The 144,179-nt window shown below is 43.2% G+C and overlaps 1 protein-coding gene across 3 annotated transcripts; it reads right to left on the minus strand.

The window, feature by feature from the left end:
* Nucleotides 1-1,947: 1,947 nt before the first annotated feature.
* On the minus strand, nt 1,948-116,751 carry kcnc3a (potassium voltage-gated channel, Shaw-related subfamily, member 3a). 3 transcript variants are annotated; one of them, XM_080904572.1, is made up of 6 exons: nt 116,106-116,751; nt 75,977-76,108; nt 62,561-63,422; nt 59,298-59,510; nt 2,501-2,554; nt 1,948-2,006 (listed from the first exon to the last, which is right to left on the minus strand). In XM_080904572.1, the coding sequence occupies exons 1-5, from the start codon at nt 116,646-116,648 to the stop codon at nt 2,547-2,549; spliced, it is 1,758 nt and encodes a 585-aa protein (XP_080760698.1). In that variant the 5' UTR covers nt 116,649-116,751; the 3' UTR covers nt 1,948-2,006; nt 2,501-2,546. The 3 variants fall into 3 exon arrangements, 2 of the variants coding, with proteins under 2 accessions (XP_080760698.1, XP_080760697.1); XR_013974290.1 differs by lacking the exons at nt 1,948-2,006; nt 2,501-2,554 and adding exons at nt 10,926-18,167; nt 22,140-25,099; XM_080904571.1 differs by lacking the exons at nt 1,948-2,006; nt 2,501-2,554 and adding an exon at nt 10,926-18,167.
* Between the last annotated feature and the right edge of the window lie 27,428 nt (nt 116,752-144,179).

The raw sequence follows: 144,179 nt of genomic DNA on the forward strand, positions 1-144,179 counted from the left end.
GAAGCTTTGCAATTTTGAGACTGCTGCATCCCTCTGCAAGATATCTCACTATTTTTGACTTTTCTGAGCCTGTCAAGTCCTTCTTTTGACCCATTTTGCCAAAGGAAAGGACGTTGCCTAATAATTATGCACACCTGATATAGGGTGTTGATGTCATTAGACCACACCCCTTCTCATTACAGAGATGCACATCACCTAATATGCTTAATTGGTAGTAGGCTTTCGAGCCTATACAGCTTGGAGTCAGACAACATGCATGAAGAGGATGATGTGGACAAAATACTCATTTGCCTAATAATTCTGCACTCCCTGTATATGAGAGATAAGATAAGATAAGATAAGATAACCTTTATTAGTCCCACACATGGGAAATTTGTTTTGTCACAGCAGGAAGTGGACAGTGCAAAAGTTATGACGCAAAAATTAGAATACAATAAGAATAAATACAGTACACAGCTGTACAGAATAGAATAAAATAATATACTATATACAGTAGAATAAAATAGAATAAAAATATACAATAAGATAAAAATAGAATACGAATGCTATATACAACTGAGTAAAAATACAACGATGCCAGAAAAGATTATTGCACTTAGTGTTATTGCACATGTGTGGATGTGTGTGTTTGTTCAGTTAAAGTCTTTGTTGTGGAGTCTGACAGCAGTGGGGAGGAAAGACCTGCGAAATCTCTCCGTCCCACACCGTGGGTGCCGCAGTCTCCCACTGAAGGAGCTGCTCAGTGCTGTCACAGTCTGCTGCATGGGGTGGGAGACGTTGTCCAACAGGGATGACAGCTTAGCCGCCATTCTCCTGTCACTCACCACCTCCACTGGGTCCAGAGGGCATCCTAGAACAGAGCTGGCCCTTCGGATCACCCTGTTCAGTCTCTTCCTGTCCCCAGCAGAGATGCTGCCGCCCCAGCAGACCACACCATAAAAGATAGCAGAAGCCACCACAGAGTCATAGAAGGTCTTCAGGAGTGGGCCCTCCACCCCAAACGACCTGAGTCTCCGCAGCAGGTACAACCTGCTCTGCCCTTTCCTGTAGAGGGCGTCTGAGTTATGAGTCCAGTCCAGTCTGTTGTTCAGATGAACACCAAGGTACCTGTAGCTGTCCACAGCCTCAATGTCCATACCCTGGATGTTCAGTGGTTGCAGTGGAGAATGCTTGTGCCTGCGGAAGTCTACCACCAGCTCCTTGGTTTTACTGGCGTTGATCTGGAGGTAGTTCAGCTGGCACCAGTCCACAAAGTCTTGAGTCAGTCCTCTGTACTCCTTGTCGTCCCCATCAGTGATGAGGCCGACTATTGCAGAGTCATCAGAGAACTTCTGCAGGAAGCACTGGGTGGAATTGTGGGAGAAGTCTGCAGTGTAGATGGTGAAGAGGAACGGAGCCAGAACCGTTCCCTGTGGGGCCTCCGTACTGCAGACGACCCTGTCCGACACACAGCCCTGAGTCCTCACATACTGTGGTCGGTCGGTGAGGTAGTCCAAAATCCAGGTAGTGAGGTGATGGTCCACTCCAGAGTTCTCCAGCTTGTCCTTCAAAACCGAGGGAAGAATAGTGTTGAAGGCACTGGAGAAATCAAAGAACATGATTCTCACAGTGCTTCCAGCGGTCTCCAGGTGAGCGAGGGAACGATGTAGGAGGTGAATGACGGCATCATCCGCTCCAATGCCAGGCTGGTAGGCAAACTGAAGTGGGTCCAGTGATGAGCTTGTTAGGCGCCGAAGCTGAGCCAGGACCAACCGCTCCAGGGTCTTCATCAGGTGGGATGTCAGAGCCACCGGCCTGTAGCTGTTGAGGTCCTTGGGGCGTGAAGTCTTTGGCACTGGTACAACACAGGAGGTTTTCCAGAGCTGTGGGACTCTTCCCAACCTCAGGCTCAGGTTGAAGAGGTGCTCCATCACCCCACACAGTTGGTCCGCGCAGGACCTGACGACCCTCGAGCTGATGCCATCTGGACCCGCTGCCTTCTTGCCATTAATCCTGAATCCTGATCACTGAGTAAAAATAAGTTTTTGCAACATTCATATTTAAATTACTACGTATATGATTAAAATTTCGATTATTAAATCTAAGTACCTGGGACACTTCATTTATGTGACTCTTGAAGGATAATGTTGGGTCTAGAATGACCCCAAGATATTTAAATTCTGGAGCTAATTCAATGCTAATCTTATGTCTTGTACCGGTGTAAAGTGTCCAACTTCACATATATATATATATATATATATATATATATATATATATATATATATATATATATATATATATATATATATATATATATATATATATATATAGTGAAGCCTCTCATGCAGCATACTCTGGTATCCACTGGCAGCAATATGACATCACACCAAGAAAATGTAAGTGATTTTGGAATGGAGTGAAGTGCTCCAATCCTTGTTGGAGGGGGACTTACCATCTGAGATGGTCATGTGTCCCAGATAGGCGACTTTCTTTGAAGCAATTGTAATTTGGAGAGGCTTACCCTAGGACTGTCCTCAGTGAGTTTTCGTAGTGCTTTTGTTTCAATCTCACAGGCCTGCTTAGAAGGAGAAAACATAATTAAATCATACACTGCAAAAACTCAAAATCTTAACAATTATATTTCTTATATTATTTCTAATCAAAAGTATCTCATCACACTTAAAATAAGACACAATCAGCTACAGAGTAACAGTGTTTCAGTGATATATACGAACTTGTTTTTAGACAGTGCATCTTGGATCTGGAGAATTTTCACTTGTTCTATTGGCAGATTTTTTCTTCACTTAACACAAGATATTTTTGCTTCAAATAAGTGGAAAACATCTGCCAACTGAACAAGTGAAAATTCTCCAGATCCAAGATGTACTGTCTAAAAACAAGTCCACCAGCACTGTTTTACCAAACACAGGATGATTTCAAATTCTTTAAATCAAATTTCAGATTGTATTTTAATTTTTCCAGGACAAATTATTTAAGTCGGTCTCAATCGCTCTTCACTCTGGATTCTTTATCAACTAAGATTTCAGTGGTGATTCTGTCTGCTCTCAGTTGTCGAACACTCGTCACCTCAATAATTTCCTCTGAGGTAATCACTCTTTAATTTTCTGAGATTTATTGAAAGAAGAAAGTTAAAAGAACTGAACTCCCTACAGCTCAGTTCTCATGTAGGCACTGGCCTGATAATGAAGGAACAGTGCATCATGACCTTGAACTTGAAACCTTTTATTAAGTCAATACATATACAGACTTTGGGTGTTTATTTGGTTACACACACACTTACCTTACATATTTGGCGGAAAGAGTTTTGTCATATGTAGAAAAAAATAGGGCGCTAATGGCATGTGTAACACAGTAAGGGGAATTGTTGAAAAGAATATATCAATGGGCCAATAGGCTCGACTATAGGAGCACAGGGGTGTGTTCAAATGAGACACAGAGACAAGAATGTAACTCAAAAGAACCAGCCAACTTTAGTGACATAAACCATAAGGTTGACAAGCACAGGTTAAAGACACTTTACAATGGTAGAAAGGAAACTTACAAAAATTAAAAGAAAAGTAAAACACAAACTACTAAAGCAATGACTTGGCCAAGTGTTATTTTTGGTTTTCAATGTTCGGGTTTCAATGCTCGGGTGCACCCTAGTAACCTGACTCCTTAACTCTTATAGAAACAGATTACACAAATCCAATGTACATTCAAATGAAAATCTCACACTCTTTTCACATGTGGAGAATGCTCTACACAACAGCTCAATATTTAAAGTCCCAAATAAAAAATGTCCAAGGGGTAAAGTCCAAAAAATTCCCAGGGTGTGAAAGAAAATAGGGATGAGAGAATGTCAGTCAGTGGTCTTATGTATAACCAGCTGTGCGTGAAAGTGTGAGTGATACAGTCCTACCACACCGCAAGGTGCAGCAGATCATCAAGTGGAAAAGAAGCGAATCTCAGTCTCTCTAAGTCCAGGTGGGAAGGCTCGCCATCTATTTCACCGGAGGAATCCACCTCAGGAACAATTCAGCATACAAAAAAAACCCTGACCTGTCAACGGACAGGGTCAGAAGAGCAATTCAAATATTAATTATGCTGTTCTAGCTATAATTCACGACTTGGGATTTTGTTTAAATCACATTCAACATAAATTTGCAATAAAAATACTCAAATTTGCAAAAATAAAACATTTCTCTTACACAAACTATGCATTAACCCAAGTAAAGTCAGTGCATATGCATATATGTCGCATAGGCGCCAATTATTAATCAAACAATTGAGATTAATTCAGTTTCTCAACGATAAAATGTGAAACAGACGTGAACTAACTGAGACATACAACATGTGCTCACCGATCTCAGTGCATCACGGCCGAAGACAATGGCATGGTGTCTCTCGGTCGGAAAATGCAGGGCTCTAAATAACGTAACAGGACATGTTGTTTTCTCTTTAATAACCGTAATACGACATGAAGAAAAAATAAACATAAGTTGCGCTTCAAGTGTTACCTTACTTCTGGAAGCAGATTGAGATGAACTTTCAGGCAGTTGATAGCAACCAGAGCTAACAAAGGCTAACAGTTTAGCTCCACGCGGTACTTTCTAAAGTCACCAGAAAAATGCAGCATTTGCCTGTTTACTCACTGTGGCTACTTTTAACATGAAAGGTAGCTGATAACCAGTGAACTTATGTGCAACACAGTTGGTTGCAACTTATATCTAATACTTTTTTCCAGCTCAAAAGCTTCAGTCTCTCTTTTCACCTGCCAGCACGCGACTACCTCCACACATAGCAGCAAACACAGAGCACGTAGGTGGGACATACAGCGGCAGACTGCTCTCCCATTGGTCAAAACATACTGGGACCTGTGCATTTCGATTGGTTGGGCAGGCTGTCCATCTCTCCTCATATCAGTCCTTAAAGTGGTACCCCCATTTTATGTGGGTTACACATGCTACTACACAAGTAGCCCCAGCGGGAGCGGAAGAAGGGACTGCTCTCACAGCTAGAGATTGATCAGGTACAACACACATGCTACAGCAAGGGGGCGGCAGGATGGCAGGTCAGGGGGATATATCATCACCCTCACCCGAGATTGGGTACCAAGCCCCAAGTGTGATGGAAGTAGGATCGCTTAGTGCGAGAGAAACGGACCTGAAAGACTGCATGAAGTACCTTCAGAAGATCAGAAGATCTACTAGATGGTGTGAATGCAGCACTACCGCTACGATACCATTACCAATACTAACTAGCTGATCTATACTACGGCAGCAGTGATCAGTGAGATGCTTGGCTACAAGCTAAACAGCCACAAGGAGCAGTACCCTTCATTGAGAAGGACACTGAAGGCTAAGATCAAAGTAGCATGGAGGGAGGTTAGCCAACTATCAGAGCTGGAGAAAGGTGCGACAAAGACAGTGCCTTAGAATTACAGCAAGCTGTCCAGCCTGTTACAGCAGCTCTGCTCATTCTGAGTTTCTTTCTTTCTTATCTTTTTTCTCGTAATTTTTTTATAACTAACGTATTAGTAATTAGACTCTGCAAATAATTAACAAATTTCCCACGTGTGGGACTAATAAAGGTTATCTTATCTTATACCTGAGTCCTTGGAAACTGCCAAGCAAAGACTCACAGCATTTGCCAGCCGTGTAAAGAGATACACCAGAGAGATCGAAGGCAGGAGAATAAACCAGCTGTTCTCCATGGAGCCAGCCAGGTGCACTCTCAGGGGCAGGGGAACAATATGAGAACAGCACCACCAAGGCTGGAGACGGAGCAATACTGGAAGAGCACATGGGAGAAGGATGGAACAAATAACAACAATGCTCAGGGGCTAGTGGATCTAAGAACAGACCAAATCAGCCTCCCTGAACACGGTCCAGTAACCATCACAGTGGCGCACATCCAAGAAAGGGGCACCGACGTGGTTCACGCCTACTGGCTGAAGAAGCTGACTGCACTCCATGAGCATCTGGCAGCACAAATGAAGCAGCTGCACACTGACGAGTGGCATCCGGAATGGCTAACCTCAAGGACCCCTAGAAGGGACCAGTCCCATTGAACGACCAGCCAATAACCTGCCTCAGTATCACAGGGAAGGTCCTATCAGGCATCCTAGCGCCTAAGATGAACAGGCACATGGCTCAATACATGAGTGGGCCACAGGAAGAAATTGGCAAGAATACCAGAGGCGCAAAACACCACCTACTGGTAGACCGAGCAGTGAGCCAAGACTGCAAGACTAGGCTGATCAACCCATGCCTGGATTGAGTACAAGAAGACCTATGACTCGATGCCCCACACCTGGATCCTGGAATGCCTAGAACTATACGAGATCAACAGGACCCTAAGGGCCTTCATCAGGAACTCAATGGGGATGTGGCGTACAACACTGGAGGCCAACTTCAAGCCCATAGCCCAAGTCACCTTCAAGTGCAGGATCTACCAAGAAGATGTCCTGTCCTCTCTGCCGTTCTGCATAGGCCTGAACACCCTCAGTGAGATCTCTTACAAGACTGGCTACGGATTCCAATTACAGAGTGGAGCAGTTGTCAGTCACCTCCTGTACATGGATGACATCAAGCTGTATGCCAAGAGTGAACAAGACATCGATTCACTGATCCACACTACCAGGCTATACAAAAATGACAATGGAATGTCGTTTAGACTGGAGAAGTGTAGTCAGATGGTAACAAAGAGAGGGAAGGTAGTCAGAACTGAGGGGATCAAACTACCAAAAAGCAACATTGCAGACACTGAGGACAGCTACAAGTACCTGGGGATCCCACAGGCAAATGGGAATTATGAAGAGGCCGCTAGGAAAGCTGCAACCACCAAGTACCTGCAAAGGGTCAGGCAAGTCCCAAGGAGTGAGCTGAATGGTATGAAGAAGATCCGGGTTATCAACACCTACGCCCTGCTCGTGATCAGGTACCCTGCTGGGGTAATAAGCTGGCCAAAGGAGGAGATAGAAACCACTGACATCAAGACAAGGAAGCCCCTGACCATGTATGGAGGGTTTCACCCCAAGTCCCGAACCCTGGAAGATGGCCTTAACCGACCAGTGGGGAATTTAAAAAAAATATATATTTTAAAATAAATACCCTCTCGCCCCTGCGGGCAGTTTATCCTCCAAGCTTGGGTCCTCTACATGAAGCCTGGGAGCTTGAGGGTCCTGCGCAGTATACAGTTATGCCGTTTGGGTTGCGTATTGCACCTGCTATATTTTAGCATGACATGGTCAGGGTACTTGCTGGAATGAATAACTGCGATGCCTATCTGGATGAGGTCTGACCATTAAGTTCAACCGTTTCCATGAAGCATCACTTACTTTAAACCTCACTAAATTTGAATTTGGCAAAGCTACAGTCACATACTTGGGAAAACGAGTGGGACAGGGATAGGTACGTCCAGTGGAGGCAAAAATTCAGGCTATTGTTGAGTTTCTGGCCGATTTCTGGGGATGTGTGGCTATTATAGAGGATTCTGTAAAAACTTCTCTAATGTTTTAACTCCCTTCACTGATTTGGTCAGCCCAGTGAAACAGTTTCTTTGGACTCCTGCTTGTCAGAAACCAATTTGGGACTGCTTGTCAGCTCATACGCTTCACAAAGCAAATGAGCACATGAGAAACCAAGTTACCAACATATCACTACCACATTTCACTAGCTGGGACCACATCCTAGGTAACAATGGGCAATGAGGAAGTATGAACTGGTCCTGCGGTTTGGGGAAGGCCTCGAAGGGGACTGGCAACGGCTCCCAGGCCGAGCAGATCCCCATGTACTAACGAGAAGTGAATGAAGGAAAGGAAGAGAGGAGAAGAGAGGGAAAGGGGAGTGGGAAGGGGGGGGCATGAAAATGAGAACAGCAGGTATTGGTGAAGGGGGGCTTTTATAGCCTGAGGCTGGAGTGGGCGTGAAAGAGGAGTGGTCCCACTCCTGAAATTCAGATAATATCTCCACAACAAACTGGTGGAGAATAACAGACTTCAGTCCTCACATACACAGCAAAATGAGTAGATGCAACAGGTCCAGAGAAGCCTGAGAGGGCAGCCCAGCCCAGCCATCTCTCACAGCCCTGAGAGATGGCTGTTTGCTTGTTGATATTCCAGGCTCCGCTTCCCTTGGTAATCTTCTAATTTATGGGTCATATATCAATTAACAGTATCCTCTGCTCTTATTCATAATCACTTTCATCACTCACCTGGAAGTCACTGCCCTGAGTGCTCCAATTGCCACGTGGACCACTGTGTGCTTCACCCCCCACATCTTCTCAAGTTCCTCTCTCAGACGTTGTTATTTCTCTAGCTTGGTATTTCTCCAGACTGCATAGAGGGTCATTAACACTGCCCAAAAAATCTTTGGCTGCCCTCTGTCACCCCTGGAAGCTATCCCAGTTCTCCCTGTCCCAGGGAAACCAGAGCCATCACAGCTAGGTATCTGATCATCAGCATGGTGTAGGTATTGATTGCCTTGATCTTGTTCTTTCCATTCAGCTGACTCCTCAGGACTTGCATTACTCTCTGCAGGGATTTGGTTGTTGCGGCTTTCCTAGTGGCTTCTTCATGGTTCCCGTTTGCCTGTGGGATTCCCAGACTACTTTCCCTCTCTTTCTTACCACTCGGCAACACTTCTCCAATTCGATTGACATCCCAGTGTCGTTGCTGTAGATCCTCAAGTGGTGGATCTGTGAAGTGAGGTTTACTCTATTCACTCTTGGCATACAGCTTGATGTCATCCATGTAGAGGAGGTGGCTGACAATTGCTCCATTTCATAGTTGTTATCTATAGCCAGTCTTGTAAGAGATCTCATTGAGGGGGTTCAGGCCTATGCAGAACAGCAGTGAGGAAGGGACATCTCCTTGGTAAATCCTGCAGTTAATGATGTCTTGAGCAACTGGCTTGAGTGCCCTTTAGTTGTTGTTCGGCACATGCCCATTAAATACAGATAAAGGCTCTTAGTAGTGATGCGCGAATTATGAACGAATCGTTCAATACTCGAGAATCACTTTACTGACTCATGAATCATGATTCACAAGCCCAACTAACTCACTGACTCATCCCTGTTGCTGTTAGCAGCAATATATCTAGCTTATAATTAAAATTTTGGAGAAAAACAACATCCAGTATCTTAACAAAAAAATTTCTGCTCTGAACTGGAAGAAAAAAACCCTGAGTAGAAGCTCACATCAAGACAATAGCTTCTCGGTTCACAGTAGCATCGCTCTGCTAACATGCTAACAGCACATTTGAGCTACTCACCCCCTCCCTTCCTGTGCTGAATCGTAAGCCTAAGCGAATCACTCAGGACTCACTAACCCCCTCCCTCCTGTGCTGAATCATAGAGCGAGCGAACGAATCACTCACTCGCTCACCCCCTCCCTCCTGGCTCACAGCTTCTTCTTCTTCATGGTTGGCAACCAATGTTAAGGCGCATTTCCGCCCCCTGGCTCACAGCTCAGTGGACATTTAGATGAGAAAATATATATTTAACACATTTAAGGAAAATACTAATAAAATAAAAATACACAAAATAAATGTTTATTTAGCAATTTTGATAAGAAATAGCTTAATTTTAGAAATGTTTTTGCTCTTTTTTTCTATATAAAATAGTTGTTTTCTTTTAGAATCACTCATCTTAGCAGTAGGATTTACATGAAAAGAGAAACAAATTAAGTTTGAGTGAAAATGTACATTTTTTGCACTCTCTGGTCAACTGACTCAGTGAATCAAATGACTCAAAAAAGCCGATTCACTTTGGTGAGTGACTCATTAAAACTCAATTCAGTAAAAAGAATCAAATTTACCATCACTAGCTCTTAGGGTCCTGTTGATCTTGTACAGTTTATGCATTCCAGGATCCAGGTATGAGGCATAGGTTTTCTCGTAAGCAACCCAGGCGGTGCAGAGGTTGGTGAGCCTGGCCTCGGAGTCTGTTCTATCTAACAGTAGCTGGTGTTTTGCCCCTCTGGTGTTCCTGCCTAATTCGTTCTGTGCCCCGCTCATGTACTGAGCCATATGCCTGTTCACCTCAGCCACTATAATGCCTGATAGGAGCTTTCATGTTGTACTGAGGCAGGTTATTGGCTGATAGTTGGATGGGACCTGTGGGGATCATCTGGGATCAGGACTGTCCAGCAATCAGTTAGCCATTCTGGGTATCGAATCTACTAGCAGCTGGTTCATTTGTGCAGCCATGCACTCATGAAGTGCAGTCAGCTTCTTCTGCAAGTAGGTGTGCATCATATCAGGGTCTAGTGCTGTCTAACTCTTCATACTGGAGACCCTTTCCTGGATGTCAGCCAGTGTGATGCTCACTGGGAGGTTGCTGTGGTCTGCTCATAGATTCACAAGCCACTGAGCATTGCTGTTATTGGTTGCATACTTCACCCATATGCTCTTCAAATATTGCTCCGGCTCCAGTCTTTTTTTTCATGCCACTGAGAGTACACCTTGGCAGGCTCATTAGAGTGCAGCTGATTTATATACCTCTTCAAGTGGCTGGCCAAGGCTGTGAGTCTTTGCTTGGCAATTGTCCCGAAACCAGCTACAGCTGCTGTCTGCTAGGCCTCATCTTTGTAGTGGACCTTTAGACTACTTTTGTTATTGGTGTTATTTGTTTTGGGTCCAAAAAACGAACATGAAAGCAGCCAGAACGCTAAAGTTCTAAAATATAGTGTCCAAAAAGCAAACGGGTGACAGCACAGTGGCTATGGCAATCTTGTATCTACACATTATGCTGTAAAATGTGACATGAAGATGTGTGCGGGAATGACAAATAATCATTAAGAAAAACAAAAAACAGGACAAATGTAAAAAATTTTGGCATTTGCTTTTAATTCTTTTATTAACTTTTTTAAATTATTTTTTTTATTGTTATTTTGTTTTTAGTATTATTCTTTTTTAAAGGATGATCTATCAATTCGGAAGGAGAGCTGCTCAGGCAAATCAGCATTCACAGCATTCACACTGTTTGACAGCAGTTTTTTTTTTCACAAATGTTGAATTTTCATAGTTTCACCTTTGTTCTTTTACATGTTTCAAAACTAGAAAAAGGTAAATAATTAACATTCCATTCAGATATATTTTATACAGTTCTTGATTCTTTTTCTCTTTCCATTGCAGTGACAACAAAATCAGATCCAAGATCAGCTTTTTAGAGTGTAACTAATTCATTCATGTAGGGAAGCCTCTCATCTTTCTGTTGCAGTCATCTTTCTTAGCTCTGCCTTTTCACTATCAACAAAAAAGCAAAAAAACAAAAAACAAAAAAACAGAAAAGTGGAACTAAAACGACCTAAAGCAGATGCAGTTCTTTAAATAGTAATAGTATTTTAGCTGCTGATGTCTCATCATGAGGACAGAAACACAGAGTTTTGTGACAGAGTCCACCCTACCAAAAGAGACACTGACTTTATTTTTTTGTACTTTCATGTTCAGAGACATCTGAATTAGGTGCATCAACCATCTAAACCACATTTGTCTTCAGATAGTGCTGCTGCCTCTGTGGCTTATAAATTACAGTATTATATTATTTGTTGGTTATAAAATTTCTTTTAAAATCTGACACAAAAAGTAAGAAAATAGGACTGCTTTCTGTCAAAGGAGGGGAGGCTTCCCTTCACCAGGTCATTCACACTATGTTAACGTCATTATTTTGATGTTTCTCATGCATGCATTTGGAATTAACCTCCAAAAATATAATACAAAAATACAGGAACAAGGGATGCAAAAAGAAAAAAAAGCTTCTTCTTTAAAGTAACTGAAGGAAGGCATCAGGAAAGAAAGAGAACAAAGAGGAGAAGACGTTTAAGATAGAGGAAAGGCAAGGCGCCTGGAATGGAGATGTTGCTGCAGAAAATATGGGTTGAAGTTTTAGACCTTAACATGCTAAAACTGACACAAAAAGTTCTCCATGCTAAGCATAAAAGCCTATTTCTTTTTTATCACTGTTTATGGTTTTAAGCTAGTGGACTTAATTATCCAAATAATATAGCCTAATGGCACTAGGACTGAGTAACTAACCATGGTAAGTCTGTTTTTACCAGTTTATTTAAAAAAAAAAATCTAATAAAGCTAGACCAGTTAATACAGCCGGTGTACAAAAATGCTACATCAATTCTAGCTAGTCAGATCGTTTGAATATAAAATCTAATTTTGTTCCTTACAACACCCACATATAATTTCAGATCACTTTACCCAGACTTGGAGAGCTAGCCAAAATTCACTAAATATCCTGTGAGCAATCAAGCAAATAGCTTTGGAAGTGGTGATGGTGTATTGACTTTACTGACTGTCAGAACTGCCGGTGTCTTATCAGTTTGCTGGTAAGCTGTCGATCTGTTTGCAAAAAAACCTAAATCACTATTGTATCCTGATACTGTCTTTTATTAGGCCTATGAATTCATAACAAGCCTGTAAGCTACATGGTGTACACGACACCCCCAGTTCTCAGAGTGTCACAGACACCAATATTTTAATGCTTCAGAAAAGAGAAACCACCACAATGAAGATTTTGGAATGAACATGTCTTCATCTTGTCATATGATCTTTTGACTGACCAGGCCAACATAGAACCTATTTGCTTTTCCCTCAACATAGACTTTTATTTGACTTTGTACTTCTTCTCTTGCACACTTAATTCGTGATACTTTTTGAACTAGCCAAAGGGTGCTTTCAAGTAACCTAATCCTCCAAAACTGATAAGGGTGATATTTCTTTGTCTATTTGTTATAACACTTTTCTACTTTTTAGAAACATGTCAGCAACCTCGTTAATTCTCATTTCCATGCAAGACTGGATGTCAGACTGGCTACACTCATGAACCATACTGAAATGAAGAGAATTTAGAATCTAAAGCTATCCATGTTTTCTCAGTGTTGGCACTCGTAATCTGAATTCAGATCATGAAAGTCATGTATATCGGTTAGATTTGGTGAGACAAGCAAAAGGAGTTTCACCACAGTGTTGCAAAAAGAAAAGTTTATCTAGTCCAGACCTAAACTGTCTTAATAATCCTGCTAGCTCAGCCTAAAATGTGAAAAATATTTATGTAAACTTCTGCTCTACATGGGTTAAACTTTTGCACACAGGACCTTTTACCACACCTGAGCCCTGTCACACCACTCACTTTCTAATTTTGTGTTCTTCTAGGATGGGGCCAAATGTACACTACACATTGAAATTTTAACCCATGTCTCAGCCCTGCTGGATTAACTAACCAAAAACCTGACTTAGCTAACTACTTAAAATACTTGTATAGGCTACAAAATTCATTATGGTTTGGGTTTAAAGCAAAAGTAGCACTATTGGCTAGTTAGTGGTCCATCTGGGCACAGGGACATTGTCTAGTTCAGTCTGCAAAGCATTCCTGTCGTACATGTTTTATACACAAACACCTTAACACCTACATATGTACATAACTGGAAATCCTGAAAAATAACATAAACCAGGGAGCCCTGTTCCATTATTACTTTATCCTAAGAACTTCCTACGTGTTTCTACAATCTAACAGTCTTTACTGGCTTTTAATGCTTCATTATGTTTTTAAGTGGGTTAGTGGACAAGTGGTGGCCTGGTTGACAGAACATGGCTGATGAATTATGGGAGTGGTTGGCGATGGTGATGAGGTGATGGGGTAAAGCTCACTGTGATACAGGTTTGTGTTCATGTCCCAAAACCTTCCGAAGCATTTTTTCATACGTGTGGAATGGATTAGACATCATTTTGGAAACACCGAAAAGCAAAAATTTAAAATATTCACAAACTGAAGATGTCAGAGAACCAAATATCACAACAAATTTTACTCGTCAAAGACCCATTATGCAGTTTTTGGACTCGTGTTAGTTTTGGAATAGAATCAAAACTATTCCAAGACTTCAAATAAAACATCAGATCACGTCTCCAGTGAGTACAATTGGCATAAGTTTTAAAAACTAATGGATGGATGTTTATCTTGGTGTAGCTACAATACAGTACATAAAATCCTCTTGTTCATTTTGACACGGCTGAAGCTGAAGTAATATACAGTGTTAAGCAAACAACTGATCTAAAACACTGGAACCAATTCTTCTTATCCCATGCAATATCACTAAAGTCAGAGATGCTAGCGCATTGAGTTTAGTCAGAAAAATCTACTTCAAGCCTCCAAGTTAACTTCCACAGAGCCACATGTACTCACTGAATTCCTCGGATTTAGTACTGCAGCATCCTAACATCCTGATGTTTTGATAGAATACTATATACCTGAGATACCCTGGGTTACCACCAAAATTAAGAATCACCATAAATTATGTTGAAAAAAGTAACATTTATTATAAAACATATTGTTATCATCATCCATAACCTCAGCTTCAGCTACCATGGCTGCTAAGCAATAAATGATAAATGTATTGTTTAAATGGATATATACATACATTTTTATTAATCCTAAATATCACAGCAGTATTTCCAAAGCAGAGTCTTGCTATTGATTAGCAAGGCACGGAGAGCAATAATCTAAAGATATAGTACATAAATTCAAATCTCTCAGGATAACGATCAATCTTTTTTTTCTACGTGGCCTCTAATTTTAGCTCTGTGGCTCTTATATAAGCAGACAGGTGAGTTTAGCGACTTCAGCTGAAAGTGTTTGCTTGCCTTCAAATAAACAGATTTTTTCAAATGTTTCATTTTTGACATTTTTCATAGGAAACATGTTTTTCATTATGTTTTGATTTGACGTTTGGTGTCCTACTGTATGTCTGCCATAGAATAAAAAATCTACTCACAGAATTTGAGGCCTCAGGCATCGCCATGTAAAAGCCCACTCCTACCCCTCCATCTACCCCAGTCAGAATGCAGTCAGACACTTTAAAGAAAATAAGAAGGTGAACATGGTCGTCTTTTTCTTCTGTTAAAGTTTTGGGCCTCTCACTGATATTTTTTAACTTTATTTATTGTCTCTTTTTTAGTTGTTTTTAGTTCTGTTTTGTCTCTTGAGGTGATTTTTAATCTCTTTACAGTTATTATGAGCCTCCAACTGTCATTGTAGTCATTATCATCATCACTGTAGACTCTCTGGATCTATTTGTGGGTAAGGGGTGTTCTATTTGTCTTTTTAGTTATTAAAATCTCTCTTTAGTTGTTTTGTACGGCTTTGTAGTTGCCTTTTTTGTCATTTCTTTGACGTTCATGAAATAAGAGATTCTAATAATAATGTAATGCAGCTCAGGAGGTGGAGCAGGTCATCGACTAATCGGGAGATTCAAACCCTGGCTGCTCTAGCCTGCATTTCAGATATACTTGGGTGAGATGATAACCTCAACTTGCTCTTCACTGCATCGATCAGAGTGTGAATGTGAGTGAATGTTAGATTAAAACACTTGGGCATGGGAAAAATACCTTCTGTTATCAGGTGAATGAGGCATGCTGTATAAAGCGCTCTGAGTGCTCGAATAGAAAAGCGCTATACGTATGAACCAGTCCATTTACCCAGCATCATGAGCAAAAATCAATGTATAATAGAGACAAAACAGAGCAATTCATATGAATGAAACAGTATAAAAATGAGAGGCACAATTAAAATCCAGATAATTTAACAAACATATTTCTTATAATAATCTTTTTTCTATCTGTCAGAGGAGCATGTCTTACACTTGTGCATACTCTGCTCCTACAGTGTTTCACCAGACTTTGTTTGACTCAAATAGTGTATTTTGGCACAATTCTCTTTAAATATTTCAAACAACAGTTTTCCCAACCTCTTTTTACTTATTAACTTGTAGCCTAATTTTTCAGCTGGTACACTATTTGCTATGACAGCCTACTAAAGATATCATAAATGGACTCATCAGGCGAGGTCATTAGTAGCCAGCACCTTTGCAGGCTGTTTTTTTCCAAAACTATGGAAACTCCAGGTATAAGTTTTATGAAATGGGCTCATGGATAAGAGTAATATAAATGTAGTGATTACATATTTCATTCAGCCAACAAATATTCAAATATGCAACTTGAGAAACTCCACCAAGGTATTTCTTTTTCTTTTTGTCCCTGAACCATTGTGAAAATTAAAGAAAGAGGTTATTCCAGATCAAGACAAAAAGATACACCAAATATACCGAACAGTGATGATGGGGTTGTGTATTTCTCTTAAAGAGTCATTTGTCCAATGACTACACCATGAAATCAAACATCTGCAGATGACATCTTTCAGTGTCTGTCAGACTGTCCCCCTCATCAAGTGTGAGGCATTGTGTACCTTTTCATCTGATGAAGGCATCTGATCAGCTTGGATTACTTTGAGAGTATGTACAAACGAACAAATAAAGCAACAGTAGACCTTCTCCTGAAGTAACCTGAACCCCACACCTCTGATGGTTCTTTGGAAGGTCCTCAAGACCTTGGAAGCAATATTTAGGTCAAGGACAAAGTAACTAAAAGAACAACGTAACCTTTTCAGTTTGACTGCACAGGATAATGACATCTTTGAATGGACAACTTTCAGTCCGGAAACAGCAGTGATTGTAGAGATTAACAGCTAGGGACTCTACTAAGAGGCTTCAATAAGAAGAAGAGATAGTAATAATAAGAAAAAGGCAGAATAGCAGCCAGGTGAAAGGTTGAAGCAATAGCAGAATAAATACTTGCAAAAGTTGAAGAGGACTCCTCTTGGATTTAAGAAAGCTATATTATTGGGTGTCCTAAGACATCTTAAAGAGAACTACACAGGGTTCACCTTTTTTTTCTTAATGGTGTTTTACCATGTTAATCAAATGGATGAAATCGTTATTCCTACACACTTATCTGTACGCATTCTATTGCATATAACATAACATTATTACATTTTCACACACACACAAAAAAAAAAACCAGTTTCTAGCCCTGTTATTCATGAGAGAAAAGAGTGACTTGCAAAAGTCATGCACATTATTCATGCTGATAAACAATGTCAGAAAAATGAATTTCTAATTTGCAATCACTGCCATTTTTTGTCCCTCAAATAGTTTGTAAAAGATGTTTTCCTGCTCAGTTTCACACCTCCAAACAGATATGGTGTGTATGGTCTCCTTTTTCTCTGGGAGGAGGGTGCTCATCCTCCTCCACCATGTTTTCTTAGCTCCTTAGCAGTAAGTAGTTAAAACGTATCTTGGATGATAGTGATGCTACCATTACACTAACAATGCTGAAATAAAAATTAACTATGCCCCCCTCCCCCCATTAATACAGATTTCCATGCAGATTTTCTAAAGGGGAGGAGCAATAACAATGCAGAGATGCAGTTAAGGGTGGCGGGGGTACTCGGGTAAGATACCATAAAATCTCAAGAAGGAACAAGTGAGAAAGAGGGCCTATCCCATGGCTGTCATCAGTGATGCCTGAAGACAGCCATGTGACCTTATGGCCAGTTTAGTGCCTTTGAGTGTTTCTGTTCATCTCAACTAATGCATCCATCCAAGTGTCTGTAGTCTTTGGGTTACATCATCCGAACTAACATGCTGATGTCTTGCTGAATTTCAAGTCCCCAGATGTTGTCTCGATGCCTCCTGGGAGATTCAGCTAGTATAAAACATAAATGACTGTGTGATGTGCATATAAGTGTGAAAGCTGCTGTTTTTTGATATGTATGAATTGACTTCAGCTTGCTGTTTCTCAGCTGAGATTAACAGGGCAGCCTAGCAGTCGCTGGACATCGTGATAGACTCCCTCACCTTGCATAGTGCTTTGAGTGCCAAAATAATGGATGATTCCTGGGAATCAGTCGCAGTTTATGCAGTCTCTTGAAAAAAAAAGGTAAGTAAAGCAATATGACAACTAAATTACATAAAATTGTGACTAAAACACCGAAGACATCCAGAAGACACGAGGTTTCCACATACAAGACCATCGGGCAGGAAGCCCTCTGGCAGCTCAGCTGAGAGAATCTATGTAGCCATTCGCTCTGGAAATCAGTTCAGAGGATGTGAAATTGTTTGGTCTTCCAAGTTAATATGGCTTACATTTACTAACAGCCACTTTCTCCATTAGGTTGCATGTGATGATGGAACTGTGAACACCATTGTTGTTCTTCTCTTTCTCTCTATCTCCCTCCCAGTTTCTACGGTGAATCCCATCAGCAGAGACAGACGAGCAGCAGTTTACAGTTAATAGTTTTCCTCTTCTTGTAGAGGAATGGGTGAGTTTGTTAAAAACTCAGCACTGAAAGGGAAAAAGAAAAGAGAATTTTGTGAGGAGATGAAGTAAATATGTGACACCAGATCTTGGAATAGTCAGTGTGGGGCATCAAAAAGCCTAAAGGCAACAAAATGTGTTAAAGAAAACAATGAAAATGGATGAGCTTTCCTAGTCATTTCTTTCAATGTCTTTCTTATGTTTCAGATTTTATGTGGACCAAATATCATTTACTCATTCATTGTAATGATGCTAATGGCTAAGTAATGCTTTCTTTGCTTTTGGGGTATTTTGGCGACACCAGCAGTTCAAACTTATTCCTAAACCTTGAAAAATGGTATCACCATGGTTACAATAAATCCTTGATTGAATTTATATAACTGAATATACACACACAGCAACTACCAGATATAACAGTAAGTATGTAACTGGCAAACCTGGTTTTATGTTAATATGATTGTTGTTAAGAATGAAAGAATTATTGTGGGTTATTGTATTTGTCAATAACAATTAATTTAATGTATTTAAAGACAAATATCAGTGTCAGAGGAAAAACACAATGATTGCTAAAAAAAAAGAAAAACGGCATTTATCCTAAACTGATTGGAACAGAAGTTACAAACTAAAGTTGTGATTTTAAAATATTTTTCATTGAATTCTGCTGTACTTGCACATATAATAATCCTTTCCAGTCTTTGAGAAAATTTACAAAAATATAGGAGGGGCAGAGAATTACTGGACTAAATGACATAATTAGTTCCACTTTGACCATTTTCAAAAGTATCACGTTAACAGAATACATCGTGATATGTTTTTCTGTAAAATCTTTTACTTTTGGTGCCTAGCGCGCAGTTTTCTGATGCAGGGATTTGAGCTGATATTTATATCCATGCTTCTGTTGCTGTTTTGTTTGCTTTCCTACACCACTCCTGTTTTACGATGACTAAAACAAAGAGCAAACTGCTTCTGGGTGATTCTCCCAGACAGCCTCCTGTTGGACCTTTTTTGGGAAAAAAAAAGACCTATAATAATTATTTCTCTAATGTCTTAGTCCAGTAGATGATTACTTACATATTTCAAAAATACAATTTCCCACCTCAGGCATTATTAAGCATTCATTTCTCACTAAACTTCACTTTGACTTCAACCCTAATCCAAACAATCTGAACCATGAGTGATCATGATTTATACATTCTTGGAGAAACAATCAGGGACATTATGATAGTCTTGGGGTTGATGGGATGAGTAATATTTCAATATGATATCAGTTCAGTTACCAAAGAAATATAAGGCTCAGCAACAATGGGAAGGGAATTTATTTGGATCTTTAAGGTTCAATATGTTTTGGATTTTTCTTAAAGTTTTCTCTCTTTTTTAAGTACATGGTTGAGTTTTGCTTTTTCTTGATACATTTTGAATTTAACTCTTTTTACCCTCCAAAAATTGTCAGTTGCCTTTCCTGTGGAAAACTAAGTACACCCCATGGTTCAGCACCTTTACAACAACTTTCAAGCAGCTGTAACTTAAAGTAATTGCCTTTATCAGTCTGTCACATTGTTCTCGGGGAACTTTGAACCATGTTTCTTTATGGTGTTGCTTAAGTGTACTTAGGTTTGCAAAACCTTGATTCTTTTCCTTTTCAGCCATTCTGATGTTGGTTTGTTGCACAACCCTATTTGGGCCAGGATTTAGTTATCAGACATAAAACCTTGACTCTAAAATACTTGCTATATACAGTGGGTGGGGCAATTGTTTGATCCCCTGCTGAATGTAAAAGTTTGTTTAAAAAGAAACGGACATTCTCTAATTTCTATGGTCATTTTAATTGATAGAGACAGAATATAAATCACAAATCAAGAAAAACTGCATGACTTATATTTACTTCTTCTTTAACCTCTCCTTTGTTGCCTTGGTTGCCTTGCAACATTTCCCAAACTTAAGATGGGTCTGTACGTGTGCCTTCTTGCAAAGGAGGACCTTGTAAAATATATATCTGCTATGAAATAGGGTAAGCACTTTCCGTGGACAATCTTGTCCCTGACAGGTGGTGGAAAGGTTGGAATGAAATAATCTGATTATGTGGATAGTTATGCTTTAGTCACATAAACCGAAAGTAGGAGTATCTGTCATTTGTTTTGATTGATTGATTGATTATAATCTGTTTGCCACAACCACCAACACAACCAATTTCTGGGAGCAAGAACTCTGCCTTGACTGTAGGCGATCAAATATTTATTTCATTCAATGACATACAAATCATGCGGTGTGGTCAGTCTCCACTTTGGTCTGTGCATCACTTTATGTGATCTGTTCAGATGCAACTTTGCAAACCTAAGCCATACTTGTCTTGATGCATGCTCAATCATCCAGGTAAGGAAATCCCAAAAGGCTGATTCTGTTGACCTGAACGTAGCGTTTTCAGTGGGAGAAACGTTTGGTCATTCATCCAAGTGACTTCTTCTGTGGTCATTGATTGATGGCCTTTGATCAATGAGCTTTGATCAGTGGTTGTTGATCAATGGTCATGCCAATGTGCATATTAATGATCAAGGAACTGACCTTCCAGCCATTGTTCCTTCAGTGGTGCTGGTTTCAGTCGTTGTGTAAATGTGCTGTTTATAAGGTTGGGGAAACAGTCAGCCGAGACTGAAGAAGTCACTTGGATGAGTGACGAAATCAACTTTTTGGGCAAAGCCACACACAGCTTTTTCCTGCCAATCATTACACGCCATACTTTAACTTTTAATCTAACAGAAGCCTGTGGAGTCCGACATGTATGTCTGTATTTGCAGTTACTGTCTTTCCTTTTTGAAATGAACAAACACTTGAATGCTCCAGACCAGCAAATTGAGAACATTTTATAAAGGTGGTCACGCTGTTGACACTGAATCGGATTTGATTAGCAGCACCTGGCTGTTAATTACTACTTAAGCAGAAATCGGTGTACTTAGTTTTTCACATGACTGTATCGTATATCTCTCACTTAAGTCGCTTTTCTCCTTTTCCTTGACTCGGTGTCCCTTTTCAACCTCACACATTCGCTTGGAATTTATTTCTCCATTCTCTGTGGATCTGCATTCCTTTTTGCTCTGTATTGTTTTTGCCCCTGTGCTGCAGATTTTTTAGTGTAGTGTAGTCGCTGTGAGAGTTCCTTTAGCATTACCTATATCTATGTTAGACAATAGAGAAAGATTTGTTTATGTTTGATCTCCAGTGTTGGCTGTAAAAAGTTGTTTGTACATTACGGAAACTGAAACCTGACACATCAACGCAAGGAAATAATAGCCCAAACACACTGAAAAGCAAAGGAGAAAAAAAGATTTCATCACAAAGCTTACAGAGTCCAGCCAACATGCAAGGACACTGATACCACAGCATGAATGTCACACATTTTTCTTTCTGTGACCCACATACACACAGATATGTAACAATATGCAGAGGTCTTCGAGGGGACTATTTACACCTCTGATGGAACAAATACTTATACGACAGACAAGGAGCTGAGAGACACTGAGCTCGGAGACTGAAAGTGAAATTGAAGAGATTCAGCGCTCAAAGCAGAGGACTGCAGCCAATCAGGACTGGATTGGAATTCAGACTAAGAACTGAAAGCAGAACATCTCAGCTGATGTGTCCCGCAAAGCACAGACCAGACCTTGGCCAAATAACAGTAGTTTTGGAATTTTTAAAAATGAATCCCACTTTAACCATCAGACATGCAGTGTTTGCCTTATTTATTAATTTGGCCGCAGTTTGGCCAAATGACAAACTATAAGTCACCTGCACCTGTGTGGGATAGAATAAGCCATAGTTAGTGTTCACAAACACTCTTTGACCCAGGTGTGGTGCTCACAAAGGCTATGAAAAAGAAAGATGAGAAGAACACAATATAAAAAAACAAAGAAGATAACACGATGTCACACCGAAACACAGTATGTGAGGAAGTACACAGAAGAAGCAAACAGTGCAAGAGAGCAATAGTGAGGGACACATTCTTACATGGAGAAGCGATTTGTGCTTCTTTCTTTCCTCCTCCAACACTTTCTGTGTTGCCCAAACTTTTCCTCCTCCATCTCCTCTCTTTGATGCTGCTCAGCTGACAATCCACTCAGGACACGAGTTTTCAACACATTTGTTCATCTGCATCTGTTTACAACATATCATTACCCTCTTTTTTATTCTTTTTATTGTCCATTCCTATCTTCATCCTCAGCGAAGTCCACTGTCAGGCCAATAGTTTTTGTTTTTCCAATGCGAAGGTGCTCTAATTTACACGTTTTCCTTTTTGGCTTCAGTTTTCTGGCTTGAAGAATGGATGGATGGTGTCCCATAGAAAGTGAGATACAGTTACTGGGACAGAGAAGAAAGGTGAGGAGAAATACAAGGAGAAGACAAGGGAGCACATTCGGAAAAACAAAGCAAGGACAGCAGTTTTGTAGAAGGAACCCTAAAACAGAGCACATGGTATTCACAGAAAACCTTTTTCAGTGTTTTTTTCTAGTCCTTCAGTTTGTCATATCTGAGAAAGCATGGGCGACCAGATACAGATGGGCACAGGTTAAGAGAGCTATACCTGAGTAGATGGAGGAAACACAGATCACAAACATGACACAAAGAAAAAGCCAGCGACAATTCACATGAAACACTCTTCAAGCTCTAACTTTTGAGCGTTGCTCCAGCAATAATGGTTCTCACTAGGAATTCACAAATCTTGAGACTTTTAAAACGAAGCAATCAAATAGTCTGTGGTTCATCCAGAAAAACAAAGGGCTTCTATACATTACAAGATACAATGAGCTACTTTCCTAAGACCAGTATAAATCTCCATCATTTTTAAAAATTTGTCATCTTGGCTAAATTATATTGATAGGATTCTTGCATGTGTTAGTCATGGATTGATTACGACTGACTGTAGATGTGGCCCTTTTGACCAATCACATCCATATATTTATGGATTCTATGACAGGAATGGCTTCATGGACTTTCTTTTCCTCTTTACTGGGAAAAGAAAGAAGGGACATCGGGTCACTGGGACATCAAAAGAAGGAAATTGTTTGTATGCTGCTGAAGGAAAGATGGACAATTAGGAATTGCTCTTTGTTCAGAAGGTGCAGCGAATTATTGCATTACAGAGACGTGTCTTTTGGACATATTACAGTTTACAGAACAGGAAAGGGCAGATGGAAACGACACATGACGTGAACACAAAATTAAGGTGCAAATGAATGAAAAGATGAACGGGGGAAATGAAACAATGATGGAAGAAGCTGGATTTTTTAGCATTAGTTCACAGTTACTGTTACTTTTTTGCATATATCTGATAAGTACACAGCTTTCAGAACACTCTTTGTGAACGGAGAAGCTAAAAAAAGAAGAAAAAGCTACAACTGTTAATGTTTACCTTGTAAGTCTCTCAAGAGTGATAAGAAAGCAACAGTAGAAGACGTAACCCCTCCCCATCCTGCAAAAATAAACTTTCCCACCCTCGCCCTGCCCTATTACAGTACCTAACTTGGTCTGGTCTGACCAGTATCATCGTAGCATCTAGTCATGCATAATGTCCATCGACCTCTTCCTGCATTCAGAGGTGACCATTTTTTGTGTTGCATGCTTTTGTTAGTGCATATGCAAGTACCTCAACATATACATCCACGCACATGTGGTAATCTAGACAGTGCCATTAGGCTTGAGACTAAAACGTTATCAAATTAGCATCCTTATTGATTGTGACAGAAACCCATGCAGGTTTATCTACAACACAAACTTTACATATATACACTGTCACAACAAAAGAAACCAAAGGGGAAAAGTGACAGATGCACTCTGTACAAATGGATGCTGGGAAAAGGAGAGGATGAAATGAGGTGTGTAAATGTGTTCCTGGTTTTCATGAATCCCCCAGTGGACTGAAATATCCACGTTATTCATTACTGCACCACAGAGGGGTTGAGCATCAGGATAAACGGGAACAATAGAAAACCTTGCCTGACATAAAACACATAGAATAGCTACACACTTTGGACAAATCTGTACATCACTTTCTTGCCAACGGCAGCTTGAGCAGTTGTGCCTGAAAAACAGCCAGCAGGTGATAAATGAAGTTAGCTTAGCATAAATATTCAAAACTGGGATGCAGTTAACACCTCTAACAAACCTGAAAATTAACCTGAAAATAATAACAAGCTGTCATCATGTTCCCACACTATATTAGGTAATGAAACTGGGAGTTGTTATTTTCCTTTCCATCTAAGGTAAGCTCAGACTTTCTAGCCATAGCTCCAAACTTAGCAGCCAGACTGTAGACTGCTGTGGCAAGAAAGTAAACATACATTTAAACATAAACAAGATATTTGTTTAAAAAACAAACAAACAAACAAAAACATACATGAGCATTCAAAAATGATGTCTATAAGCAGTGCTCTCACCTTCTGTAACTCACAGTCTGAATGTAAAAAAGTATGAGGAAGGACATACCTCCCACTGTACACTTATTTTGGTGCAATTTTCTAAATACTCTCTGAATTTTAAAGCAAATTTGCATCATTTTGATTTTTCTTTGATGTGTAAACAAATGAAACATTCTATTCTACTTTCTGCTGGGAGAGAAAAAAGGAGAGAGCAAGAGTTGTGCACAGGGGAATCAAAAAGATACAACTTAACCAACGGACCGTCTTTTTCCAAATGCACTCAAATAAATTTTTCCACAAAAATCTTCATCAGGAATCAAGAAGAACATGTGAGGGGAGATATGTTCTTCCTTGCTGAATTTATTGGCTTTAGTACAGAGGTAGCTGCAGGTCTGGGCACGCATGCACATAAAAACACTGATGCGGACTTTGTCTAGATTGTGTTTTTCTCTGTCCGTCCTTTGTTTGCTGTCTTCTTCCTGTGTGGTTTTTGGCATCTGCTCTTCTTCTACCATGGGCTGTCACTCCAGTAGCCGTTCACTGTACCTCCCACTGAGCAGCCGCAGCCAAAAACAAAGAAGAGATGGAAGGACAGGAGAAGAAGGGTAGGATGGGGTTCAGGAGTAAAAGACAGGCAAAAACAGGGAAAGAACAAGAAGCGAAATGGGGAGAAAACGAAAAATATTGCCACTGGCCACATTAGAGTCAGTGATAGTAGTGATGGTGCAGCAGCAGTGATGGTGGTGGTCTGGTGAACATAAGCCTAAAGAAAACTGCTTCAAACTCTCAGGTGCAGCTGCAATGTCTGGAGCTTTTATAGATAAATCCATCCAGCTATTTTCCTAAGCATCAGGGGTGCTGCAGTCTTTTCCAGCTGTCACAGGGAGAGAGGCAGGGAATACCCCGGAAAGGTGGCTAGTCTATTGCAGGACATTTTTCCACGTACAGAGAAAGGAAAGAAACAGCTAGTTGGAAGATTTGCTGATTTCTTTCCTTTCTTCCAGTAAGTTCATGTCTTCACTGTAGTCAGGGTTAACCCCTACAAACTAAAAGTCACTGCTTCAATGTGTTTCTTTTTATCTACACATAAACATGAGAGCATGCATTTTGTGGTGATGCAGGGGGACAATCAGCTTACAGTCCTGTCAATTCATTGACCCCAGTCTGGTGAAAAAACCCCAAAGAAGCTTTCTTTGTAGTTTTCTTTTTGAAAGTAGTTAACAAAGACAAAGAAACAAGAAAGTGATCATCTCTGATGGCTCAAGCAGATGTAATAAGATCATATGATATGATCAATGACATATTTATATCTATATATGTGTGTGTGTAAAGTTTCAGACCACAGGGAGCACTTATCCCTAGTCCTTGTCCCTGCTGCTTTGTACTTTTAGCTGTGTAAAACTTGACATTCTATAATGTTTGTCCTACATTTATTATGTATAATGAGTTTGTAACTAGCTTTACTGCACAATAGTGCTTGCATGGTTAAATCAGCATAATGTACAATTCTGTTATGGGAAAATACATTATATCTGTACATTATAACTCCTTACTGGTAGGGACAAATGAAAAACCACAGTACTTTGTCCACCATACTAACAGGTCCTTCTATATTAATTACCAGGAAGCAGGAGAAAGGGCACAAGGGCTCAGAAGCTGGTGTTGGAGTTGACATATATGGGAGCCTGTCTCTTTTCGGCTATATTAAATGGTTGATGATGTGTTAGCACATCACCTTCTACAGCAAACATGACTTTCAAATTGAAGTTGCAGAGGAGCTACATTAAGGGGCATTTAAATACAAAATACGTTTGCTTCTAAGTCACTTATAGGCTAGTGTATATTCTTATTCTGGAGTAAAAACACACATGCTGCTGTAATATGTTGGTGTCTGTGTGTCACTGTATGCATTCTTAGGCTTCATATTAGAAGATTTCTAACTCCTCTTAGGTGCCAAGGTTAAAGTGTTGATGTACAAGTGCAGTTGAAGTACAGGCAAGGCGTAGCACAGGAAAACTAGAGGTAAACTAACTCTTCTATTATTCTACTGTAAACTAAACTCTATTCATGTTAGTAAGGCAAATTTGCCACATTTATTTCAGTAAGGTTCAGCTAATCTTTCTTGAAATTATTAAATGGGGCCTCTAGGGGCTCCATGAACTTGCATTTATTGTTGTTTCAGATCAAGAACAAAACACAAGGCATGAATGCAGAATGACAGAGCGGCCTGGAAAAACTGTAATTCCTGTGTGTAGGCTTTTTTTTTCAAGCAAAAACAAATAATCAGACAAAAAAATCTTTCTAAATGTTACTGTTGCTGCTGTTGTTGTTAAATCTGGTGGCTATCTGTGGGCTATGCTACAAGATTGAAGGGATGGGTGAATGACATCGCCTGAGGCCGGGCGGCTCAAAGGGTTCAAAGGTGGAATTGGTGATGGGAGTGAGGCGCAGCGGGACGCCTGTCATTCCAGAGATGTTATTGAGGCTACGTGACTTCTCATAACCTGTGGCTACATGAGAATGGCATGCACAGGTAAAAGGTTATGAAGGGTCAGTCATAATAAGATATGAAAACATGAGCATTTTTATGATGAGGCAGATAGATGGAATGGTAGAAAATATTGCCAAGATTTATATTAATAAATGTTATGAGAGCATTGCACATCATATATAGAACATATCAACCATTTTTTACAGTGACAAGAATTTGTAAATGAAACAAATAATAGTATAAAAGGAAAACATCAGAAAATAGGGAACATTTTATAGGCCAAAGGAGGATTTTTGGGAAAACAAAAAAACAGACAGATGAATGGAGAGACAAACAGATGGACAGACAGACACAGACAGACACAGACAAGACAAAACAGGAATATGTGTTACAAAAATTAACTGTCATTGGCCAAAATATCTATACCTACAGAGGGAATCAGTCCAGTGGAAGTAGACAAGGCTCTTTGATGCAAACACAGCATTTGTATATGTGCGCATGCTTTGCAGTACACAGGTGGTAACACATTGTATTCAGGAACAAAAATCACTGCAAGGCTTAGCTGTTTGATGATTTTGGGAAATTCGGAGCAGCTCATTTAGGTAAATCATCTGAAGCTGGCCACAATCAATATATATATATAGTCCACCACTGTGTTTAAAAACATCTGGATCTCAGTTTCCAGGGGTTTTAGCCAGTCTACTGGCGATAAACTGCTGTTAACAGTGAATCCGTCAGTTAGAGAGAAAGACAGACAGAGGGCAAAATCCTTTGTGAGTTCAGGTTCAAAGTATACTGCTAGTTTTAAGCTGATCTCATCTATGTTGTTTGATGGTTTCTTTTTCAAGTGTGTCTAAACCTTTCTAGCTGAAGTTAATTTTGAATAAATAAAAAAAACATCACAAGCAGTCTGGCAAGTGTGTTGGGTGATGACATGAGATCACATTGGTATGAGTTAGCAGTAATGTCTCTGGCCATGAAAATGAGGTTACAGAACTAGATGTTTGCTTTTATGTCTGTAGTGAAGTTTCAGATCAAGGTTGGAGTGATCAGCACAAAATTCTCTGGAGCAATCTAAAACAGAAGCTGTGTTGAAAGGAGTTCAGAGGTGTATAAGGAGTAGGCGCACTTCATTTGAATTAATTTAATATTTATGTGGAGAGACATTGAATTTTCACCTCTGTGAATCACCGCCTTACCATGGTGGAGGGTTTTGTGTGATCCCACCTGAGCACATCCTGAAGAAGCTACTTGGCCATGCCCTCTGGTAGGCTGACCACCCAAAGGAGACGCCATAGGGATCGGGTGCATTGTGTCAGGTGGCTAGCTATCGAGGCTGGTTATCAAGGCTGGGACTTCTTCGAGTCTGAGCTAGTGTGTGAGGTATAATGACTAGGTATAGTTGGGCTCAACTCAACGCACAGCTCAGGTTCTGAAAACAGTCTCCTGGAGAGTGGCTGGACTTTGTTCCAGTCTGGAGTTGCCATCGGTGAGAAGCTGTGAAGTTGCTGTACCGGGTGACTTTGTTGTCCTTGTGGGTGACTTCAGTGCTCACATTGGCAATGACAGCGAGACCTGGAGGGACATGACTAGGAGGAATGGCCTCCTAGTCAGGTTTCAGGTGCCTTCACCCGAAACCTGCGCTGATAATGACCCACACCCTTTTTCACACATTGGCTCATGTGACAAGACACATGATCAATAGTGGGTCAATTACCTTCTTAAGGGATAACTTCCACCAGGGCTTAAATACCTTGTTCTCTCCACCATTTTTCTTAGAACAGAAGAAGCTTCTCAGATGAGAGGTGAAACGTCTTCAAGAAACTTAAAGAAGTCCAGACGCTTTTCTTTTCAAGCTCCTTAGACTACCATGACTTGGATGACTGAGAACTTACACAGACATATGTACAAATAACAGTTTTTAATGAACACCATGTTTGAAAATAAGGATGTCTATAAGGGCACGTGGGACCAGAAACCCTAGGGCGCAGGTCAATGATCTCTTTGTAATCTTATCATTGCGTCTGCATTTTGGACACATTAGTTGAAGAGAGGAGCTGATCTGTCAACTTGATCCAACTCCGGTATTGAGTTGGATCAAGTTGTGGGAAAAGATGCTGGAAAGACCCAGAACCCCTAAATGTATTGCAAGCTTTTGCTAGGTGTTCCCAGCTTTAACTCGCACTTCCAGCAGAACTTCAACAGCATTCTGAGGGAGGTTGGGGACATTGAGTCTGCACCTCCATTGCTGAGGCTGCCGGAAGGAGCTGCAGCTGCAAAGTGCCTGTCATGGTGGTAAGCCCGGAAACAGATGGTGGACACAGGAGGTGAAGGACACAATCAAGCTGAAGAAGGAGTCTTATTTAACTTGGTTAGCTTCTGGAACTTCAGAAGCAGCTGATGGGTACCGACAGACCAAGCAGAATGTGGCCTGTGAGGTAGCTGACGCCAAAATTAGGGTATGGGAGGAGTTTGGTGAGTTTGGTGAGGCCATGAAACTGCCTCAAAGGGATTCTGGCAAACCGTCAGATGACTCAGGAGGGGAAAGCAGTGTGCTATTCTTGTGGTTTTTAGTGTGGGTGGGATGTTGCTGACTTCACCTGAGGACATAGTTGGACTGTGGAAGAATACGCCGAGGACCTCCTTAGTCCTACTGACACATCTTCCGTAGAGGAAGCAGAGCCTAGACACGAGGTGGATGATTCATCCATCACAGGTAGCAAGGTCTCTGAGGCAGTTAAACACCAACTTCCTAAAGGTTCTGGATGTTGTAGGGCTGTCCCAGTTGACACACCTCTACAACGTTGTGTGGAGATCTGTGGTGCTGCCTCTGGACTAGCAGGTCGGGGCGGGGGTCCCATGTTTAATAATAATAATAATAATAATGGATTGGATTTATATAGCGCTTTTCAAGGCACCCAAAGCGCTTTACAATACCACTATTCATTCACTCTCACATTCGTACACTGGTGGAGGCAGCTACAGTTGTAGCCACAGCTGCCCTGGGGCAGACTGACAGAAGCGAGGCTGCCATATCGCGCCATCGGCCCCTCTGGCCAACACCAGTAGGCAAGTAGGGGTACAAGAGGATGTGCTCCAATACAGGGGGACCACACTCCTTAGCCTCTCTGGAAAGATCTATGCTAGGGTACTGGAGAGGAGAGTTTGGCCGTTAGTCGAATGTCAGATACAGGAGGAAAAAGGTGATTTTAATTGTGTAAGTGGAACACTACACAGAGATTACATCTCTTGGCTGGCCTGGGAATGCAATGTTCCACTGGACAATCTTAACAAGCTGGATGGGGAGTGGGAGGTCTAGGCATCCTGGGTTAGGCAACCAGGCCCAAGATAAGCAGAAAAAAATGGATGGATGCATGAATAATGACATTTTGCATATTCTATAGTTCACAATGTTCACTATTATTATTAGTAGTAGTATTGTGAGTTAACGTGTCAATATTTGCAGATGAACTCTAAATATTCCTGACACTGCAAGTAATCAATACACAAGTGGTAGGTAATTTTTTAATACGAATTTTTTTCCTTCTTTTTTTTGCTTTTACAAAGTAAATAAACATTATTTCTTTCAGTCCTGTACAATGTTGTTTTGTTTTCTAAACAATCTCCTCTGTGATATGTATTGAGAGTGACATTTAAGTATTAAGAGATACCTGTGATCTCAGGACACACTATGCAAAGGCAGCACTATTTCTAAATTTCTACAGACTCACCACAGGCTCACCGTAGGCTTTGTGTTGGGTCACACAATTCACCTACTTATAACGTAATTGATTATAGTCTGATGTAATCCCACCATACCAATTTTTTAACCCGGCTGGCTGTGTGCGTATAGTCAAAACCATTCTTAATCAACACAGTGGCTTTTCCTCTACTTAAATAAAAGAACAGCGCCACCAAGGAATGAGACAGAGCAATAGTGAAAGAGTATATGGAAGAAGGCTGCAACCCATAAAGGCAATGCTTATAGCAATCACAGCGACCTCCCTGAACAGGCTCCAGTAACCATCATTCACACCTACTGGCTAAAGAAGCTGAGTGCACTCCATGATGAACACATGGTAGAACAAATGAATCAGCTGCTAGTAGATGAGACACCCAGAATGGATAACTGAAGACCGGACAGTCCTGATCCCCAAGGATCCCCAGAAGGGACTGGTCCCATCCAACTACAAGCCAATAATCTGCCTCAGCACCACATGGAAGCGCCTGTCAGGCATCATAGCGACTAAGATGAACAGGCGCATGGCTCAATACATGAGCGGGCCACAGAAAGGAATAGGTATACCAGAAGGGCAAAACACAAGCTGCTGGTAGACAGAACAGTTGCTTGAGACTGTAAGACCAGAATGACCAAGCTATGGCTCAATGCCCCATACCTGAATCCTGGAATGCCTAGAACTATACAAGATCAAGATCCCAAAAGAGTTCATCGGGAGCTCAAAGGGGATGTGGCATACACCACTGGAGACCAACTTCATGCCAGTTGTACAAGTTGAACTGAAGAAGTGTAGTCGGAGGGATTGTTGGAGGGAAGGCAGTCAAAACTGACTGGATTGCACTACCAGAAGGCAACACTGAAGACACTGAGGACAGTGCAGAGGGTCAGACAAGTCCTGAAGAGTCAGCTGAACGGGAAGAACAAGATCTGGGCTATCAACACCTACGCCCTACCGGTGATCAGGCACCTTGCTGGGATTATAAGCTGGCCAAAGGAGGAGATAGAAGCAACTGACATCAAGACAAGGAAGCTTCTTACCATTCACCCACCGAGTCCAGCACCCTGAAGCTGTACGCTAAGTGAAAGGAAGGACGCCGGGGACTGGTGAGTGTCAGCACCACAGTCCAGGAGGAGAAAACAAGCATCCTGATGAGTACATCAGAAAGATGGCCACAACTGACCATGTGCTTAGTGAATACCTCAGGCAGCAGCAACCCAAGAAAGAAGAGGGGGAGGATGAGGAGCGACCATGGAAGGACAGGCCCCTGCACGGTATGCACCACTGGCAGATAGAGGAAAGGGCTGACATCCTGAAGTCCTACCAGTGGCTGGACAAATCTGGACTGAAGGACAGTCCAGAGGCACTAATCATGGCAGCACAGGAACATGCTCTGAGTACAACATCCATAGAGGCTGGGGTCTATCACACCACGAAAGACCCCAGTTGCAGGCCGTGTAAGATGTCACTGAAACAATCCAGCACATAACAGCAGGGTGCATACATGGACACCATAACCAAGTGGCCGGCATAGTCTAGAGAAAAGTTTTCTGATCAGATGAACTACCTCCAGGTCTTTTAACTGCTCTTAAAATCACCAGATAAATGATTAAAATATGGAAATCATTGGGTTTTTCAACAAAACAGTCTTCAATCTTATTGAAAATTTGAAGACACACTTAAAAGCTGGGTCCATGCACCCAATTATTGTCTTTTAAGTTATCATTAAAGGGCCAAATGTACCATGACATTCATGCCCATGATGAGTCTATTTGACTTCTGACCAGGTTTTCTGTGAGACATCATATCAACTCCTACAACAAATGTAGTGGGGAAATAATTATTTGAGTCTCCAAATTTGTTAGTTTGCTCACTTACAAAGAAATGCACAGCCCCAGGTTTTTGTGGTAGTTTCATTTTAATGAAGGGAGACAGAAAATCAACTAAAAATCAGTCAGCCAGTTAGTCAATCAATAATCAGTCAGTCGGTAGTCCTGATCTCAACTTGTTATGTGTACTAGGACATCCATCCAGAGCATAGCAGGACTGGCCATCGGGCATACCGGGCATTTGCCCGGTGGGCTGCTGGCGATTTTTTGTTTTTATGGGCCGATGGATTTTTTTTTTTTTTTTTTTTTTTTTTTTTTAGGAAGGGTATATATAATGAAAGGTGTTGGATTGGCCAATTGGTCATGATCGACTCTGGGCTGGACCAATTACAGCTGAGGAGGCCGGATGCACCTGCCCCCTTGTTTAGCAATCACGTGATTTTCGCGCATTGCATGCCGGGAACTCGTGGCAAAACAATCCAAGTACCGCATCAAATGCAAGCATTTGCAGCACCGCAAAACGTTCATTCTCTGGTTCCAATGCCTTGTTTTTTCTTTGCCGCACAAAAAAGGAATGTACAAAACGAAGGAGAACAATGCCGGTCCGTACAAAGACAGACTTAATGAAAAGACAAAGAAAAGATACGAGGAAAAAATCAAAGGAGTGAAAGGGTCAGACCCTCACGAGCACACAGAGGGACAAAAGACGTTAGCGTGCTGCCCAACTTTCACCACGCTCAGATTTATAATCATACGGTTCTTGGAGTGAGTGCATACACTCATGAAGTTTAGTAACTTCAGGTCACTGCAACAATCCCAGGTACAGTTTACCGACGGATGGGTGCAGGACCTTGAAATGCACCGTGTAGAAAGTAAAGACCATCGTACATATCATAAGTTTACCAGTCTCACAAATCGTCGTCATAAATACACATTCCTTAACCGTTTATTAATAGGACCTTTGAGCTCAACGGTAATTAATTAGTAGTGGAAATAATTTCTGGTAGCATCACAGAAATGTAGCAGTGACAATAATACTGTATGCTGTAATCGCACTGGACAATTAGTGATACAAAACAACTGTTTTATCCTGTGAATAAAAGTATATGTTTTTGTCAATGTACCATAATAACAGAAGCGAAACACAATATTGTGTCAGGACAATTCACTATTTATGCACAATAAATAAAGGAGCATAGCGTGACAATTTCTGTTCAGCGCCAGACTTGCTTGTAACCTATATCACCAATTATGTTAAGAAAAATGATGCATTAACTACTACAAAACTCTGACCTTTGTGGGAATGCTTGGAGCAGACTAACCTGTGAGCTGGAGTGTTCTGGGACGTTATATTTGGTATATCCAGACCATCCGTCGGCTCTTACTTCGGAAACATGGCTTAAAAAATTTCTCTTCAACGACGTAATCCAATAAAAAAAAAAACAATGTCTTTACCCGTCGGCTTCCCGTGGCTGTCATGCGACCGGCTATTGCAGTTAATAATACAACAGCTTCTTGACATTTTTTGGGTTTCTTTTTATCGCTGTGTAACTGAGTTCAATTGAAAGCCTGCGTGCGCTAGTACCTCTTGCCACAAGTTCCCCAAATCCTTTGCGGTTTTACCCCTGAATGACGTCACATTTTCAATCTTTATCCTGGTGGGCCGGTCTCTAGTCAAAATGCCCGGGCCGATTTTTTGTCCCAGTCCAGCCTTGATCCAGAGAATGAATTCCTTCCATTCCAGTTTCTCCACGCTATGTGCAAGGCCAAAGACCTATCAAAGGACGTCAGCGACAACATGTATGTGGGACATGCACAAGGCTGGGATGGCTTACAAGACCATCAGCAAGAAGCTTAGTGCAATGATGACAACTGTTAGTGCATTCAGAAATTCAGAAGTGGATAAAATATAAAGTGAATCGATCACCCTTAGTCTCAAGCTCCATGGAAAATCTTGCTTCAGGGGGTTAGGATGATCATAAGAAAGGTGGAGGTTTCATGTTAATGAACCAGCTTCCAGTTTGGATTCAGGAGACAGACACTATCTCTACTTTCAAGATTAGGCTTCAAACTTTCCTTTTTGCTAAAGCATATAGTTAGGGCTGGACCAGGTGACCCTGAATCCTCCCTTAGTTATGCTGCAATAGATGTAGGCTGCCGGGGGATTCCCATGATGCATTGAGTTTCTCCTTTCCAGTCACCTTTCTCACTCACTATGTGTTAACAGACCTCTCTGCATTGAATCATATCTGTTATTAACCTCTGTCTCTCTTCCACAGCATGTCTTTATCCTGTCTTCCTTCTCTCACCCCAACCAATCGCAGCAGATGGCCCCGCCCCTCCCTGAGCCTGGTTCTGCCGGAGGTTTCTTCCTGTTAAAAGGGAGTTTTTCCTTCCCACTGTTGCCAAAGTGCTTGCTCATAGGGGGTCATATGATTGTTGGGTTTTTCTCTGTATCTATGAAGCGCCTTGAGGCGACTTTTGTTGTGATTTGGCGCTATATAAATAAAATTGAATTGAATTGAATTGAATCTGAAGGCAACTGGGACCACAGTCACCATGAACACTACTAGTAACACACTAAGCTCTGATGAACTGAAATCTTGCTGCCAGAACACTGAAAATAGGTTTGGATTGGCCTTGTAGAATGACAATGACCCAAGACATACTTCGAAGATGAAGAAAAAAGTAAAGGACTAGAGAAGAAGCATATTCAGGTCATTAAGTGGCCTAGTCAGTCTCTAGAACTCAATTCTAGAGAGATGGCTGACACTTCAGGTTCAAGTGGCAGTCAAGAAATCTAAAGGATATAGAGAGTTGCTTTCAAACTAAAAGAAATGCCTTACCACTGCCAACGAAGGTACTAAATCATCAAGTACATAGTTATGTTTTGCTTGGGGATTAAATATCTATTTCACTTAGTGGTATGCAAATTAATTTCTAACTTTTATATAATGAGTTTTGTGCTGGATTTTTGGTTGACATTCTGTCCATTAAAATGAGACTATTCATGTCTAAGTGACCAAAATTCAATATTCAACAAGAGATCAAATAATTATTTCACCTCCCTCTAAAACAGCAGCACTGCTCCTCTCATACACAAAGGAGCAACAGAGAACTGAATAACTGGAATCAATAACCTAAAGCGACCTGTAATTGCCTCAAGGCGACTCTTGTTGTGATTTGGTGCTATATAATTGATTTAAATGGCTTTCTGATAAAGATAGCTATCATAAGATTGTTCTTTTTTGTCTTCTGTTTTACAAATGATTCTGATCATGAGCAGCAGTGTGTATGACCAAAATCTGACCTACAGGGAGTGCAGAATTATTAGGCAAATGAGTATTTTGTCCACATCATCCTCTCCATGCATGTTGTCTGACTCCAAGCTGTATAGGCTCGAAAGCCTACTACCAATTAAGCATATTAGGTGATGTGCATCTCTGTAATGAGAAGGGGTGTGGTCTAATGACATCAACACCCTATATCAGGTGTGCATAATTATTAGGCAACGTCCTTTCCTTTGGCAAAATGGGTCAAAAGAAGGACTTGACAGGCTCAGAAAAGTCAAAAATAGTGAGATATCTTGCAGAGGGATGCAGCAGTCTCAAAATTGCAAAGCTTCTGCAGCGTGATCATCGACCAATCAAGCGTTTCATTCAAAATAGTCAACAGGGTCGCAAGAAGCGTGTGGAAAAACCAAGGCGCAAAATAACTGCCCATGAACTGAGAAAAGTCAAGCGTGCAGCTGCCAAGATGCCACTTGCCACCAGTTTGGCCATATTTCAGAGCTGCAACATCACTGGAGTGCCCAAAAGCACAAGGTGTGCAATACTCAGAGACATGGCCAAGGTAAGAAAGGCTGAAAGACGACCACCACTGAACAAGACACACAAGCTGAAACGTCAAGACTGGGCCAAGAAATATCTCAAGACTGGTTTTTCTAAGGTTTTATGGACTGATGAAATGAGAGTGAGTCTTGATGGGCCAGATGGATGGGCCCGTGGCTGGATTGGTAAAGGGCAGAGAGCTCCAGTCCCACTCAGACGCCAGCAAGGTGGAGGTGGAGTACTGGTTTGGGCTGGTATCATCAAAGATGAGCTTGTGGGGCCTTTTCGGGTTGAGGATGGAGTCAAGCTCAACTCCCAGTCCTACTGCCAGTTTCTGGAAGACACCTTCTTCAAGCAGTGGTACAGGAAGAAGTCTGCATCCTTCAAGAAAAACATGATTTTCATGCAGGACAATGCTCCATCACACGCGTCCAAGTACTCCACAGCGTGGCTGGCAAGAAAGGGTATAAAAGAAGAAAAACTAATGACATGGCCTCCTTGTTCACCTGATCTGAACCCCATTGAGAACCTGTGGTCCATCATCAAACGTCAGATTTACAAGGAGGGAAAACAGTACACCTCTCTGAACAGTGTCTGGGAGGCTGTGGTTGCTGCTGCACGCAATGTTGATGGTGAACAGATCAAAACACTGACAGAATCCATGGATGGCAGGCTTTTGAGTGTCCTTGCAAAGAAAGGTGGCTATATTGGTCGCTGATTTGTTTTTGTTTTGTTTTTGAATGTCAGAAATGTATATTTGTGAATGTGGAGATGTTATATTGGTTTCACTGGTAAAAATAAATAATTGAAATGGGTATATATTTGTTTTTTGTTAGGTTGCCTAATAATTATGCACAGTAATAGTCACCTGCACACACAGATATCCCCCTAAAATAGCTAAAACTAAAAACAAACTAAGAACTACTTCCAAAAACATTCAGCTTTGATATTAATGATTTTTTTGGGTTCATTGAGAACATGGTTGTTGTTCAATAATAAATTTATTCCTCAAAAATACAACTTGACTAATAATTCTGCGCTCCCTCTATTAATAGAAGAAGAAAGGCAAAATCTATTGTTCTGTATTGCTTATGTGAGTGGTTTTTAAGACAAAGAATTTTAAGACAATCAAAATTCAGTGCCAGCTTCTACCATAGCACTCATATAGCACAGGCTAGCTGAAAGATGCTGAGCCTCCATAATGAGAGTCTAACTGCAGTTTGCACTGCAGATCTTCCACTATTTGTCGTTGTGGTGTTTTTCAAAGCCTTTGAAGCTAGCCCATCTTGTTTTATAATATATAATATAGTGCCGGTTATCAAATGACCTTAATTTTTTTACCTGCAAGCAAGCAATTTATTTATATAGCACTTTCAGATCAGCCACCAGCTGAACACAAAGTGCTGTACACTTGACATGCCAAAAATGATACATTGAGCATGTTAAGAAAAAGAGAAAAATAGTAATAATAATATAAGATAAGTAAAATATATATATATATAAAAAAGAAAAATCACTGAGTAATCACACCTTGCTGTCTTTTATAATAAGAGATGTCATTGGCAATGTAATTTAGCAATGGCATCAGAAAATGTGCTTGGTGTTCCTATTGCTAAATATGTGAAAATATGTGGAAAGTAATTAAAAATGTCTCTGGCATGATAAAGTAGAACAATGTAATGCAATCATCTGTAACATTCACAGTGAAATGTCCACAGTGCAGGAGAGCCAGCCTGTGAGGCACCTGGAAATTCTTCAAGCACAACATGTCATGTGTCATAAAAGCACATAATTCCACTCCCAAAAGTGGGAAGATAAGATGTCAAAAGATAGTCAAAACAAAAATCTTGACTGAAACTTGACTCGACTTTTAGTGTACAAAAAAGCCTCTTGAAAACAAACTGTGAAAGGGGGAGAAAATGTAGATAGCAAACAACCAAGGAGGAAAGTCGCTCAGCCGACAGTGACACAAATGTTGGCCAAGACAACTGCATGTATGATAAAAGTCCAGAAGAATCAAGTGGTCAAATTGCTGGTAGAGTGTAATCTAAAATATATCAATTTACTGATTACTTTTTGAGGTTTCAGAAGATGAACTTGAGGCAAGATTCTTGAAGAGAGCCTAGCTGGAGTAACCAATGAATGAAGAAATCTCTCAGAGAGAGATGTTGTGAAAGTTTCCAATACCAACCACAGCTGGTGGAATAGCCAGATGGGAAAACCAGCTCATCTTTCTGTTCTCTCTTGAAAACCATGAAAATCAGCTTGTTGACAGCATAATTTTCATTTCCATGGGGACACAACAATCTAGTGTTTATATAATTATTGTTTAAAATAAAAAGACTTAATCATCAATTAAAAACTGGCTACCCCATTCTCCCCAACATGTGGAGCGCACGGACAGACGTGGCTTCTAATTGATAAGCATTTTATGTATGTATGTATATTGTATGTAACTCCAATATATATTTATAAGCATATAAAAAACATCTCCCTTTGCAGGCATTCACCTTATTGCAACTTAAGCCTGCATGTCTATTTACTCTTATTGGAGGCAAAGATAAGATAAGATAAGATAAGATAACCTTTATTAGTCCCACACGTGGGAAATTTGTTTTGAAATCGTGATAGTTGCATGGATATTGCTTTGCCGTGACATTGGGTTGTTTATACAGACACGATGGAATTACTGGTTTTATTAACTTCAGTGTTAACCCTGGGTTTTCAGTATTAAAGGCAGTTCTCTGTGATAACTGGTGCAAAATCATTTCTGAGCTGATATCCATGCTTGTGTGACGTGTTAGCCTGACTATGTACAGCGAAGCATATTGGAAGGCTATCCTGGGTATGGTGAACTTGTTTCGTATTACGGCCTGCCATCTTCCCTGGCTAACTAGCCACTGGTCCACAGGCAGGAACTACCTGGGTTAAATAATGTGAAATCATGCCATGATCACATTTGACTAAGTTTAGCTGATTGTTTACCAGTTAAACCAAGTCTAAACTGGGCCTACAGGTATATAGCTGTTAAAGTAAGCTAGCTTGAAACTTTGAGGCTATTGAGGACCAATAACAATAATAATAATAATAGTAATAATATAGTAATAATAGTAATAATAGTAATAATAATAACAATAATAATATTAGTAATAATAATAATAATAATAATATAATAATAAAAACTATGGTTATTCTGCTATATGTCTGGCCCACCAAGCAGTATTATTAGTATTATTTCTCTTTAAATACTAAGCAAGCAAATAAACATGGGCTTACATTAGCAATGTTAGCAGTGCTGTCATGGTGACTTGCTGTACATACCTCAATTCAATCAGACTTTAGAAACACAACGGAGGGGGAGAGACTGAGGAGGATAGCCTGAGAATGGGATGATACACCAGTGTTAGAATGAGATGACAAGATATAAAGGAGGAGGGGAGGGAAGCGGAAAGAGGGGAGGTACTTGGGATGGCAAGAAAAGGAGGAAGGGGTGATTGAGTGCAGTGAAAGGAATGGAACAAGCTAAATACGTTTTCATAGCCATCTTATTATTAGATTACTTTTCATGTTTACTTACACCTGAAAAAACAGTTTTGGTCTCAAAACGTAGTTTCTCGTTTTGGTTACAACTGTACAAGGATTTAGTGTTTTATACACTCACATTATATTAAATTTTAAAATGATCCATTATGACACTTTGAAGTGGGTGTAATAATGGGAACTGTTGGTCGCTGTAAGTGCTCTGTGTTAACTAAACGGCAAACCCTAAAAGGAAAATGAATATATTCGGATTTTTAGGATCGTCCCTAGCTTTACTTTACCTAACCAGTTTCACATTTTACAACTGACAGATTACTCTGAACTGGTAATTAAACATGCATCTCACTTACATTTTGAAGGCAACTCTGCCACTTGAGTACAACACATCCTACAATACATTCTACTATTTCCCCTGTAAGAGTGAAAAAATCAAATTACTTCCAAGCTTTAATCTATTTTTTAAGAGTCATGTGGATGTTAAAGAGTTTATTTTTTGAGCCCTGTTACATATTCCTGGTCTGTAATGTGCATACTAATATTAGACGTTCACCTAAAAGTTCCCAGTCAGTAGATAAACCAGTTTGACAGTGTGTCTGTTTTTGCTTACTGAGCTAGCCATTGTGTTTTCAAACTGACAGCCATCCCATGAGACTCCTAAAAATATATATACAACATACATACATGTTTTATTTTCAACTGTGAGGATAGCAGAGTCTTATCTATGATTGTTGAACTGGATTAATGAGGCTTGAATAAGGCAAAGAACAGAGCATGAACATGAAAATGAGGGGAAAAGCATGTGATGGTGGAAAGGGGGCGGAAGGTTTGAGGAACAGGAAAAGGAAAGACTTTGGGGTTGAGGAAGAGTACACATTGGGAAACAACCAAGTAAAATATATAAGTGCCCCCCCCCCCCCCAAAAAAAAAAAAATCAAACAAATAAACCAAAACAAACAAACATGTCAACATGTATTTCATTGTATAAAAAAGGTTCCAAATGAAAAAATAAATATTGATTAACATACATGTTTGAAGAGCACGAGCACATGTGGATGTGTGATTCTTAGGAAACTATATTTGTATTAAATACAAAGATAGAACATGCTGCATACATGTAACATGTATGTACTGATGTATATGCCTTGTGACTAGCTGACTGAGAGGCGATGACAGAGAAGATGACCTTAGCAGTGAGACAAAAGCCGTGTGAGCACAGAGGCATACTTTAAGACAATAGAGATGAAAAACACAAAGATATAAAGAACATGCAGAACAATAACAGACAGTAATCAGTAAAATAACAGAACACACAACAGTTAATGCGACCCAAATGCAGCTGACAATATTTCACTGAAATAAAATCACTGGGAAGAAGTGAGGAAGCACAAAAATGAAAGGAAGTGTAAAAAAACCAAAGAAAGCCATCAGTTTATTTACCCATTAGTTTGCATACTGGACCAAAGCTGTTCTTAGTAATGATCAATCTAATCATGGCTCATTGATTCAATATTCGTTTTAGACATTAAGACATTATATCTGCTAAAGCAAGGCATGCTAACGATGTCTGCTACATATGATGGGTTTCCACAGCAAAATATTTTGACTGGTGTAATCATTGCATCGTTTTTTTGTTTCATTTTTTTCTCTTTTGCACCTTGTTTCTTTTTTATAATTTCGTTTCCTGGTTTGAACTGAAACTGAGAAAGTTTACGACGCTGAATAGTGATAGAGAGACAGTGTTATGGTGTTTTAAATTAAAATGCTTTTAAAATTGTTCATGAGTCCTTATTTTGAACACGTTGTGTTGTTGTGTTACTTATGGTAAAATTAAGATTTGGTCACTTTGGTGACTCTTTCCAATGTGTTTATTTGCCGGCATACCTACCTACCTATTTGCAAGAATATGACGATCATCCAGTTTATTAGGCACAAATGTTGATTTCTCATTAATGTAAATATCTCATTAGCACATGGTAGCAACACCATGCATTTAGGCAAATAGACAAGTCAAACTGATCTGCTGAAGTTCAAACCAAACATCAGAACAGGGAAGAAAGGTGATTAGAGTGTCTTAAATGGGTTGATCTGACCATTCCTGCTAATGTAATGGCATCGCACAACGCACCACAACATCTCTAGGGTTTACAGAGTGTGAAAAGCTGAAATAAAAGGGCAGTTGTCTGAGCTCTCTGCTTTGTTGATGCTCAAGGTCAGAGAATTGCCAGACTGCTTTGAACTGAAAGGACGGCAGCTGGAACTTAAATAACCTCTCATCACAACTAATATATGCAGAAAAGCACCTCTGAATGCACAATAAGGCATGCTTCCAAGCAGCAACAAACCAGGTGCCACTCCTTTCAGCTGAGAACCAGAAACTAAGACTACAATTTGCATGGGGTCACTGAAATTGCCAAACTTGCATTTTGTAGTTCAGATTACCAAGAGTCAATCATGGAGCCTTAACCCAAATTGCTTTGCTGCACCAAGTCCCGCAGTTCCTCTGAACATTGTTTCCTTTGGTCTATTTGGCCAACAAGAAAAAAGTGGGGTGATACAGATAAATAGTCATTCATGACGAGGGTTTGGGGGGGGCTTTGCTGCCATTTCAGAATGTCTTCCGTTCTTCCCACACATCACAACCACAGAGCCAATTGTTTTGGATTAAACGACTTTTTTAATATTAAGGATGGCAATAAATCCCAATAATGTCAGCAGGAAAGAGGCAGGGAAAAAAGGAAGGACTGTTGTAAAGGCATTAAAAGAGACTTCTGGAGGCACTTTAAGGACAAAAGCTGAGCAACACAGTTGCACATATTTTGAAATGTGTGCAACTGTGTTTCTCTTGCCAAGGATCTTAATAAGCTGCATTGTAAAAAGGCTAGAAAGGACAAAGCACAGAGGCAAATTTTTTCCAAAGCCCTTCGAAGTTGTTCTTATACTTACCTGAATATTGGAGCATGCATTATTTTTAGGATTCGAGTTTTGTCTGTCTTTCTTAACTGCCTGCCTGCTCATTTCTCTAGAAGCTACAAATTTGTGTCTTGGTGTTAATCAGTTCACTGTCTCGTTAGGTAATGTGGCCCTTCGAAGCACGCCAGCAGTCAGTGTTTCAGCTCAGCCTGTTAGAGAGTTCGAGTGGCTCAGCAACTGTAAAACAACAGCACAAACTTTTTCGAACCTGTTTGTGTAATCTATGTCCAAAGGTGTTTTCTGAGGGATCCAATAATCTGCAAACAAGTAAATTATCAAACAAGCATCTCCCACTGTAGTCTCTGCAGGCTGTGCTGTCATACTAATCTGAGCTTAGCTTCACAGGACAGGACAAGGGAAACCAACCAACCACCCGGTTGGCATCCATGTGTCACTAGCCTGGTAGAATAATGAGGCAACCAGTACACAGCAGCTATTTTCACTCTGGTACTTTTCCAAGAAAATGATTTCTTTAAATTAATGTCTTTACATATTGAGTACTTTTGTGCAGAATTATGGCTTATTGTCACCGAAGACATATTTTATTGATCGTGGCTACGCTGTAGAGTCTGCAAATCAAATCATAAAGTTTGGTAAAAACATAAAGCAGAACAAATGGGACTTGTGGCACCCTCCCCTTATCTGTAAGTACCAGAGTGAGAGGAGAAGGAGGAAGAAGAGGAGTAGGAGGAGGGGAAGACAGCTACACACAGAATACAGGCAGACGGAGAAAAAAGGATGGATGTAAAATAGAAAAAACAGAAACAAATAGAGAAAAAGACAAACAGACAGATGATAGTGTGACACAGATCACTATGAGCCCACAAACAAGTACATGACTTTATACAACCTGGGGAAGGAGACAGTAACATCACAACAACAAAATAACAACAGCAGCATACTTCTACCTTTCAGGCCCACTAATTACCTGTTTTGGTATCAATCAACACACTGCAGGTGTAAAAATGGAAAGTGTAGCTCTCTCACACAAAACACAATAAATAGTACACAGGACATGCGTTTACTCCCGCAGTCATGCTCTGATTCTTATGCAGTATGTTTACTATGTTAAACTGTACTGAAATTGTGTGAGCTGCTCCTGACATGAATTTAGATTAAATGCTGTCTTTTTGAGTGTCACATGGGGAAATTTTGCACAAACACATATTGCAGTCTGTAGAGGAAGCTTTAGGCCTGCAGATTTTGATCATTTTAAAAATCAAGTGTTCTACTGATTATTCTATTAATCAGATCAGATCAAAATTAATTTGTCTTATGAACAATCTTAAATATTCAAAAGAAACAATGACACGCCTTCTAAAATGATCTGCTCATTGGTTTCCATTTTAGAAATTGCATTAGTTTTAACAGTTTAACTGCATACAGTATACATACACAATGCTACAGCAATAGTGGAGCCAGGACAACAGGTCAGGGGGAGATTTCACCCCCTGACCCCACCCGACTGGGTACCAAGCCCCAAGTACAATGGAAGAAGAAGCATTGAGTGCAAAACGAACTGACTTGAAAGACAGGATCATGGCAAAGCTGGCAACCTGCATCCTCCGTAGTAGGTTACCAAGATTAGGTGAAGTATGTGAAGGTCTACTAGAAGATGTGGATGCAGCGCTGTACCATCACTGAGACTAATCAGCTGATCTACACTATGGCAGCAGGGATCAGTGAGATGCTTGGCTACAAGTTGAAAAGCCACAAGGAGCAGTACCCTCCACGGAGAAGGAAACTACAGGCTAAGATCAAGGTAGCACAGAGGGAAGTTAGCCAACTATTGGAGTAACAGACAGGTGCACCAAAGAAGATGCCTAAAAAGTACAGCAAGTTGTCCATGCAGTACTGGAAGAGCATATGGGGGAAGGACGCAACCCATAATAACAGTGGTCAGAGGCCTGTGGGTCTAAGAGCAAATCAACTGCACCTCCCGGAACAGGGTCCAGTGACCATCACAGTGACAGATATAAAAAGAAAGGGTCTCCAGTATGAAGGACAGCACCAGGCCCCGACATAATTCACGTCTACTGGCTATAGAAGCTGACGGCACTTCATGAACACATGGCAGCACAAATGAACCAGCTGATAGTAGATGAGACACACCCAGAATGGCTAACTGAAGGCCAGACAGTCCTGAACCCAGAGAACCTCCAGAAGTGTTCGGTACCATCCAACTAGGCAATAACCTGCCTCAGTACCACATGGATGCTCCTGTCAGGCATCATAGCGGCTAAGATAAAAAGGCACATTGGTCAATACATGAGCGAGGCACAGAAAGGGCTTGGCAGAAATACCAGAGGGACAAAACACCAGCTCCTGGTCGACAGAGCAGTCGCCCAAGATTGCAAGACCAGACTGACCACCTGTGCACCTCCTGGATTGACTACAAGAAGGCCTATGACTCAATGCCCCACACCCGGATCATGAAATGCCTGGAAATGTGCAAGATCAACAGGACCCTAAGAGCCTTCATCAGGAACTCAATGGAGATGTGGCGTACAACACTAGAGGCACAAGTCACCATCAAATGAGGGATCTACCAGGGAGATGCTCTGTCCCCACTGCTGTTCTGCATAGGCCTGAACCCCCTAAGTGAGATCTCTTACAAGACTGGCTACGGATACCGACTACAGAACGGCGCATTCGTCAACCCATCTCCTCTATATGGATGACATCAAGCCGTATGCCAATAGTGAATGAGACATTAATTCACTGATCCACACCACCAGGATATACAGGTTTAATGTTGAAATGTCGTTCGGATTGGATAAGTGTAATTGGATGGTAACAAAGAGAGGGAAGGTAGTCAGAACTGAGGGGATCAAACTATTAGAAGGCAACATTGCAGACATCAAGGACCGTTGAAAGTACCTGGGAATCCCACAGTTAAATGGGAGGCATGAAGAGGCCGCTAGTAAAGCTGCAACCACCAAGTACCTGCAGAGGGTCAGACAGGTCCTGAAGAGTCAGCTGGATGGGAAAAACAAGATCTGGGCTCAGGTACCCTGCTGAAAAAAAAATAAGCTGGCCAAAGCAGGAGATAGAAGCCACCGATATCACCAAGTCCAGCACCCTGAGGCTGTATGCTAAGTGGAAGGAAGGAGGCCGGGGACTGCTTAGTGTCAGAACCACTGTCTAGGATGAGACAACGAACAGGTACATCAGGAAGATGGCCACAACTCACCATGTGTGTAGTGAATACCTCAGGCAGCAGAAACCCAAAAAAGAAGAGGAGGAAGTAGTTGAACCATCATTGAAGGACAGGCCCTTGCATGGTATGTATCACTGGCAGATAGAGGAAAGGGCTGACATCCAGATATCCCCCCATTGGCTGGACAAATCTGGACTGAAAGACAGCACAGAGGCACTAATCATGGCAGCACAGGAACAAGCTCTGAGCACAAGATCCATAGACTCTCAAGGTCAAAATGGGAGACGCCCCCAAGGGTAATTGAGAATGACCGAGCTAAGATCCTGTGGGACTTCCAGATACAGACAGACAAAAAAGTGGTGAATAACCAACCGGACATAGTGGTGGTAGATAAGCACAAGAAGACGGCCGTAGTAATAGAAGTAGCGGTACTGAATGACAGCAACATTAGGAAGAAGGAACACGAGAAGCTGAAGAAGTACTAAAGGCTCAGAGAAGAGGTCAAGAAGATGTGGAGAGTGAAGGTAGCGGTGGTCCCCGTGGTAATCGGAGCACTCGGTGTGGTGACTCCCAAGCTAGGCGAGTGGCTCCAGCAGATCCCAGGAACAACATCGGAGATCTCTTTCTATTTTCTTTAATGCAAAAATAAATACATAATCACAAGTACAGTAACATCAAATAAAATAAGGCATACATACAAACTAAACTAAGGCACCAAATATAAAAGCCCTCTTCCTGGAAAGCTTTATTACATAACTAGGAGGCAATTAAGAGTTTTGACCGTAGGGCTACTGTATCTCTTGGATGAGGTAGAGTTTGTGTGGGTTTTTTGTGTATGTAATATTTTATGTTAATCTATCTAAAATAATGTTACCAGAGCTTTGAAATAAATTTATTCTTGTACATTTAATTCAATTTATTTTTTATACAACGCCAAATCACAACAATAGATGCCTCAAGGTGTTTTAAATGCCCTTTTTTAGACTAACCACTGCTTCAGGTATCACTGTGGTAGACAGTATGACAGCTGCCGTGAGCCTTCAGCATGCTGCCTAATTCAAACATTGTGCCAGATTTTTAAGACTAAAAAGTCCCACCAGCTTTTTCCCTGTAAATGTTTGTATCGGAATTAGAGTAAAAAAATAAAGATTATGTAGACAGTTTTTTATAACTGAGTTATTTGAGTTACTTGATGAATCCTTGCAGCCCTAGGAATTACGAAAAAACAAAAAACTTGTTGCCGGAAGACAAGTCATGTCAGGGCATGGGAAGGACTGATACTGTTGTCAGTCTGCACAACAGATAGGGATATTTAAACCTACTAGTGCTAACTTGAGGCACAGCTAGTACCAATACATCGAAGAACTCATAAGCTTGGGTCACAGGTCTCGCTTCCCTAACATAGGCATCAGCCACTCTCAAATTCTCTACTGAAAGGCTGCATGCCATTTATGAGAGTCAATAAAACTTGCTCCGGTATTGTTTACCGGATAATAATCTTCTATAAGGATTGTAGTGTATGTATTTAAGTTATGCCAAAAAGTAAGGACATTTGTCTTTGGCCAATCATTTCTTTGTTGTAATTATGCTTCTTGACCATAGATGTTATATAGTTAATAAAGCTGTTTACGTCCCCCTAGATGGTGCCACATTTGTAGGGATTTTTGGGTTGAATAACACAGCTGAATTTGTAGGTTGCATCCATGAAAAGTTTTCCATATCTTGTCTGCCAAATCCAAACACTTTATTCTGGTATTTACTCTCTAATCAAGTTACAACATTATCTCTAAGTGACTCCTAGAAACATCTCCAAATTAAAGAACAAATTACTTACTATAGAGAATGCCAGACACAGGAGATGAAGTGGGCTAGTCAAGAAGACAACACTACCTCATTGGTAAGAAAAGGCTTGTCATAACTGGAGGCAATCTGAATGCAGAGATGAGATTCTATAACCTGGGTCCTACTGCTACACTGCCAAACTCTGTTCAAATGACAACGGTCACTCCAACAGAGCAGAGCTCTTCTTCCAGAATGGAGAGAATGAAATGACCTACCTGCAGTCCTCAAACTTGTTGAACACTTGTGGGATCAGTTTGGGCATGTTGTTCGTGCCAAAGTGACTAACTAGACACTTGCAATAAGAGCTGGTTGAAGAATGGGACGCCATCCCAATAAAGTGCATGACCAATTTATTAAATGATTAAATTGTCAGCATGTCTTATTTCTTCAGTCATCAATTATCCAAACCAATAAACGACATCAAACAAGAGTCAACAGCAGAACAGGTTGCCTGCCATTGGTAGAGAAGTTACCCCCACACTTAATCCTGCTGCTCATCTCACAGATACATTTTCCTTACACATGTGGCACCGTTTCAGGCGAAACAAACAGCTGTATATGATTTATTGCCAGGAAGCATTGTTACAACAAGAAAGAATCAACCAAACACAAATTGTATTACTTTCTGTGCTGAGTTTATGTCTGTATGTATGCTCTGTGTACATCTCCACCATTACAGTGTCCAATCTGAAGTAAACAGCACACAAACACTGTCCCACATATAGAAATTTTTCACATCTACAAATGTGATGTTACATTCTCCGTTTGCATTTGTTCCTCTCGTTGTCAACATACATCACCCGTAGACAACAGTCACCAGACTTTGTATTTGGAATTGTGTTCAAGTCACAGCTAAATATGTCGTGATGAGACACTTCAACCAAGGCCTGTTAACAATTGTCCATGTGGTGGGTTTTGGCTAGTAATAATAATAATAATATTGGTCATAATACTACTAATATTACTAATATGTATTTCACGTGTTTAACAATTTTCATTTTTATTTGTTTTGCTGGTGAAAAAACAGAAAGTGACTCTTTTGAAATTTAAAGGAACATGGGAGCTGAGCGTACTCATACAGTGTTATTTAATTCTTTCTATTTTATAGCCTTTTACTAGTATCTTACTATCTCAGTTCTCAGAGAGGCTGAGCTTCTGAGCTGGTGCTCCGTTAGCACCAGGTTACTTGAGACAGCTGTTATGGTATGTAAATAAAATAAAATTGAATTGAACTCACTGACTCCTTACAACCCTCAACAACTGTAGCAAGGTCTTGGTTCGCATCACCAGCAATAAGTTGGACTCAACTTCTGCTCATAACTTTTATGGATAGAATTTGCAGGTGTAACCACGTAACGGAGGGTCTCCACTTTGGTGGCCTTGGGATTACGTCTCAGCTCTTTGCTTTCTCTTGGTCTCATCAAGCTTTAACAGGTTGACTGACAGATGGATTGGTGTCACATCGGCCTGTGCGATGAAGAGGGAGGTGAGTGTAAAAGTGATTTTCTTTGTGGCACTTCTGCCGGTTGTGCACCTCTTGGTTTTTGTAACCTGGGACTTTGTGCCATGGCTGCTGCAGCTGGGCTGAAGACATGAATTCCAAGGACCTCAACAGCTATAGGACGGTGGCTCTGACATCCCACCTGATGAAGACCCTGGAACGGTTGGTCCTGGCACAGCTTTGGCCCCTGATGAGCTCATCACTGGACCCACTTCAGTTTGCCTACCAGCCTGGCATTGGAGCGGATGATGGAGACCGCTGGGAGCACTGTGAGAATCATGTTCTTTGATTTCTCCAGTGCCTTTAACACCATTATTCCCACAGTCCTGAAGGACGAGCTGGAGAACTCAGGAATAGACCATCACCTCACTACCTGGATCCTGGACTACCTCACCGACCGACCACAGTATGTGAGGACTCAGGGCTGTGTGTCGGACGGGGTCGTCTACAGTACGGGGGCCCCACAGGGAACGGTTCTGGCTCCGTTCCTCTTCACCATCTACACTGCAGACTTCTCCCACAACTTCACCCAGTGCTTCCTGCAGAAGTTCTCTGATAACTCTGCAATAGTCGGCCTCATCACTGATGGGGACAACAGGGAGTACAGAGAACTGACTCAAGACTTTGTGGACTGGTGCCAGCAGAACTACCTCCAGATCAACGCCAGTAAAACCAAGGAGCTGGTGGTAGACTTCCACAGGCACAAACATCCCCCACTGCAACCACTGAACATCCAATTCATGGACATTGAGGCTGTAGGCAGCTACAGGTACCTTGGTGTTCATCTGAACAATAAACTGGACTCATAACTCAGACGCCCTCTACAGGAAAGGGCAGAGCAGGCTGTACCTGCTGCAGAGACTCAGGTCTTCTGGAGTGAAGGGCCCACTCCTAAAGACCTTCTATGACTCTGTGGTGGCCTCAGCCATGTTTTGCGGTGTGGTCTGCTGGGGCGGCAGCATCTCTGCTGGGGACAGGAAGAGACTGAACAGGGTGATCCGAAGGGCCAGCTCTGTTCTAGGATGCCCTCTGGACCCAGTGGAGGTGGTGAGTGACAGGAGAACGGCGGCTAAGCTGTCATCCCTGTTGGACAACATCTCCCACCCCATGCAGGAGACTCTGACAGCACTGAGCAGCTCCTTCAGTGGGAGACTGCGGCACCCACGGTGTGGGACGGAGAGATTTCGCAGGTCTTTCCTTCCAACTGCTGTCAGACTCCACAACAAAAACTTCACAACTCACCAAACACACAAATCCATATATGTGCAATACCAAAAACACTAAGTGCAATTTCTTTTCTGACAACATTGTATTTTATTCTGTTGTATATAGTATCTTTTTCTTATTATCTTATCCTATCCTATACACAAATGTACGATTGTGACGGTTTGTACTGCCATTTTAATTATATTCCACTACAGAAGCTCAGAGACATGCAGATACAGTGGCTTGCAAAAGTAACTTTCCCACATTTTGTCTCATTACAGCCACAAACATGAATCAATTTAATTGTAATTCCAGGTGAAAGACCAACACAAAGTGGTGCACACGTGAGAAGTGGAACGAAAATCAGACATGATTCCAAACATTTTTTACAAATAACTGCAAAGTGGGGTGCGTGTAATTATTCAGCCCCCTTTGGTCTGAGTGCAGTCAGTTGCCCATAGACGTTGCCTGATGAGTGCTAATGACTAAATAGAGTCACCTGTGTGTAACCTAATGTCAGTACAAATACAGCTGCTCTGTGACGGCCTCAGAGGTTGTCTAAGAGAATATTGGGAGCAACAACACCATGAAGTCCAAAGAACACACCAGACAGGTCAGGGATAAAGTTATTGAGAAATTTAAAGCAGGCTTAGGCTACAAAAAGATTTCCCAAGCCTTGAACATCCCACAGAGCACTGTTCAAGCCATCATTCAGAAATGGAAGGAGTCTGGCACAACTGTAAACCTACCAAGACAAGGCCGTCCACCTAAACTCACAGGCCGAACGAGGATCTGAAAACTGCTGTTCACAAACGCTGTCCATCTAATCTGACTGAGCTGGAGCTGTTTCAAAGAAGAATGGGCAAAGATTTCAGTCTGTAGATGTGCAAAGCTGGTAGAGACAGACCCTAAAAGACTGGCAGCTGGAACTGCAGCAAAAGGTGGTTCTACAAAGTATTGACTCAGGGGGCTGAATAATTACACACACCCCACTTTGCAGTTATTTATTTGTAAAAAATGTTTGGAATCATGTATGATTTTCGTTCCACTTCTCACGTGTGCACCACTTTGTGTTGGTCTTTCATCTGGAATTCCAATAAAATTGATTCATGTTTGTGGCTGTAATGTGACAAAATGTGGGAAAGTTCAAGGGGGCCGAATAATTTTGCAAGCCGCTGTATTCAGAGGGAGAAGTTAGAACAATTTATTAACTGCAGAGTTTCCGAAACCTTACTAAGACTAAGCAAAAAAAAAAACACTTGACAAAGTCTTGGCTTCTGTTTTGATTTATTCTCCTCTTGTATTAGCGCTTACATAGTGATATTGTGGTGACACCTGTTGTTCAGAAGAACACTGCAGCTTTCTGCACCTTAATGGTGGATGTAAATACAAGTGAAACAAGCAAAGCGGACATTGCAGAGGGAATACTGGGGCCTTTATAGAGAGGAGAGCTTGGTCATTAAGAAGGGGGTCAGATTAAAGATCAAAAAAGAGGAAGAGGTGACTGGGGAGAGGGAGGTCTGGGCGTCTCTCCTTAGACATCTGCCCCTGAGACTTAAACCCATGTAAGCGGCAGAAAATGGAAGGATGGATGGAAGAAATGTAATTACGTACATTTTATGTGTAAGGAAAGGCAAGTAATTTGTGTCAAGAGGCAATGCAGGATAGCTCCCCAGATTCTGGGGGAGCTATCCTGGCTGTAATTAGCTGTAACGAGATGTAGTGGGCCAATAATGGCTTGATAAACACAGCTGATAATAGTTAGCAGTGAAAATATATTAAATCACATATTTGTAATATGTATAAATTATATGTGCATTCTTTCCATGTGCATATAATTTATTTACACACACAGATTGAATTTCCAGTGTAATTTATACGAAAACACACAAACACATACAGAAACCATGCATATGCCCCAACATATTTACTATGTGATGCTGAATCACACTTAAAAGCTTTACAGTAACAAAAACACAGTGTGTGTGTTCCTGTCTAGCTATCTTTGTGAGGACCGAAATCTGCATTCTACTATACTTGTGAGAACCAACAGTCACTTGTGAGGACACACAAACCAATCCTCACAAATTTGAAGCATTTAAAGGCATTTTCGAGGCTCAAAATGTGGTTTCAGGGTCAGAGTTACAATTAGGTTATGGTTAGGCATTCATCTTTAATGGTTAGGGTTAGGGTAAGGGGCTAGGGAAAGCATTATGTCAATGAAGGTCTTCACTAAGATAGCTGAACGGGCGTGTGTGTGTGTGTGTGTGTGTGTGCGCGCGTGTGTGTGTGTGTGTGTGTGTGTGTGTGTGCGTATTGCAAGGTTTTATGTCGTGTGATCTGATGTTAATGTTGACTCTGGTATCTTTTTTTTGCAAACAAATTTCAATATTGTATAATTTCACCTTCCTCTGTATCTTCCTCGTGCTCGTTGGGAATGCTGTCCCTCCTCCTGTACCTGTCGATGGTTTGTGCTAGCAACAGCACCCTCCTGGGATGGGAGCTGGTACTACTGTTGATGGTGCAGCAACAGCAACCTCAAAAGGTAATGTGTCTTTAATTTGACACATTTTGCTGCATTAATTTTTCACTTTTATGCCAAAATTTTTAAGCCAAATTACAAGTTCTGCCCTAATTTTGGTAGGTTAGCTATTCCTGGGAAGGTTCACCACTGTTCCGAGTTTTCTCCAATTGTGGATAGTGGCTCTCACCATGGTTTATTAGAGTCTTTGTTGGTTTGTTGGAGTCCCAGAGCACAACCCTTTCCCGTCTGATAGATTTCAATAACTTTGTTTCTCAGCTGTTTCTTTAGATTTGATGTGGCTAATTCAACTGAGCTCAGCTTTCCAAAAACATGTAGTTAATGACATAATTTGCAAAGGGGGAATTACATACATTTGAATAGCTTTTCTGCTGTAAGATATACAATCATCATTTAAAAACTGTGCATTTATTCCAGTTTCTTTGTCTATTAAAAATCCGTATGGGGGCTTTTTCACAGCATTGTACTTCACATTAGTGGGATTTTAATATGTGTGGAATAAAACTGAACTGACTGTAAAGGTTTCATGAAATACGATAAATTGTTTTGTTTAATCCACTTTAATCTATTTAAATCTACTATGGTAATATGGTAATTTTTTCTAATGTCATCATGGGTCTAACCTGCCATAATCCAGGTTAGCTATTCTACTATTTTCAGTTTTATTCTATCTGAACCTCAAGGTGCCTGTTTCAGTTGCTCCTGTTTTTTTTCTTACTTACTTCTCTTTATTATTATTGTAGTGTGTTTGTTTTAAATAGCTCTGTCTCATACGTGTGGGTTGAGAGAGTTTTCTTCCTTCTGTTATTTTCAGTGAAGAATGGGATCGGGGTGAAGCAGCTACACACCTCATGCTTTATTTACTCCAGGGATCAGCTGATCGCCCTGGTGACACTGTTTTACATTAACTGCTCAGATTCTTTTATATAGTCCACTTTCTGCGAGACCAGCTTGCAGATGTTGCATCAGCAGATTCGTCATTTTCAACAAATGGTTATCTCTGTTTGCCAGCGTATCATGCGGTCTGATAAGATTGTGGACCTCGGGGGGAAAAAAAGGTCTCTATCTTGTACAAATGCATATTCGTATCAATATTATCATCAGGGAACAATGGCTCTACTTTCATTAGAAAAACAAAACAAAAACACGCCATCCACCTGACCTCAAAGCTCTGTGTTTCTGTAACATAAATAAGGAGCCAACATTTCCCTACGACATCACTGATCTTATCAGACTTTACCTCTATATATCCTGTTCACTCTGTCAGCTGTTAAACTCCAGTTGCTGATTAAAGAAATACACCAACAATGGTCACAGTTTAACATGGGCAACTCAGGCTCGATGTCACGAAATGTCACAATATTCTGCACAGAATAAGCAGATGTACCTTGTTCTGTCACCACAGAGCTTCTGGAGATAGTGTTTACCCTCAGAGTGACTGATCTCATTTAAAAGTAATAAAGGCAATTTAAAAGGAGGGAGGACCCTGCAGCATATCAGTCAGCGTAGAAACAGGCCATAAGTTTCAGGAACCAGGCTGGAATCAATTTTGAGTGGCGTTAACATGGCTACTTGTGTTTCTTTTGGTTTCTGACCAGGTACTCCAGCTTCCTCTCACAGTCCAAAGACATGAAGCTAATGTGGTTAGAATAACTGGTAAATCTAAATTAACCTAAATCTAAATCTGCTGCGACCGGTTGGTGAGAGAGAACGACCGCCATGATTCATCCATTGGGGAATCCAAACAATCTCTGGCTAAGTGGACAACACAGAAGACTTAATTCATCAGGCCATTTAGACCTACGGGCCAGTGGACACTCTTTCAATGATGAGGATGTCCACATTCTGGAAATGGAGGAACGCTGCTTTACGCGAAAAGGGAAAGACCATCTCTAAATCGAGGAGGGGGCCTTAGGATAAAGACATGCTGTGGAAGAGAGCCAGAGATTAATAACAAGTATGATTCAATGCAGAGAGGTCTGTTAACACATAGTGAGTGAAGAAGAAACACCCAATGCATCATGGGAGTCCCCCAGCAGCCTACAACTATTGCAGCATAACTAAGGGAGGAGTCAGGGTCACCTGACCCAGCCCTAACTATATGCTTTAGCAAAAAGGAAAGCGCTTGCATTGCATTTGTATGCCAGGGCAAGTGCTGGCATGCTTGCACTGACATGCTTGTGCTTGGCGTGGTGCAACGGGAAACCACCATTGTACAGCACAAGCAATAGAAATAGATGGGCTTTAGAGCACAGTGCTCTGTGTGCAGCGTCCTATGTCAAAGGGTCTATAGCCTCCCGAGAAAGACCAGAAACCCCTCCCCCACCTGTCACTATCAGTCTCGACCAGGTTCAGAGTAAAATGTGAAGACTCCGCTCAGGCAGGTCTGCAGGACCAGACGGGGTGAGTTCCCCATGTCCTCAAGGCTCGTACCCCCCAGTTTTGTGGAGTCTTTATTAAAACGTTCATGCTGAACGTGAGTTGGTTCCCGCTGCTGTGGAAGACGTCCTGCCTCATTCCTGTACCAAAGAAGCCACGTCCCAGAGGCCCCCAGCATTACAGGCCTATGGCACTGACTTCCCACATCATGAAGACCCTGGAAAGACTGTTAGGCCACATCTGCACCCCTTCAGTTTGCTTACCAGCCCTGCCTCAGAGCTGAGGATGCCATCATATACCTGCTACCCCACAAGCATCCATCCTCTTTCCTTTCCTATTGACCCTCTACACCACAGACATCAGTCACTTAATGGACCTTCCTGCCACGTTTAGAAATTTTCTGATGACTCTGCTCTGGTTGGATTCATCAGTGGGGGGAATGAAATGGAGTACCCAGTAGTGGTGGACTCCTTTGTTACGTGGTGCGAGCAGAATCATCTGCAGCTCCATGTGACAGAGACCAAGGAATTGATTGGGGACTTTAAGAGGACCAGAAAACCAGCTGCAATCTACACGAAGTGCCAGAGGCGTCTGTATTTTCTGAGACAGCTGAGATGATTTAACATCTGTAGGACAATACTCAGGATTGTCGAGTCCGTTGTGGCCAGTGCTATCTTCTATGCAGTTGCATGTTGGGGCAGGAGGTTGAGGGTCATGGATGCCAAGAGACTCAATAAAATGATGTGCAAGGCCAGTAAGATGGTGAGGTTGGAGCTCCCTAAAGGTAGTGTAGGAGAAGAAGTCCAAGATGAGGAGAATACTGGACAATACCTCTCACCTACTCCATGACAGGTCACAGGCCAGTACAACGGGATACTAAGATTACCCAAATACACCACTAACTACACAGGAAACTGGCTAGCTCGCTGTACGATCCCTCCATCAAAGTCACAAGTACACACCCTAAACATCAAGTCAATATGATAAGAAGGGCAGCAAAATGTCACATATTTCTTTTTCATTTGTCTAATATACTGGGATATTTATAAGATCTATTTGTATTTATTAGACTCTTTTTACTATATTTTGTAATATTATTTTGTAATATTATTGAATTGAGTTTAGTTAGTTCCTGTTCTTGCTGTCTTGGATCAACTGTGACCACATAATTTTCTCCCCGACTGATGAAGTATTCTGATTCTGATTTTGAGCCTAATCTAACCTAATGACCAGAGCTCTAATGTACTGCATTAAGTGCACTACATTATATGCACTCTGATGTAGTACATGTAGTCTAGTTTAATATTGGAAGCTGTGAATCATTTTATGTGCATCAGAATGATTCTTACTTTTTGTTGTTGTTGTTTCTAAGAAGAAGAAGAAGAAAACCCAACTTCTGATATCATAAGGTTATGACTCAGCACTGAAGGTGACTCAAGGGGTTCATTTCAGTGACAGTATGTTAGCATAGTTAGTCTGGTGTAGTGAACTGTATTGTTTTTCTTCTAATTGTATTTGTATTTGAGCCATATTCAGTCAAATGATATCTATTGCAATATTTAATGATCTAATGTGGTTTAATTAGCTTTAAAGGTAATCTTTGGTTCACTTATGCAGTTTAGTAGTTCAGGTTATTAAGGGTGCTCTGGGTTACCTCTGTGTCTCTGTGGTTTGATCCAGGAGAAGGTGGAATCCTACCGAGCTGTAACAGAGCCCCCTCCAGCTTGTGGCTAATTGTGTGTGTGTGTGTGTGTGTGTGTGTGTGTGTGTGTGTGTGTGTGTGTGTGTGTGTGTGTGTGTGTGTGTGTGTGTGTGTGTGTGTGTGTGTGAATCAGGGAAATACAGTGTGGGGGGTACAGGACGATTGTGAGAGAGTTTAAAAAAAGGAAGGTCAAGGAAAATTGTGTGGCAGGTCATGTTGGCAAACGTTACGTTGGGAACAGGAATATAATAGGAAAATGAATGGATGAGGACAATCAGCAGACACAGTTGGCGGACAATAAGCAGCAGCAGAAGGGGGCAAAGTAAGAATCATCGGATGGATGAATAATAGACAAGACAGTGGAGATGGGAAAGAAGAGAGTATGAGGAAGAGAGAAAGAAACAAAGAATGAACAGTTAATGAACTTCAGTGTAACAAAGTAAGAAAAATAAACTATGCAGTGAATAGATAAGAGTGACAGTGAGAGAGAGAGCAGAACAATGAAGCAGGGTGATATGGTGAACACACTGAAACGTATTTGATCCATCTGTTCAGCAAGATAAAATATGAAAAATAGCACACTTACAAAAAATGATCTAAATATACATGACGTTCGATATGTTTCTTACTGTGAACAAAGCCCAGAAGGAAACGAGTATCCACACTAGTCTGGAGCCCTTTAGCTGGAGGACCATGTAAGCACACAAATCTCCACATTAGCTGTTTTTCAACCTGCCAGCTCCTCGGGCATAGATAGCCCAGTTATTCCAATGATGCATTCATACCTTGTGAATAAGCATTATGTGTGCTGTCTCTGCACATCTAGCAGTGGAAAGACGTCTGAAGGGACTATTTCCTACTATGGAATATATCCCAACATGATCCCAAATGACTCTGAGTCAACTCTGCTATCAGTCAGCAGGGAGGACATGGTGCACATAACATCTACCAGTGCCACCCACCACCACCAAATTGGTCAACCTGGGGGAAATAGCCCTTTTCTCTGAGAGTCTGTCACATTATATCTTGCTTGTGATCACTGTATATAAGTACAGACGGCATAATTACAATTTGGAAAACAAGTATTTGACAGTTTGATCAAAGTCGGACAGAAACCCTGACGTATGCTGCCAGCAGAGGTCCATGACAGGAAAACATATTTGCTAGTGTTATTTTAGTTTTCATGGGATTTGTTGACAGTATAAAAACATAAAGTAGCACCAGTATCTGCTGTGTAATACCTACCTGGAGAAAGAATTACAGTTGACATTATAATCCCTCAAAAAGAGTAGTGTTTCATAATGAAGCAGTTTAGCTGTGTGAAAAGAGATTGACACAAAGAGCTCTATCAGCTGCCATAAACAGTGTGAAGCATACACTGAAGGACAGTGTAGTACTACTAAGGGACTCTTCAGTCACCTCAGTGCAGAATATTAATACAATGATTTTTCAATTCATTGAATTCAGTTCAATGAATCAGTGATTACTTTTGTGGTTCAGCACAGTAAATCTAGTCACTCAATCTCAGGGCACCAGACACTAGCGCCGCAGCGACCTCTGCAGTACAGATGGAGGACATACAAATTTAGGGAACTTCCTCTACAATCACATACTTGGAAAGCAGAAAGGAGAGTCATGTGTTACATGTGCCACGGACAGCGTTTGTGATTATGAACAGTCTCAAGGCAGTGAGACTGCAAAACTAAGCTTGCATTAAAAAGAATGGATGGAATGGGAATGTGATCAATTGTGTGCTTTAGGATGATTTAACTCATTTTATTTTAAATGACAACACCATGGCTTTTTTATTATTGCTTATGTTGGAGTAATCTTCTCTCAGTGTTGTAGTTAACTCAGTGTACGTGTGTATATATGTATGTAAGTCTGAGATCAAACGTGATATTTTCACACACTATGCATATTGTTGCTTTAATCAATCAGGATCATGTACTGCTGTCACTCAAGTACCCCCCTCCCCTCTCTGCATCTTTTCCCCTCAGTATCCCCCTCCACCCCCTTACCTTTTCGAACGTTTCCGTCTGTTGTGCGCTGGAACTCCCCTGCGCTCAGCAGGAAGCACGCCCGGTCGTGCGGGTAGCGCTCACGGCTGGTGGTGGAGCCTAGCCCACCGGTAGCCGGGCTACGCTCATCTCCCAGGACCTGGTCGATGGTAGGGCAGTCCTCATTGGCCAGAGCCGCAGCGTTAGCTGCTGCATCACCGTTCTGCTTGGAGTCTGGTAAAAGAGGGAAGGAGAAGGCAGTTAAAAGATTATAGGAGTGACCATTATGGTAAATGGCCTGCATTTATATAGCGCTTTTCTAGTTCCTAAGGACCCCAAAGCGCTTTACACATCCATTCACACACACATTCACACACTGGTGATGGCAGCTACACTGTAGCCACAGCCACCCTGGGGCGCACTGACAGAGGCGAGGCTGCCGGACACTGGCGCCACCGGGCCCTCTGACCACCACCAGTAGGCAACGGGTGAAGTGTCTCGCCCAAGGACACAACGACCGAGACTGTCCAAGCCGGGGCTCGAACCGGCAACCTTCCGATTACAAGGCGAACTCCCAACTCTTGAGCTACGATTGTTATAGCTGTGTGCCAGGATGAATCAAAACATTTAATCTTTTAACATTTCTTATCTCTTCTATGGGGGTCACGTGCTGTGAATCAAGCTCTGTCTCCTTCTGCTTCAGCTGCTTAGTCCAGTATTTGAAACCTTGGTGTAGTTTAGCCCCTCCCTCTGCTGGAGGCTTCTTCCTGTTAAACGGGAGTTTTTTCTTCCCGCTGTTGCCAAAGTGCTTGCTCGTTGGTGGTCACCTGATGGTTTTTCCTATATTATTGTAGGGTCTTTACCTTACAATATAAATTGCCTTGAGGCAACTATTGTTGTGATTTAGTGTATGAATACATTTTAAAAAACAAATTGAATTCAATTGTAGGTTGTTGTTGTTTTTTAAATCAGGCTTTCTGTTGAGAATTTTATAGAATTGTTATTTATTTATTTTTAACCTGTTCATTTTATTTTGTTACTTTGTACCTTTTTATTCTCTATTGTGACACTTCATGTTCTAATTTATTTCTGTTTTTTGTGTACAGCCCTTTGTGACTGTCTGTGAAAAGTGCTGAACAAATAAACGTTACTTACTTATAACACAAAATTAGAATATCTCAATGCCTGAAACAAAGATGTATGTATATATAGGCATAGATGACGTGCTGAACGTGTCCTGTCTTACATCTTTCTTTTCTTTTTACTCATCTCCATGGTGTCACTAGAATGCCACAATGTAGCACACAAAACATGATCAATCAGCTTTAATTGCTTATTAACCAAATATGCACTATGGTGGTTAACATTGTTGTCCTGTTCTCCTCATGTCTGTGAGGGTTCTCTCCAGGTGCTCTGCCATGTAGTTACTGATCTTATGTTAATTGGTGTGTCTACAGCCCATAGGTGTGAATGACTCTCTCTGCATTAGGGTGCCAACAAACTGGCTATGTGTCTACACTCTGCCTCTCAACCTATAGAATCTTTGAGCACTACATGACCTTGAGCTGGGTAAGTGGAAAAGGAAGGATGGATGACGACTGAAGTAGCTGGAAAACTGTTCTGGATTCTTCCAGCTTACTTTAACCACAGCACACAAGCAGAGACAGTATCACATGAAGTGAAATGCTTTTTATTATATTGAGCAACTGGTCATCTCATCAATCTCATCATTCTCTATTGTAATATCTTTCAAAACACCCTTTTCCCTTTTTGTTTTATAATTGATTTTTTAAGAGTGTGACTTGTGTGTTATTCATATTTCCAAATGCATTTTTAAGTAGAATGAGTCAATACGCTGAGCTTGTTTGGTCTCCCACTACTATCAACAAATAAGCTCCAACACCTTTATGTGGTGAGGTGGCGTCTGAAGCTCTTCAACTCTGTGGCAACATGTTGTGACAGAGCATACAGACAGCCTCAGGACCTGTCTGTATGCTCTGTCACATCAATTTGTTAAAGATATTCTAACAGCCACAATAGATGTCATCGTCAGGTCAACAGTGCACTTTCACAAAATAACTGAGTAATGGACAGAAAAGAAATCAAAGTGAGGACATCACTGGTTTCCTTTGCAGTTGCACAACATCACAATCGTGGATGTGTTTGTAATGTTGCTATAGTTACACAATGCAATTTATGAGTTAAATTCAATTTAAATTAAATTTATTTATATAGCGCCAAATCACAACAGCAGTCGCCTCAAGGCGCTTCATATTGTACAGTAGATTGTACAATAATAAAAATCAGTGCCACCTGCAGATTACCAGTAGTAATGAGAATCAGTCTGTGAGAAACGGCCCAGATTCAAACTTGCCCTTCGAGACTTAAGAATTTCCTAATAGCTGAAACTTCCTAACTCTAACCTTTTTCACCAGGGTCAATATTATTATTATTAGTTTTATTGACAGCACACTGATGTGTAATGATGTGCGATAGGTTTGTCGTGCTCAAAATGCGCAAAAACTGAGAGTTATCTTCCAATTTGCACAAATTAAAAAGGTTAGGGGATAACCCTAACCCTCATGTCGTACAGAACAAGCCCGACAGAAGTTGGAAGCTGGGAATTGTAATCTTGTAATCAGATGAGATGAAACTAGAGCTCATCTAAGTGCTGCTTACGTTTGGAGAAATAAGAGTGTGCAACACATCGACCCCACAGTGAAACATGGCGGTGGGAGTATTATGGAATATTATGCTCTGGGGACGGCTCAGTGATTGTGGAACTCTCGTTAAGGTGGAAGGAATCATGAAGAAAGGACAGAATTTTAAAGGAAAACCTCAAGCTGTAAAACTGTGCCTCGGTCATCACTTTGTCATACATCGCTCCTGATGAATAAGTACGGAAGACAAACGTGAATGTTACTGAACCGAAGACTAACGTCCCCCAGGACCATCGAATCTGAAGGAGCTTGGAAGATTTGCAAAGAAGAGTAATAACAACAGGCTGATTATTACTATCAATAATAATGCTGACCCTGGTAGTTTGTGTTTTTTGTCAAGTGATATTGTTCAATGTAAGCAGCTAAAATAAAACTATGTTTAAAAAACACCTTAAAAAAGCTTGCTCTGTTTAACAACACTTCATCTTTCATAGGGGGACAATAATTCCCTCTTTGTTTGGAAGAATCCATCATCTTTAAAGCAGCTTCACCTAAAGAAACTTTCCCCCTCACATCCCTTCAAACTCCATAAGAGACTTGGCTCACCTCTGTCCAGTTACTCACCTGCCCTGTTGATCTCAATGATCTCCTCCTGTGCTAATGGGCAGTCTCCAGTACCCATCATGCTGCCAGATCCCACCATGCCAGGCCCGAGCACATTTCCCATCAACCTGTGAGGAGATGCTGTCGCCATTGCCAGGGCATCTGGCTTGCAATAGTTTGGGCTGCCTGGCTGTGGCGCCCTGGGGATGTGCTTGTTCCTCTTCTTGGGGAGTTTCTGCTTAGCCATGGCCAGGGAGTAGTACATGCCAAAGTTATTGACGATGACAGGCACTGGCATGGCAATTGTCAGCACCCCAGCCAAGGCGCAGAGGGCACCCACGAGCATTCCTGACCATGTTTCAGGATACATATCCCCATATCCCAACGTGGTCATGGTCACCACAGCCCACCAGAAGCCGATGGGGATGTTCTTAAAGTTGGTGTGGGCTGCAGCTGTTGGATCATCTGGGTCAGCACCGATACGTTCAGCATAGTAGATCATGGTAGCAAAGATGAGGACACCTAGTGCCAGGAAGATTATGAGCAGCAGGAATTCATTAGTGCTGGCACGCAGAGTGTGGCCCAGCACACGTAAACCAACAAAGTGGCGGGTCAGCTTGAATATACGTAGGATACGGACAAAGCGCACAACACGCAGGAAGCTCAGAACGTCTTTGGCTGTTTTGGAGGATAGGCCACTCAGCGCCACCTCCAGGTAAAAGGGCACAATTGCCACAAAGTCTATTATGTTCAGGGCACTGCGGAAGAACTCTGCCTTGTCAGGACAGAAGATAACGCGTGCCATGACTTCAATGGTGAACCAGATGACGCAGACGCCCTCGACATATGTGAGCCAGCTGTCTGTGACCACCTCATACACAATCTGCAGAGAAGAAAAGAAGAAGAGAATTTTAGTTGATCTTATTATTTATTCATTACAACAGACACATGTCTGACTTCTGACAAGTGGTTGTTGACCCAAGAACAACATTTCTGTGTGACATCTCTTAGCAGATGCACCTGTGGTATAAATCCTGGATGGCTTCCTTCTCGGTATCGTATTCACACCATTTTCAGAAAATGGGACCTCTGAACTTTCAATAATCCTCCGTCGCCTTGTGCTCAAGTTATCCTATTGACTTCAGTAATAATACCCCACTGGCTTTTTACGGCTAAGGGTTAGAAAAAAAAGCAAAACCAAAACTGACGAGTGTGAGCACACATGCATATTGCCAACAATCTAAAAGTAATTTTAAAAAATTGGTAATTAGTGAAAATGAACACGCTAGCAAAATCCAAATGCAGGTGAAACACTCCAAATCACTGTTGGGGTTTCAGATTATATATCGCGGTCAGTATTGATGACATCTTTGTCATCGTTTCTTTTGTTTACATTTTGCCTGTATGGGCAGTAGGGCGCTCTTTTGTGACAGACTGATGAACACTGTCTTACATTGTGCTCAAAGTACTTTACACAATGTGCCACACTCACTCGTTCACCCAAAAGCTATTTTCTACACACTTCATGTCTAACATTTACACACAATCATACTTCAGTGAACACATCTTGCCCAAAGACACTTAGGCATGGAGACTGGACACTGGGGCAGCCAGGGATCAATTTTCCAATCGGTAGATCACTTGTTGTAACTCCTCAGCTACAGATATCTGCTTAAGGCAGTTGCTGCCACATGGTTATACAAATGTTAGCCAAATCACAAGCAGCATGTCTTCTTCATCTGTCCCTCCTGCAGATTGTTCTGGTAAACATTAAGCTAAAGACTGCAGCAAGCATTGCTGATTATCTTCCAAGGGCCAGAACATGTGACACTGGTGGTACCCTAAAACCGCTGGCTAAAAATAAACATAGATTCAGCAAAATGTTGCATCGTTGTGTATCTTGCCAAAATAATGTCAGATGCTGTAGCTTTCCCTGGCCCTCTCCCATTCAGACCAGGTCCCTGTTTCAGGAAGCCGGTTTGGAAAACTCAGAGTGAAAAACGACACTCACGGTTGAGTAACCCCGAACTGTCCAACTCGGAATATTCCGTTTCAGAAAGGCTGATAACAATTAGTTCAGTCAACGCGGAGTTGCTTTAACCCCAAGTGAAGCGCGCGGACGAGGATACATAAAGCCCTGATAAGCGGAGCACAGATTAAGCGAGTCACCATGGAGACGGAGGGAAAGAAGGCGCGGTCAATGTATTTTACAGCGCTTGAGGCCGAAATTCTGATGGCAGCATATGCCGATAACATGCAAATTCCGCGGAAAAAAGTAACACAGCTTCAGCTGCAAAAGCATGCATGGCAAAACATAGCCGACAGAGTCAATGCGTGAGTGTTAATTCAAACATTGATCGAGGGATTTCCACCCATTTAACACGTTATTTTATCATATGTTATTTTATTTGTTATTTTATACATTTTATTTTGTGATGTGATGTGAGCGCAGGTGCAACCCAACAGGCCCCAAACGTGCCTGGCAGCAAGTAAAAATGAAATATAAAAATATAGTCCAAACAGGTAAGGTGTAATTGTAGTATGAGCCATAGTGCTTGGTCTGTTTGTCCCATGTAAATTAATTGCAGTTAGAGGCTACATTAATTTTCTTTCTGTAAGCACTTATTGAAATTATCTGAGCACATTACAAGTACATATTTGCTTACTCTGTATGCTCAAATGTGACCCGTTATAGCCAACAGAAAAAAAGCGGAGGCCCGAAAAACAGGTGGAGGTCGTCCACCACCACCACTCACAGAGGCTGAGCAGTTGGCCCTCAGCCAAAACAGTGGGCGCCCTGTGGCCGAAGGCATCTCTGCGGGGACATCCTCTGAGGCAATAACCCCGCAAGACACAAGTGCCTACATAAGGGGTAAATTCAAAATAATACATGATGTGCATACATCCTTTCTCCACAGTCACCTTTGCAGTGCGACACATTCATTTGATAAACTCTTTACCATAATGGATTATTTTGTAGTGAAGTTATTTTCCGACTGATTTTGCCTTCCCTCAGTCTTGGTTGTCTTTGAGAGCATAATGACAATGAAGTGTAAGGTGATTGGTATGTTTGTTAATTGCCATTTGGTCCCTTGTAAGTTATAAGTGACCTGTATAAACCTCATATTCTATCAGTTGATGGTGATGGTGTACTGCATCTGGTGCAGCCTCCTGTTGAGCCAGACCAACATGCAGTTGTGAGTAATACTCCACAGATTATATGAGTTTACAGTAGAACAGCAATGTTGTCTATTTCTTTACTACAGGAAAATAATGAAGAAACATTGACAGCTGTTACAGAGGAGGAAGCAACAGAGACACTTTATGAGGTTTACATCTTTTAATACTTTGTGTACAGGAAATACAGGCGACCAATAAAGCCAGTTGAACAAAAAATCTGTTTATTCTTCTTTCAACATGTTGAGGTGATGGGTCAAAAGAAATGATTGTGACATATGGTGTCTCTGACTGCGCTTCCATCTTGTATGTCCGTGCGAGGGTCAGGATGTTCATGGTTTGGATCACTGCTGATGTTTGGTTCAGAAGGACAGTGTTCTCCTCTAATTGTGGCAATGTTGTGAAGAATCACACATGCCACAATAATGTCACATGCCCTTTCTGGGGTGACCCTGAGTCTTTGCAGGCACTGGAACCGGGCCTTAAGCATTCCGATAGTCATTTCAATTCTGTCTCTTGTCCTGCAATGAGCCAGATTATATCGCTGCTGTGGGCCCGGTTCAGGGTTAGGGGTAAGCAAATAGGGTAAACATGGATACCCCCTATCACCAAGCAAGTAGCCAGTGAACTCTCCTAAGACAGAAGGGTACACTTCAGTTCAAATGTCCCTGAAGCAATTGGTCTTTATATATTTTAAAGTATTCTCAACTCACCATGTCCAAATTTTGTGCTCAGTGTACATTCACGGAATATTTGTGAGTCATGGACAGAGCCTGGCCGCTTGGCTTCCACATTTGTGATAATGTTGGCAGCATCACATATGATCTTCACAGTGCAGAGAACACAAATTAGCATCCATTACTATAATGAAATAATTTGTTAGTTTGACATGCTACAGGGAACTATGTACCTGTACATTAATGCTGTGGAAAGACTTCCTGTTCACATAGTCTCCTTCATTTACTGAAGGAGCAATGATTGGAATGTGAGTACCATCTATACAGCCAATCACGCCTGGGAACCCTGAAAATAAATGTGCAATTTAAGTAGTAGTCCAAGTATCACCACATCATACATTAAGTTTTGTTCATCCTGATACCTGCAATTTTGTGGCATCCCTCTTTGATAAATCTTGTGGGTCTGTGACCGGGGAACACCACAAACGAGTACAGGAGACGTTTCAGTGCAACTGTAACATTCCTGACTGCCCGACAGACGGTAGCCTTGGAAACGTGCTCAGCGTCACCAATATTATACAGAAAGCTCCCGTTTGCAAGAAACCGAAGTGCAATACAAATAATATGCAATGAACTGAGAGCATGTCCGCGATGTGTCGCATGTGTAATATATGGCCTGAGGATGTTATCCAAATAACTTATAGATTGTGCTGAGAAACGGTAACGTTCACACAGGAAATCATCAGGAAATGATAAAATGTCCAAACGCGCTCTGATCACTCTCTCCCGGCGGAGAGCTCTGCGGAGAATTTGGGCTTCACGATCTACTGGCTCTTCAAGGAAGTGGCACGCCATGTCCGACACTTCCTACTGTCAGGTTTCCGACAAAGGGGCGGAGACAGTCAGGGTTAGTTGTAGTAAACCTGCTAGGGGGCAGGTTAGCTTCACGGAGTGTGTCGTCATAGTGACTCACTCAGGCTGCAGCTGAACTCGCTTTGTGAAACCGAAAACCCAGAGTTTTCGTTAACTCAGGGTATACTTACTCAGTTTTTCCACTAAACCGGCTTCCTGAAACAGGGCCCCGGAATATATAGCTGCACGTTATTTTTAAATTGCTGGTGGCCTGAGTGGTGCCAAAGTGGGCTTTATAGATGATTGGGAAACTTTCTTGAAAAACCCCGTAGAGCTGAGAGCAGGAAGCAGAGTTTTAGTCTTACACGCCTCTCAGAAGCTTCTCTACTCTCATCAAACCAAAACAAGATAAACAAAACATCATAGCATAAAAATAAAGAAAGAACAACGTAGCATCATCAGCTGCAACAAAGGGTGAAATGATTAAATGTGGATTTTGAAACATTAGGTCTCTTTCTTAGTAAATGATTTAATAACAGATCAACATATTGATTTTTCTCTGCCTTGAAGCAGCAGCTGCAGAGTGGAAGCAGTTTTTTACACCAGCTTTTTAATCAAGCAAAGATCCAGACAGAGTTTTACTTCACCCTAACCTGAGAACCCAAAGAGCTTCGTTTTTTCTTGTTACCTATCGTTCACCTGGTATTACTGACACTCACCGTCTGATTTCTTAGAGTTTTAATCTGATTTAGTGGCCAGTTCAGATGAAGCAGTTATAGTGCTTTTTGCTGAAAACAACAGTGTTTAATCCGTTATTTGACCCGTGGCTTTACAAAATGTAAATGAGCACACACATTACTTTAATCAAGCTCATATGTCACACACTGTAAAAGAATTGTAATTTCATAATTTAACACTGTTACAGAATTTTCCTGTTAATACATCAAAACTCAATAAAATTACAAAATAAATAGTCTGTAAACTAAAATGTCTTTTTGTAAAATAACATGAATAATAATCATTATTTCTATATTTTCCTACACAAAATGTATTTATTTTTACACACAAAACATATGTAAAAATGCAGCCGCAAATTTAACATAATTTTATTTAAAAGATAAAACTGTTTAATTCTAGGTTTATGCAGCAAATATAGCTCTAAAATTTGATGTGCAGAGTGTAAAATGATGCAAACAAATTAAAGTATAAATAAAAATTGTGGATTATGGGCAATTTTACAAGGGTACTGTGTGGAATAAGAAGGTGAAGACTTTTGTTAAACAGCCAGCACAAGAGAAAATTCAGCAGAGTAAAATGGACCATTTATAGCTTCGTCCGAAGGACAGCAAATGGACCTTAAAAAAGCATCTAGTGTTTACATTCAGGTAGGTACTGTGGAGACCGGGAAATTCTAACATTGTTGTAAAAACATCAATAATAACTTTGAGGCAGGAAAAACGAACAGTCACAGTCTGCAGCACAACTGGATACGCTGCATCTGCAAGGCCAGTATCGGCCAGTATACTCAAGCTAACTGGTAATAGCTTACTAATATAAAAAAAACTGTCTATATTCCACCTTGGCACTAAATCTTCATGACTAGTCTTCCAGGCATTATTAAAATTTTGAAACGTCCCTCTCTTGATATTAAGACAAGAATAGAGTTTCTAGCAAAGGTAAGGGCTGAGGTGATGCTAGCCGTTTTAGCTTTTCAGCTACCTGCACATAATAGTTAGCGTTCAGCACTCAATAGATTGATCCATTCAGGTGTCACCTGTTGTTCCTTCTATCAGCGGATTCATTTTAAAGCTGTTGGTGTCGTGGGGTAGTGGAAAGGGGAGACTTGAAACTAACAGGTTCCAAGTCTCACTTAAAAACTTGCAGCATGTTGAAATGTCTTGTTTACTGTCAGCATCAGTTTCTATTTTCTGTGTTACAATGTAAGACTTTAAAGGGATAGATATGAAAAGTACTGCAGTTAATGTAGTCTGGATGATAGACCCAGTGTTCCCTTCATGTGGACCTTCGGTGTTTATTATTATCCTTACTTTTTGCTAGTCTTCTGTGTCTTGCATTTAATTTTGCTTCCTTTGTTCTATTTCAGGTCATTCTTTAACATCCTCTCATGTGCTCCCTGTTCTTCACAAAGTTTGGATTTTGCTGTTTAATTTTTCCCTCTGTGGATCTTCTGCATCCGAACTAAAGGTTTGTTTTCAGCTTCACCTGCTGGTGTCTAAGTGCTGCATGTTCATGCCTCTCATTCCACACTTCATGACAAATCACAAATGTATATACTGTTACACAATAAAATGCAGTCAATACCTCTGTTCCTCATCTTTTATTATTAAGATGTAATATTATTACATATATAGTACGACTGCACATATACAGTTGATATAATCACAAATGAACAGTAGATTTCTGTGTGTTTGATAGCAGGTACTAGTGTGATGACTAGAGGCTGAATCCATTCAGGGCATTTTCCTCATATGGTGTGGGTCCAGTCTCTGGATCTCCTTAAAGGGATGGATCCCACAAATTAGTACTGAGCAACATGCCAGTGTGTAACTTCATGCATTTTCAGATACTGCTATAATAGTATAAATATCTGCTTCAGCTTTTTAAGGGGTTTCAGGACCATCGGGAACCATTTTGGGCTTTATTGAGAAGAGACCACTGCTCACACTTCTTAGTAGTAAACGGTGATGAAGAGGAGCAATGGCACTAACATGTTAGAGCGAGAGAGAGGGGAAGCTGTCCTTTAAATAGAATCCAAGAGTGTGTGTGTTAGTCATATGATGTGAAGAGAGGGAGCCATGTTATGAGCTGACTGCTTGAACTAGTTCAGACTTCATTCAGTGATTAGATCATTATCACACTGGCACATACGCAGGTGTTACATGTGGTTAAAATCATCTCAATGCATTAAGTTTACACATTTCAGATAAATATAGTCTATTACTGTTATTTTCTGTAGCCCACATAATTGAACATTTCAGTTACATAAAACATGTAAAGCTTGATGTTATGTACTGTACAGCCTGTATAATAAATAAGTATGTAGCCCATCAAATCCAGAGGACAGCATTGTTTCAGCAGAAAAACTGAAAACTTTGAGCATTCATCAAAACTCAAAGTTATTATTGGACAACGAGATGAAGGCGTGAACATTACCCATATATGCTCTCTGGACTGGACTGAAACGCCTGGTGGCAAGATCTCTCAAACTGTGGTACGCAGGAAGTCTCCTACATATATTTAATTCTTAACCACAAGATCACTGAAATTGAGTTTGAACTATGTTTTTGTTCTTCTTGATAAAGAAGGACAAAAACTTAAATCAGCCATGAGATTACAAGCTTACCAGGTGTAAGGTAAAAGGGTTGACAAACTAAGCTGGGATGGTAAGCAGAAGCTACCAGCACCAGTGACGGTGACGACTTAGCAGTCATACCTGATGCCAGCAAACGGCACACAACGGTGAGTTACATCAGGTTTGGATTCTTCTGGAAGGGGACAGAGGATGATGTGCATTGATGAAGATTCTTAGAATATTCTTTTCTTTTCTTGGGTTGAATTATTATTCTTAGTAATAAATGCATGAAACCATCACGTCCTACGACCGAGCACACAGTGCTGAAAGGCAAACCAGCAAAGTCAGCCATATAGATATATGCTACACCCAATGCCAAAGCACAATGAGCTTCATATTGTGTCTTTCTCCACACAGCTAAAGCTGGTACGCCACACGTCACTGGGAAACAGCTGTGTCTGCCACCAGCCAGAGTTAACAGACATCATGTACTGCAGGCTGCCTAACAGATTAACTTGATGCCTCTTTGCAACAACTTACTGTTGCTGCAAACAGCAGTCAGACCAAATGAACTTAAGAACATACCGACTGAGAACATTAAGCGCATTTGTTATTTTCCTATTCAGCTCAATAAGACTACAGATATTGCAAAAATGGATATGAAGATCAAAGCGCAGCTCAGAGGACCTTTTGGTCCATACAGAAGTAAGATGGCTTTCAAGGGGATGATCCGTTCAAGTCTTTTTAAATAGGACAGAGATGTGCAGATGTTCTTACAGGGCAAAAACTTCCCTTTATTCGATGTTTTTGAAGACTTTCTGTGACTCGGCCAGCTAACATACCAGTCGGACATTTTTTCTCATTTAAAAGAACCGAACTTGGGGCTACAGGGAGTGTCCCTCACTGCTTTTGATGTGCAGAACAACAACAAACACGCCTTTTATTCCAAATAAAGATGCTGATGCTTCAAAGATGGCGCCGGTGTACGTGGCTGCTCGTCTGTCGCTGTCAGTTTTGTTTGTTTTTATATTGCTCCTGTCGTGTGTCACTCAAGAAATCGGGTCATTACTGGTGTACGATCGCCAATCGCTTCTGAACCTCCGAAGTTCTGGACAAAATACAGCTCCATTTTCTAACGGAGGTCAGAATTCATGGTGTCCGTTGCTGTCACATATCCCAACTTGCCCATGCCGTGCAGTCATGCTACCTCCCCGGCGAAGACGTCGGGGTAGGCGCAGTGGTCGGCTGGTTAAACTCAAGATCTCTTTAGCACACCATCCCACTACCGTCAAAGGAATACAGAGATTATTTCCTGGAGTTTTTGTGCACCGACGTTTCCTGGACCCCGTGGGTTCCTGCCTCATCCCCGTGGTCTGCCAGGATGATGCGCCGCTCCTCCGTGACCCCTGTCCCCCTCGGCTCAACGTGCGCCGGGCGAACGTCCGCAATCTGAGGCCGCTGTGTCGGACTCCCTGTGCCGCTGGGCTTTTACCTCATCCCCGGCTCCTGTCAGGATTGGGCTGGTAAACGCCAGATCGCTGGTGAACAAATCTTTTATTCTGAATGAGTTATTCACCTCCTGGAAACTAGACTTCATGTGTGTCACGGAGACTTGGCTTAACACTGGTGAGTCCAGTATTTTATCCGAACTTTTACCAGCGGATTGTTCCTATTTTAACACACCAAGGACATCAGGGAGAGGAGGAGGTACGGCGGTTGTTTTTAAAAAGGATTTTAAATGTAAACAGTGTGTTTTACAGCCCTCGTTTTCCAGCTTTGAGCTCATGTGTTTTGAAGTCAGTCGCTCTAACTCTGTGCTCTTTGCTGTTATTTATCGTCCCCCTAAATACAATAAGAATTTCATTAATGACTTTTCAGAATTTCTAGCTGGGATTCTGCCCAACTACGATCATGTTCTTATTGTGGGAGATTTTAATATCCATGTCCGCTGTCCTGATAAACCTCTGGTGAAGGAGTTTTTAAGCCTCATTGACTCTTTTAATCTGGTCCAGCCCGTACCTGGTCCCACACATGAACACGGACACACACTAGACCTGGTCTTGTCACACAGTCTACCTGTGTCTAATGTGGAAGTGACTGACACTGCTTTCCATATGGCTGTATTATTTGATGTTGTGTTTTCACGTACTACAGCTCAAACCGGTGCTCCTGTTCACCGCTGTCGGATTATTAACCCTTCCACTGCTGCCCAGTTCTCCTCTGCTTTTAACCAGCTGTCTATCCCTGCCGATCGTACTCCCTTGGACACAGAGGACCTCAGCTCCTGGTTTCAATCTTCTTGCCTAACCATTCTGGACTCTGTGGCACCATTAATAACCAGGCAGCCCAAGGCTAAAACGGACCCTTGGTTTAATGACGCCACTCGGGCTGTGAGGAGGGAGTGTCGTAGAGCTGAACGCAGATGGAAGAGGGACAAACTGCAGGTGTCTCTGCAAATCCTAAAGGACTGCTGGCGCCTCTATCAGGATACGGTCAAAGAGGCTAAAAGAAAATACTTCTCTAAGATCATTTCCTCCAACAGTCACAATCCACGTGTTATTTAACTCTACTGACTTAGTCTTAAATGCTCCACAAAGTGGCTGCTTGGAGGCCTCTCATAAACTGTCTAATGATTTTATGTGTTTTTTCATTGAGAAGGTTGCAACCACGCGGGCACTCCTGAGTCTGACCCCTCTGTCTCGATCCCTTGCTCTGCTGTTTTTAACCAGTTTGAGCCTGTGACTCTTTCTTATTTAGAGGATGTGGTCGGCCACCTGAGGCCCTCTGGTTCCCCAAATGATCCTGTCCCACCACAATTTTTTAAGGAGATTTTTCCTAGCATAGGCCAGGCTGTTCTTAGTGTTATAAACAGCAGTTTAATATCTGGTGTAGTCCCTGCTCATTTTAAGCATGCAGTAGTACAACCCTTGCTTAAGAAACCTGCCCTGGACCACACTGTGTTGGCTAACTACAGGCCTCTCTCCAAGTTGTCTTTTATGTCTAAAATCTTAGAGAAAATTGTACACTGCCAATTGATGGATTTTTTAAATGAGAATGGTGTCCTGGAGGTCTTCCAATCAGGTTTTAAAAACTTGCATAGCACGGAGTCAGCACTCTTAAAGGTTTTTAATGATATCCTCCTTTCCTGTGACTCTGGCAATCATGATGTTCTTGTCCTCCTTGACCTAACAGCTGCCTTTGACACTGTAGATCACAACATTTTACTGTCTCGCTTGCACCATCTTGCAGACATTCGTGGTACTGCTTTGAAATGGTTTAGGTCTTATCTTTGTGACAGAACTTTTAGTGTTAACTTTTTAGGGTATGAGTCTTCCTCTGCCACTTTTCAGTCTGGGGTCCCGCAGGGCTCAATTTTAGGGCCTCTGCTTTTTTCATTATATTTACAGCCCCTGGGAACCATCCTCAGAAGGCATGGAATATCCTTCCACTGCTATGCTGACGACTGTCAGATCTATCTGCCTCTGAAGCAGAACGATACCTTCTCTATTAAGCCACTTTTAGCATCTCTAGAAGACATTAAATCTTGGATGTCCCTAAACTTTCTAAGATGCAATTCCAGCAAAACTGAGGTGATTCTGTTTGGTCCTAGCGGACCTTGTGAACCCTCCGCTATTGATTTGGGACCCCTGGCAGAGTATTTTAAATCTGTTGTTACAAACCTGGGTTTTAAGATGGACAGTGATTTTAAATTAGATAGTCAAATTAGGGCTACTGTCAAGTCCAGTTTTTATCATCTAAGGCGCTTGGCAAAGATAAGACCTATTTTATCCAGGCCGCATCTTGAAACAGTAATCCATGCTTTTATTTCATGTCGTTTAGATTTCTGTAATGCACTATATTGTGGAGTTAGTCAGCATCTTCTCTCTCGTCTCCAGCTGGTCCAAAATTCTGCTGCACGACTTTTAACCAGAACTCGTAAAAGAGAGCACATAACTCCCGTCCTGGCTTCACTCCATTGGCTGCCTGTATATCTTAGAGTTCACTTTAAAATTCTCATGTTTGTGTTTAAATGTTTAAATGGTCTTGCCCCAACTTACCTCTCTGAGCTTCTGCATCCTTACTCACCCCCCAGGTCTCTCAGGTCAGCTGACAAGCTGCTCCTGGAGGTACCCAGGTCCAAGAGGAAGCTCAGAGGGGGCGGGGCTTTCTCTATTGTTGCTCCTAATCTGTGGAACAATCTTTCCCAGCACATTAGAGAGGCCCCTTCACTTTTAAAACACGTCTTAAAACCCATTTTTACTCTTTGGCTTATGACACAGTCTGACCCTGATTTTATTGTTTTAATCTAATGTGCTGATTTTATTGTTTTAAATGTGTGTTTTTATATATATATATATATATATATATATATATATATATATATATATATATATATATATATATATATTTTTTTTTTTTTTTTTTTTTTTTTTTACTTATATTATTATTACTATTTTTCTCATTTTTTTTTAACATGCTCAATGTATCATGTTTGGCATGTCAAGTGTACAGCACTTTGTGTTCAGCTGGTGGCTGATCTGAAAGCGCTATATAAATAAATTGCTTGCTTGCTTGCTAAAGGTCAAGACAGGCGATGTTTCAGGTTTCCCCAGTTTGGAGCTTCCTGTCTGACAACAACCTGATCCTCACTGTCAGAGACAGCATCATTGTGCACCTTGTCTCTCTCAGACAGTTCAGTGAATATTTCCCAGTGACAGCAGAAGTGAGAAACCCATTCAGCCTCGAAGCATGCCCAAAGAGCAGGAGGGTTTAAGAGAACTATCTTGTGATGAGACACTGAAGTTTGCTTTCAGAAATCAGACGTTTTTGACATTTTTGACTCTTAGACAAGGCCATGCACTTCCATTGGTGACCACATATTCATGCAAGAAAGGTTTCTCTTCATATGCTAGAATACAGAAGCAGGTTGTGTGAGGCTGAAGCTGACCTTCCTTGATCCAAACATCACAGAGCAGTGTTACAGAGCCATTCACACACGAGGAGTGTAGGCTATGTTGCCAATGACTAAATGCTAATGTTTTGCATGGCATGGAGCTGTTATTATTAATATTCCCACCTGCTGCGTGTGTGAATGCAGTATCAGAGCTGTTAGCCCCCTTTGCTGCGAGTGTTTCAATGCAGTTACTATTGTCACTTGTCACACCCTGACTATGTGAGTGTTTCAATGCCATGCAGTTAATACTGTTTGAGTCAAATACAGCTGTGGCTGCTGATGGCAGTCAGTAATAGCATTTATATAAGACATAACATTGTCCCAACTATGTATGCAGTGAAGTTTTAGGCCGATGCTACTGTATTTTAATATCTGTCACATGACTGGTACTTAAAGAGACATATATTTCCCAAGGCGGTACCTACTGTGGTTAGGCAAAGCATGTCACTAAAACTTTACCGTACCTCTTCACGTGTCACGTTGCCGACGGTGACATTCTCTGTTTTGTTGTAGATGGTGTTGAAGACTTCATGGGTCTCCAGGCAGAATGTGGAGATGGAGAGAAGGATGAAGAAGAGCGAGGCAAAAGCCACATACTGTAGAGAAACAGTGACAGTAGAAAGAGAACAAGAAAGGTGTTACAGTTTACTCTGTTTTCTCAAACAAAACATCAGGACATTATCACCAACTCACTTTAGTGCACTTCTACCACAGGAGGGGGTGCCAACAACACACTGAAGCCAGTGTGGAGTAATCCTGTCGATTCAGTGCAAAGGTCCTGAGTGGTTCAACATATTTGAGAACACAGTAAGGAAGAAACAAAGGATGCAGAAAGTGCCCCTTCATTAAAGTCGTGTCCAAATTCATGGGCTGCATCCTCCTGAGGACCCGGCCTTCGCGGTCTACGTGGGCCGGGTCCTCAGAAGGTCGGGTAGACCCAAAGTAAACCCCTGTGAAATTGGACGGTCTAGCCTTCAGATTAGCGTCACCGCTGTCTTGGTGGAGTTTAATAAACTCGGCTGTCTGCTCCTTGCTATCTAAAATATAACAGGACACTGGAGTAAACGCTCGACCGTCTCATACTTCTGTTTAATCAGTTTTCTGTTTGACGTTTATTCAGCTGTCTGAAAACCACCTGGGGGATTAATAAAGTTTTATTTTATCTAATCTAATCTAATCTAATCTAATAACTTTAATCTCAGCCAAACCGATTTACTCACGAACAAATAAAACACTGAAAAAAGCCCAACAATAACATTTTTAGGTTGACTAAGTGACTTATATATCACGTTTAACCTGAGTAGCAAAAGACCGCGGTGATCTGAAAATGATGTGCCGGGAGTGGTGCCGTTCTCGGCGGCTCTAGTGACCCTCGACCTCCCGGCTCGCTATCGAGCTGGTGGGTAGCAGATGTCTCCGAAAACGTCGGAGCACTTTTGCAAGTATGCGATATCTTGATAAACCGAGCAGATATTTGAAGTTTACACGGCTACTTTCTCGCCTGAAAATATGTTAAAAGTTGCTGGAAACTGGAGTTTGGTTGGGCCGCGCTATGAATTCTGGGATGTGGTAGGCCACGATGGACATACCTGGCCCATCCTTCAAATTCGGGGAAAAGGAGGACGCATTTTTCGGCTGCATTCGGAGGAGTCTACGAATTTGCACAGCCTTCGGCGCGTCGCTGTGACGTAATCTGTCTACAAATGCTCCTCAGGAGGATGCAGCCCATGAATTTGGACACCCCTTAAGAATAGATTCTTGATTCATTCCGCTGAGATCATTTCTGATGAGGCTTCAGTTAGTTAGTCAGGTCCTGTGTCACAGCTTCATTTCTTTTCTTGATGAAGGACATGACACACTGTTCATGTGCTGTACATCATTTTTAAAACCTGCCTCCTCAGTCCTCAGTTTTTCAGTGTTTGCAAATTTCTGAAAGACACACTGCATACCATTCCTGTAAAGGATCCATGGTAAGCATTGTGGCTGTACTCAGCTTGCTGCATTTGGTGGTGATCAATTGCCAGCTTATACACTAACATTTTTGTTACATTTTAGTCGTTTTAGAATCAAAGCACATGAAAACCACGTCTACATGTGTTCACATGTCAAACAGCAGCTCTCTGTAGGTCAATGATGAAAGTCAGTAATGTCATGCAGTTGTGCTTTTTCAAACACACACATGTATGTCATTTGTTTGTGTGTGCTCACAACGAATCACTACGTATGTGAGCATTTTCATCTGCTTGCTTTTTCTCAAGTCTGTGCCTTTGCCTTTCAGGTCAGTGATGAAGATGGACAGATGAAGTTTACTTCTAATCCGCAGGGAGCAAATCAAGTCCCACAGCTTATTATCCCGGACTAATTTAACACTGCTATCTACAGCTGCCCTGGATATATACACACACACACACACAGACACACACACATAGAAGAGCGCTTCCATCCCTTCAGAGGAAATCACACTGACTTGCATTCATTTTCTCCCTTAACCATTTTCTCAGCTCTAAAACTTACGCTAACCATAAACCACCTTCAAAAGGATTCACACTTTCCAGTGTTCAGTAACATGGATGCTGGATCAGCCTGTGTCAGTCACCCTGTATTGTCATTGTCAACAAAACCATTTTACTTGGAGAGCAGACTCACTCAGCCACCAACGTACAGGAAGAAAGCACATTATAAGATCATTTAAGTCCTGCTGCCAGTAGAACTTAAGCTATAAATTAATTTGCCTGTCCACGTGTGTACACATCAAGCTTGGTCATCCATGTCTTTATAGACGTTGCCTTGCACACTGGTGCACCGTCATGTTGGAACAGAAAGGGGTCATCCCCAAACTGTTCAACTGAGCGTGAAATTGTCCAAGATGTCTTGGTAACCTGAAGGATTAAGTTTCACTGGAACAAAGAGACTGAGCCCAACTCCTGAAAAAGATACCCCACACCATTATTCCACCTCCACTAAGTACAGTTTTTCTGCAGCCACCAAACTCATCCATCGAATTGCCATCTCCACTGTTTCAGAGTCCAGTTTCAGTGGGCTTTACACCAGTGCTTTACTCTTGCATTGCACTTGGTGATGTGAGGTTTGGATGCACTTGCCATGAAAAAACAATTGCATCAAGCTTGTAATGCACTGTTTTTGAGCTAATCTGCACACCACATGAAGTTGAATGGTGGGGGAGACTGTAGCGTTTTATTATAGGGACACGTCCTGTGTGAAGGTTCTGTTTTCTTGTTTAGTAAACTTCCTGCCTTTATGACCCTTTTGTGAGCAGGAAGTCACACAAACACACCCGCATTTACACACACACACACACACACACACACACACACACACACACACACACACACACACACACACACACACACTCACGCACACACTCACGTGCACATGCATGCACATACACACACACGAGCATACATACACATGCACACTCAATGCCTTAGGGTTTATGACGCACCATAGGGGGGGTTACAATGGGTGTTTGTGTAAACTCTGTGTCACAGAAATGAAAGGCTACTGTGGGGTGATGGTTCTTCGAAGTGGTCTGACACCGAGGGCAGAAGGGCTGCTCTGAGGTCCTTCCCTTGCTAGCAAGTAAAATCAATCGATCGCTGTTCGTCTTGCTTCGTTAAGGGTAATAAGTCTCTAAACCAGCAGGGCCTGTGGAAGCGCAGACTCAGCACAGGTCTTTACTGATTGCTTCTGCAGAAAGTTGGTGGCCTCTGACCTCTATAGCTCAGCATACGCTGATCTCACTCTGTGCCCCTCTGTGGCCTACCACTTTATGGCTCCCATACCCAACCACGTCCTCTTTGATATAATATCACTGTGAAATCCTGGGAAATTTCACGACTGTTTGCACAGGAGGCATCCTATCACTCAGGCTGGTGAGTGAGCTCCTTCGAGCGACCCAAATGGAAAAAGGAAATGATTTGGCTGGGCCACTTACACCAAAGTGTAATCGAGCCTGGTTACACCTACAGTATACTCAAGTCCTTTCACTGAAGGAAAACATGCTGCATCATGAAACGAATAATTGACCTGCTTAAGACCCACAGCTTTCCAACAGTCTTGAAGGAGTTCCCAGAGATGCTGAGCACTTTTTGGTCCTTTTGCCTTCACTCTGCGGTCCATCTCATCCCAAACCATCTCCACTGGCTTTAGGTCAGGTGACTGTGGAGGCCAGGCTGTCTGGTCAGCACTCCATCACTCTCTTTGGTCAAATAGCCCTTGCACAGCCTGGAGGTGTGTTTGGGGTCATTGTTGAAAACTAAATGATGGGATGGCATGTCGCTGCATGTCCCCCACACCATCACACCTCCTCTTCCTCCATGCTTCACAATGGGAACCATCCATGGACCATATGTTCACCTTTTCTGCAACACACAAAGACACGGCGAGTGGAACCAAAGATCTCAAACGTGAACTCATCAGACCAAAGCACAGATTTCCTCTGGTCCAATGTCCATTCCTTGTGTTTCTTGGTCTAAACAAATCTCTTCTGCTTGTTGCTCTTCCTTAGTCGTGGCTTCTTAGCAGCTATTTGAGATAAAGGTCTGATTCACACAGTCTCCTCTGAACTGTTGACTTGTGATTTCTGAGGCTGGTGACTCGGATGAATGTATCCTCAGCAGCAGAGGGGACTCCTGGTCTTCCTTTCCTGGGGCGTCCTCATGTGAGACAGTTTCATCGTAGTGCTTGATGGTTTTTGTGACTGCACTTGGACACGTTTAGTTCAGACACATCAGAAGTTTTATCAATTTTCCAACTGACTGACCTTCAGTTCTTAAAGTAATGATGGGCTGTCGTTTCTCTTTACTTAGCTGATTGGTTCTTGCTATAATATGAATTCTAACAGTTGTCAAACAGGGCTGTCAGCTGTGTACCAGCCTGACTTCTGCACAGCTGATGCTCCCAACACCATTAAGAACGCAAGAAATTCCACCAATGAACCCTGACAGGCTCACCTGTGAGGTGAAACCATCTCAGGTGACTACATCATGAAGCTCACTTGTCATTCAGTCTAACTTGGCAGGCTGTCTTTGGGAAAGGACATTTTTGAGAGAGAAATTCTTGCAGCTACAGTGAAAGTGAACACTAATCCTGAAATTGTAACTCTGTGATGGCCAAATGAAACCAGTCATTGTGGTTAAACCTGGGACTGCATTTTACAGACTTTCCAAACTGATAGCCGATGATTGCCATAACTGCAGCAGTGATGCAGCAAGAGGGATGTCCTCCCCTACACTGCACAAAAGACACAAACAGTGTCCCCTGTAAGGTGACTTCAGTACAAATAGCCTGGCTGAAGATTTGCATACTGTTTGCTCCCCAGCAGGAGGAGAATACAGCAGTCTGTTGGCTGAGATCCCTCTGCATGCACACACACACACACATTTGAAGTTTTTCCGACGTGTGTGGCGAGGCCGTGTGGATATGTGTGCTCATGTATGCGACAAAACGAATAGAAGGACATCATAGTAGAGGGTTAGGTGAGAGGCAGGATGCATGTGCTTTGATATCAGTGCTGCAGTGTACTGCTTCTCAGCATACTACAGAAGGTAGAATGTCTGAGCACACCTCCCTCTCTCAAATCCCTTTCTTACTCTCTTGTCAGTTTTCCCATTCGTGCTCATTTATGTTTTTGTTTTCTGAAGCCCTCAATCTGTTTCCCTGCTGTTGACAAATGATGACATGCAGGGAGTGACAAAAAGGAGTTTTAAATCTGGTAGGGGTCATTTTTTATGGCCACCGTTTAGGATTTTCTCAAGTTTAATTTTTATTCTTCAAACTTGATCCTGTAATTTGAGCACAAAGCTGAACGCAATGCTTTAAATAAGCGAATGTCTGTAATGCATTTATCTTTATACCTTTGACTCGACACAGGAACAACCAGCTAGCCTGGATCTCTGGTTCACTCTGCAGTTAAATTGTGATTTATGATGCGTTTCATCTGGACAGAAACTACAGGAACAATATCACATTTATATTTTAGAGAAATGTTTCATCTCTGTTCAAAACCTGAGATCTTGTTAATGAGTACTGGGCGGATCGATAAACCGTAGTCAACCAAGAAACGAGAAACGTAGCTTGTGTTTTTGTAAAAGATGACTGTTACTGCCAACCAATCATTAAGCAGGTTTGTACTAGACTAGTAAGTTTGTAGGTTTTTTCCCTTATTGTCCACGTCTGGGATCTGACTCCACTCGCACCTTGTAGTTCTTCTATTTCATGATTTCCTTCCAGCGATGCCCAAAAATGTAAATTCTGTCTGAAAGGGTAAACCTAAAAGTGAACTTAACTTTAATCCACACCAGGCTGCACTTCACCTGTTGGTGTTTTTAAAAGGTTAAGTTGGTCGTATTGAATTTGCAGTACATATTAAACACTGTTCCTCAGTGCACGGCGTCACACAGGTTCCTGAATGAAGGACCCTCTACTTTGTCTCCCTCCCTTCAGATTTCACCCTCTCGCCTTTCCTCCCCTGTCGGAGACAAACAGCACATCTTACAACAACTGCAGCCAACCAGCTGATCTTTGCGCAAACCTCTCAAATCACTCCTGATACTAATTGCTCTCCAGTCAGCAGCAGACGCATATGTAAGCAAAGCTACACTGCACTGACTCAGTGAGAAGGGGGCGATGATGCCGGGAACACCATCAATCAGATTCTTTTAGAGGGGAAACAAAGCAGACTTGACATATTTCCATTATAAAGCAATGGATTAAATCCCCTCAGAAGATAGATTCCCAAGAAAAGATCCATTCAGTTGGGATGTGCACAGGTGGTGTACACTCATGTAAAAACTACCACCAGAGTACAATAACCGACAAAGCGTTTCCTGGCATATTAATTGGTTGGTAACAAATCATCATTTGTCAGTTGTCTTTGACTGACTACGCAGTGTCATCTGCAAGATCACAGGTTTAAAATATACATTTGATTATGTTCCTGTAATTTCTGTCCTTGTCCAGACGAAACATAGAGAGCAGGATAGGTAGTTCAAATCTATTGCAGAGCCTAGAGCTGCATACTGTGCTATAATGACATGCTCCAATGATTATCCAAGGTACAGTGAAACAGGAAAGCAGTAGGAGGAAGGGTAGTTACAATGTCATGTGGCTCCGCCGCCCATCTGTACACTGGCTGCAGTACTAAAACAGCATAGAGTCATATCACAAACCAGCTAAATGTGTGATGGTTTCCACTCTGAACTGGTCAGTTACATAATCCAAAACGGGACTTGTCTGAGTAGATTTTACCAAGAAGATTCGTTAGTAATCAAACAATCTCAGTCGAGTTAAAAGTTAAGCCAAAAACAAAGTAAAAAACGATAAGATTGAAACGTCGGTATGCTTGTTCTCCTTCCTCTGTCCCCTGCTGCTCTGCTGAAGTGTTACTGCTACAAGCTGCAGACTGCTGCAGTGCCTCACTCAATGCAGAAGCAACTCCGATATACTAAGTAGAAATGACGGAGGTCTGCCAAATAGTGCCCCAGGCTGCCAAATCACAGAGCGGGACAAAATGACTGCAGGCAGAAAGTGAACACAGCACACACATGAAGGATAGAACAGACCAGTGGTCTATATTCCTGTATGAATTATTCACCAACATAACATCTTGTCTTGTTTCTATTACGCAATGCCAAAAATGTTATTCAGGTTTCATTACACTGGAAAGCTTTGATGAGGAGTTTCTCTATGCAGTTGGGACAAAGTGTCACCTTTGAGTGAATTTCAGCTGAAATGAGGTTAAATGGCACATCGTCACCTTTTATAGTTCATGTGACCATAAACACTTTTATATATCCAGCAAACACAAAGTATTATCAGTATTTGGAATTTTGAAGTCTAAATAAAAGCCCAGTGAGAAAAAAAGTAGTTGAGTTGCTGGGTCCTTTGTCACAGTGAAACCTGCAACCAGACTTCCTTTGAGGATAGACCCAGGCGGTCTAGAATCGCCCAGCGTTCCTCTAAGGAAAGAGATCCTTCAGCAGACAGATCTGACCTCTGTCTTGATGGAGCATTCACAGCCTGACCTCAACATTCACCTCTCTGCATTTGTTCAGGAGTTGGCTGAGATAATACAAATGGGAGTAATAGAAGAGTCACTTGCATGTGGTGTAGCCCCATAGTTCTTGTGGTGAAGAAAGATGGATCTATGCGGCTCTGTGTTGACTACCGCAGAGTGAGTGAGTGGTCGCAGGGCCTACCCCATGCTCGTGGAACAGATTGCCACCGCTCGTTTTCACAACACTCATCAGTTTTGGACTCATGGACCAAGTGCTGCATCCACACACTACATATGCTGCCACCTACTTGGATGATGTCATCATCCATACTGACACCTGGACGAAGCATGTGCAGCAGGTTGCCGCGGTCTTACAATGTTTAAGGTCGGCAGGGCTCACGGTTAACCCGAAGGAGTTGGATGGAGGGTGGTACAGTACCTGGAGTACCACTGGGGAGGTGGGCAGGTGTGCTCTCAGATGGACAAGACAGCAGCCATCGCATCCTGCCTGTGTAAAATCTTAGGATAAAGGATTCACCCTGGTTAAGTTAGGCAACGGGGGCATGTGGGGGTGGCTCAGCTGCAGAGGAAGGATGGGGCTGCAGGTTCAGGGGGCAGTGCCTGGGTTGAATGGTCGACAGCTTGTAACCATTATTTAATCATGCCACTCCTATTCAAGGAGCATGCTGGGACTCTGAGAATGTGGATAATCAGACAGTAGAAACAGCTGGATGTGTGCTGAAAAGCTGGAACTACAAAAAACACTAAGGTGTGTGTGTGTGTGTGTGTGTGTGTGTGTGTGTGTGTGTGTGTGTGTGTGTGTGTGTGTGTGTGTGTGTGTGTGGGATGGAGACAGAGAAAGCAGAAATAACAGCATGATCCGTAGAGTTGTCGGGTCTCTTGTTCACAGTGGTGTACCACAGAACTTTCACCCATATCAGCAGCTCTTAAGATCTCATTCGCAGCCCTAACAAGCACAGTGTCAGTGCTGCAATGGGGTCTAAAACATGACTACAATTTTCCAAAGTTTTGACTTGAAGAAAGACATTGATTGGGATCATGGATTTAAGTGTGATTTTGGTCTTCTATTCATTGTAACCAAAAAGTTCATAGATTCTAGAAAGAATGGTGGACTCTTAAAATACATGCATTTATGTCTCTGGGTGTGTCCAGAGCTATGGGCCTGAGATATAAGTTATAGCTCCACTGACTGATTTAGGAACAGCACCTTAGGGACAACCAAAATGAGATCATCATAATGGAATATAGTACTATGGGGGGGGGGGGGGGGGGGGGGGGGGGGGGGGGAGAAGACACTACTGAGTCAAATATAAATACAGATATAATTCTTTTACACTATGATTACGGAACACATCTCAATGTTGTGTTCACTTTATTGTCATTGCATTATGTGCATGACTGCAACAGTGTGCACTGCCATTACTGAAGCGCTTCATATAACTGATGTCTGACATAGGACTTCTTCACATTTCCATATAGTCTCTGTTACACACACACACACACACACACACACACACACACACACACACACACACACACACACACACACACACACACACACACACACATTCACTCAGGTGAGGCAGGTAAGCAGAAGTCAATGCACTATTTTTGCTTAGTTTTCCTATTTATCCTGATTTCTGCAATGGTCAACAGTGCCATGATGAAATAGCCTTGGGCTCCTAGGGGGTGGGGGGTGGGGGTTCCACTTACCTCTTTCACCTTTTATGTAATTATATACTACTATTACATTGAATCATTAGTAATTATCAAACTAGATTCATTCTTGTTTAAAAGGAGATTTTTCTTCCCACTGTTGCTTGGTTCGTCTGATTGTTGGGGTAAGGCTCAACAATACAGGACAAAACCCTTACAATCAGAGCAAACTCTTGGGGATGGTGGGGAGGAAAAGACCCTTTTTAACAGGCAGAACCAGGATAAGGGAGTAGCAGCTATGTGTCAACTTGCTTGGGAATGCAGCAAGTCAGTCCCCCAGTCCATCAGTGTAAGCCTACAGGAGCAAATGTAAGTGAATCACAATTAACTGTAGCTGAGCTGTAACTTTAGCTTAACCTAACCTTAAACGTTAATGTTGGAGATTTGGTCTGTCTTTTTTGTTTGCCTTTATTAAGATGTGACTGGCTATTGTCAGATTACGTTATGACTGTAAACAACTTAAAATGTTCATGTGTCACCTATTCATTAAGTCATTTACAGACTCTTCTGCCCATATACAAAACTTTCTGTACATTGAAAATGTTCATACATCTCAACTTTGTTTCGTAGACTGACTGAAAACAAGATCAGGACACATTTCCTTAAAATAACAGAAAATTTGAGATAGTTTTGGGCAGAAAAAGCATTCACTTGGGCTTTCCAGGACTCCTACCGAGGCAGTTTTAGATTTTTCAGAGCAGTTTATTCTCAGTCACCAAAAAGCAGCTGACAGATAAACAGAAAACTGTGTTCTGTGGTTTTCAGGGAAACTACGAGTCGGGAGCTGCTTTTAAGGACATGCTGGATTTCTTTGAAAAGCAGATTGCCACAGGACATTAAAGACACACCTATAAATCGAGCAGATATTTGAAAATATCTTAAAAGTTTTGGACGAAATGCATTCGGGGATATTGCATTTCGTCATTTCGAGCTGATTGGAGACCAAAACAGCCAATCAGATTTTTTTGCATCCAAGTCTGTGATTGGCTGGTTTTGTGGCACAAATATAACGGTGTAGAGAAAGAGTTGAGCGCGCACGGACAGAAATGTTGAGAGCGCGAGCAACACATAGCGAGCGAGAGGGGCTGCTGTTGTGTGTGTGTGTGTGTGTGTGTGTGTGTGTGTGTGTGTGTGTGTGTGTGTGTGTGTGTGTGTGTGTGTGTGTGTGTGGATAATAGCAAACACTGAAATACATGTTTTGCACGCAGGAGTGAATTTTGTTCACTCAAATTTAGCTTTTCTTCGCTCAAAATAAATTTCTCCTCAAAATGCAACACTTGCACCTGCAAACTTTTTTTTACCTGCGCTCACATTTTTTTTTATGTGCACTCAGAATAGTGGCACAAAAATAACGCCATAGTTACCGTGTCCTTGTATTGTGCTGCTGTCATTTGTTTCTATATATAGGCGTGTGTGTGTGTGCATGTGTGGGGGTGTGGCCCTGCCATCTGGATCATCACACACACCTGGAGCTGATCTAACATCGTCGGGGAGCTACACAGCAGTGTGGCTGAGAGCTCCACAACAAGGGATCGTTATGCGTGACTACCTGTTAGTTTTTCAGCAAGCCAGTAAGTGTTAGTCTGCCGCGATTGTGGAGTTTTCTGAAGGCTGCTTTTGTATGTGTTTCCAAGGAGGATTTGTGGGAACGAGGAAGCAGCGGGTGGATGGTACGCAGGGAGTGGAGACACGGAACAGGAGTCAGGAACACACAGGGATTTATTGGTTGTCTATATTTTCTGCACTGTAAATAAAACGCACTGTCATCATTACCAGAGTCCTGCATTTGGGTCCTCCTTTCCCTCATCCCCACGGGCTGCCAGCGCAGCCGTGACATTATTTTTGCTACTACTTTTACATTTGCAAATAAAAAATTACAATGTAGTCAAAGAAAAAGAAAGTTTGCATGCTGTGAAGAAGTGTTTGACCTGTGGAGGTGGGAATATTTTGGATCTATCTCTAAATTTTGAAGAGAGTAAGAATAATCTGAAAATCCTAAAGTCATTATTTTTTGGCAGTCTCTACAAAGCATGCACGAGAATAGAGAAGAAAAAGATTACGCTGCAACATCTGTGGTTTATAGCATCCTAGGATATTGCAGATCCACTACAAAAGGAAGAAAACTGTCATGTAAAGCAAGTGTGGCAGGCAGGGAGGGGACCCAGAATTCAGCAGGCAAAATGCAAACTGGGCTGGGTGTTGTCGAACGGTCTTGGGATGTTGGGAGTGCTTGCGCTTGTGTTGGCCCCCAGCCAGGAGGCTAGTATCTATCTGAAATAGCCCCTTGGGGATAAATAAAGTCTCTCTGACTCTGGGGGCCTGGGCCCCTGGTGGGCCCCTGGTGGGCCACCTGGTCTCTGGCTGGGTCCCTCCTTGTGGGGGTGGTGCATGCTTCCTTGGCACCACGCCATGAAGGGTGCATTGGCCCATGTTGGGATGTCTGGTCTGCACCTCAGGGTCTCGTGGGTGTGGCCAAGTGGGTGGAGTGGGACATCCAGGTGAGTATGCAACCATTGTCTCAGACTTACACCACTTGTGGGGCAGTGGGATCTTCCCCGGACTCTGTAGTGCTCTGGCATTGTTATTGTGGCCGTGAACCCATTTTTTCCCACGTTGTGGTGAAGTGTGGGGAATGTGGGTAACTACTGAGGCAGTCATTTGCTGGCTCTCTCCTTCCAGGGGTCTTCTACCTCCCATTCTCACATATTCTGTCCCTCCCTCCTTCCAACGCATACAACATATCACTCACAGATGTAGGGTCTTTAGGGAGGGTTGTGGGTCACTTAGGTCACAGTGGGTTGGGCCATTCACGTGGCTTTGCTTGTTGTACTGCATGGTAACCCGCCCTGCTTTTTAATGACACTATAGTGCACAACATATAACCATTCATATAGGGTCTTGGGGGGCAGGTGGGTCACCAGGAGGCTGACGGCTGAGGCTGCTGCAGTGGACCCATTCATTCCTGCTGTCTGCTCCTTAATTTTATCTGGAACCTAGACATTGAAGATTTTCGGGGTGGGGGCTTTGGTATTAAGTCCTACTGGTTAGCAGTCGGGTGCTTGTGTTACATCTCCCCTCCACCCTACAATTTTAACAGCACTCTATTTTTTCTACAGTCATACTCATCCTGTACACTTTCTATACTCACACTGCACAACACTGACACCCAGCATAGCACTTTGAACACTGAGTGTGTGTGTGTGTGTGTGTGTGTGGGGGGGGGGGGGGGGGGGTGTCTTCCTACACCCCTGTTTCACACACCCTCTCTGGGTTGGGAGTCCACAGGTCACAGGTGGTTTGTGGTGCACTCTGGCTACGTCCTGGTTCACTGCAGTTTGGGGGAGGCATCTGCTCACCTGCCCCTCAGTGGGAGCATCAGTGTGTTTGCATGTGTCTTTGTGTGTTTTTGATAAGTAGAATCCAGGTGCCTTGGACCTCTTTCATGTCAGAGAGACTCTGCAGGTTGCTGAGTGGTTCTTGAGTGCCCAGTGCACTAGTACCCTGTTCTTGGCTCATACCAGGGTGGCTAGCCTCTACCGAGGTCAGCTGCCTGTTGCCTCTTGTTTTCTGGGTCTCTCACCCTTTGGTAGTGGGCAGACCATCTGAGGCCCTCCTCCCTCTCCTGCTGGGATAGATGTGCAGATGTCACCAATATGTGTGGCCTCAGGTCTTCTGTACTCTTGGGGGCTGCAGATAGCCTGGATCTCCTGGATCTATCTCTTTCTGCCTCTGGCTCCTGGGGGGTATTATTGGAGTTTCCCACCCTCGTTTTCAAGGACATTTTGTGATAAAGACACCTACACATACACTACATACTCTCTCTCTCTCTCACACACACACACACACACACACCACAAGAAACTTGTAAGTTCATGTATCTGTGTCTTTTCATATGTTTGTGTTTCAGGTGTTGTATGTTTGTTTCTACCAAAGTAGAATGCGTAGAGCAAGTGAAATCCTTCAAATGCCTTGGCGTCCACATCTCTGTGAACCTCTGCTGGTCAGCTAACACCACGGCGCTAGTCAAGAAGGCCCAGCAGTGGCTACACTTCCCAAGGGTGCTCAGGAAGGAGTGATTAAACACCCAGTTGCTGGTGACCTTCTACAGATCCACTATCGAGAGCCTGCTGACCTATGCTGCATGGAGGCAAACAGGAAGAGACTACAGAGGGTAGTAAACACAGCACAAAGAATCATCAGCTGCCCTCTGCCCTCCTTGTCTGCCATCTATAACTCCCTTTGTCTCAGCAGGGCCAGAAACCCCGGCTACCATCTTTTTAACCTACTGCTGTCTGGCAGGCGCTTCAGATCCATACGGGCCAGAACAAACAGACTCAGGGACAGCTTCTTCCCTAAAGCTATCACCATACTCTACTTAAACTTGCACAAAAGGAATTTCCACTGAAATATCTGAACTGACCACTGCACCTTCAGACATAAACTGTCACAGTCCGGCGAGGGCAGACTGTATGTGTTGACAAAGGACCCAAAACACAGACTCCAAAAACTGAACGTGGCGTGGATTTAACAAAAAATAAGCCGTTTATTGAGGCTAGCAAAAAGGGTACAAACAAAAGGGCATTGGTGAAACTAAACAATAACCTAAACTGGGTGAACTAAAACTAAACATGAAAAAACCTTAAACATGGTGAACTGACATGGATGAGCAGACGACCTGACAAAGAATGACTGAAAGCACACGGACTAAATACACACAGGAGGATAATGAGGGAAGTGGGAACACATGGAGAAACAGCTGACACACATGAACATAACGACGTCACAAGGAGAGAGTAATACTAAAAACATTGAACATAGGAACACAGGACCCCTTCAAAATAAAACAGGAAATATAATGAGACGCAGACCTGACAACATAAGACACACAGACATGAAACACACGAAGGGCAAGGGAGACTTCACAGGGGTTGAAAACACAAGGGGGAACGAATAAGCAAATAAACATAGGAAACCTAATAAGCTTAAACATACACTATAAACATCAAAAGAACTAAAACTCAATACACTGGGTCATAAGACCCAGGATCGTGACAATAAACTACCTCTACCTTTCATGCTCATTCCCTTGCTCCTTGACTTTAGCATGAACTCATGTCTGTGCTTAAATTGTCGGTGCTCAAACTGTCAGCATTCTCTGGCTGTCTGTCTGTGTCACTCCTCAACTCTCTCTGAATGGTACTCGTGGGCACTGATCAGGGGTCTTTGATCAATGATTGTTGATCGATGGTCGTGACAATTTGCATATTAATCAAGAAACTGTCCTCACAGCCCAATGTTCAGTGGGCTAGGTTCAGTCATTGTGCAAATGTACTGTTTATAAGACTGGAAACCTGCAGTCAGCTGATACTGAAGAAGTCACCTGGATGAGTGACGAAACGTTTCTCCCACTGAAAACACTACTTCCAGATGAACAGAATCAACTTTTGGGGAATTTACTTACTTGGATGATTGAGCATGCATCAAGACATAGAAAGCTCATACAAAACTAGATCCTGAACAAAACAAAACTGGGACAAAGACCATGACAAACATGAAGAATGAAAAAACAGACAAACAGGAAGCAGTTCAAGACAGTACTGTATCATCTGTTCAGGCAAACAGACTTCTGGCCATTGAGGAAGCTGCAAGCTCTCAGTAGTGCCTGTACAGGTTAATCCCTGGAAGGAAACTGCATCAATGCACAATGTTGGACGTCAGGTCAAGGTGGACATAACATCATTCCCAATCTCTGAGATTAGGTAACAAATCCCAAGAACAACTTGTACACTGAAGGCGTTGAATGCAAGAGCAGCTGACCTGAAAGAGAGGACCAAGGCTAAGCCGGCTGACTACAAGACTACATGAAGTACCCTTTGAAAGTCTGTTTAAAAATGTAAATGAAGCATTATGGACAATCTCAATCGCAACCATTACTGAAACCAACCACGTAATCTACACCACAGTCGCAGTTATCTTTGAGACACTCACAGCCTTGGCTAAATGCCTGAAGAGGCACACCAGAGAGACAGAAGCCATGAGAATACCACAGGTGTTCTCCACTGAACCATCTAAGGTGCACTCCCAGTTCAGGGGAACAATATGAGAAAAATCACTAAGGCTTCAGACAAAGCAATACTGGAAGAGCATATGGCAGAAGGACACAAGACATAACAACAATGCTCAGTTGCTAGTGGATCTAAGAGCAAACCACAGCAACCTCCCTGAATAGGATCCAGTAACCATCACAGTGGCAAACATCCAAGAATAAGTCTCAAGCTTGAAGCATTAGACAGTAATAGGTCCTGGCAAAATTGACACCTACTGGTTAAAGAAGCTAACTGCACTCCATGAGTGTCTGGCAGCACAAATGAACCAGCTGCCAACCACAGGCGGAACACTGATGACAAGACAAAAAAGCTCTTTATCAAGCTTGGAGGTTTTCACTCCAAATCCAGCACCCTGACACTGTATGCTAAGCAGAAGGAAGGAGGCTGAAGGCTAGTACCCACACACTCACATTCACACCTATGGGCAATTTAGAATCACCAATTAACCTAATCCCTCTACCCAGAGAGCAGACAGGTCTGGCCCAGATCTGGTGTCAAGCCGGTACTGCTGGCTGACTTCTGGCATGGTAAGTGGTATGTCATCAAGATATGAGCCAGGCCTGGCATAGATGGCACTGTTTATGTGATGGCATACCACATCTGGCTCGATTGTGGTTTGGTTTATGTGGCCCAGGCTCATAGAAAACAGGTCTGGCCCAGATCCAGCATCAAGCTGGCACTTCTAACTGAGTGGTATCATGGCAGGGTGTATGTCAACCAGATGTGTGCCAGATCTGGCAATGATGGCAATATTTATGTTCCTATTTTCCTATTTTAGTTAGAAGATCCAAATGTGATGTCGCAATACTATACTGCTACGGTAGCCAACATTTCAAATGCAGGTTTGTGTGCCTGCACTTTATCCACAACCTAGTTATGGTTTACTCATGTTTACCACTGGGTGGCTGTAGCTCAGGAGGTAGAGCAGGTCAACTACTGGTCGGAAGGTTAGAGGTTCCATCCCTGGCTTCTCCAGTCTGCATGCCTGCAAGATGACATCTGTGGTGATGAAGTTCTTTGAAAGACTGGTGTTTCCTCATGTGGTGCATTTTCCATTGTTATACCTCTCTTACCTGTCTTCCCCATGTGATGTTTTGTGTAATGTATGTATGGTCGGAGGGTAAGATGGCGCCGTCATTGCGTGCAATAGGTTGGCAGCCTTATGAAATTTCCCCTTGTGGGACTAATAAAGGTATATCAATTAAGCCAGCTGAAGGACATCATAGAGCCACTGCTGGACCCCCTGCAGTTTGTCTGTTGGGCAAACAGGTTGGCCAAGGTTTCAGTCAACATGGGACTGCACTACATCCTGCATCACCTCAACCAACCAGCCAGGATACTGTTCGTGGACCTCAGCTTGACCTTCAGCGCCCCAGACAGCCCAGCACCTGAAGCTCAGCCAGCCTACCGTGCCCACCTCCAATTGTCTGTCAATCACCAAGTTCCTGATGGTCAGGCAGCAACAGGTAAGGCTGAGGAGCATCACATCCCACACCAGATCATCAGCACCAGCTTTCCCCAAGGGTATGTTTTCTCCCCGATGCTCTTCTCCCACGACACTAATTGCAACATGGGAGAACCACCTGTGAAACTCCTGAAGTTCATGGATAACTCCACTATCATTGGTCTGATTCAAAAGGATAATGAATCTGCCTACAGACCAGCTGCACCACTGGTGCAGTCAGAGCCACCTGGAGGTGAACCTTTTCAAGCCTGTTGAGGTGACGGTGGACTTTCTGAGATTGCACATATACTTTGTACAGTTTCTTAATGCTTTATACATGTATGGATAGTGTAGTGGTAACAATACATGCCTTTGGAACTTCAAGTCAGGCGTTAGACTCCTGACCAGGGCATATGTATCCCAACCAGGGCATCTGCATCCAGTAAGGGTTCCCAGGCTAGACCCACAATGCTAACCAAACCTACCTCAGATATGAGTGAGAGAGAGAGAGAATTGACCTTGTTAATTGCCCAGATTAACAAGTGTTGAGGAACCAGTACAGACTGATGAGAAGTGGGCTATGGGAACAAGAAGGCATACATGAGTAAGGGATGAGAACAGGGCACTGTTGGAATGCTAAAATGCAAGTAACCCCAGTGGAAGTAGCTCAGTGTTCCAACATTTGGAAGAAGAAACTGCTATCACCACTGGATGTTGATGAGGTATAACACAAATGCTGCGGTTCATGGCCAAGCTGGAAACCTGAAACCTCTGTGGCCGACTACCAAGATTAACTACCCTCTGTACAATCCCTACTTTGACCATAACAGAAACTAACCAGATGATCTACATCACGGCAGTAGTGATCACTGAGATGCTTGACTATGTGATGAACAGCTACAAGGAACAGTGCCCTCCACGGAGAAGGAGACTAGTGGCCAAGATCAAGGCAGTGTGGAAGGAAGCTCCTGTCATCATAGCAACTAAAATGAACAAGCACATGGCTCAATACGTGAATGGGTAACAGAAACGCAGAGGTAGGAATGGGGGGGGGGGCAAACACTAGCTCCTGGTAGACAGAACAGTTGCCCAAGACCTCAAGGCCAGACTGGCCAACCTGTGCACTGCCTGGATTGACTACAAGAAAGCTTATACAGTAACTCAATGGCCCACACTTGGATCAAGAAATCCCTACAAAAATACAAGGTGAACAGAACCCTAAGAGCCTTCATCAGGAATTCAGTGGGGATGTAGCCAAGTCAGAGTCAAGTGTGAGATTTATCGAAGAAATGCTCTCTCCCCACTGCTGCTCTGTGTAGGCCTGAGCCCCCTCAGTGAGATCATCAAGACTGGATATGGATGCAGGCTACGGAATGATCGTCAATCACTTCGTACATCAATCTAAATGCATGACATCAAGCTGTATGCAAAGAGTGAACAAGATATTGAATCCCTGATCTATTCCACTAGGATCTGGCGCACTGACATTGGCTCGTCATTCTGACTGGAGAAGTGTAGTTGCATGATAACAAAAAGAGGGGAAGTAATCAGAACTGAGGGGATTGCACTACCAAAAGGCAACATTGTAGACACTGAGGACAGCTACAAGTACCTGGGAATCTCACAGGCAAATGGGAACCATGAAGAGGCCACTAGCCTCTGTTCTGAAGAGTCAGCTGAATGGAAAGAACAAGATCCAGGGAATTAACACCTACGCTCTTCTAGTGACCAGATACCCTGCTGCAATAATAAATTGGCCAAAGGAGGAGATAGAAGCCGCTAACATCAAGACAAGGAAGCTTCTCGCCATCCATGGAGGGTTTCACCCCAAGTCCAGCACCCTGAGATTGTACGCTAAGTGGAAGGAAGGGGCTAGTGGGTGTCAGAACACTATCTAGGATGAGACAACAATTATCCATGAGTACATTAAGAAGATGGCCACTACTGACAGCATGCTTAATGAATATCTCAGGCAGCAGAAACCTAAAAAAGAAGAGGAGCAAGGAGAAGAACCATCATTCAAATACAAGCCACTGCACGGTACGTACCACCGGTGGATAAAAGTGGCTGGCATCCAAAAATCCTACCAGGACAAAGCTGGACTGAAAAAACAGCACAGAGGCACTAAAAATCGGCCATCTGCTGCAACCAGTTGGGGTGAGAGAAGGAAGACAGGATAAAGACATGCTGTGGAAGAGAGACAGAGATTAATAACAGATATGATTCAATGCAGAGAGGTCTGTGAACACATAATGAGTGAGAAAGGTGACTGGAAAGGAAAAACTCAATGCATCATGGGAATCCCCGGCAGCCTACATCTATTGCAGCATAACTAAGGGAGGATTCAGGGTCACCTGGTCCAGCCCTAACTATATGCTTTAGCAAAGAGGAAAGTTACTGCGTTGATACTGCGTTGATAAAGTACAAGAGATACAATCAGTGCTTTGTCAGTGTTTACTCAGCATTCAAGGACAGCAATATTTGCATAGTATTTTTACTGACATATAGTGCACATATGTCCATCCATCCATCTTCATCCGCTTTGTCTGGGGCCGGGTCGCGGGGGCAGCAGCCTAAGCAAAGAGGCCCAGACCTCCCTCTCCCCAGCCACCTCCTCCAGCTTGTCCGGGGGAATACCAAGGCGTTCCCAGGCCAGCCGAGAGATATAATCTCTCCAGCGTGTCCTGGGTCTGCCCCGGGGCCTCCTCCCGGTGGGACATGCCTGGAACACCTCACCCAGGAGGCGCCCAGGGGGCATCCTTGTCAGATGCCCGAACCACCTCAGCTGGCTCCTTTCGATGTGGAGCAGCAGCTGATCTACTCTGAGCCCCTCCCGGATGGCCGAACTTCTCACCCTATCTCTAAGGGAGAGGCCAGCCACCCTTCGGAGGAAGCTCATTTCTGCCGCTTGTATCCGCGATCTCGTTCTTTCGGTCACTACCCACAGCTCGTGGCCATAGGTGAGGGTAGGGACGTAGATCGACCGGTAAATTGAGAGCTTCGCTTTTACACTCAGCTCCCTCTTCACCACGACGGACCGGTGCAGCGTCCGCATTACTGCAGCTGCAGCCCCAATCCGTCTGTCGATCTCCGGCTCCCTTCTCCCATCACTCGCGAACAAGACCCCGAGATACTTGAACTCCTCCACTTGTGGCAGGAACTCATCCCCGACCCGGAGTGGGCACTCCACCCTTTTCCGGCTGAGAACCATGGCCTCAGATTTGGAGGTGCTGATCCTCATTCCCGCTGCTTCACACTCGGCTGCGAACCGTTCCAGTGCGAGCTGGAGGCCTTCACCCGATGAAGCCAACAGAACCACATCATCTGCAAAAATCAGAGATGAGATTCTGAGGCCACCAAAGCGAAAGCCCTCCGCCACTTGGCTGCGCCTAGAAATCCTGTCCATAAAAATTATGAACAGAACCGGAGACAAAGGGCAGCCTTGGCGAAGCCCATCACCCACCGGGAACGAGTCCGACTTATTGCCGGCAATGCGAACCAAGCTCTTGCAACGGTTGTATAGGGATCGAATGGCCTGTAGCAATGGGCCAGACACCCCATATTCCCGCAACACCTCCCACAGGACACCCCGAGGGACACGGTCGAATGCCTTCTCCAAGTCCACAAAACACATGTAGACTGGTTGGGCAAACTCCCATGCACCCTCAAGTATCCTGGAGAGGATAAAGAGCTGGTCCAGTGTTCCGCGACCAGGACGAAAACCGCATTGTTCCTCCTGTATCCGAGGTTCGACTAACGGACGAACTCTCCTTTCCAGCACCCTGGCATAGACTTTCCCAGGGAGGCTGAAGAGTGTGATCCCCCTGTAGTTGGAACACACCCTCCGGTCCCCTTTCTTAAAGATGGGGACCACCACCCCGGTCTGCCAGTCCACAGGTACTGCCCCTGATCTCCACGCAACATTGCAGAGGCGTGTCAACCAGGACAGCCCTACAACGTCCAGAGCCTTCAGGAACTCGGGGCGGACCTCATCAACACCAGGGGCTCTGCCACCAAGGAGTTGTTTAACTGCCTCAGTGACCTCGCCCCCGGAAATTGGCGGGTCATTCCCCTCATCCCCAGACTCTACTTCCTCCTCAGAAGACGTGTCAGTGGGATTAAGGAGGTCCTCGAAGTATTCCTTCCACCGCCTGACAATTTTCTCAGTCGACGTCAGCAGCGCTCCGCCAGCACTATACACAGTGCAGGTAGAGCACCGCTTTCCCCTCCTGAGACGTCTGACGGTTTGCCAGAATCTCTTCGAGACAGTCCGAAAGTCTTTTTCCATGGCCTCTCCGAACTCCTCCCACACCCGAGTTTTTGCTTCAGCCACTGCCCGAGCCGCATTCCGCTTGGCCTGTCGATAAGATGGCGCCGGTGAGGTCGGCTGCCGTCACGACTGCTCCGACCACTTTTTCTTTGTCTTTGTTTTTTAAGTTAGTTTTCAGCGTTTCTAAATCGGCAAAATCATCACCATTGGGTACATTAGGTATGACAGTGACACTCTTGTTTCTATTGGTATACAATGTACTCACAATTCGAAGTTTTTAACTCCGGATCCGAGCTGGCCGAGTGAGATCTCGAGGGAGAACAAAGGGAAGCCGCGGCGGCCTAGAGGGAAGCGAGCCGGCGTCAGGAACAGGCTGAGAGCTCGTGCACACCGCACACCTCTGCCTAGCATCCTGCTCGCCAACGTCCAGTCACTGGAGAACAAGCTTGACGACCTCAGGGCCAGGATAAAGTTCCAGAGAGACATTCGGGACTGCAATCTCCTCTGCTTCACCGAGACATGGCTGAACCCAGCGGTGCCGGACCACGCCATCCAGCCGGCCGACTTCTTCTCGGTTCACCGCATGGACAGGACACGGGACTCGGGGAAGTCAAGGGGAGGCGGCGTGTGTTTAATGGTGAACAACAACTGGTGCAACAGTGCGAACGTTGTTCCTCTCACACGCTCCTGCACACCAAATCTGGAACTACTGTCCATCATGTGTCGTCCTTTTTATCTACCTCGGGAATTTACATCGGTCATTGTAAGTGCCGTTTATATTCCACCACAAGCGGACACGGTCACCGCCTTATGCGAGCTGCATGAGGCACTCACACAGCACCAGACACAACACCGGGACGCTGCGCTTATTGTGACGGGGGACTTTAATAGCGCCAACCTCAAACGCGCAGCGCCGAACTTTTATCAACACATCACCTGCCCCACCAGGGGTGAAAGGACACTGGACCACTGCTACACTACGGTCAAGGACGGCTACAAGGCACAATCCCGCCCCCCGTTTGGCAAATCTGATCACGCCGCCATCTTCCTCATGCCAAAATACAAACAAAGGCTGAAACAGGAAGTTCCGGTTCAGAGGAAGGTCGCGCGCTGGACGGATCAATCGGTGGCCGCGTTACAGGACGCACTCGATGACGCAGACTGGGGCATGTTCAGAAACAGCTCCGACGATGACGTCAACGTGTTTACGGAAGCGGTTGTGGGATTCATCGGGAAACTAGCGGATGATACCGTGGAGACAAAGACTATCACAACGTTTCCCAACCAGAAGCCGTGGGTGGATAAAACCATCCGCGACGCTCTGAGATCCCGCACCGCTGCCTACAACACGGGACTCATGACGGGGGACATGGACCCGTACAAAGCCGCGTCATATAACGTGCGGAGGGCGGTGAAAGAGGCGAAGCAGCGCTACGGGAGGAAACTAGAGTCACAACTCCAACAGAGTGACTCTAGGAGCCTGTGGCGGGGACTAAGGACAATAACGGACTATAAAGCACCAACAACCGGTATGATGAACGCGGCCGTGACTCTGGCAGACGAGCTGAACACTTTCTATGCTCGCTTCGAGGCTGCAGCTAAGGTCTCCAACAATGCTAGTGTTAGCGGCGCTAACGGCTGCAGACAGGAAGATACTGCCAGCACCGGAAACGTGCTCGTCATCTCCGAGCATGAAGTAAGGAGAGCCTTCAAGAGAGTGAACACCAGGAAAGCAGCAGGACCAGACGGCATCCCAGGTCGTATCCTAAGAGACTGCGCATACCAGCTAGCTCCTGTGTTCACTGAGATATTCAACATCTCTTTATCTCAGTCGGTGATCCCCACATGCTTCAAAGAGTCCATCATTGTTCCTGTCCCGAAGAAACCCCACCCTGCTTCTCTCAATGACTATCGCCCTGTAGCCCTCACCTCAGTAGTGATGAAGTGCTTTGAACGCCTGGTCAGAGACTTCATCATTTCTTCACTACCAGACACACTGGACCCACTACAGTTCGCTTACCGTCCAAATCGTTCCACAGACGATGCCATCTCTCATCTCCTCCACACATCACTCACTCACTTGGACACTAGAAGGGGGAATTATGTTAAAATGCTCTTCATAGACTACAGCTCTGCATTTAACACCATAATTCCCTCCACACTCACCACCAAGCTGGAACATCTGGGACTCAGCTCATCTATGTGTCAGTGGATCTCCAACTTCCTAACTGGCAGACCACAGGCAGTAAGGATGGGCGGACATGTCTCAGCCTCCACCACTCTCAGCACTGGAGCCCCCCAGGGGTGTGTTCTGAGCCCCCTGCTGTACTCTTTGTACACATATGACTGTGTGGCCACTACCAGCTCCACCACCATCATCAAGTTTGCTGACGACACCGTCGTGGTGGGCCTGATCTCTGATAACAACGAGACGGCCTACCTGAAGGAGATTAGGAATCTGGAGAACTGGTGCCAGAGGAACAACCTCCTTCTAAACGTCAGTAAGACAAAGGAGCTGATAGTGGACTTCAGCACTAAGCAGGAGAGGAACTACCAGACCCCCGTCATCAACGAGTGCCCAGTGGAGAGAGTGGACAGCTTCAAATACCTCGGAGTTCACATCACGCAGGACCTGTCATGGTCCTGTCACATCAACACCGTGGTGAAAAAGGCCCGACAGCGTCTCTACCACCTCAGACGCTTGAGAGACTTCCAACTGCCCTCCAAGGTGCTCAGGAACTTTTACTCGTGCACCATAGAGAGCATCCTGGTGGGAAACATCTTAACCTGGTTCGGGAACAGCACCATGCAGGACAGACGAGCTCTACAGAGGGTTGTGCGGTCAGCTGAGCGCACCATCCGCTCCGAGCTCCCTGACCTGCACTCAATCTACAGCAGGCGGTGCTGGACCAAGGCCAGGAAGATCGTGAAGGACCTCAGCCATCCCAACAACAGACTGTTCTCTCTGTTGAGGTCAGGAAAGCGATTCCGCTCCCTGAAGACCAACACAGAGAGACTGAGGAGGAGCTTCTTCCCGCAGGCGATACGGTCTCTCAATCACACCACCACACAGTACTGACCCACACATATGGTTCTTACACACACACTGGACTTTCTGGACTTTGGTTTTGCACAACACTGGTCACTATATTCTTCATTTCCAGTTAATACTTGTACAGCTGCTGTTATTGTGTATATATTTATTTATATTTAGATTTCTTCATACATTCTTATATAGTTCTATATTGTGTATTTTGTTGTACAGTTATTTTATTTTCAACTTTAATTTATATATTTTATCTTATTCTTCCCAGTTAAATTTACCCTTCATTCTAATTTGTGTTGTACAGTTATTTCATTTTTAACCTTAATTTATATTTTATTCCTTCCTAGTTAAATTTACCCTTTTTAATTTTGCATATTTATTTCCTATCTTATTCATAGCCTTTCCTTTTTTTGTTTTCTTTAGGTCATGAGTAGTTGTCCAAGCATTTCACTACATATCGTACTGTGTATGACTGTGTACGTGACAAATAAAATTTGAATTTGAATTTGAATTTGAATTTACCTGTCGGCTGCCTCCGGAGTCCCACAGGCTAACCAAGCCCGATAGGACTCCTTCAGCCTGGTGGCTCCCTTCACCCCTGGTGTCCACCATTTGGTTCGGGGATTACCACCACGGAAGGCACCCACCAGCTCAATGCAGCAGCTTCGGCAATGGAGACGCTGAACATGGTCCATTCGGACTCAATGTCCCCAGTCTCCCTCGGAATGCTGTCGAAGCTCTGCCGGAGGTGTGCGTTGAAGATCTCGCGGACTGGGGCCTCTGCTAGACGTTCCCAGCACACCCTCACTACGCGTTTAGGTGCACCAGGTCTGTCCAGCGTCCTCCCCCGCCACCTGATCCAACTCACCACCAGGTGGTGATCAGTTGACAGCTCAGCCCCTCTCTTTACCCGAGTGTCCAGAACATATGGTCGCAGGTCTGCTGATACGATTACAAAATCGATCATCGACCTACGGCCTAGAGCGTCCTGGTGCCACGTGCACTTATGGACACTCTTATGTTCGAACAGGGTGTTCGTTATGGCCAAACTGTGATTAGCACAGAAGTTCAATAACAGAGCACCGCTCGGGTTCAGATCAGGGAGGCCGTTCCTCCCAATCACGCCCCTCCAGGTCTCGCTGTCGTTACCCACGTGAGCATTGAAGTCTCCCAGCAGGACAACAGAGTCTCCAGGTGGAGCACCCTCCAGCACCCCCCCCCCCCCCCCCCCCCAGGGACTCTAAGAAGGCTGGGTACTCTGAACTGCCACTCGGCGCATAAGCGCAGATGACAGTCAGGACCCGTTCCCCGACCCTAAGGCGCAGGGAACAAACCCTCTCGTCCACCGGGAAAAACCCCAACGTACCGGCAGCAAGCCGAGGGGATATTAGGATACCCACCCCAGCCCGCCGCCTCTCACCAGGGGCAACTCCAGACTGAGACAGAGTCCAGCCCCTCTCCAGGAGACTGGTTCCAGAGCCCAAGCCATGTGTAGAGGTGAGCCCGACTATATCTAGCCGGTACCTCTCAACCTCACGCACTAACTCAGGCTCCTTCCCCACCAGAGAGGTGACATTCCATGTCCCTATTGCCAGTCTTGGCAGCCGGGGGTCAGTCCGCCAGGGCCTCCGCTCCTGGCCGCCACCCGGCACACAATGCACCCGACCCCTATGGCGCCTCCTGCGGGTGGTGGGCCTGCGGGAGGATGGGCCCATGTCTCCTCTTCGGGCTGTGCCCGGCCGCATAAGGTAGCGATTCAAGGAGGGGGTGCACATATGTTTTGGGCAAAAACATTTTTTAATATTAAAATACGAACATTTGTAACAAACAATTGACAAATTAGCCAGTGCCAATGTAAAACTTTATCTGCCTGTTAAAAAAAGAAGATAATCTTCTCACAAACTGGTGTTTGATTTTGAAACAGGAAAAAGTGGGGAAACAACTGAAAAGACTAACATTTGAATAAAACCTGAAAGCAAGTAAATACTTTCTATGCTGCCTTATGGTAAACTTTGGTAATATTGGTAGAGAGCAACACTGGCTGATGATGAAATCCAGTCAGCTGGCATGGTGACACTGCCAGTATTAACCTGCAGGGCTGGACTGGGACAGAAAATTGGGCATTTTGACTACAGACCGGCCCCCCAGGTATTAAAGCCATAAAGACTTTGAATGAAAACAAATGCTGTTGTGACAGGGCCCATATGGAAAAGAAATAGTAAAAACTTATATGACTTAACTCATGAAAGTGGCCACTTTCTCATTACTTTCATATATTGTTTTAGTAAGTATCCAAAACATACAAGATTCATTATATAATCTTTCAAGGGATCTTATATCTGTTTTTACTCTTGTATGCTTTTCATACAAGTTTCACACAAGACAGATACAAACTTTATAAGGTTTATATATATCTTTTCCATATGTACACTGTCTTGTTGGTATATGTATAATTTCTATACATTTTACGTCAGATAAAAACTTTGTTATACCTGGGAACACCAAGGCGTTCCCAGGCCACCTGGGAGATATAATCCCTCCAACATGTCCATGGTCTGCCCTGGGGCCTCCTCCCATTAAGTACATGCCCAGACAACCTCACCCAGGAGACGCCCAGGAGGGATCCTTGTCAGATGCCAGAACCTCCTCAACTGGCTTCTTTTGATGTGGAGAAGCAAAGGCTTTATTCTGAGCCCCTCCCGGATGGCCGAACTCCTCACCTAATCTCTAAGGGAGAAGCCACCCACCCTTCAGAGGAAGCTCATTTCTGCCACTTGTATCCGCGATGTCATTCTTTTGCTCACTACTCACACCTCGTGATCTTAGGTTGGGGTAGGGATGTAGATCGACCGGTAAATTGAGAGCTTTGCTTTTACACTCAGCTCTCTCTTCACAAAGACAAACCGGTACATTATCCGCATCAATGTACCAATCTGTCTGTCGATCTCCCTTCTCCTATCACTCAAGATAAGATAAACTCTTCCACTTGGGGCAGGAACTTGTCCCTGACCCAGGGTGGGCACTCCATCCTTTTCCGACTGAGAACCATGGCCTCAGATTTGCAGGTGCTGATTCTCATTCCCACCGCTTCACACTCGGCTGTGAAGTGTTCTAGTGTGGGCTGGAGGCCATCACAGAATGAAGCCAATGGAACCACATCATATGCAAAAAGCAGAGATGAGATTCTGAGGCCACCGAAGTGAAAGATTTTTGCCACTTGTCTACACCTAGAAATTATGTCCATAAAAATTACGAACAGAATCGTTGACAAAGGGCAGCCTTGGCAGTGTCCATAACCCACTGGAAATGAGTCCGACATGCTGCTGGCTATGTGGACCAAGCTCTTGCAATGCTTGTTTAGGGATCGAATAGCCTGTAGCAATTGGCCAGACACCCCATACTCCCAAAACACCTCCCAAAGGACACTCCAAGGGACATGGTCAGATACCTTCTCAAAGTCCACAAAGCACATCTAGACTGGTTGGGCAAACTCCCATGCATCCTCAAGTATCCTCGAGAGGATAAAGAGCTGGTCCAGTGTTCCACGACCAGGACAAAAAACACATTGGTCCTCCGAGGTTCAACTAACAGATGGGCTGTCCTTTTCAGCACCCTGGCAGAGACTTTCACAGGGAGACTGAAGAGTGAAACACACCCTCTCGTTCCCCCTTGTTAAAGATGGGAACCACCACTCCGGTCTGCTAATCCAGTACCTCCCCGGATCTCCACGCAACATTGTAGAGGCGTGTCAACCAAGACAGCCCTACAACATCAAGAGCCTTCAGGAACTCAGGGCGAATGTTGAAGCACCTTTGACAGCAATTACAACTTTTTGCACATTCTTCTTTGCAGAACCTCTCAAGCTCAAGGTTGAATGAGGAGCTATGGTGGAAAGCCATTTTCAGATCTCTCCAGAGATGTTCAATATGGTTCAAGTCTGGGCTCTACTGAAGAACATTCACAAAGTGGTTTCAAATAAATTTCTTTCTTATTTTTGGCTGTGTGCTTAGGATTGTTGTCTAGTTGGAAGACAAACTTTACCCCCAGTCTGAAGTCCAGATCACTCCGGAGATGGTTATTGCCAGATCCAGAGTGCTCTGGACAGAGTGCTCCAGCAATGTACAGAGATATCCAGGATACTCTGTACATTGCTGCATTCATCTGACTAGTCTCCTAGTTCCTACTGCTTAAACACATCACCACATCATTATTCTGCTACCACCATGCTTCACTTAAGTTATGGTATTGGCCGGGTGATGGGGAGTGCCTGTTTCCACCAGCCATGATGCTTGGGATTCAGGCCAAAGAGTTCAATCTTTGAGTTCATTTGGTGACCAGAGAATTTTGTCCCTAATCTGAGAGTTCTTCAGGCATCTTTTGCAAACATCAGCTTATTGAGGAGTGGTGTCCATCTTGCTACTTTAGGTTCTCCTCGAAAAGGTTCTCCTGCCTTCATAGGCGACCGTGAGTCATGGGGTTGAGAAGCGCATCTGTAACCGGAAGGTCGCCGGTTCGATCCCCGGTCTCTCTGTCCTGGTCGTTGTGTCCTTGGGCAAGACACTTTACCCTACCGCCTACTGGTGTTGGCCAGAGGGGCCGATGGCGCGATATGGCAGCCTCGCTTCTGTCAGTCTGCCCCAGGGCAGCTGTGGCTACAGCTGTAGCTGCCTCCACCAGTGTGTGAATGCAAGAGTGAATGAATAGTGGAATTGTAAAGCGCTTTGGGTGCCTTGAAAAGCGCTATATAAATCCAATCCATCATTATTATAGAACAACACTGGAGCTCTGTCAGAGTGACTGTCAGGTTCTTGGTCACAAGCGGTTGCTCATATTGGCCTGGCAGCCAGCTTTAGGTCCTGGTGGTTTCAAACTTCTTCCACTTACAGATGATGGAGGACATTGTGCTCATTGGGACTTTCAAAACTGTAGAAATTATTCTGTACCCTTCCTCAGAGCTGTGCTTTGATACAATCCTGTCTTGGAGGTCTACAGACAATTCCTTGAACTTTATGTCTTGGTTTGTGCTCTGACATAGAGAGTAAGCTATAGAACCTTATATATTGGACAGGTATGTCCAATCAACTGCATTTATCACAGGTAAACTCAAAACATGATATAGAAACATCGAACAGATCAGTGGAAACCTTTTGAGTGTTATGGCAAAGGCTGTGAATACATTTGTAAATGCTATATTTTTTATTTTTCTAGTTTTAATAAATTTGCAATAATTTTGTTACGTCCCCAAGAATAAGGGCAAGGGGTTGAGGGGAGTAACATTCACTAGTTCCTCAAAGAAAACACCAAGCTTAGTTAACACGAGCAGAATACACCACAAAAGCTAACAACCCAAGACTGGTCCAGTCACTGATTGAGCAGCTGTTCACTAGCTCATCTACTGCTGGGTGGCTGATTGTCGGATTGAGTCAGCTGACCACTGGCTCCTCTGAAGAGATGGGTGACAGTGTACAGTATCACAGAAAGGGGCAGTAGCAGGTGACAGCGTCAAGCTGGGAAGAGGTCAAGCTAATGGTGCTGATGTTGGCAAGTCCATTATTCTACAGAGCATTGAACACATGACAAATATAATTGTCTATGAGCTGTGTCTGTACCTTACTATGTACATGTATGCAGATTATAGGGTGCTGTTATTGGTAATAGGACTGTAAGAACATAGCTTGTGTACACACAAGAGCAACATTTGTTTTGAATTACATATAAAGCAGCAAACAGTAAACAAGACAGAATTAGATGTTCAAAAACTACAGAAATATAATCATACATGTCTTTGTCCTCCAACAGAAAAATTATATTGATGGTTTGATAATGCTTCAACAATATAAAGCCCTGCCGGAAAACTGTATTCCCCACTATGTGTTTGCATATACTTACTCACACAGTTTGCACAAAAAGCCTTTTTTGTTGTCTTCAGACAGAGATGGAGAATACAGTCTGAGAACCTTTGGGTTTTTCTGAAGTTCCATCTTCTCTCAAGAATGTAAACACAACCATTTAAACAGTGAGGAAAGGATGACTGTCATGGTGATGGTTGAGTTGAGGAAAGACACAATGAAGAAGATATGGTTTAAGATATTTATCTCTCCCATGTACATTTAAACATTTCAAGTCACAGAGTACTCGTATGTCACGTATGCTCACGTGTCACAGTGACGAGCGTACCTTAGGAATTCTATATCATTACTGAAAATCACAACCATATGTTAAGCTTACAAGTGTACCTCAAAGCTGGCAGTTGTGCTTGTCTCGTGTGTGTGCTGTGTTCTGTGTGCATGTGTGAGGCTGTGTGTGTATACAGGTAGATTTGTGTGTGTTAGTTTGTCTGTCTCGGACTGAAGGTGAAAGGAACTCATCCACAGTAGATGTTAGATACTGCAGTTCACACACACACACACACACCATGCACAACACGTCACAACAGATCATTCTGCAGGAATCTGCTGCATGTATGGATGTACTGTATTAAATGAGCCTATGGGCTCACCGTTCCCATGCTCAGTTAGCTATTTTTACATGTGTGTGTCTGTGTGTTTGTTCGTTGGCTGTTTTATTAACTCCCTACGAGGCAAGATCACAGCGGAGATCCCTCTGTGGTTAAATGTTTTGTTTCTTGACGTGACATGAAATATAGTTTGGTCCCCCTCCCTCTCTCTCTCTCTCTCCCTCACAGATAGGTGGCACAGACAAAAAAAAAGTCTCTTTCACAGCATTATCCTGAAAAGCACCGAGGGGGGAGAGGGACCCTGCAGGATATATTGCCTTTACCACAGCAAACCTCCAGGGAGACATGTAGAAAGAGAGACATGGGTGGTAAAGGTTTATAAAAAGATGAAAGACACTGCAATGACAGAAAAGGGAAAAATGAGAACTGGAAAAATGCTGAAGCATGTGCTTGTGATTAAATATCATCACCTGGTTGTCACTGTTTTTCTGCAGATGTACTGAGACCCTGTAGGCATTAACTGTTGTACTCCACATGGAGCTCACCTGTGAATAAAACTGGCTCAGTTATTGTTACTAGGAGAATTGACTGGGCCAGTTTCCATCCACTGACCACCCATCTCACAGATCATGTTCATTTGAAGAAGTCAACATTTTTAACACTGAGAATGATGTAAACTAATGATGATCAGTATTCTTTTTTCTTCTTATATGTAAGCCAATTTAAATGGTAGAACTTCTACTTTATCCTTCTTCGTTCATCAAAGCATTACACCTTTTCAGTACTTTTTCACTTCAGGTGATATTTTTACTGTTCTACGTTGGCATTTCAAGTATTTGGTTTTAGTAAACTTTTCTGTTTATTTATGCTTATTTATAAACTAACTTAGAAAAGTGTCATGTCATATGTCAAACATTCATGAAAGTATTTTGGCTACCATACTTTTTTTACCAAATGATTTCAAATGGGACTTCCAGTATGGCGGCGAGCTGAGCGGACATGCGTTAACCTGCTCTGCTACCCTGTTGGCAAAATCCTGCTAATATATTGTACTTGAGTAGGTGAATCACCGCTATTTCAACAAATAAACTTAGGGTTATGCCGGTGTCACAGAAGAAAGTCAGTCAAGGGCGGAACAAAACTCTCCAAGCTTAATTGTCAGACTTTACGAAGTCGAGGCCTAGCAAGGATTCATCAGCTAGCAGTGAGGCCATGGACTCCGGCGAGGCTAACGCTAGCGGGACTCCAAAGGTTAATGCGCCGGACAGAAGCAAGGATATGGCGGCAGGAGAGTCCTGCCCCACATTGGCCATCATCCTGACCGCTATCAACAACATGAAAACAGAGTTTTCCTCCAGGTTTGACGGCATAGGTCCGCTATTGAGAGTGCGAGGAAAGACATTACTGACTGTGTAGAGCGCGTCACAGAAGCAGAAACTAGGATTTTGACAATTGAGGATAACGTTGCCTCCCTCCAGACAAAAGTACTAGTCCTAGAAAATAAAAATAAAGATTTGGAGGACAAACTGCTGGACCTGGAGACAAGATCAAGGCGCTCCAATTTGAGGATGGTCAACCTACCGGAGGGAGCGGAGGGCGAGGACGCCTGTGCCTTTCTGGAGAGTTGGCTGCCGGATGCACTGGAGTTGATGCTGGGGCGTACATTACTAACGCTGGAGCTGGGCCGAGAACCCACAACAATCCTGCACCCCGTACGCTGATAATGAAATTTCTCAGCTTCAAAGATAAAGAATTGTTGATGAGAGCAGCTAAGACTAAAACAGAAGTACGATACAAGAACAAGACGGTGAGGTTTTACCAGGACGTGGCGGCAGGTGTCCACAAGAAACAGAAGGAGTTCGACGAGGCGAGGCGCCAACTCCGCACAATGGGGCTCCGCTATGGCATCATTCCCCCGGCCCGGCTGATAGTGACATATAAGGAACGGTCCCTCATCTTTAACAACCATGTTGAGGCGGAGGGCTTCATCAAACGGATCAAGTCAAAAGAGGGATCGGACTGATGGTTAGGATACGGTCTAAGTTTACAAAGCAGAAGGTAACATCTGACCTGAGAAGAAGAGGAGCAGGATCGAGCCGAGCCGGCTCGGGCAGATCAAACTATAACGTTAAATGTATGCTTGTGTCTAATAGCGCATATTACAATGCATTTTCTATCAGGGGCTCAGTGCAGGATTAACCCTCTTAAGATACCCATATCTGTCTTCTAATTTAAAATAAATAAATAAATCAAATAAAAAAAGATTAATAGGCCGAACGTATTTCTGCAACAAATGTAAATTGGTCAACTTCAAGTAAGTGGGGCTCAATCAAACCAGCAGACCACTTCTGATTAGTTTTGCTTAGAAATCTGATTTGAAATGTGAAATTGGATTTCACTTATGGCAAAGAGGGGTGTTTATGAATAGATAAGAATGTAATATCTAACCTTGGTGGCACAGGAGGGTATGGTTAATGTTATAGTTAACAGTTGGATAGTTCGGTTCTACTAGTTCAGCTATACGGTGTCATCCTTGGGTGGGACTGTTAATTGCTACCTGAAAGCTTTAAACATCTGGGGAAGGCCTGGATATGAGTGACGGTGAGGGTATTCGGGCAGTTTCTGATGTTACTAATAGTATTTATGTTAGCTTTCCGTCTTTTTCTTTTTGTTATTTTTTTGACATATATTTTCACTTGTTTGGGGAATATAACTGCACAATCTACAAGAAATGTCTAGTGAGATAAAAATCTAAATCACATCATGGAACTGCAGAGGGTTACGAAATCTGAAGAAAGTTAAACAAGTCATGAACAAAATAAAATTTTTGCAGTCTAACATTGTGTTTCTTCAGGAAACACATCTGATGCATAACGAGGACTTGAAAATTAAGAGGAGGTGGAGAGGCAAGGTCTTGTCTGCATCGTTTAACTCTCAAGCGAGAGGGGTCACCATTTTGGTGCATGAATCCATACCACTCCAGGTAAAGTCACCAAAGACAAATTTGGACGTTACCTTGTCATTCAAGGGAACTTACTAAATGAATAAATTATCTTGGCGAACATCTATGCACCTAATACAGACGACCCTATCTTTTTTCAAAACTTATTCCTCATGTTGTCCTCTTTTCCTGGTAAATGTGTGGTGGCAGGTGATTTTAACTGTGTACTAGATCCGGTGAAAGATAGGAGCTCGGGAACCGAAGAGTCTCACACCCGTAGTAGAGTAACTATACGGCACTTTATGAAGAAATTAAACTTAATAGATATCTGGAGGGAAGAAAAGAATTCAAGAATTGACTTCTTTTTGATATCTGCAGAGTTGAGACATAAAATCAAGGAATGCTCCTTTGAGGCGATCCTAATCTCAGATCATGCTCCCAACTCATTGGTATATCAGGACGCAAAGCTTGTGAAAGATGCTAGAATTAGGCGTTGCAAACAAAAATGGTCGGCGGACCCTGGTTTGGTCTCGCTTCTGGATGAACAAATTAGCCTCTATTTTGAAATGAATAAAACAGAAACTTCTGCAACCATAAGATGGAAGGTTTTAAGGCTTTTATTGAGGGCCAAATAATTAGCATCACTAGCTCTAAAGCAAGATTGACTTTCCAAAAGGCAAAAGAGTTAGAGACAAAAATAAAGGAATTAGAAAATGAATACTATCAAACAAGGTCCCCTGAAATACACCAAAATGTACAGGGAGTGCAGAGTTTTTAGGCAAATGAGTATTTTGTCCACATCATCCTCTTCATGCATGTTGTCTTACTCCAAGCTGTATAGGCTCGAAAGCCTACTACCAATTAAGCATATTAGGTGATGTGCATCTCTGTAATGAGAAGGGGTGTGGTCTAATGACATCAACACCCTATATCAGGTGTGCATAATTATTAGGCAACGTCCTTTCCTTTGGCAAAATGGGTCAAAAGAAGGACTTGACAGGCTCAGAAAAGTCAAAAATAGTGAGATATCTTGCAGAGGGATGCAGCAGTCTCAAAACTGCAAAGCTTCTGAAGCGTGATCATCGAACAATCAAGCGTTTCATTCAAAATAGTCAACAGGGTCGCAAGAAGCGTGTGGAAAAACCAAGGCGCAAAATAACTGCCCATGAACTGAGAAAAGTCAAGCGTGCAGCTGCCAAGATGCCACTTGCCACCAGTTTGGCCATATTTCAGAGCTGCAACATCACTGGAGTGCCCAAAAGCACAAGGTGTGCAATACTCAGAGACATGGCCAAGGTAAGAAAGGCTGAAAGACGACCACCACTGAACAAGACACACAAGCTGAAACGTCAAGACTGGGCCAAGAAATATCTCAAGACTGGTTTTTCTAAGGTTTTATGGACTGATGAATGAGAGTGAGTCTTGATGGGCCAGATGGATGGGCCCGTGGCTGGATTGGTAAAGGGCAGAGAGCTCCAGTCCGACTCAGACGCCAGCAAGGTGGAGGTGGAGTACTGGTTTGGGCTGGTATCATCAAAGATGAGCTTGTGGGGCCTTTTCGGGTTGAGGATGGAGTCAAGCTCAACTCCCAGTCCTACTGCCAGTTTCTGGAAGACACCTTCTTCAAGCAGTGGTACAGGAAGAAGTCTGCATCCTTCAAGAAAAACATGATTTTCATGCAGGACAATGCTCCATCACACGCGTCCAAGTACTCCACAGCGTGGCTGCAAGAAAGGGTATAAAAGAAGAAAAACTAATGACATGGCCTCCTTGTTCACCTGATCTGAACCCCATTGAGAACCTGTGGTCCATCATCAAATGTGAGATTTACAAGGAGGGAAAACAGTACACCTCTCTGAACAGTGTCTGGGAGGCTGTGGTTGCTGCTGCACGCAATGTTGATGGTGAACAGATCAAAACACTGACAGAATCCATGGATGGCAGGCTTTTGAGGGTCCTTGCAAAGAAAGGTGGCTATATTGGTCGCCGATTTGTTTTTGTTTTGTTTTTGAATGTCTGAAATGTATATTTGTGAATGTGGAGATGTTATATTGGTTTCACTGGTAAAAATAAATAATTGAAATGGGCATATATTTGTTTTTTGTTAAGTTGCCTAATAATTATGCACAGTAATAGTCACCTGCACACACAGATATCCCCCTAAAATAGCTAAAACTAAAAACAAACTAAAAACTACTTCCAAAAACATTCAGCTTTTTTTCTAAAGAATTTTTATTCATCTTCAGTCATGAAAAGATGAAAAAAAATACTGATTGAGGTCATCAGAATTCATGCATGACAGGGTTAAATGACACGTCATACATCTGTAGTAACATTAAATGACCAGTGGGTGGCAGAGTATGGAGGGACACATCAGAGTGTCAAGTTTGTTCACTTTTAAATAGGAGGTTAATAAAATCTATTACTAATTACTTTTTATTGAAGATCTTCAGTGTTAACTGTAAATGGAACGACATCATAAAGAGACTATTTTTTCCTTTCCGCTGACATAACAATAACATGGAAGAACAAAACGAGCAGCTGTGGCTCAGGAGATTGTCGGAAGGTTGGTGGTTTGATCCCCGGCTCCTGCGGTCTGGATCTATCCATGAAGCAGAATACTGAACCACTGAAGCATTTATCCGAGTGTGAATGTTAGACAAAAGCACTTAGGGACAGAAAAAAGTGCTTGTGTGATGTGTGTGAATAAGCTGAATGAGCCTCATAATAGAAAGTGCTTTGGGGCTTAAATACAGTAGGAAAGAGCTATAAGTACTAGGACCAAAATGACACACTGCTACAATGAACTCTGTGTGTAGCAGCCTAGCAAGTGTGTGAAAGTGAAGCTTGTGTGTGCATTTGCTTGTCTTGTTGAGAGATTGGGGGAAGAAAAAAGTAAAGAATGAAAGAAATAGGGGGGGGGGGGGGGGGGGATTGCAGTGGCTCCATTCTCTTTTGCTTCTTTTTATTCTGCTGCTGAATTCACCCTCAACCAAAAACACCTCACATTCTGTAATTCCCTCCCCCTGTTTGTGCCTCTCTCTCTCTCTCCTACTCTGCAGCAGACTACAGCACAGTCAGCTACTATGGGGACTGCAGTCTTACGCTATAGCACAAGCAGAGAGCTGGGGGTGGGGGGTTGAACGAGGTGGGGGAGTGAGAGCATATTGGGTGGAGGGTTGGTGAGAAGGGACTGAATAGCAATAATAAGCAATATAGCACTCATCTCTGATTATGTAGCACAGTAATAAACCACAGTGAGCTGTCGGTGCGATGACACGAGAGAACGAGATCGGAGATGGACCATGTAGATTGTGAAGCAGAAGACAGACAGAAATGGGCAAACCTGGCACCTTTGCAAATATAATACACATACTTAAGGACAGACGCCACAGGACAACAACTCATGCCGTCCTGCTTTTCTTTGTCAAATATCTTTGTGAAAAAACATTTAAACCTTCATCCTGAAACAAGCTAATCGGCTAACAGAAGCTGGACTTTAGCTTACCTGAGTGTTGCTGCTGCGCTGACCATCTACCTTTCAACCCAACCTTTTTGTCCCAGTGCTGGCACCAAAACTATTGACTGCAACACTTTCAAAGTCACTTCCACTGTCACACTGATGCTGTCCTAACCCCCTCAACCATGACATCAGCTTGTCTTTTTTTGTACTATCACCCCTCATTATTCAGTCACTCGTTTGCTGCCATTTACATTGCAGACCTGCTTCCACAGGTCCTCATTCCTGTGATATCTACATATGGACGCAACACTATGGTTAAGAAAAGATCTTGGTTCGTGTGAGGTTTTTGTCTGCACAAACTGGGGTCCCCTGTATAGACACGAGGACCATCTACAGCCAGACTGCCTGCTTTTCTGCATAAAGGGCATTCTGTGTCCTGCACTTACACTGAAAGTTGCAGCATCATTCTATTTGACTGTATTTTGTGAGGACACTGGGTTGGAACAAGCCTCTCTGAACTGCAACACTTGCATAAACTGAGTGAGATCCTCTTTGACCGATACAGCAGACATGCTGATAGAAATGTTCACCTATATCACTGTTGACGTCTGATTGCTGTTTCACATGTGGATGAGGTGCTGGGCCACAGCTTGGTTACAGTTTGATTAAATTAATCCAGCAGCCTTGTCTTCAGCTTGAGAAAATAACGTCTGAAAATTATTTATTTACTGTAGTAATCTAACAAGTTTACTTGAGTTTTTCACAAAAACAACACCTGTGGTTTTTACAAATTAAATCTCACCCACTTTGGTTTGTGCACTGGTGCATTGCAGCATTTGTCAGAAGCTGATTTGCCTTAATTCTACTAAAAGTTCAGAGTATCAATCATCACAACGCAGCTCTCCTCGAAATGACTGTTGTTGCATTGACACTATAAAAACCAAGAGAATTCCATCAGATAGCTTTGCTGACATCTTATAGTTTTCTCTAATCAGCAGAACTTTCAGTAAACTTAAAGTGGGTAAAAAAGCAGCATATTTAAAATACCATACTCTAGATAGTAAAGCCCACTTTATGGTAAATAGCCTGGTTCTTATTCAGCATCCTTCTAGTCACCACTCTGTACAAAATGCATCATTTACCCAAACACTGTCTACATGTAAGTGCTTTCTGCCTCTGATAAATACACCACAGAGCAGACTGGGCTTCAGTATCTTGCCCAAGAATACTTTGGCATGCCGACTGGAGCAGCCAGGGATCACACGCTTAACCTTCCAATTAGCATGTGACCTAATCTAGTCCTGAGCTAGTACAGTTTCTCCTCTGTGTTGAAAAGCAGACTGCAGACCAGCTGCACATAAACATCTTCAAACTGCTTTGGTGCCAGCGAAAAGGTTTAACATAGTCTCACCTTCCACAAAATATTCTCATGCAACCAAGAAGCTCGTTACATATCAAAGCCAGTTCTTGTCACCATGATGTTGTGATGCTGTACTGTCAAACAAATCACTTTTTTCAATCACTGGATCTAAGAACTGCACCAGATTCAACAGGAGGCAGTTTAGATGGAATTTAATTCAAGAATAGTGAAAACTGAAAATGAAGGTGAGCTCCTGTTCTCTCGTGGAGCCCCGTGGACTCTGTGTCCACACAAACACCAGCTGCAAGTTCAGGTTAGAAGGCCATTTGTTGTTAGTGGTCTCTTTGCGCTCCTCTTTCCTCTCTTCTCCTTCCACTTACTCCCAGCCGCAACTTGGAACAGGAACTGCCCAAAAAGACTCATTGGCTGTCCTCTGCCACCCCCCGAGGCCATCGCCACATCCTGCTGCTTCAGGGCCCAGGGCCATCCCAGGTGACTCCCCCTACCACCTGTTTGACCAGCAGGTCAGCAGCTCAGGCCAATCGGGTCCCACACCACCAAGCTCACTAACAGCCTCTTCCCCTGGACCATTCAGACTGTTAACAAGCACTATCCCCCCACAGCCCACCCCTGCCCACCCACCTCACCTGAGCCATGGTCTCAGAAACCTTCATCACTCAGGCTACTCACACATGGACTCTATTTAGACCAAGTCCTTTCTCCGGACTTCTTCAAGCACTTTACAGCTATGTTGTTCTAAATGTGTGCCTTTCTCGTCTTTTTGTGTATGTCCCTCTTCATTGTAAATACTTCTCATGTTTGTTATTTATTCCTGCTGTCTGCTGTGTACATTTTATTCTGGCACCGCTGGTTTTGTTGTACATGTACAATGACCAAAAAGGGCTATTCTATTCTATTCTATTCTATTCTATTTTTGCATTCTGATATTTATCTTTCTATTAAAAGACAGCTCGGTTCTTGCTTGATTGTAAGGTCATACTTTCCTATTTTCTAGGGCCTTTGACTTCTGATTGTGATAAAACTCCTACATATACACAGCATGCTGAGATTACTGTTGTAGGTCATTGGTGTTATATAGTATAAATAAGCTACAAAGCTGATCTTCTGACTCATTATAGTCAGGACAGAACAGTTGAATCATTTTGAAGTGAGTTCCTGGGAGGCAACAACATTTAGAAACAGACAAAGCAGTTGTGAACAACATTGGAGCAAGAGCAGTACCTAACTAAAGTCTATGTAAACTACATGTACACATGTACTGAGACAAACCTCTAGGATGAAGTGTGAGGATGCACAGCTGACGTTCCTTTATTACATTTTGATCACTTTACTCATAGAGGTGACCTCTAGACTGTTGAATAATTTTCACAAAGTATGGATTGACAAGAAATAGATATGGAAAAAACATGTCTGGTGTACGATAGACATTCAGGATGGATGCACACTTGTGAAACATTTGTGAGATGGATGGGCTGATGCGCACTGAAAAAAATGCCATCAGCAGGAGCCACAATCCTCCTGCAAAATGATTCATGAGAAAGATCAAACGTACACCACTGTGGCTTTTTTTTAACCCGCAGAGAACTGAACGTCCTTTCATCCTCCAACAGTATCCGGAGAACATTTACGCGCAACAATGCGCAGTGGCCAAAACAGTGCCAAACGCATGAGTTGCAGAGCGCGCACGAGAAAAAAGGGAACACAGATTGAACGTTACACTTGCCACTCACCCGGGCATATTTGGAGGAGTAGGGATCCTCAAACAGTGCCCACATCCAGGGCTGCCACACCTCCCACCGTGTCGCCCTGCGGCCGTCCTCCTGCATGCACAGACGTTTCAGGTCGCCATCCGCTCCGCCGGTGAGTGCAGGGTCGTCCTCGGGTGGATCCGGTTCGGGGGTCTCAAAGCTGTCCAGGGCTTCTTCTGCATCACGGTGCTGTCGGTAATTCATCCAGCAGCACGCCTCCACGTCCGTCTCATCGATGCCCCAGAAGGCAAGCTCTTCCTCGAAGAGCGGCCCGCAGACATCGTTGGGGCAGTGGAGCTTGCCGGTACGGTAGTAGTTGAGGATGAAGGCGAAGGTGGCCGGGTGGCGGTCAAAGAAGAACTCGTCGGACTTGGGATCGTAGTCGAAGTTGCTGTAGGCGTCGGGCTCTGTCAGCCAAGACAAGCGCGTCCCCGGCAACGTCTTTAGGGTGCTCCGGTAGGTCTCGTGTCGAATTCCACCGCAGTTGATGACGATCTTCTCGCTATCTGACGCCGAGCAAGTCATGGTGCTGGAGCATCCTTCGGTCGGTACGTCCGACTGCTGCTGCTGCGGCTACTGCCTTTCCCCATCCACCGTCGGTCCCCGATCTGTATGCTTGTGTTATACTGTACCGCCAACAAGGAGACACAAGTGAGAGAAGGAAAGGAAGGAGGAGTCAGCCTCTCTGCCTCTCTAAGAGAGAGAGGGGGGATCTGCAGGCGCGTGTATATGTACGAAAGAGAGAATGTGTGGGATGCGGATTTTATGAATCAATAGGTTTCCCCGCTGATTGACTGCCTGCCCGCGCGATTGATTTACTGAGTTCGTGTGATTCAAATCCTTTGACGATGTTGAATTCGCGACCTCCACATGAATACCTGAACATGAATACATTTGCTCTTATTCTCATCCCGTGGGTCTCTGCAGCCCGTACTTGTGCAGAGAAATCAGATGTGTTGAACTAAGCAGTAGAGAGCGAGAGCATGCACGTGATCATTTGCTTCTTTTTTTTTCCTTCTGGAAATGCTGAAATACTGATGCGCATCTAGACATTAGCATCTCTATGCCTGCTGAAACAAACCTTATTCAGGAATTTCATTTATTTAGTAGGTTTCGCTTTCCTGGTGTCCAACTTTCTACCACATCCTTAAAACTGGCTGCAGGAGAATGCACTCAGTAAAATTAGTGGCACTGAATTATTGTTGCATGGCTCTTGTTTTCTCTCTAATTTACAGTTCTGACTTTGAGAGGAGGGGGTAAACCTCACTCTGGCTGACGGATCACAAACCATATATTTTTTTAAAAAAAACTTGTGTGTTTCTCTTGTTTTGGGGTTTTCCTTATTTGGAATTCTCAGCCAGGAAAATCTGAGCATCAGCCTCTTCCATACCTGAAATTCTGTTGCATTTCTATGCAGTAGGTTATATGTTTTCTGCATCCATTTACAGTAAAAGTATGTATTCATGTACAGTAAATGAAAACATGTGTTGGAATATAACCCAGTTAGGATCGATGCCATTCTTTCCCACTTTGAAATAATTATTCTCAGTGGATTTAATTCAGTATTGTCCCTGCCAAGTCACACATGAAGAGTGGAACAAGATGATATGAATTCAGGCTGCTTTTGTCTCCTTTGTTTGTGAAGTAACCTAATTAAATTTGTACCAGTCACTTGTTCATGTCAGTTTAATCACCCACGTGGGTTTCAGCAAAGGTTTGTAATGTTTAGAACTTTGCACATTCTGAATATTCACATGTTAGCAGTTTCTTTCTTTGGTGTGATGCATGAATATCCATAGACTGCATATAAAACGGAGCCTTCTGTTCCTCGTTTCAGGTTTCAGTATTGGGGTAGATCACCAATCCATCACAGAGCTTACACACAGACAATCATTCACTCTCACATTTACAGCTATGGGCAATTTGGAATCGCTGGTTGCCCTAACCCCACTGCACGTCTTTGGACTGTGGGAGGAAGCCGGATTACCTGGAGAGAACATGCAAGCGCCACACAGAAAGGCCCAAGCAGGGTGAGGCAACAGTGCTAACCACTGCACCACCATGCTCACCATTCCAATGGACATAACTTCCAACTGTGAAAAGTAAAGCCAATGCTAACGTGCCCTAACACTGAGTTCTTTCTGCCAGCAGGAGGTGACTATTCTGGTGTCAAAGACGTGTGGTTGAGTAGAAATCCGTTTGTTCCCTTGATCTATAATAATAATGGAGTGGATTTATATAGCGCTTTTCAAGGCACCCAAAGCGCTTTACAATAGCACTATTCAGTCACTCTCACATTCACACACTGGTGGAGGCAGCTACGGTTGTAGCCACAGCTGCCCTGGGGCAGACTGACAGAAGCCAGGCTGCCATATCGCGCCATCGGCCCCTCTGGCCAACACCAGTAGGCAAGTAAGGTAAAGTGTCTTGCCCAAGGACACAACGACCAGGACAGAGAGCCCAGGGATCGAACCGGCGACCTTCCGGTTACAGATACGCTTCCCAACCCCCTGAGCCACGGTCGACCTTAGTAAACACTTTGCTGAGGATTTTGTGGGGGTAAAATGGGTATTCCTCTTCACATAAAAACTTTACTAATAACTTGTAACTGACCATATCCAGTTAAGTCATAATTCACATTTTGGGAATAAAATTAAATATTTCTGAAGGAAGGCAACAGTTGTTTATTTCAGTATATATTTTGGCCTTTTTTCATGTCGTCTGGCTTTGAGAAATGCACGTTTTCTACACGGGCAGTGGTGCAGCGATTAGCACTGTTGCCTCACAGCAAGCAGGTCCAGAGTTTTATTCCACCACCCGGCTGGGTCCTTTCTGTGTGGTGTTTGCATGTTCTCCTCGTGTTTGCGTGGGTTTCCTCGGTTCTCTGGCTTCCTCCCACAGTCCACAGAAATGCAGTTAGTGGAATTAGGTTAACTGGTCATTCTAAATTGCCCATAGGGGTAATTCTGAGTGTGAATGGTTGTTTGTCTCTATGTGTTAGCCCTGTGACAGACTGGCGACCTGTTGGGAAAGGCTCCAGCGACCCTGAAATGGTGTTTTCTACATACTGCGATGGGCGTGTCCCTCTTAAAATCTAAGCCTGTGCATGTCTGAATATATTGATGGCAGATTTGGAAAATCTTTACAGTAATTCTATAACTATTTATCTTTTATGGCGTGGTCTGCTGGGGCGGCAGCATCTCTGCTGGGGACAGGAAGAGACTGAACAGGGTGATCCGAAGGGCCAGCTCTGTTCTAGGATGCCCTCTGGACCCAGTGGAGGTGGTGAGTGACAGGAGAACAGCGGCTAAGCTGTCATCCCTGATGGACAACATCTCCCACCCCATGCAGCAGACTGTGACAGCACTGAGCAGCTCCTTCAGTGGGAGACTGCGGCACCCACGGTGTGGGACGGAGAGATTTCGCAGGTCTTTCCTCCCCACTGCTGTCAGACTCCATAATAAAGACTTTAACTGATCAAGCACACACATCCATACATATGCAATAATACTAAGTGCAATAATCCTTTCTGTCATCGTTGTATTTTTACTCAGTTGTATATAGCATTTGTATTTGTATTCTATTTTTATCTTATTGTATATTTATTTTTATTTTATTCTACTGTATATAGTATTTTATTTTATTCTATTCTGTACAGTTGTGTACTGTATTTATTCTTATTGTATTCTAATTTTTGCCTCATAACTTTTGCACTGTCCACTTCCTGCTGTGACAAAACAAATTTCCCACGTGTGGGACTAATAAAGGTTATCTTATCTTATCTTATCTTATCTTATCTTATCTTATCTTATCTTATCTTATCTTATTTCTCAGCATTGAGTGACTCCATACTGGTTTCCCTCTATTTGATCTAAAAAAATCTGTATAATTAATAAAAGTAATATTTTTGAGGGATGTTTCGTGTTCAATTAATAAACAAAAATAGTTGCTACAAAAATGTTTGATACAAAATAAATAAGTTGAATGAACATTCTCCAAATGTGGTGATTCCATAGTTTTTGACTGGGTTGTAGAACTCAGTGTGATGTTACATCGCGTCCTATAGGTGGGGCCATGCTGTGGACGTTTGAGGCACCGAGTATGTTTGCTGAAGACTCTGTGAACGATCGTTCTAGCGCTTTTACGTTCCAGGGAGTTTTATGGTCACGATAGTTTTTAAATACTTTAGCGATGCTGTAACTAACATATTAACATTAAATCTGTTCAATGTAAAATTCTGAATTATTTGTTGCAGTTTTATTAAGGACGCAAGTGATAATGCTCTCATCGTCTTTCTCTGTCTCAGCTTCATCCACACTTTTTTAATCTACTAAAACACTTGGCTCAATTAGGAAGAGCAGGAGGGACATGGTGCTGCCTCACGCCCACTTCCCTCTCTCTCTCTATCGCTGTTACTCTCCAAGACTGTCCCCCCACCACCAACGAGAGGGAGAGGGAGAGAGACAGGCCAGAAGCAGAACAAGTATTTGCTGAGATCCACAGAATGTGGAGGGAAAAGACTGCAGACCATCAGATCATTAGTGCTCTCCCATTTTCTCTCTCTCTCTTTCTCTCACACCGAGTATTCTTTCCATTCCTCTCTCCACCTTTCCTTATCATCTCCACTGCCTGTCGGCCCTCCCTCCTCTCTCCCTCAGTGCAGAGCTAATGTGCTGCGTTGGCCTGTTGAGAACAGTCTGCAGCACTGTGCTTCATTCTCCACTAATACGTCATGGAAACACACGCGTCTACAGAGCTATGCCCTCAAAATATGAAATACAGTAAACCACCCAAATACACCAGACCTAAGGTTCAAGCTCTTATCACAATCTGACCACCTCTACACAGGATGTGTTAAGGTTTTAGTACATGGACTGATATTTGATTGGTCGTGCAAACTAAACAAATGGGTTTCCTTTGCCTTACAGAAACCTGGGTACAGCAGGATGATTGTGTTCGTTTTAAACGTTCACCATCCCTGAGTCAGACTAACTGTCAGAATCCTCTAAGCACAGGCTGAGGAGGGGGTGAAGGAGCAATCTTCCGATCCAGCTTATTAATCAACCAAAGATCCAGACAGACTTTTAATTCATTTGAAAGCCTGATTCTTAGCCTTGTTCACCCCAGCTGGAAAACCAAAAAACAGTTTTATTTGTAGTTCTCTATCATTCACGTAGGCGTTACTCTGAGTTTCTGTCTAATTTCTTAGATTTTTTATCTGGTTTAGTGCTCAGCTCAGATTAAATAATTATTGTTGGTGATTTTAACATTCATGTAGATGCTAAAAATGCTGCAAGCATTCTGCAACTGAACATTTAACGTCTCCTGTCTGATCATTTCCTGATAACATTAAATTTACAATAATTGATTACACAGCAGTGGAGAGTAGACTTTATCACAGTAGATGTCTTTCTGAAAGCGCTGTAACTAAGTTTAAGAATATAATCCACCCACTGTTATCATCTTCAATGCCCTGTACCAACACAGAGCAGAGCAGCTATCTGAACGCTACCCCAACAGAGGTCGATTATCTTGTTAATAATTTCACCTCCTCACTACGTACAACTCTGGATACTGTAGCTCCTGTGAAAACTAAGGTCTCTAATCACAAGTACCTGACTCCGTGGTATAATTCTCAAACACGTAGCCTAAAGCAGATGACTCGTAATCTGGAGTGTCACAAATTTAGAGGATCATCATTTAGCCTGGAGAAATAGTTTGCTGCTTTATAAGAAAGCCCTCCGCAAAGCCAGAACATCTTACTATTCATCACTGATTGAAGAAAATAAGAACAACCCCAGGTTTCTCTTCAGCTCTGTAGCCAGGCTGACAAACAGTCAGAGCTCTGTTGAGCCAACCATCCCTTTAACATTAACTAGTAATGACTTCATGAACTTCTTCACAAATAAAATTTTTATCATTAGAGAAAAAATTACCAACAATCATCCCACAGATGTAATATTATCTACAGCTACTCTTAGTACCATTGATATTAAGTTAGACTCTTTTTCTCTAATTGATCTTTCTGAGTTAACTTCAATAATTACTTCCTCCAAACCATCAACGTGTCTTTTAGACCCCATTCCTACAAAACTGCTCAAAGAAGTCCTGCCATTAATTAATGCTTCGATCTTAAATATGATCAACCTATCTCTAATGATCGGCTATGTACCACAGGCCTTCAAGCTAGCTGTAGTTAAACCTTTACTCAAAAAGCATCTCTAGACCCAGCAGTCTTAGCTAATTATAGGCCAATCTCCAACCTTCCTTTCATATCAAACATCCTTGAAAGAGTAGTTGTCAAACAGCTAACAGATCATCTGCAGAGGTTTATTTGAAGAGTTTCAGTCAGGTTTCAGAGCTCATCACAGCACAGAAACAGCTTTAGTGAAGGTTACAAATGATCTTCTTATGGCCTCTGACAGTGGACTCATCTCTGTGCTTGTCCTGCTAGACCTCAGTGCAGCGTTCGATACTGTCGACCATAATATCCTATTAGAGCGATTAGAACATGCTGTAGGTATTACAGGTACTGCACTGCAGTGGTTTGTATCATATCTATCTAATAGACTCCAGTTTGTGCATGTAAATGGAGAGTCCTCTTCACACACTGAGGTTAATTATGGAGTTCCACAGGGTTCAGTGCTAGGACCAATTCTGTTTACATTATACATGCTTCCCTTAGGCAGCATCATTAGAAGACATAGCATACATTTACACTGCTATGCTGATGACACCCAGCTCTATCTGTCCATGAAGCCAGATAACACACACCAATGAGTTAAACTGCAGGAATGTCTTAAAGACATAAAGACCTGGATTGTCATGATCCTGGGCCATGTTGGCCCTGTATTCTTAGTTTTCATGTATTTTTGTATTTTGTTCTTTATTTAGGCCATGGTTCCTGGGTTGCTCTGTTAAGTTGTTTCTTATTTGATTTCCTCTTGTGACTTTTACCCCCTGTGTGCCCCTCTGTATCTGTGAGCCCTCGTCTCCCCTCCTTGTGTTTTATTCCATGTTTCCCCAGCCCGCTATGCCTGTGCTCTCCTGTCTCTCTCTCTCCTCCTGTCTGCACCTCTGTGTACTTCCTGTTTTACTTTGACAGTCTCCCGTCAGTGTTGTGTTACTCCTGCCCTGTTGTTATGATTATCTGTGTCAGCTGTGTTTCCCGTGTGCTCCCACTTCCCTCGTTAACCCTCTGTGTATTTATGTGCATGTCTCCCTCAGTTCGGTGTCGCGTTGTCAATGTCTCCTCCCCGAACTTGTGTGCTTTTCTGTGTTCCCTCGGTCCCCAGTTAGCATTCCCAGTTTAGTTCTGTTTCTGTGTGAAGCCTGCAATAAAGCAATGATTTTGAGTTCAGCTTTTTGTGTCCGTGAGTTTTGCATTTGGGTCCTCATCTGCCTCCACACAGCCAGTTCATGACATGGATGGCCACTAACTTTCTGCTTCTTAATTCAGATCAAACTGAGGTTATTGTACTCGGCCCTGAAAATCTTAGAAATATGGTATCTAAGCAGATTCTTACTCTGGATGGCATTACCTTGGCCTCCAGTAACACTGTTGGAGTCATTTTTTACCAGGACATGTCCTTCAACGCACATATTAAACAAATATGTAAGACTGCTTTCTTCCATTTGCGCAACATCTGAACCTGTGACTGAGGTTTACATTGGTGCCGAAACCCAGGCTCGCCATATCAGACTTGCAACACACACAGCCGCTCCAACTGCTCCCCCAAATGCTTGCAGAGATGGCAGAGAGCAAGCGCCAGCACAGATGGGGACCAGACAAGCATCTACCACCCCAAACTGAAGGGTTGATGGAGCAGCTCAATAAGACTTTAAACTCCATGATTCATAATTTCATTCACGGGGATAAATGCAATTGGGATCACTGGTTAGACCCTCTGTTGTTTGCAGTGCGGGAGGCACTCCGCACTTACAACAGTTTTCCCCCTTTCACTTGCTGTTCGGCAGGAAGTCGCGGGGTTGTTGGACCTGATTAAAGAACACTGAGAGGACCGTCCAGGCCCAGCTAAAAACAAGATTCGGTATGTCCTGGACCTGAGCCCAAAGCTGCACACAGATTGTCACAGGAAAATTAGCTCTAGGCCCGGGAACGTCAACAGTGCCTATACAACAGAGGGACTAGACTCGGGCAATTTTCACCAGGGGCCAAAGTGCCTGTATTACTCCCTTCTTCAAGCTCAAAGTCACTCGCCAAGTGGCATGAACACTTTGTGGTTCTTTCATGATGGATGGGAGTGACATGGCAGCCAGGATGTTGCAGTCTGCTGCCACACAGAATGGTTGGTGAACATGGTGGTCCTGGAGGGGTTTTGTTGATCCTGGCAGAGGATCAGCTGGCAGTGGGGCCAGGAACTCCATGAGAACGCTTGCAACTGGCGGTGGGGAGCCAACCAGTCATGGCCCAGAGGAGGACGCTCTGTGGCATGTCTCCATCCTGGTCAGTGGCGGAGGAGCAGGGCATATTGGCATTGATTTCATTTTCCACTGCGATCTCTCTGCAGGTCCCGGCGGCTACAGGTCCTGCATCCCACTCACCAGGAGCTGCATGAGTGTTGGGGCAGGAGTGCTGGAGGTGCAAGTGGCTAGGGCACCTTCGCCGAAAGCGGAACAGCTGTTGTGTGTGGTTGGCCCTATGATGCTCTCTCCTGTTCTTAGAGAGACATACAGCATATTGGTAAGGTTCCACAGGGGTCCCCACCACTTTCCAGTGCCTCATGGACCGGGTGCTGCAGCCACATGCTGCACATGCTGCCACTTACCTGGATGATGTCATCATCCACGGTGACACTTGGGCAAAGCAGGTGGCCACGGTCCGTGCAGTCCCTGAGGCTGTCAGGACTCACAGCCAACCCAAAAAAGTGTGCAGTTGAACAGAGGGAGGTAGAGTATCTGGATTACCTTGGCAGGTGCGCCCACAGGGAGAGAAAACGACGGCCATTGCATCCTGGCCGCAACCCAGGCCAATCTGTTCCCAAAATGAAGGGGTGTATCAGGCATAAGCTAATCAACGTGTTTTGCCCATTTACTTAATGTCTAATGGCACTACAAGATATTTATGAACATCCCCATGCACACATCTAACCTCCACCCACTTTGCCTGCACCACTGACCCTGGCTGAACCAGGGTTTTTGTTGCAGCCCAAGTCCACCAAAGCCTGGTGCATACCCCCTTGGCACCTTACTGGAACACCTTACATCCCTCCCAGGATAGTGTTACGGGGCCGGCGAAATGAAGTGCCCCGGTCACCTGCACCTTAAACACGAAAGTCACAGGAAAAGAAGACAGGAAAGAATGGGTTAGTAGGCCTTATCGGAGGGGGTCAGGAGGTCTCCTTGTAGCTGGGACTGGTGGATTTTCTTGGTTTGCTTGATGTGTTCTCTTTATTTACAGTGCAGTTTCTCCGACAGGGCATCTTTCCAGCCACTCTCTGTCGTCTCCACACACGTTACTGCAGCACAGCTTCACTGTCCGTTCTTCCCCTGCAGGTCTCAGCGCCCTACTGAAATAGGAGGATTAGATGATTGCTGCCAGCTACACCAACCTTTCTTCCAACACCACAACCAAACCCTCTACTCCATGTCAGACCCTAAAGCAGAAAAAGTGCTGACTTTGTCTTTGCATATAGGTATATTCCACAGGAGTTCACTGGCTTTTCACCTATTGAGTTGCTATATGAGCGCGAAGTGAGAAGGCTTCAACCTTTCCAAGATGGCGGCGCGTGAACAACGCGAGGCTCAGTGTCTCTCCAAAATCTGCTATTTAGCGGTTTTTATCTACTTTTAACCGGATTATTCGTCCAGAATTGCTGTGCGTTGCTGACCTACAGCAAACAAGAGCTTCTGGACATCTGGACTCATAACTCCAACAGTTTTATCGCCGATCTCCGACTCATCCCAGAGATCTCCAGAACACCGGAGGCTGCCCACTCTCCCCGGCCAGGCGGAAGTGCACGCAGACAGCACCGAGATCGTAAACAAAGGCGAGGTAGGCGTGGAGGGCTACGGGCTTAGCTAAAGCTAACACCACACCAGCTGCCTTTACCCAGTATTTTCCTCACCAATGTCCGTTCTCTGGCAAACAAAATGGATGAGATACGGCTCTCCATCACTAACAACAGACGGATTATGGACTCAAATGTCATGTTTTTCACCGAAACATGGCTGAACAAAAGCTGTCCGGACAATGCTATCGAGTTAGCAGGACGCCACACACACCGAGCCGACAGGCTAGCAGATGACTCCGGCAAGACCAGAGGTGGAGGTTTGTGCATTTATATTAACAATGCTTGGTGCATGAACTCCACTACTACTGAGAGTCACTGCTCACCTAATGCGGAGTTTTTAATGGTCAAATGCAGACCTTATTACCTCCCCAGAGAACTCACTTCTATCATACTCACTGCCGTGTATATCCCCCCCGACGCTAATGCTAGGTTGGCCATGAAAGAACTTTCTGCAGCCATTAACAAACACCAGAATAAACACCCCGAGGCTGCTTTTATTGTTGCTGGCGACTTCAACCACACCAACTTAAAGACAGTCCTCCCCAGATTCCACCAACATGTCTCCTGCCACACCAGAGGGGACAAGACTTTAGACCATGTGTATTCCAACCTGGCTGGAGCCTACAAAGCCACACCCCTCCCCCACATTGGACAATCGGACCATCTCTCTCTGTTCCTCACACCTCGGTATTCACCACTCATCCAACGTGTGAAACCTGCTGTGAGGACAATTAAAGTGTGGCCAGAGGGGACAGACACAGTGCTCCAGGACAGATTTAAAAACACAGACTGGAATATGTTCACCCACACAGACCTGGACCAGTACGCCTCATCTGTACTGGATTACATCTCCGAAACCACAGACAGTGTCACCACCCAGAAACGGATCACCATGTACCCCAACCAGAAGCCTTGGATGAACCGGGATGTTCGTCTCCTCCTGAAGGCCCGCAACACCGCCTTTAGGTCAGGAGATGCACACGCCTACAGCACAGCCAGGGCTAATCTAAAGAAGGGCATCAAAAAAAGCCAAACACCATTACAAAAAGAAGGTAGAAGAACACTTCTCCAACTCCAACCCCCGACGCATGTGGCAAGGACTCCAGACCATCACAGACTACAGGACCACCAAACCCTCCCCCGCATCCTCTGATGTCTCCTTCCTCAACGAGCTCAACAACTTTTATGCTCGTTTTGAGCGAGGGAACCCCACAATCATAACCAAAGCAGACGTGACGCCAGACCACCAACCTCTGACTCTCTCCCCCACCGATGTAGGAGTGGTGCTGAGCAGGATCAATGTCCACAAGGCTGCAGGTCCCGATGGCATCCCCGGGTGTGTTCTCAGAGCGTGTTCTGGGGAGCTTGCAGGAGTGCTCAGAGACATATTCAACCTGTCCTTGGCCCACGCTGTGGTACCGGCCTGCTTCAAATCCACCTCCATCGTCCCGATACCCAAAAACTCCAACCCATCTAGCCTCAATGACTACCGCCCAGTAGCCCTCACCCCCATCATCACTAAGTGCTTAGAGCAGCTGGTCCTAGCACACTTCAAATCCTGTCTCCCCCCCACCCTGGACCCCCACCAATTCGCATACCGCCAGAACAGGAGCACAGAGGATGCAGTCTCCATCGCACTGCACTCTGTCCTCTCACACCTGGACAACAACAACACCTACGCCAGAATGCTGTTTATAGACTTCAGTTCAGCATTCAATACAATCCACCCCTCACAACTCATCAGGAAACTGACAGACCTGGGCATCAGTTCCCTCATCTGCAAATGGTTACTGGACTTCCTGACCAACCGCCCCCAACATGTCCGGCTGGATAACCGCTGCTCATCTACCATCACAATGAACACCGGTGTACCACAAGGCTGTGTGATGAGCCCTTTCCTCTACTCCCTCTTCACCCACGACTGCAGACCTGCTGATGGTTCCAACACCATCATTAAGTTTGCAGATGACACCACGGTGATTGGCCTCATCAGTGACAACGATGAGGCCGCCTACAGGGAGGAGGTGGATCGTCTGGCTGAGTGGTGCGACACAAACAACCTGCTGCTTAACACCGAGAAGACCAAGGAGCTCATCGTGGACTACAGGAGGAATGCTGACCCACATCCACCCATCCACATTAAGGGGACGGCTGTGGAGCGTGTGAGCAGCTTCAAGTTCCTGGGAGTCCACATCTCCGAGGATCTCACCTGGACGACCAACTGCTCCAAGCTGGTCAAGAAGGCTCACCAGCGCCTCTTCTTCTTGAGGACTCTGAGGAAGAACCACCTGTCCTCAGACATCCTGGTGAACTTCTATCGCTGCACCATCGAGAGCATCCTGACCAACTGTATAACAGTCTGGTACGGGAACTGCTCTGCCTCGGACCGGAAGGCGTTGCAGAGGGTCGTGAAAACTGCCCAGCGCATCGCCGGAGCACCACTTCCTGCCATAAAAGACATCTACAGGAAGCGGTGTCTGAAAAGGGCTGGGAAAATCATCAAAGACCCCAGTCACCCATCACATGGACTCTTCACCCTCCTGCCCTCTGGGAGGCGCTACAGGAGCCTCCGGACTAAGACCACCAGGTACCGGAACAGCTTCTTCCCCACAGCTGTCAGACTCCTGAACTCTGCCTCCTGACATCTGACCCACGTTAACACATGGACTGAACATACACACACCCACAATGGACAACTGTACCCTCAAACACACAATAATAACATGGACTGAACCACCACTCACAACCACCAGCACTTTATACAGCCTCTGTAGAAATTATATCTCACTTATCTTAACTGCACTACTGTATAGCTCTGTGTAAATAATCATTCTGTACATATGATAATTTTTAACCCTACAACTGTTTACAACTTGCATAGTTCCCATTTCTGTATAGCTGTATATCTCAGATTCTGTAAAGTTATTTATTTCATATTCTGTATAGTTTTTCATATTTATATCCTGTACATAGCCTGTACATAGCTTGTACTCACTACAGCCTGTACATACTTATAGTTATAGAATATTCACAACATACTTCATACCGTGTACATTATAACATACCATAATAGACCCATTTCTGTAATATACTTACATATCTATATTATTGCTAATATATATTGTAATATATCTATATCACTAAAGCACTTCTGGATGGATGCAAACTGCATTTCGTTGCCCTGTACCTGTGCATGTGCAATGACAATAAAGTCAAATTCTATTTTATTCTATTCTATTCTTCTGGATCTCTTAAGAGATTACTGGGAGAATCCCCAGCTAGGAGAGAACATAGTGGGAGAAGCTGGTGGAGATGGCAGCATTTGCACAGGACAACATAAGGTCAGCCCAAGAACATCAGACGATTTGGTATGACAAGAAGGCAGAGTCTTTAACCTGGGCCAAAAGACACTGTTATTTTATTCCACCAGTGATCATTTGACAGAAAAGATACAAGATTGTACGATGGGGATCTGTAGTTAGAGGATTACAGATCTTTATTTAAATGCTGTCGCCTAAGAGACAATATTAGATAAAAATGACAGAGATTATTTGATTTAGGAAAGTGTGGCTAAGTGCAATTATTGTGTATATGGGTGCTGATTATAGCACAGCCTGGCTCATGAGCTACTTTTTCTTTAATATTACACATCTGTTACTTACCATTTAGTCCCAAAGAGTTTAAATTTAAATTTTAGTCCCAAAAGTTTGAAAAATAAGAGTAAAACATGACAGTTTTGCTTTTCACATTCTTCACAGTTGTGTGTGCAATTTGCCATTGCAAAGAACATGCTGCATTTTTTGGGCCATGTTGGCGCTCTCCATGGTCCTCACAGTACAGAATTCCAGCTTTCAGCACACCGGACAGTGACACTACTGCTAAGCTGTCTTGATGCATGCTCAATCATCCAGACAAGTCAATTCTGTTCATTTTATCCCACTGAAGACAATATGTCCAGATGAATAGAATCAACTTCTTGGAATTTCCTTACCTGGTGTTTAGGCAAGACATTTCAGCCCATTTTGGCTAGCATGAATAGGAGTAAACGGTGCGTAAGAAGGCTGACTACAACCACCTGAGATTCAGCCTCAGATGCAGACACAACAGGATTACTCCTACAAGTCTGCAAATAAGCTCTTCAGCTAAGGGCCTCCGAGCAACTAAAATGCCCCAGAAGGCACAGCACCAGCTGCTCAATGAGTGGGTGAGACAAACAAATTTTACCACCAATGTGCTAAAATCAAAATGGAAAAGGACCCAACACAGACTTATTATGGATTTAGTTGAGAATACTGAGAAGGCTCATCTAGCACAGCACGAAACGTCTAAGACCAGGCAACAAAGGAAGTTGGACCTACTTGTTGTGCATCAGAAACCACAGCAAAATACGGAGAGTGTCCTCAGTGGCCAGGAGAGAGAACGATGCCATATCGAGGATGTGAACAAGTGGGTGAAAAATCTGTCTGAAACTCACCCAAAAACATCCTTGCAAACAGATTGAACTTTGCTGTGATGCAGAGACAAATCCCGCTAGTGAAACTGAATACAGCCACAAGAAGAGCAATTCAAAACAACAACATTGCAAATGTAGATGCAGAGCAACGTCCCCCAGCAAAGTCCCCAGCATCCAACATCGGGAGGAGAGGAGGGCACTCGCATCACTTAGTAATGACAACATCCTTCCGGCAGACAAGAGCAGGTGCACAGTTATACTAAACCAGAAAGACTATCACAAGTATTTTTGTCACTACTCAGTGACAAAAATACTTGTGAGCCCCTGAAACGAGACCCAGGAAAGTGGTTACGGGAAGAGGGTGATAGACTGTCTGAAGCAGTTAGAACAAGACAAGGCTATTGACCCGGCCTCATACCACAGGCTTTACCCAGGGGAGTCTACACCAAGTCTGTATGGTTTACCATAGATACATAAACAGGGTGCACCTTTAAGACCGATTGTCTGTATGATCAACTCGTCACCTGTAACATCTCCAAGTTTCTGGCTTCGATCTTCAACCTGTTGGTAGGAGGTTCTGAACACCACATCCAGAACACCTTGGATTTTGGAGGGAGGCAGATGAAACCATGGTCTCGTACGATGTTACTTCTCTCTTCACTTGTGTTCCAGTCACTGAGGTAGTTCATAAGAGATGACAGGATGACCCCAACCTCAGCAACAGGACCACTCTCAGCATCGACTAACTGTGTTTGCTTTTGGAACTGTGTCTTCATTCCACCTATTTCACATACAAGGGTCAGTTCTACAGGCAGAACCATGGGTTCCCCAGTTTTAAAGTTGATGCATACCATAAATGAACGCATACAGATCAGTATTTAAAGTTTGATTCTCGTCATCCACTGGAGCACAAACTGGGTGTCATCAGGACGCTACAACACAGAGCGAACACCATCCCCACAGACACAGCAGCCAGGGAAGCAGAAGAACATCAAGAAGGCCCTGAGTAAATGTGGTTATCCCAGCTGGACTAAAGAAAGCTCCAGCCGATCCAGGAGAGAAGGACAACCGCTGCCCAAGAGAAAACCTGTAGTGATCCCGTGTCAGGAGTATCAGAGCAGCTGAGACGCATTTTTTCTAAACACTGTGTCTCTGTGGCTTTTAAAATTAAAATTAAAATTGGTCCACCCCAAGGATCGGGTCCTCCGACACAGAGTAACATAGTGTACGCTGTTAAGTGCAGGAGGATTCAATTCAATATTATTCAATTCAATTTTATTTATACAGCGCCATATGACAACAACAGTCGACTCAAGGCGCTTTATATTGTAAGGTAGACCCTACAATAATACATACAGAGAAAAACAACAACAATCATATGACCCCCTATGAGCAGCACTTTGGCGACAGTGGGAAGGAAAAACTCCCTTTTAACAGGAAGAAACCTCCGGCAGAACCAGGCTCAGGGAGGGGCGGGGCCATCTGCTGTGATTGGTTGGGGTGAGAGAATGATTGCCATGAGTTACACATCGGGGAAACCAAACAACCTCTGGCTAAGTGGACAACACAGAAGAATTAATTCATCAGGCCCCTCACACCTACAGGCCAGGGAACGTTCTGGCTCCGTTCCTCTTCACAGTAACAGTAGCACTCAGTCTTTTCTGAAGACCAAAACATGGTAGACAGGTGGCACAGAGGAGAGATCAGGCGGATCAGGCAACGATCCCCCCACCCAGACACCCAAATCTTATAAAGTTTATTTTCTTCAATAAAAGTTTCCAAAACTTTGCACGTCACAGTTGCTGGTTGTTATACGACACCGTCAGCTGTCAGCGCAGTGCTAACCTGCGGGGGCTCTGGAGCCTATCCCAGCTGTCGTAGGACAGAAAAACTATTTTTGAATTAATCTAATTATCACAAATGTTCCACATAAACACACAGCTGCTTCAGTGTTTACAAATGACAGTAAATGGTAAAATGTCTGTTTGGCAGCGTTTTTCTTATTGCTGGTGTTTCTTAAGTCACAGTGCATTTGGCCTCACAGGGCCATAGTGTTTTATCTGTTTTTGCTCTTAACTGGTTCTGTGAAGCACTTTGGCGTACCTCTGGTTTTTAAATGTGCTGTATAAATAAAATTGCATTTTATTGTATTGTCTGTATATGTTCTAAGTCACCCAGAGTGACTGGACTTCTTTAAAATTAACTGAAGATGTTTCACCTCTCATCTAATACCAAAGGGTGGAGAGTCCCAGATTTGAAGCCCCAGTGTGTGTCCTCCCGTCGTTGACCCACTATTCATCATGTGCCTCGTTACATGAGCCAAAGTGGGAAAAAGGCGTGGTCATTGTCAGCAGAGGTTTTGGATGAAACCATTGTGACACCTTGGCTCACCCTATCATGTGACCTACTGAGATCACCTGATGCAAGATGCAAGTGGGGTATCGGGGGGGGGATCTCAAAACTGCATTATAGCTTGATAGTTGGTGTCATAAGCCACCCATCTGTTTAAAGATGGCCGTTCACCTTTTTCTCACTGCAGTAGTCACACCCTTTTTGCACGTGCTGAGTCAAATGTCAGTCATATATATTCCACGTCTGTTTTATTCTTGTCGATATTCTTTACATTTATAATTGAGTGATTTGTTTATATTAGTGCTATTCATTAACTTTGTAAACTCTGTAACATATTGTATTGTTTAAGTAGCCAGCTTAAAATGGCGCCAAGTATGGCAGCCTTGTCGCGACAGGCAACCGCTGGTTTTTGTGTTTATTTGACTTTTCCTTTATTTTTTCCCAAGTAGAGTGTGTTAGGATGCCTGGGTCGTTGGCCCAGAGTTTTGAGTTTATTATATTATTTATCATTTCTAGTCTTTGGTTTCTTTGTTAGAGTTCTGTCTTGTGGTTTACGTCTCTGTTCCCTCTGCAGTGCCTGCCTGTGAGTCTGTCTTTAAGTTCAGTCTGTGTTATGTTTCCTGTTTTACTTTGGAGGTGCATGTCTGATGTTAATGTGTCTGGTTTTGCTTCCTTTGTCTCGTTAGGCCTGATTTGCCCCAGCTGTGTTTCCCTCCTGTTGCCCCTGATTGCTCCCTCTGTGTATTTAAGCCCTGTGTTTCAGTTTGTCGGTGTTGTGATCTACGCGTGTCTTGCTGTGTGTGCCGTCTGCCTAAGTTTACCTCGGAGTCTCAGTTTTGTTCCTTTTTGGAGTTCAGCGTTAAAGCTGTATTTAAGTTCACCTTTTGTCTCCGACTGTCTGCACTCTGCCTCAAACTGCTGCCGTCAGGGCAGCGCTGTGTGGAGGCACAGGTAGGACCCAAATGCAGACTCAAGATGGCCTGAAAGAGGCTGCTTTTATTGCTGTAGGAAACTCAAACACAACAGACAACAAAATAAACTGGAAACTAGGAGCAGGAAGTAGCAAGAAAAACAAGCAATGTGGGACAATGCACGATACACAGTCCTCTGTCGGGATGAGAAACAGGAGGGAAACACAGCTGGAACAGATCTGTGATAATGAGACTGGGAGGAAGCAAAAAATACACTGAACACAGGACAAGCGACTTTCAAAATAAAACAGGAAACAGATTTGTACACAATGAAAAGGCTGGTAATGGACAGATGCAAGGTTATTGATGGTTACACTCTCATGTGTGTATGATGTGATCAGTTTGTTTTATCAAGTTATCTACACAAGGCATTTTGTAGAGGGTAGCAGTTTGTCTTCAAATAACTGCTACCTGCACATTTTGTCTGTTTCTCAAAACAGAATTATGACTTTACTCTTGAAATTTCAACTCTAAGAAAAAGTGAATATTATATGTGGCCCTAATATGACTTTGTAATATAAATAATTTTAGAAAAAACACACAAAAGGACTATATACTAACTAGCTACAGATACAGTTATAGAACACCAGTAGCACTTTCCAAAAAGCTCGGTAATAAAGTGGTAATAGTCGTGTGATCATCTCTAAGTTATTAGCACTTAAGTACCTTTGGTAGTTTCTGTGTAACGAGCAGGAAACAGAGCTGCAACTGCAAACTAGGTTAGTCTAGTTGTCTTGAAATAAACTGACCATTATGTTAGGAGCTGGGATGTTGGGTGTTCTGTTCAGGTGGGCGTGGCCGTGATCCTCAGAGTTCCCCCAACACACCTGCGGTGTATCAGACGCCATCAGCCCGGCTACTTAAGGAGCGGCGTGGCAGATTTCTGCTGTCAGATTATTGATTTAAACTCAAGTAGTAATGAGTCGGGCGTCTTTCGTGTACGACTACGATAATCGAAGTTCGCTTTGCACAGAAAAGGAAAAAACTAATTAATGATTATATCTTTTTCTGACAAAGTTGTATTTTTACTCAGTTGTATAAAGCATTTGTATTCTATTTTATCCTATTGTATATTTTATTCTATTTCTTCTACTGTATATAGTATTTTATTTTATTCTATTCTGTACAGTTGTGTACTGTATTTATTCTTATTATATTCTAATTTTTGCGTCATAACTTTTGCACTGTCCACTTCCTGCTGTGACAAAACAAATTTCCCACGTGTGGGACTAATAAAGCTTATCTTATCTTATCTTTGTACACAAATTATAATGGTGCATTTTTTAATAGGACAGCTTTGTTGCTCAATGAACTGCCAATCACATGCTTGCTTTAACATGGTTTTTATTTATTTTTTTCAAAACTTTAAATCATTCAGTATGCAAGTGTTCAGCTCGGTGCTACTTGCTGCAGGAGAGGCTGGATCTTTGGATGGTTAGGGGTCAATCATTAAGGCGGAGCAGGGTGGTGGTGTTGTGCCCCCACCAACCCTGAACTGGACAAGCGAGAGAACATGGGTGGCATCTTATTTTTATGTACTGGACTTTGGAAACATGTGTTCCACTTTCTTTGCTACCTGAAATATTTTTATCATATTATGTATCCAGATATAACTTATGCTGCTATAGAGGGTCCTTGTCAGGGTTTCCTGTGTTTTGCATTTGGGAAAGCAATCCATCAAAGCACAAAGCTGAACTTGTGCTACACCCATAGCCAATGCACAAGAAGCCTCAGTGCCAGTCTCCTCATAGCGACAGCAGCTAAGCTACACACAGTTGGTGAACAGCTGTGCCTGTTAGCCAAAGAGTTCACAGGCATCACATGTGAGGAGAAGGCTGCCAAACAGCTTGGTGACGCTTACCAACGACACAGGTTGGTGATGAACAGGATCCATGACAGATGATAAAAGCGCACACTGAGACTACAGATGTTGCAGATATGGCCAATTTGCTTGTTTATATTGGATATGAACATCAAAGTGCAGCTCGAGAGGACTTTGTTCTGTAAGTCACTTCAGACAAGAACTACAGCTGAACACGTTTCCCAGCTCCTGAGTGCATCCGTTCAAGAGAATTGGCTGGATTGGAAAAGGTGCACTGGAGTCTACATGGATGGTGCTAAAGCCATGACAGGTCGCCACAGCGGAGTAAGCTGAATTTGGCGCCAGAAATGCAGTGGACTCACTGCAGTATCCATGGTGAGGCCCTCGCAGTGAAAAAGACACCTGGAGAACTTAAGGCTGTACTAGACTCAGCTGTGGAAACTGTCAGCTTCATAAAGAGCAGGCCGATGCACTGTTTCATGTGCTCTGATGGGCATGTCGAGCTTCTGCTCCATGCAGAAGAGGGAAGGCCTGTTCTAGGCTTTTTTGAATTGCACAGAGATGATCTTACAGCACACAAGCTTCCCTTATCAGATGTCTTTGAAGACACTGTGTGGCTCAGTCAGCTTACATACTGGTCGGACGTGTCTCTGGTTTAAACGAGCGGTCATAAGGGTGGTAAGATGAAGCTGGGGAGGAGCTCTAACCGTCCATGCTGCTCCCTGTGAAGGTGTGCTTGCCAAGACGGCCCTGTGGCCAAACACTCACCTGTTATCAGTAACTAAATGTGTGCACTTGTAACTGATTGGGTTAGAATTGACTGGCCTGGACAGGTAGGCCTCAAAGACTGGAGCAAAAACCTGTTTGAGTGATGTTATAAAAATATGCAGGTTTTTACATCTTACAAAAGGTTTAAACGTCCACAATTTAGACTTTTTAATTGCAGGACTGAAGTGATGTAGCAGGAGCAAAAGCCAAATCAAATTACTGTAATTATTAGGTTACTTTATCACTGCATGTTCCTCTTGTGTTGTCCTCTTACATTGACTCCATCACATAAGAACATTCAGTCACGAGTTTACTTTCCTCGATGCTTCGTTCACTTTATGCTGTTTAACAGGATTTATCATTAGACTCTTTGTGGTTCCACCATCATCTCTTTTTAATTCAAAGAAATACTTCATAACTCTGTTCATCACAATATAACTACATGTTAAAGTCAGATTGTCTGAGGTTAGTGCAGCCTCAGTGTCTCCTGCTCTTCCCACGCAGCACCAACACTGAGGCCTGTTACAATCATTTCATACGTTTTCTGATTTATGTTTGTTACATTTATTCTATTCAGCAGAATTAACTATTTGCAAAATCACATATATTCTGATTCTCAGTTATGAATTACAACATACTTAATCCATTCATCCATTTGCTTTTTTTGCTTTTTCTTTTTCTTTTTTTTAGGGTCACGGGGGGCGGAGCCTATCCCAGCTGTCTTAGCTGTCTCCGGAGTACCCGGAGGGAACCCACACAAACATGGGGAGAACATGCCAACTCCACACAAGGATGGTGGACTTGAACTCAGGACGTTCTAGCTGTGAGGCGACAGTGCTGACCGCTGTGCAGCAAAAATGCTACTGTTATTTCTCTTATTTAAATCATGCATAACAGGCCAGACATGCATTTCTTATGGATGTTAAGTACTTTTACCTTTCTCGGGTGTAATGAGAGCCAATCCCACCTCTTTCAACAGGCTGCCAATAGTTTGCCTTTTTCCCTTTTTTATTTATTTTACAGTGACTTTTACTAAAGGTATTGTTTGTTTCTGTGTTTTCTCTTTGTTTGCTCCTGGTCTGTGGTAGTGTTTGGATTTGTATGTGTATTTGCTGAAACTTATGACTGCACCACTGTACGTCTCGGCCAGCACACTCTTGAAAAAGAGATTAATCTCAAGAGTTTTTCCTTAATAAAGGTTAAATTTAGAGAAAACGTTATGACAGATTGAGCTGTTTCATCTTTAAACCACAAAGTATTTGATTATATGTCATTATAGCGCAGTATTATCAGTGTGTCAGTGTAGTTGGATAGAGCTTTTTTTTAAATAACAACAGAAATAGTAATCTTTATGATTATTTACAGTTACATATATAATTTGGCGTCTGTATGAAAATCAAACGTGTCTTGCTCAGCGCCTCTCAGGTGACTGAAATATTAACTTTAATATATTATGTTGTGTATTTTGACATTTTTCTTCATAGAGTTTGTGTCCAATAAGACAACTGTGTGCAAATATTTCTCATAAACTGCATCAAGCGCCTGTAGATTCTTACAGGGTATTTTTCTGGAGCACTCAGTGCTTTCTGAAACATGCCTAAAAGCTTTCTGCCTAACATCCACAGCAGAGCGTGGTGAACAGAGCATGAGCACATTTAAACACAGTGACTCAGTTAATTAGGTTAGCTCACTGAGTAGCACTGCTCACAGTATGGAAATTACAGAGGATGATATATGTGCACACTTACTCTACATGTACAGTATGCGTGTGGACAGGATCCTTGGATGAGGCATGCATGTGTGTATTACTGTTGTGAGGATGTGTAGATACATAAAACTGCCCCTCAGCAGCTGACAGTTGCTGGGAGTCCCTCCTCTACTGCTTTCCCCTGTAAACAGGCCTTTCATTCAATTACAGCGTGTCACCAGCAGATGGCGATTTCTTCACAAAAATCTTCCTCGGTATTATCAGACGACTGCTGATTTAGCACTATAGGAGTGAAACAGAATTTACTTGAATGTCACATTATTTTGACAGCTTTTGTTCTTAAACCTCTGTTAAAACATAAAAACATAAAAAAGATGAAGGTTTACAGTTTGATCATTTACACATTTTGTACCACAAACCACCAAAACTGTTTCCAGCAAACAGTTCTTCATTCATTTCAATCTAATGTAATAAACACATTGAATGTTACTTGTTCTTTGTGAATTATGAGCACATCCTTCATTTTTTCTGTTAGTTACAATATTTGTATGTATCTGTGGAACTTCTTTAACCTCTGCTATTGTGCAGAGGTTAAAGTTTGAAGCCAGGAATCTCCCAGCAGTGTGATCTGGACCAGCAGCTTTCCATGTGTTAACTCTGCAAGGAGTTTTCCTCACATCAGCGGAGGTCAGACACAGAACCCGGATGTGTGAGGGGGTTGGACTTCCTCATCACCACGTCATTCTGAGCTTCAAACCGTGCATAGAAGTTGTTCTGTGCGTCTGGTAGGGAGGCGTCACCGCGGCAGGCAGGTGTTGATGGCCTGGATGCCCTGCCACATGCACCACATGTCGCCGCTGCTCTGATGGCTCGAGACAGTTTGTATATAAACCAATGATGTTAGTCCCCCTCAGCACACACACACACACACCAGAAATTGGTTTGTTGCCTCAGGACAATAAAGTGTTTTAAGTGTAACAAAATGTCAGTAAATTTATGAGAAAACAACTAATTGGTTCAAAATTTTTATTTTAACAAACAAGCTGATTTTCATATAAGTGTTTAGTAACAATGAAATAATAGACTGCTTTTTATAGCACTTCCTACATTCACACTCCAGTGAAGCAAACTGGGTTCAGGAATACTTTGGCACACAGACCACCAAACACTAACTTTCCCATCAGCAGATGATTTGTTTATGAATGACTTGGCTGTGGCTCAGGTCTGTGCCTGGGCTAATACACCTGTGTGACACCACGCATGACGCATACATCTGTATCTGCAGTTGTACAAGTTTCTGTGTGTCTGTGTCTGACGGCTCTGCGTGGAACGACATCCTGGCTCCTTACATCACAGTGTCCTCTAAAGACACACACAGACACACACGATCTCCTAACTGTTCTTTAGACATCATTCTGGGATCTTCTCTTACTCGCTGTCACTCTCATCCATTTGACATTCCTCACCAAGGGAGTGACCCGAACTATATCAAACTCTTTCCTCCCTTAAACTGTTCTTGTGCCCATTTTCTGTTTCCACATGAAGCCAACAGCATTCTTGCTTATGTATTCTTGTTGTCCAGGTGTGAGAGTACACAGTGAAGCGCTGTTGGTACAGCATCCTGTGGGTACAGCATTGGTGAGGATCCAGTGTGGGGGAAGCATGTCTTGAGGCTTCTCGGATGAGAGGTGAAACGTCTTCAAGCAACTTAAAGAAGCCCAGACGCTTTTCTTTCCAAGCTCCTTAGACTACGATGACCTGGATGACTGAGAACCTTCACAGACATATTAGTTCACTAAGCCACTAAGTTAAGCTTAGCGAACAGAAAGTTCGGATTGGTCCCAGTAGAAACTAGAAACAACCACAGCCACAAACCACTTCAAAATTATTCTTCTGTAGGGGAAACCAATCTAAAGTCAGCTTGGCCATCGTAGCTGTGAGAGAAAGATGGCAGATATGTCTGAACATATAGTACATGTTTGAAAAAGGATAACTAAGGATAAAAATGTATGCATCAGTTGATCTGAATACCTTTTAGTTTTATATATGTAACCCATATCAACTACTCCCTGTCACATGACCCACGTCAGCTGATTTGAGGTCCCTCTTCTGATTGGCTCCTCCCACGTCGCGGCAACTCTGAAAACCGGCTGTGGAGGGATACTTCCGGGTTCGACTCCTGCTGTGGCTGTGAGCTTATGGCATTTAGAACGGTGTTGGAAAACAAAGCGTTTTCTCCCCTCAATTCATCTTTAAACTTTAAACTCAGCGGTCAGGTTTTTTTTCCCTCTTTGAATTGATCTTCTTCATATTGAAGTGGCGAGCCGGTAGGACCATTCTTTCTTTTCCCCCACTTAGCCGTCTTTGGATTACGGACATATTTCCCCCTTGTATGAAGCTGGACCCTAAGGAGGAATACCTTAAAAGTGAACTTTAAAAAGAAAAGGACCAAAAAAAGGACTCTTAGCAAAAGGACTCTTGCACAGAAAAATCACAGCACTGATTTATTATTTAATTGTGGACATTTACGTTGTGTGTTGTGTTAATTATTTTGTTCCATTTCCCCTTTCCCCTATTTATTCAATATATTTTTGGTACAAGACATTGCAGTTTTTGGTCTCATCATTCACACCATCTGGGCTCCATAAAGAACTATTTCTTCTGCGCGTCAGTCAGTAAATTCATCCATTGACATAAACTAGTCCTTAAATAACTTAGCGTTACACGTGGCGAGCCAGCCAGGAGCCTGATGGGTGAATGAGTGGGGTTTTTTTGTGTTATTTGATGTAATTTGATATTCAGTATTTTCTGTGGTTTTGATAAGGTCCGCGACAATAAAAAATGAAGTTTATTCAGGAAAGTGGGGTCAATGTTGCACATTCTGTCATTGTTTCTGGTGCCACGAACACTGAGAAAGATGAGGAAATTCTTGATTATTTGAAACAATACGGTCGTATAAAAACGGTTATTTTCGTGGATGACGCAAATAGTGTTTTTTACAAAAACCTGATCGTTGAATATTGTGATAGTTCTGCGTTAACTGCTCTTAATACGGTTTTCCCATATACTCATCAGTCAAAGAATCACTCGGCTTTGACTTTTTGCGTAAGATCGCTTGCCGCAGAATGCACAGCCACAGGAGGAGTCAGGACCCCTGCAGATTACCTCGGCGAGCTCAAGCAACTTGCACGCTGCAGCGGCAGGGATTTTCCAGATATTCTGCGGGAAATGATGGGACAAATTAGTGAGCATCTGGAAGGAATCGAACAAGACAGTGACTTAGAGGGAGCCTCAGTCCAAATTGTGGAGCCTGCATCATCTCTGCCTGGCCAGCAGGGGTCGTTGTCTGGACACTCCACAATCCCTGAGACAGCTACCAGCAATCCCTCACCTGACCAACAAGGGTCACTGCCACATCCACAAAGATTTTCACTGTCACAGACTGAAATGAACCCCCCAGAAATACAAAAAGTAGTGGTGGAGCATGTTGTAAAAACAGACACCGTACCTGCATTCAGACTTCGTCCTTTCTCTGGGAAGATCCCCAAACCAGCCAACGAAACAGATTATGAGACCTGGAGATCTCACATTGAACTGCTGTTAGCAGATCCAAATTTGGCACCTCTACAGATCACTCGTCGCATCCTTGAAAGTTTGCTACCTCCAGCAGCAGATGTTGTGAAAGGGCTGGGCTCAAACACAATTCCATCCATCTATTTAAAAGTGTTGGATTCTGCTTTTGCTTTAGTACAAGATGGTGAAGAGTTGTTTGCTCAATTCCTGAATACGTTACAGGACCCGGGTGAGAAACCCTCTGCTTTTTTGCAACGTTTACAACTCACATTGAACACTGTGATGAAAAGAGGTGGTATCTTGTCTTCAGACTTCAACAAACATTTACTCAAGCAGTTTTGTCGAGGATGCTGGGATAGCGATATCCTAAACAAACTACAGTTGGAGAACTTGAGGAGCGATCCCCCATATTTTGCAGAGCTCCTCCTACTGCTTCGAACTGAGGAGGGTAGACAGCTGGCCAAGGAGAATCCCATGAAGAAGCACCTAACTGCATCCAAGCCTCGTGCCGCTGTTCATTCACAGAGCACATGTGCTTGTAGCCATTCAGACACCAAGGCTATTAATGAGCTGAAGCAACAGATGCAGAAACTGCAGAGTCAAATGGCTGCTCTTCTCTCACAGAAATCTCAATTCTCCAAGCCAGCACCACCTCAACTCAGATCAGCACAACCAAGACCCTGCAGCAGTGCAACCAGTTCCCGGCCTAGAGCAGGCTACTGCTTTAAATGTGGAGAGGATGGGCACATGTCAGCAGGATGCGCCAACCCTCCGAACCCGACACTGGTTCTGAAAAAGAAGAAAAAACTTGAAAAAAGACAGCAGGCTTGGGACAGCAATCACAAATCGTCAAACTAGAGGCAGTCTCTGTGGAGGGACAGACGGAGGCTGCAGTTGACCCATGTCCCAGTTACAAGCAGGATGGACATTCCATCACATTGCCTAAAGGACTCATTGGAACCAGAAGCACAGCACAGGTCACGATTGGAGGAACTGTATTCAACTGCCTGTTAGACACTGGGTCTCAGGTAACCACCATCTCTCACTCCTTCCGCCATGATTATCTTTCTGACCATGAAATACAACCTCTGAAAAATCTCCTGGAGATAGAAGGAGCAAATGGCCAAGCTGTTCCATACCTTGGTTATGTGGAGCTGAACGTCACTTTCCCTCCCGACTTCTTGGGTTCCACCACAGCTGTTGACACACTTGCCCTGGTAGTTCCTGATGTCCAATCAGCTCAACAGCCGTCAATACTGATTGGTACGAACACTCTGGACTTGGCATATGAGAAAGCATTCTCAGACCAACAACCCTCCATTCCAGCGCCACATGGATACAGAGCGGTGCTGAAAATCCTTGAGCAACGATACAGACTGGCCAACAGTAACCATCACGGAATCATCAAGCTGCACACTGACGGACCACAGACCATCCCAGCTGGAAAAACTGTTGCCTTGGAGGGGTTAATTTGCGGACGCTGCCTCCAGGCCGAGAAGGCTGTGTTGGTGGAACATCCGACTTCGTCACCTCTGCCAGGTGGCTTAATGGTCCCGTCTTGTGTCATGGATTTCCCTTCTCACCAGCCATACCACTTACCTGTGGTAATCTGCAACCAGTCTGATCATGATGTAACCCTCCCAGCCAAAGCCATCATTGCGGAGATCAGTGCCATTCAGTCTATTCAGTGTCAGGAAAGGAGTCATGACAGTATGCCTCCTAACCCTGTGACCTCTGGGTTCAACTTCAACTTTGGTAACTCCCCCTTAACACCGGAATGGAAGAGTCGTATTACTGAGAAGTTAAACGCCCTCCATGATGTCTTTGCAAAACACGACCTTGACTTTGGGAAAACCAACAAAGTGAAACATCAGATCAAGCTCTCTGACCCTACTCCCTTCAAACAGCGCCCAAGACCAATCCATCCTCAAGATCTGGATGCGGTGCGCCAACACCTGAAGGAGCTGGTTGACTCTGGGGTCATCAGAGAGTCAGAGTCACCTTTTGCATCACCCATTGTCGTGGTGCGAAAGAAGAATGGGAGTGTGCGGCTCTGCATTGATTACCGGAAACTAAATCTGCAGACCATCAAAGATGCATATGCATTGCCAAAGTTGGAGGATACTTTTACAGCTCTCTCTGGATCAGAATGGTTTTCAGTCCTTGACCTTAAATCTGGTTATTATCAGATTGAAATGGAGGAGGAAGACAAGAGCAAAACAGCATTTGTATGTCCACTTGGATTCTATGAGTTCAACAGAATGCCCCAGGGAGTCACAAACGCACCCAGTACCTTCCAACGACTAATGGAAAAGTGCATGGGAGAAATGAACTTGAAAGAAGTCTTGGTCTTCATTGACGACTTGATTATTTTT

The sequence above is a fragment of the Rhamphochromis sp. 'chilingali' genome, assembly GCF_963969265.1.
Source record: "Rhamphochromis sp. 'chilingali' genome assembly, chromosome: 15".
Classification (NCBI taxonomy): domain Eukaryota; kingdom Metazoa; phylum Chordata; class Actinopteri; order Cichliformes; family Cichlidae; genus Rhamphochromis; species Rhamphochromis sp. 'chilingali'.

Bases quoted from the DNA above. Each gene is read 5' to 3' on its own strand.
- kcnc3a (XM_080904571.1), bottom strand. From the start codon at position 116,648: ATGACTTGCTCGGCGTCAGATAGCGAGAAGATCGTCATCAACTGCGGT. The intron at 76,109-116,105 runs GTGAGTGGCAAG...GTTTCTCTACAG, and splicing joins ACTCCTCCAAATATGCCCGG to TATGTGGCTTTTGCCTCGCT. The intron at 63,423-75,976 runs GTACGGTAAAGT...TCTTCTCTGCAG, and splicing joins GCAACGTGACACGTGAAGAG to ATTGTGTATGAGGTGGTCAC.